The following is a 144,179-nucleotide window of genomic DNA, read 5'->3' on the forward strand; positions in this document are numbered from 1 at the left end:
AAATTCCTGGCCAGAGGCAAAAAGCCCCAAACTTCTCTTCAGCTGCATGAGTTGCTCCATATTGGGAAGTGGGGGCATCATCTGAGATCTCTATGTGCTTGTTTGCTGGTGAGGAGACAAGGAAACCCTTTGGAGAGGCTACAGTGAGCAGTGGAATTCAGACTTCCTGGTGGTGGTTGACAGCCTGCACCCATCTCTGAACTGTGGCTGGGAGATGTCCAGTCAGGGGAGTTTTGTTCATAGGTGCCGCTATGGAGTACAGTGGCTCCCATTATGCAGAGGGAAGGTTCTTGTGCCCAAAGAAATGCCCCGAGGAGGGGTTGCAGTAGGGATGAAAAGTGTGCTTTTTCTTGCAGATGAACCAGACGGCAGGAGCAGCAGAAACCAGAGGAGCAGGAAGCCCTTAAGAATCAGACTGCTAAAACACAGGGAAAATTGAAGTGAAAAACTAGGCCTGGACAAAACTGAGCACCAGAATGGAAAAGCAAGCCCTGGAGGAGCTTAGCCAAAAGGGGAAAGAATAAAGTAAACCAGCTCAGTTCTTCAATTCAAATTCCAATTCTGTGCTTTCAGGAGAGGAGTCTTAGAGAAACTGAAGAACAGCATTGTCTCCTTTATAATTGCAGCTGCTCATAGTCACTGCCTCCATGTTCCCAAACACAGGCAGTGCCAAAAGCCTGCTGATTTCCCAGGATGTAGAAAAAGAGCACCCCAGAGTGACCATCACAAACTCACACATGCCAGGAGACACACATGCTGGTCTAATAGGTAAGAAAGGTTCTGCTGCAGTATGCGACAGCCCACAACAGCTCATTATTGTCCGCAGCTGCTCTGCATCAAGTCATTGATGGTGGTGGACATGTAATGTTCCCGCTGAAAGCCCTACTTGCTCAAGCAGGGCTTTCTGATCTCTCTGGAGAGGTGCTGCTGAGCCTGCGTATTAACGGGCTTTCAGGTCTCAAGACAAGATTTATCAGGCAAGAAGCCCTCGCTGCAGGATGTTGCACTACACGCTCTTCTCAAGAGTACTCTCATTTTTCAGAGCAAATGCCCATAGAAAGGGCATGATGTCAGGCGTACCATCTGCAGGATGTGCTGCACTCCTCCATTACCAACCGCAGCCTGACAGACGCTGCTGCTCTATCACCCCTGGAGGAAGCATTACAAATCTATTTCAGCACCCACCCCCCCAGTTTCAGTAAAGATCCATGACACTTGATGGAAAAAAACAACATTGTATTTGATTTACAATTAACAGGATTTACAAATAATGACAGAGAAACAGATTAGCCATGAAATTAGGATGCCTTTGCTGATGAAGGAGTAGCTGGCAAAGCACCTTTATGCAGAAGTCATGTACCTCAGTCCTAAGCAGTGTAAAATAACTTACAGCCCAGGCAGGTTCAGGAATGGTTATACACAAATAACAAGGAGTTGAGTACAAAACAAACCAAGAAACCCCTACCAGCCAACTGGGCAGGAAACCAGCTCTGGCGAGGGTTTTGATTGCTGGAAACTGAAGGAAAGGCCCACTGACAAATACTAGGCAATTGTCAAAAAGGGTGGGGGGAGATCTATCAACAAACAGTAAAAGCCACTGTGTGACAACCTACCGGGCAGGGAGAGCGGGCAGCAGACACTGCGTCAGCTTGCTGAGGATCAGCAGAGTCCGGGCGCTTGGCAGGACAGTGAACGAAGGAGTACAGATGGCAGCGCTTCATTAAAATGCTACGTTACTGCCAAAGACTTGCGAGACAAAGAGGAATAAAGTTCTCTGATGTGCAATACAGCAATTTAAGAAGACGTACCTAACCTTTTGATTTGTACGGAGCTTACCTCTATTGTAAACACACACTTCCTGACAAGTTATTTCAGTTTTCTTTGCTATGGGTCATGGTGTGTATTCAATCAAATGCAGCATTCCAAGGCTCAAAACTGACTGAGTGGTTTCCAATAGACAGGTATATGATTTTTCCAATATCATACTAGTATTTTACATCACAAATACAATAAGAACAAGTGATGGTATTTCTAGGACAGTTCCAAGATTCAAATAAAAAAATCATCAGAACCATTCTAAAATAAGATATTATACATAATTGAATCATGTTAAACAGCACACTCTCGGCAAGCAGCTAATTACAAGCATTCTGCTGGTCATGTTTTTCACACAAAAGTCATTCAATAGCACATAAATATTTCTTTTCTGATCTGCTTCTTTTTACAAAACCATTCATCAGATTCACAGAATTAGTACAAGTAAGGCACATTAGCATATATCATAAAACTCACAATAATAACAAAGTTGTAAAGTTTTAAGGACTAATTCCTTCTTTGCAGTGATTTCTGAACTGCACGAGGCTTTATCAGTAAAACCCTCCTACACTGATATTACTGTTACTTCCGTCACAGCCAGCCGTGGTGGGTGCAATACTGTGCATCACCATGGACATAAATAATTAATTTAAAGAACTGTGTGTGACAGCAAATCCCATTTTCAGATCTTGCAGAGAAATCTGACACGTTTAGGATGTTCATTATGAGCACAGACTAAGTTTTAGAGCTATATGGAAGTCAGTTTCCAGTTATCAAAATAAAAGGGGATATTGCATGGGTCTCTGAGAATGTTATTGTTTTCCTAGTACAAATATTGCTTAACCTAGACAGGATGCTATAGTATTGAATTTACTTGCATAATGAATCCTAAATGCTGATGTCTCAGATTCTACTAAATTAAACGAACTATAGGGTTTCCTTCTTCCACCCCCCACCCTGTCCCCAACCAAAGGACTCTCCGTCCCACAGAAGATTCATTTACACACGACACAGCTTTTAATTAGAAGCTTAATTTACAGTAAAAATTCTTTACATTACACCTCTGCTATCAAAAAAACATGAAATCTTTCATTTAAAGTTGTAATTATACATTAAAAAATAGAACACTATTTCCTTAACAGGAAGAATGAATTTGAACATCTTCAGATCAGATTTCTTTATTGCGGCTTTTGAGTCAAAGGTCAGTCACTTTATTCTCTAACGCAGCTGCTATTTGCTGTAAACGGAAGGCAAGCTGCATTTTTTGTGCAGCTGGATCCTCTTCAAGTGCATTTATAATCTGGAAGAAATAAACACAGAACGTTTAGAGTCATTTAGCTAAAATATATGACAGTTCCTGGACCCAGCGTTTGATACTACGTGGGTTGTAGAGTCTTTTTCATTGACTCTGTACCAAAGATAAAGTCCATCTAGGAGGTCCCATGTTCTATTTTTACACAAAGTCAATAAGAATGATTGTCTCCATTACTTTATCTAAGTCGTTGTAATGTTTCCCCTTATGCTGAGATGCAAGCAAATGAATATGTAGGACTTTATCTTGTGAAATATTACATTCCAAGATGTAATATTATAGCTATTTATCTTTATAAATAATCTTTATTTTTATATCTTTATAATCCTTTATATATATCTCTTACATTTTTATAATCTTTTATTCTTTATAAATATCTTTATAGCTATTTAAGAAACAGTGCCTTTGCTTACAGTGCACCCTACAAGGCTTAAGGGTCATTTACCAGCAGCAATTAAGCCCCATCCCCATGAGCTTTGGTTATGAGATGCTCCTGGGTGGTCCATGCATAGGCATGAGGTAGGGCAACGCAAAATCTCTTGTGTCTGTAGGCAATACGAAAACAGCCTGGCCACAGCATCAGGGAGCTGCCCTTTGGCTCTCACTGAGAAATGCCAAGGCTCTGGCCCAGGATCACGTAACTTGGGAAGCGAAGAGCTCATCAGAAGAGATACCAAGCATCCCACATGCTGCCCCTGCTCTACAGATTATATATAGGAAGGTATGACTTGAAGACACCAGGGATTTGAAAACAAGAGCTAGAAAAGGTCAACTGTTATGAGAAGGATTTTTTTTTTTCAGATAGGGTTTTTTAGGGCTTCTCAAGATCAAATTTCAAAGGTTTCGAAAGGTTTTCATTTCCACTATCCTTTAGGAAAACTCTTCCACCAGCTATTAGATTTCTTCACTAGAAGAATGTGTTACATGATAAAACTGTTCCTTTTCTAGGACTGACTTTATGAATAGAAGTCGGACACTCTAATCAAGCAGAAACCTTTAGCTTCTGTTTAAGTACTGTATCAACCTGCAAGTACAAGAACTGGAGAAATAGTTTGCCTGTCACTCCCTACAGTTCTTATTACTTCTTGCACATCATTGACAATGGAGATTAATGCAGTCACTATCAATCTAGCCAATAATTTCATTTTGAAAGGCTGGTATAGCATTTGAGTTCCAAATAGTGAAGCAGATTTGTTTGGAAATAATTATTTTAATGGATCTGGTTTTAAAGTGTGAAAACATTTTTACAAGACAGAGTTAATAAATACTTATTACTGTATTTAAATTGGGCCTAATTTAATTTGATATTGTTCCCTTAATTTAAACAATTACATCTAGCTATAACTCCTCAAATCTAGAATAAATAATTCATGATTATCTCTGCTGGTGAATATATCCTTCAAATAAATGTGGACAATTAGAATGTACCCACTTAGTCACTGTCAAGCCCTGCAGAGATACAGAAGGTACAGCGCATGCTGGGAACCACTGCGTCAGTAATAAAGACAAGGGCAGCTGCAAAATGTTCCAATTTATGCAAATTAAAACATTTTCATGGAAAATAAATAAGCTTCATTAAATTTACTGAATGGTTCTTGACAGATTATCTCCATAACTCTGAATTAGCAGCCTTTTCATCAGATGCACCTTGTTGTTACACAGTGATGTATGTGGAAGCAAGAGCTGTAGCCACACACTGGGACTTGCTGTCTGCCACTGTTGAAGTTCCACAGACTGATGACTCCACCTGACCCTGCCACCAAATGTGAAGACACGAGGGGAAGCAGGGACACAGGGGTGTGGAAGAATCAGGGCTTTATAGTCCAATCGTGACCCAGGGTCCCTGTGGGTCTCTGTAAGAGGCCAGGACATGGATCCATTTAGGAAGGTGTTGAAAGCCAGCTTGGTTGGTGCTGGGGATGAGGAAACCAATGCCACCAGGTTGGCCTGCATTCCTCTGGCTGCTTCCTCTACCAACCCTTGTTGCAAAACTTCTCAGAGTAATTTGATCTTCCCTGCTTACATCTGCTTAAATGCTCCAACAGGCTGGCTGCTCTGTACAAAGCAGCTGAAGTGAAGCTGAGGATGAGACTCACTGACTTCAGTGCTAAACATAAGTGAAAACATGAGCTCTGCTGAGGTGCAAGACAAACCAAAGAGAGCTCACATGTGCTGTACTCCTTTTTTATTCAGCATCTGTTCTTGCTTTGATTCAATTCTGAGAGGTTTTTGGAGGCATTCATTTCCATGGAAACCTTTGAATAAAAGTTTCCTTCTCTCCTTTTGTTTTCAGATTAAGTTTGGAGAGCCATAGCCACAGCCCAGCTATACTGGGAATTTCTTTGTCCCCCTTTCTACAGGGTGTGAAAAAAACAGAGAAACATTTTGGACTGGATCCTTTTGAATCAGGTTATATTCAAGAGTTACTCTACTTTGGTTTACCTGGGGCAGGAACCTCATTGGGCACAGCAAAATGGGGACAGGAGTATGCATGGGAGTTTCAAGTGCATCTTAACTAATAAGAAAGGCATGGCTCCATTGCTGCAAGCAAAAGAAGTTTAATGGACTGTTCCTAATAAAAAAACCCCACTGGCTTGAAACCTGATCCAGCTCTTACGACTGCTTTTTGCTCAGTGACATTCTTATGTCCTAATTCTTGCGAATTAGAACTGTAGATCTGAGGAGAAATGATTTTTAAATCTATTTCTCTTTCAGATCTCATTAAACTCTCACTACCAAAACCAAATAGCCCATAATCAGATTCTTTGTTTATAAAAGCACACCCTTGACCAGTGTAATTGCGAAGCAAGGTGGGTAACTGCAAAGTTAGAGCTTTCTGCTCAGCATTGCTTCTGCCCAATTATCCAGGGAATTCCAGAAATTGTTCTTTAGACCGATGTTATAACTCTTACCATTGATATAAAAAAGTGAAAACAAGAGCCACAACTTACCTCATCATAGTATTTGTTAGTATACTGGTAGAGTTGGTGTAGAGCCACCAGCGTATTTAAGGAGTCGGTATGTGCCTGTTAAACACAAGCAGGAAGCAATCGTGTCAAAATGTGATCACAGACAGCTGAAAGTTATGCACATCCACAACTGTTGGAATCACTTTACAAGATTTCCAAATGCAAGCTCTGCATCCTGTAACTTTTGTTCAATGACAGCTGGGGCAGAAAAAAGGGGTGAGAAAACTTTTGTTCAGTGATTTTTAGATCAAGACTTTCCCGCTGGTCTTTTTCCACTGGAGGTGGAAAATATTTTGAGCTTGGAATGGTAAACCACAGACTACAGCCTAAACATCTGTTGACAACACGGGTATGTATAACTAAAGCATTTACTCTGTACAGTCTACATACTGTTGAGATGTTAAGCATTGTTTCTGTCACTGTCATGGCTGTTTGAAATTCTTTCTCCAGCTCTTTTTACCTCTTTGAAACTATTCGTGCCTCACTACAGCAAAGGTGTAACTTATCTAGATCTCGAGCACATGTATGCTTGGATAAAGTCATCTGAATCATGAAGATGAGAAGGGATGTGGGGTAGAAAGAGATAGAGAGAAAAAGGACTATATATGAATCAGGAAATAACCCTTCCATTACCTCTTCCTCTCTCTCCGCCAGACATTTAACTTAATTAGTGAATGTGTTCTACCTAACAGATGTTTTTCATTCACAAGTATAGGACTTCAGTCTTTAGCTATGCCTTTAGTCTTTTAAGTTAGCTAAGAAAAGAATTGCAAAATATTGCTACTGGCATGAATGATTATCCAAGGCACAAGGCAGCAGAGAAACATCCATCTTCCCTTGCTCTGTACAAGTCATTTCTAGAACTGGCCAAGATTTGCAATGTTCGATCACTCCTTCCATATTCATTTTATCATAATTTATAACATAAGTAGAAAGGATCAGCATATTCTGCTGATGTTAAAACATTCTATTGAATTTACTTTTAATCACCAAATGTTTTAATTTTACATACTTCTCAATTTGTGTAATAAATAAAGTGAACTGGAAAATTAAATGCCACTGCAGATGAGTTTTGTAGTGAATGACTGAAAATAGAAATGCTCTCATGAGGATGTTGATCTGCAAAATTGTTGGGTCATAAGTGCACTGAAAAAAAAACAAACCACAAAAATTTCCCCAAACATCCTCCTTATGCTAGAACTCTTCAACTAAATTACGCAAATAAGTAACCCAGCCAGTGATACTCTGTTTCTTCACTCAGACTAAACATCTTTTCAAACTGGTGCAGCCCTGTCCTGGTTCTCCAAATTAAACTGAGTGCTTCAAAGGCACGAGCCTGCTCTAACTAAGCTGAACTATTGCACACACAGGCTCTTTCAAGACCGAAGCAGGCTTTGTAGTCTCTTTGCTCCAACAGTCTCCAACCAGAGTCCCCAGTTAGCAACCACCCCCCTCTGCTCTTCTCCATGAGAGGTAACCCCCAATAACCCGTAAGGCAAAAAGAGTGTCACTGAGCGAGCACATGGTGAGCTTCTCACATGCAACATGAAGCAGAAGTATTGCCCTTGTGTAGACAGCTCTAAAATAGGCTGTACTTAATGTATGTGCCTCCTCTTTCGTTTCTGGAACCTATTTTTTTGCTGTGGTAGCACTGTGAACTCAGTCATTACTTGTTATCAGTATGATCAATGCTAAAAATCCTCTGTATGCTGGGGAGAGAAAAAACAATTAAAAAGTGCTGTATGTTTTCCACAATGGATGTGAAAAAATCCAAACATTTTGCTCTGGCACCTACATCACCCAGACAGATTAGTGACAATAACTACTCTTGGTTCCAGTCAGCAATCAACATTCCAAATGGCTGAAAGGCATGGCTACACTTAACAGGACAATTTCAGAGCATGAAATAACTCATGTGGTGTTTGCACATACAAGAAACCCCCTTCTTGAGTTAGGAAGAGAAGACAAAGAGTGCTACACTTGGTTCCAATTTCAGGACAAGAAAATGGAATTGGCTCTTACCCTAGAAATCTCTGCTAGATGGGTATTCATGTCTTGGTCACTCACTGGCACCATCTGACGAATACCTTTGTAATAACTGCAACAGATGAAAACGGACTTTCAATAGGTGAAATACATTGTGGTTTCTGATAATTCTTTCAATTTTGCAGTTATTTTAAACATGCTTCCTACTAATGCAGGAGATGCTTTGTCACAACAAACCAGTGATTCCTGTAGCAAACCTCCTTCCACAGTCATTACTATCTTCACAGCAGAGGCAAATCGTACCTGATTGTATAGGGCCATACCACAGGAAAGAAATCTATTTATAGCTGCAGCCATAGATTATTTTAGGTCTTCAGAGTTTGGAAGTTATCAGCTAGCAGGAGTTTTGTTGTGTGGCAGATCTTCCGTGGAATTCACAGAATTCCCAATTAGAAAATGAATAAAGTCAGAGATGGAACAGAACAAATGCGTTTGTGAAAATGTGGTCAGGATTTGATCTCTACCGAGTTACAGAAGTGCAGCTTTGGTTAGACAGATCGTATGGGTAACAACCACCACTGCACAAAACAGTATCATATTTTCACCTGAAAAAATCTCCCTATCTGTCTGCAGAGACATGAACACACACTGGGTCTTAACAGTGCTCCATTTCATCCCCACCAACGCCACCACCAATGGAAAGCTTTGACACTTGGGTGTAAAACTCTAAACATTAGACAGTTGACTTTGACTACCTCAGTGGTTTCTTTTGCTCTTACACAGGCCGAAAGCCCTATAAACTTCAAATAAGCATGAAAATAGTCTATACTCACTCTTCCACCATCTTCTTGTAGTTTGAGATTTCTTTTGCGTAAAGTAATTTATTACTTGGAGAATCCTGAAACAGAGAGAAACTTGATTGATTTAAGAACATCTATAGGAAGCAAAAGAAAGCCAAGAACTTAAGATCAAGCCTTTATATTCACATGTACTTCAGCTTTACAGATAGTAACACTTGGTTATTAACATTGGCGGGACCATGTGTTCTGGAAGGATGAAGTTTACACACATCATTAGTATTGAATTTTACAAATATTCAATGCACGATGATACTAAAGATGGACATGAAATAATCAGCTTGTAAACTTGCTTTTTATAAAAGCAGTTGCTATTTTCTCCTTTTTATAAATACCAATTGGCAGACTACTCAATAACACTGGCACGTTCACCAATCTGCTAAGTGGTGAAATGCTAACTTCATTATAAAACTAAAAAGAAATGATCAAGGTTGTATCTCCTCAGAGAATGGGTATTGTCTATGAGGATGCCCTTTCTCTTGTCAGGCATGAATGCAGTCAGGATGTAGAATGCAAATCACTTACTCTGCTTAATTTGTGCTCTGTTCTTGTGCAAGCATCCATGAAAGTCTGTGCAATGACTGACAAGGAAGCATCAACTACTTCGTGAACGTGAACATCAAAGATGAAATGGGGATTTTTCAGTATGTTTACCCAGAATCTAAGAGGCAGGCTGCAAAGCAAGGAAAAGATAAATAATCCTTTTTATACAACAAATGCTTTACAAAAAGCAAATCACATGAAATTAAATACGGATTTTGCTTTTTGATCTCCTCACAACAGTGAAGCTTAATGCTGTATTTCAACATTTATACGAGCTATCTGTTGTCTGGCTTCCATGTCTGAAAACCAAGTCATTACATCTCTCAAGAATCTCAGATTCCCCCAGATAGCAAGAGAAGATGTCTGCATGGTTAGAGAAACTACCTGAGCACAATTTTATTAGATTTTGTGCTTTGACAGGTAAATCTAGTCTCATTTGCCTCTTGCTTTCCTCTTCTCTGAGGAAAGACATAAAGTGAAGTGTTCAATCTGCACTGACAACCTCTTAGGTTTCATTTTTGCATCTTCTAGGCTTACAGGGAAACCTCAGGATCATATAAATGTATTATCTCAATTAAAATGATTCTGAGAATTATAAATGAAATGTACTTGTTTTGTGGTAAGAGCGCCAGTACACAGCTGGGAATTACACTCTCATTTCTCTTCAGTACAAATATTACTCTGTTCACACTGTACCTGTTTGTTTTCCAGATGTGAATGGTATCTTCATCCTTGATGTCATGTTTTTCTGCTTGCTCATCAAGGAAGTCAAAGAAGTATTTCACAGCTGGTGGCACCACGTGGTTTGAGTTGAGCACACTATGAAAAAAGTTATCTACAAACTGCTGAAGTGTCCCCTAAAAGCAAATTAAAAAAAAATCTATTAGATTTGTGCTACAACTGCACTTGGTGCCATCCTCCACTCTTCTTTCTATTGACACTAACATCCACTTGCAGTCACTGATGGCCTCCATCCTGAGCGCTAACAGTACTGGGTGACAAAACCCAAGCAACTTCTTAGTGTAGTGACCTTCTAGAGAGCCATTTTATGTTCTAGCCTGAAAGGCTGCAACTTCACCAACTATTCCACAGTTTGCAAAAGTGTGCTTTGTGCTTGACAGAAGAAGCAAAAGCTGGTTGCTAAGCGTACAATACATTTACACTTCAGGGTTGATGTGCACGTAAAGTAATTGCTAGCTGGTTATTAATGGCTTTGCAGTTTTTCACGTCCAGTTTCTCTGACTCTGGAACACCATTCAGTTTTTAGAAAGAGACTGAGAGGAAAAAGTACCATTGAGCATTTGTCTTTTTCTCAGCAAAAGGCAAAGACACATTGACAGTCCTTGAGGTGTAGGGGTAGCTGTGGTCCCATCCATAACACCTCTGTACAAGTTAGTAAAGCTCCAGACTGGTAATAATACATAAACTGGCTATTTGGAATAGAAAAGTGTCAGCTGCAAAGGAGTTATTAACAGAAGAGAGAGATGTAAGCATCTTGCTGGCTCTTTGTCCTGAGTCTATGTCATCTGTGCGCTAACCTTCCTTCACATCCACTTTCAACCTTGGACAAATGGCCTTACCTGGAGCTAGACCACCCTGATTTTCATGAGGACCCTGGCTTGAGGATCATTAAACACATTATTCTAAATTCTTTCTTCAAGGAGAAATGCTTTGCACAGTTATTTCGCTTGTGACCCATTCTGCAGTACAAGCACTAAAAGTACTCTGAAAAGACTATCTGAAAACATTTTTAGTTTTCTAGGTTATCCTGTAGCATTCGTCACACACAAGCACAGAGAAATATAAGACTGGAGCAGTTTATAAAGCATTTGGTTCAAAAGAAAACCCTGCAAAATATTATCTAATCAGGGGCACAGAGGAGAATATTCATCTCTGTATTGCAAGAAAAATCCTTATTTAATGATCACAGTTCTCAACTTTGATCAGGAGTTAAACTTTATCTCTTTCCCAGGAGTGTTCTTCAGAGCATATTAATCACTTGAAGCCCTGAACACCAGATTGTGTGCACACAACATTCAAAATTGCAGGCAAAAGCGTGACTAACAGTTGCATCATTTTCTTCAGCTGTACCTTGAAATCTATAGAGGTAAGGTATAACATGGCACATCTGAGCCCTACCTTCACAGAAAGAAGTCGGGTCAGGTAGATTTCTGTAATAGCTTTGGTCCTTTCTTTTTCCTTCACGCTGCCCCGCTTTGATTTACCTTCATCTATTTCATCTACTGGCCGCACTAGATGCCAGACCTTATTTTCGTCTTCCAGGAGTGCATGCCCTAGAAAGAGTAATTGCAGTAATTACAAAAAACACCTCAAAGCCAAAGGAGCAACATGAAAATAATCATATCCATAAGTACATATAGGATCTGTTTTCCCTAACCTTACCTGTCCTCTTGCCAAGAGCATCTAGATTACTCCGTTCCTGTTCAACCCATACAACTCAAGGGCTAAATGTTCAATAATACATAAGCTGAAAAGCTTGCTTTTGTCAAGAGCAAAGGGAGAGGAAGGAACAACACAGTAAGAAAACCCCTGTTCACTCATGTAGCACAATGTGTGCACATTCTGAGTTCCACACACTGAAGTACTCTGCCCCTTTGTAAATCCTTGGGGACATGATCAAGTTACAGAAACTCAGACAGGTCTGACCCAACCGTCACCACAGAGAGAGGAATTGCAGCTACTCCAGGTACAAGGCAAGATATTGTTGTAGCAGCTCTGGTGAATCTGGCAGTGGCAATTTTAAAAATTGATGATGTCAACCTTTTTTTTTTTCTAGGTGTCACTATTGCAGTGCGTTTTTACCCTGACTGCTGAGTTCAGCGTATGGTACCTCAGTTCAAACCTGTCTTTATCAGCATCTCTTGAGTTTTTTTTTAGCTGAAAGGAGGGAAAATGCAGCTTTTTTGCTGAGAGGGTGTGAATGCCAGCAGACAGAGGTAATGACTGAAGGAAATTCATAACCATTCTAATAAGATTTAAAAGAATGTGTTTGTCAGTATGCATAGCTTAAACCAGAGAAAGAGACTCACATCAAGTCTCTTAACACAAGAAGAAACAGGAGTAAGCACCTGGATGCCAATGACAGCTCATCTGGTTACAGCTTTGACTTGCAAAAGATATCCCTTGAAAAAGATTTTGTGTCACAAACTTAGATTCAGTTCCCCTGGTTTTGCTTTGTTCTTCCTTTGGTTTCTGAATTTTTATATCTACTTGGCATAGTCCCTAAAATCGATGGTGCTTTTCCAGTGGAAGTTACTGAATCAGTGCGTTTAAAATCACTGACATCTTAAAAATGTGAAAGTTATTTTTTCCCATAAAAATTGTGATTTGGCCCAGCCTTATTGTGTGAATTATTTTGCATTACTGCTAAGTTTCATGCTTTAATATACATACCTAATGTCACTGAATCCCAGTTACAACACAGATAGCAGTTTCCAGTTGCATAATTTTTGTCCTTTCAAATGTTTGGCCATAGTAGTTTATTAACTGACTTCCTCAGCAGCTACATTAAATTTACGAGCTTGCATATATATTCAATATTCTACATCACAGAGGAAAATAACATTTCTGTGTCAGCTGGCTGAGCCAACACTGCTGCTTGAATCTACTTTATATATACTCATGAAACACATTAGCTATGCAGCCTTCCAGGGCCTTTCCTTCTTTTTAACTAGGTAGGAAAGAAGAAAGAAAATCCCACATTAAATCATATTGCCCCCCGAGAGGCCTTAATTTGACCTGGAAGTTCATGTGAACGAAGCAGGAAAGAAATCAAAGCTATCAGCTTATTCTGAAGCAGATGCGATTTTGCAATCAATACCATTAACAACAATCATCTGCCAGTACAGTGAGAACCACTGCTGGGCCTGAAGTCTGGAATTTCTTTTGCAATGCCTATTTACTTTTGTAAACTAACAGATCAAATCATGCAGTTAAAGCAGAAACTATTTTCCAGCCTTATGTCAGTCGCTTGGGATACTTCTGCTTCCTCATTTGATTCAAAGGAATTTACTCTGTCTTTGCCCTCCTGATGGTATATGGCCCAGTTTAACTTTGGAGAGAAGAGAAACAACCAAAGGTGTTTCTGGTGAGATTACTGGCCCTGATGTGCAGCTTAATTTGGCCCGTGTTTGTTTAGCAACAACAGAATTGGCTACTAGTGAAATAGTAGCTATTTCACAGGAAAGTAGGGATTATGTGACTAGAGTTTTACCAGATGAACTTCTGCAACACAAAGATCCCACTTAATTGCTAAAAATAGCAGGAAGAATGAGGAAGATAAATTCAGGCCATGGGGTAACAAACCACGTCAGCAGTATGGTTGCTAGGAGGAAATAACATTTCTGTGAGATGATATTTTCCCCAGGGGAAAACTAGGAGGTAAAGAAAATAAAGGATAGAGGAAAACACCTCATTTTATTGCAGTAGGCACATCATGTGTCAGGCTGTAAGTGGGGAGAAGACTCTGCCTGCTGGGTCAAAGCTTCACCCCAAACTCGCTGTTTTAGTCATTGGGCATTCTTTGGCCAATCTAAAATAATGCTCTGTGTGTGCATTAATGCCAAATATTGACTGTGCTGATAAGTTACAGTGGCATGCACGACGATGTGAACATGACAGAGGCAAGCAAGGTGGTGACAGGAAACACAGCCCCTTTCCCCTTGTGTAGCCTGCAGGAAAATAGCTTCCTTCCAGCCTCCTCCTCTCTGTGAATATCCTGCTCCATGCAGGTGAAAGAAGGGCTGCCCTACCTGAATGTACTGATCAGTATTTCTGATCTGCAACCCTCTCTCTATTTTTATTCAAAATCTAGAAAGGAAAACCAACCCCACCAACAGAGGAAAAGCCCAGAATAACAGAGTGTGTTGTCTTGGCTTATAGTTCAGTACAGAAATGCTAGCATGAAATCGTTGAAATCATTCGCCATCTTGATACAAATTAGTAATTGCATTTATTATCTCCACAGATAAAAGATGCTGCATTTAATTTGTCACAACCTCCAGCTTCTTCCTGTTAGAAGCTGGGAATCAAAAGCAGCATGGAAGCAATGCCAGGTTTTAGAGCAACATCTCTGAACATGGTTTTACATTTTCACTCTATGCAAAGCCTAGTACTTTGGCAGACAGTCAATGGCTTTAGCTGACACTTCTCAATGCAAAAGGTGCAAGTTAATAAAAGACTGAATTAAAAGGAAAACCACTTCATCACAAGCCTCATTCATACAGCTGGGATAGGATTTCTGTTTATTCCAACCCTGTGTGTGTGTGGGAGGGGAACCCACTGATCCTCTCCTCTCCCTTTTATACACATAGCATCTCACAAATCACTGTCATTGCAAGCTCTTGCTTTGCATTAGCTTTGTAACATTTCATAGCTTTCAAAATAACAACTTGGCACCAGATAGCTCTGAGGATCCTTTGGTGCTAAGTAAAATGGGCACAAACCACTGTATTCCCAAATTTGTACACTACCATGATGCAAGAGAATGGAGAAGAAACATGGTGGAAGCTGTCTTCACTCCATACTTTGGGATCTCAATTCTCTGCAGATTTTTCTCTCATGTAAAGAGCCTCGTGTGACAGCACTGTCACAAGAAACCTGCTTTTTCTTTACAGTTTAGTATGGTACATATGTAACTAAGGAGTTCATCATGGAGTAGAGATCATATGTCTTCAAAGAGCTTCCTTGTACTGAGTCATAGCTAAAGATATAATGGTAGATAAGAAGGAAAGAAAAAGAAAATCCAAGAAAAATAAAGAAAAATACATGGTCTGGTCCTCTACTGCCTGCCACAAGGGTTGAGAGGTGGGGAGGATGGAGACTGGGTTCCAGATTGAAAGACTGAACACCACTGTGTGCTAACAAAGCAAAGCAAGCTAAGCACACCACTGGGCTCCATTTATGGTCCAGTTGTTCAGGGTGGAGGCAACTACCACCTCAGAGTTGTCTCAGCAATCAGTGCAAGCAAATTGAACAGGGACTAAGAATCAGCTCCTTGCATGGCTGCACTTCACTGCCCTCTATATTAAGTTGAATGGCTTTGTAAATTAACATGCTGGGTTGGCAAGTGCTCTGACAAAGTAGTCACCACTTGGCCAACTGTGGCAGGCACTTGCACTAAGGGGTGAGAGGACAGCAGCAGCCCAGCTCTCTCAGTTTGTCTTCACAGGAGAGGTGCTCCAGCCCTCTGATCATCTTCATGGCCCTCCTCTGAATTCACTCAAGCAGGTCCACATCCCTCTTGTGCTGGGGGCCCCAGAGATGGATGCAGTACTCCAGGTGGGGTCTCATATCAGAGTAGAGGGGGAGAATCATCTCCATTGACCTGCTGGTCATGAAATGGAAGTCTGCATATTTTTGTTAAATAATGATATAGGTCAGAGCTATCAGCTGAGCCCCACCTTCCTAAAAAATGTACATTTCTGGAATATTATGTTCAACCTATTTGACTACCCAACCCTTGAAACCTATTTAATCTAACATCAGTAAATCTGTTAAAAAAGAATTAAACTATTAGGTGAAGCAATGACTTTTGGAATCAGTGCTAGACAGAAGAACATATTAAATGAGTTAATAGAAGGAAGAATGATCTCAACAATTATTGTTCCATAAATCTAACTTCCACCTCTTGTAAAATAACAGAATATAAGGATAAAAAACTGTTGAGAAACTTAACATTTGAAAAGTAAAGGAAGCACATGTGACAAAGACTATAAATTTACAAGCAAATATTTCCATAAAAATCTGAGTGCATTTTAGGCTGTAATGGATATTGTGTCTCAAGCGGTTCTGAGATACAGGACATTTGTCTAGGCAAAATATTAACGTGTGGAAGGAAAAGCTTTGAAAGATGGGTTTCAAGCTAAGAAGTTGTCCTCTGTGTTGAGAAGTCCAGCATACTGTAGCAGACAGCAATACAAGAATTATGCAACAGCTGCATTAGTGATGTGAAAGAGAAGAAACATAAGGCAGCTCCTGATACTAACTTACAGTGGACTGCAAACCTCAAAAAGAACAAAGGAATTGTGGAAAACACTGCATCTGAAGAGGTAACTTATATAATGAATAAGATCAACCAACAAACCCTGGAAAAACCAAGCTAGCATAGCTGATGAAATACCACTCATAGAGAAAGAGACATAAAATACGAACGTACAGAGATGAGCGTGCAAGGCAGCAAAGCTGTGAGAAAGACAATGAAAAAATGATATCATATCCTTTATGTCACAAGGAGGGGAGCTGGTCTCTACTGTGGTTGATCTGGAACACTGCATTCAATTCTCAGTCTAGTAAGAAGTGGAAGAAATGTAGAGAGGAAAGTAGGTATAGAAAGAAGAAAGGACAAAAGAGATAAAGCTTTAGAAAGGTGAAATATACGGTTTGACTATAGATTGTAGTGGGATTAAGAAACAAAATATTCAAGGAAATATTTGCTATGAGCATTTGCTATTAAGCTGGGGAATGGACTCACAGCAATTATGGTTAAGGCCCCATTATTTAAAGCTGTTATAATGAGGACAAAGAAAACAATTGTAAGTGTACAGTGGGTAGCACACAACAAATAAGCTCCATATAGTCAGTCTGGTGGGGAATATCTACCTCCACAGATGTTCTCAGTAAATGAGGACAGCAGTGTCACTCTTTCTGTGTGGGTTTTGACTTCTAGTCATTTTGGGAGGTAAGGAAGCCACAAGATACTTACTTTCCCCTGGGACATCTTGCTGATTATCCTCTGGCTGTTGGGAAATTCCCATTTTTGACAAAATGAGCGTGGCACCATCTCGGACCTTTGAAAATACAAACACAGGGATGTTATTCCATGTGTGCACTACTGAACCTCTTTTGTGAAATCTAACTATGGTTTTTGTAATCTTTTGCAGGGAATCTAGACCTATGATTAATGATGCCTTTCAAAGGCTTCTTGGGCAACTGGGTCTACAATTCAGAACAAACTCACTCCCCCTTCTTTAATAAGAGATCCCATTAACACCTGTAAGATTACTGAAAATGCTAGAAGCATCTCCAAGACTTAAGTGGTTGCCAATCCAGTGTGGGTGCCCTTTGTACAAAGATGGAGTTTATCATAGAGAATCAGACCTGTCTGTTTTCTGAGGGAAAGCTAACTTACTTCAATGCGTCCTTATCCAGGTATCTGTTGTTAGAAAGCAATAATTAGCATACAAAGGGAAGATAAGTGGATTGCAAATGCTTGGTAGGGTGCAAAGTATGAAACCTAAAACAGACGGTACAAAAACATCAACATCTGCTCTCCTGACTGGGCTGTTGAGCAAACCAGACCAACTCAAAATCTATTCAGCAGCAGAGCAAGGACAAAGACAATTTCCAGGGGTAGGAAGTGGTAGAGAACAGATGAATACAAGACCTAGCAAAAGGAGCTTTTGACTGTTCAAAGGCGAATTTGGATTTGGGACTGCCATGATGAGGAAACCAAAGTGCTGGCATTTAGGTGATGCGTTTTTGGTAAGATGTTTAGGCAATATGTCCAGGCCTAGGCTTTCATGCTCCCAAGCTTTTACTGCCTAGACCCAGAGCTAGGGCTTTTTTGTTGTTTTTGATTCTTTATGTAGCACAGAAGCTGCTCCAAAAACAAATAAAGATTTTTTTTATTACTAGAGAACAGTTAACAGATGTGAACAATCGCTCTGAAACACCTCCTTACATTATAATGCATTAGTGTGTTGATACGTTTCCATCTGCCATCTCTTTGGGATGTTAAATCCAAGTCTGAGAGGATCTGTGCAGTAGAACCTGGACGCCACTCTAAGGGGTAATTAAAATGAGAGAAAAAAAAAACAGGTTTTAACCATGTGCAAAAATAACTACACCGAGAATGTTTCAGTTTAGAGACCCACTGATGCATTGTAGAAGATTAAAATAAGTAATTTGGCACGTACCATGAGGTGTGGTTTTTATTGCTTACTAGTTTGGCCTTTATTACAGAAGTTTGTATAAAGTAATCCTAACTATGCAAGAATTGCATCTTCTACTTTTAGATTAAGGGAGTAATAAGGATATTGCTAAACTTTTAATTGGAGCATTTATTATGAGATTATTAAACCTTTTAAGTTATGTCAATTTTCTATTTTTTTTTTCTCAAGGAAAGAGCAATTTTGAAAGCCTTCAAGGAGGATGATGTTCATAGGCTGGGTGGCTCATCATCCCCTGAAAGCATAGCTCCTGTGAGTTATAATACCTTTGAATAACCATCATAAAGTCAAGTCAAAATCAGTACCAGTTTCTGAAATGGCATCATTACTTTTCCATCAGTTAATTGTTCATGCTGTCATTATCACATTAATTAGTACCTGAGATAGTCTGTCAGACATGAATACATTTGTGCGAACAGTCATTAACAGGCTCTTTGCACGCTAATGACAGTATACCAAAACTTTAAGAGTCAGGAAAAAGAACTCTGTTAGAAAGCATGAATTTTTAATGCCTATTAAGATCGATGCAAAATGTTGTATTTCAGCATCCAGCTGAACATGCATTCAACTTTTTTTTTTTTTTCTTTAAACAAGAAAATGCTTTTGTAGACATTTCTGTGAAAAATACAAAATCGCACAACCTGTTTCACCTGCTCAACATAGTATCACCTACCAAGAACTACACTCTCAGCTTTTGGCCACTGAGAACATGGCAGATTTCGATAGACTTGGTCTATTATCTTTTCCTTTACTTGTGATATAGTATCACAGTTCAGCACTTTCACAGGTATGGAATCAGTTCCTCCATCTTGTACGTATACATTTACTGTCTGAAAAACAAAAAGAAGGTACATGATGATAATGGCAAATCAGCACTGGATTACCTCTGAATCTATTTTTCTGGGAGATTTAAATACAAACAATATTTAAAATTCATTGTGCAATGCTTATAGGACAGCAGCACATATTTGCAACGGGAATATGGATCCTTTGCTATTATGCAGCCAACCAGCTACCATAAATTGCAGCTAATTCCTCCCACTATGACAAAACAGAAGAGATACAGAATAGATTTACTCATATAATAATAATATGCTATTATTATTGTGCTGTCGGAAATTTATTAAAGAGGGACACACAAAAACAAAACAGCTGGATCACTGCATCTCATACAACGTGATAACCTGAAACATAGAAAAGCACAAATAATATAGTGCCCAAATATAACAAGTTCCAAACAATCATTTGAGCTGCACTTTGCTAACTCCTAAATATTGGGTGCTTTTGTGTTCCTTTACACTGTCTTCATGGAGCAGCTTTAATTCTCAAGTCAAGCAGACTAGGTCTATACATACGGTGATTTAACATGGCTCAGTTGATGACCAGTGACTTGTTCACCTCCCATAACTTTACCTCCTGTAACCAGCTGTTCATGAGATATATATAAATAATGCATATACACACACACATAAATATATATAAGCACATATAAATGCCATTTAAACCATCTTTGGTGTCTGATGACTTCATTTCCTGCTTACTGTTGCCACAATAATAGCTCCAGGAAATATACCTAAGTAGTTTATATTAGTTCTAAAATATTGCCAGTAGTATTGACATGGCTTTTTTTAATGTTAAAAAGAATTTCTTGAAAGGCTGTAATTTGCTAAATCTAGAGGGGTTTTTAAAAAAGTAGCTTTGCTTTATAGGTGTCAGGTTTAATAAAGACAAAAGCAAGTGAGAAAACAATCGCCAAGAAACCTTATAGAAGGGGGAAAAAAACCCCAAACCCCCAAACCAAATAGATGCTATGAAAAGCCTCTTTCTCCACTTGCTGAATCAGTACGACAGCTCAGAGTTCTCATGAACCTTTTGCCAGTCAGGTAGCTTCGGAGGCTAGGCGCATGTGAAGCACTGCAGCTCTCAGATACGCACGGTCCTGCCAACCATAACGCCTTAGTTTATCATTCCAAACCTCAGAAATACACTTGCATGTCTGGTATTTTTAAACAGTGAAGAAAGGCTATGCCATACGGCAATCAAATTAAACATGATTGCACTGTCCCTTGACAGAACTCTCAAAACTAATCATGAGATTTCACCTTCCTTTTCCTATTAGCGTTATGGTAATTAGACATGATTTTGTTGCTGGTTCAGTATGCAGCATGTCAGTGTAACCAGTGATGCAAAACAGATTCATCTTTTAAATAAGAACAATTAGAGAGCAGACAACTGCTCTCTATACCATACTTTCCCACCGTGTCTCACTTTCAGGCAGAAGTGAACTAATTAATTCATGCTTTAACCTACCTTGGTGTACAAATGCTCCCTAACTGTTCACAGCTACCACAACGTCATCATCATGCAAAAGAGCACAATAATTTATAGCAATAGTAACCCCTTTCATAATCTTTCATCATACTTATAAACAGACATGCATATCATCCTCTTCCATGCACACGCACATATAAAATCTCTGTTTGACGGGAGATCTGGCCCAAATGCTGCTACTTTACAATGTTATAATGTTTAATATTTAGCTACTATGCTTGTTGTGCCCACATCTGACTGCATACACAAATTTTCTGCTTTCACACTGCATTCATTTAGCTTAATTGCAGGCGTTGGCTTTTTCTTGTGAAAAGAGGCAACTGAATAAAGAATTATTGCCATTAAGTCTTACATGATGTACAATGCAAGTAAATTTTGTTCTCCATACACAAGAGAAAATATAACCAGCATTGCCAGTCAGTGTGGTTTCTGTGTGTGGCACTTTGAGCTCAGATAAGAAGATGACAACTCAACTAATCCCCAAAATATCAACTGAACCTAAAATGTTTCTTCTTGCCCAGCACACCCGTTTCCTTCAGGCAGTTGAGGTCACAGTCTAGTGATTATGTGAGTCTCTTCACATCAGCCCTCCCACCAGCATCCCTTCAGAATACACAAAATGGTGGGGATTTTCAGTCAGGACTTAACAGAGCTTTTTATTAAGTTTCTTTTTCCACACTGCAGATAGGTCACTGCATCTTTCTCAGTTGGAGACAACCACAAATGGCTCCTAACATGTCAATAAAAGTGAAATCAGAGAGGGAAAAAAAAAATCCTGTGTTGCTCTTTGAAGGACAGTCTGTGCATCTTTGACATTCACTACACTTTGTCCTGAAGAAAGCAAGCAAGACTGTCAGAAAGAGTAAAACTAGAATTTAAGCTCCCCAAAGAGCTAGAGAGTGCGCTGCTCCAGGTTTTTAGACAGTGAATCGAAGTGCTGGAGTCTGGTTGGAAAAGTGGTGGAAGTTTGTGGCAGTGAACAGAATTAAGTCAAAGCAGAATCTGTAATAGAAGAGAACTGAACTGTGGAACTGCTGGTCAGATTCAGGGGATTCCACTTCATCCCACTTGAAGCATCTAATACAGGTCTCTAGAAGTGCCTGTACAGGCAGCTTCCCCTCATCACTGTAAGGAATTATTTCCTTAGGTGGAAATACACCCCTTTCAATGCCAGCTGTGCTGCCCGTGTTCAGGAGAGTTTGACTCACACAGGAACAAGCTCAGAAATAGGTTCATAAAGGGTTTTGGAGATTGCAGAGCCATCTCACAAGACTGTAAAGGAGCTCCTCCTGGTATACCACTAAAATGACTCTAAAATGTTGACATGCTGACAAGCAGCAATCACAAGGGAGAAAGACAACCTGAAGTTCAAGAGCAACATTAGCACAAGAATTCTGCAAAAATCAATTGCCAGTTAATTTAGATGGGAAAAGGGAGGGAGCCAAACACCCCAACCACTGTTCAGACAGACTGAAAATTATGGAAGGGATTTACAGAAATGCATTCCACAGTGGCAGGACTTGGATTTAATACTTAGAAGATGCTTTAAAATTCTATTTTCCTGTTTGGAGTCTTCCTTTGGTCAAACTGTCAACAGTCCCGCCGGTGACCAGAATTCCTATGCGGATCACATGTACAGACTTATGTACAGACTTAACACTACAGGACTTAAAAGAAAAACAGGAGCTTCTAATATATTAATCATGCTCAGCTTACCAACAGCGTGTACTCTACATCATCTCCCAGTAAGCCTGTGTCATTCAGTGTATACTTGGCTTTCTTTAGTACAGCATCCACTGGGCCTTTTTCTACCTGGTGTTTGATAGCCTTGAACAATTTATAAAGAGGCTCCCCGGCATTATCCTGTTCAAAGAAAAGGAAGTGAAATAAAGGAAACCCAAAAGATATACCCAGTGCAACATGTTGAAGTAGTATTAATGAAAAACCCCACAGGCAACAGACTTCAGCTCTTACCTTGAGGTACTGGTATAAACAAATAGACATCCAGTTAGACAACATTCTCTCAACAACCGTTTCAGATCTGGAAAACAAAAGCAACCCCGCGCATGGTGAGGGTCGTTAATGACACAGTTTTAACGAAAAACATTGCTTGCTTGAGATACAATATTTTTTCATGCTTAACTGCATGCACTCTCCTAATGCACTGATTTCCCTATAGAGTCTTGAGAGCTTAGGATAAGTGCTTTGTATTGCTCATCATTCCTGGCTACCTTCAGCTAATTACTGAAATACATTCTTTATGCAAAATCTTAAATTTGGTCTATGCTCTTAGAGCTAAAAAAATAACCCAGTTGTGCAGTTACTGGGAAATTACCTTCAGATTACAAAGCTACAACATATGCAGAGCAAGGTCTTTTGTAATTTACTTGGGATAACAACAGGGTTAAGCAAGCCCTCACTGAATGCACAGTGAAAGCTGGTTATGTGTGCTTGTTACGGAGATGATGTGTGGTATAAATGCTAGATCATTTGGAATCAAATTAGACTAAAAAGTAAATCAAATGTCTGGTATTGTGTTGCAAGGAAGGTAGATCTTTCAGTAGTTTTGATGCAGATTCTAAACTACAGTATTGAATATGGAAATCTGTTGCCAGCAGTCCTGGGTGTGCTTTCCATGGCTATTCCTGGTGAGCTTGTCTTCCTACCATGCTTGGGCCAGGCTATTTCTGACTTTCATGGATAGTTGGCATTTTAATACAGTCACATTGTGAAAGAAATACATTAACAGAAAACCAGAGAGCTACAGAAAATATGACAATCATTCAAACCTTCTTAGCATTAGCTTTGGGTTTTTGGCCACAACATACTGCTCCATCAGTTCTAAGAACAGCGTCCTCATGATGTCAGTATAGTATTCTAGTTTTCCATGTAAAGCAACTGTCAGTAGAGATGCAAAATACACTTTAGCTCGAGCAGAGAACTCCCTTTGGTTTTCCAGCGTGTGAATAAACTGGAACAGAAAATAAATGTACAGTTAAGTACAGATGACAGGTTTCTGAAGAACCTCAGCACTTCTCTGCTCTTGAAAAAGTTTTCAGAAGTTTGATAAAAAGATATAAGAAAATATTGCCTATAATTTGTTTTTAGATACACACACAGTGTAGTGGACTAACCCAGGCTGCATGCTTTAACTGAAGCCTTATCTAAAAAGGATGCTTTAATTAAATGAAAAAAGGTGTTCTGTGACAACTCTTTAAAAGACAAAATCAGCTCCCCTTTCCCCCTAAGTCCCAGTCCTTTCACATCAAATTACAAAGACAGTAATATAAGTACACCTGGGAACGTGCTCTCATCTGCCATAAACTGTAATGCTACCATTAACTAGCTCAGCACTGGAGCCTCATTTAAAAAATGAGAAAAACTTAGAAGCCTAAATCTATATTTAGGTGTCTGACAATCAAGCTCAGTTTTTGAGAGTGAGCAATTAGAAGTCTCTTCAGAGCTGCTGTGAGCACTCATCAATCTGGATGAATAGGCCACTTGAGGAGACTCTGCCTCTTGGGGACAGAGACCCAGCAGATGGCTGCCCATACGTGACTCCCGTGATGAACCACGGTGAAAACAGCATTCTCTGATCACGTTTTTAAAAAAGCCTAAAACAAACTTGTACCATCGGTTCTTATGCCAGATTGGGTAATATCTGTTTTCCTACAGCCACTGCAATGTTGACTAATTTCATAGTACTTGACCTGGCACAGAAATATGATCTTGCCTCTCTGCCCCACCAGGAAGCTCTGGCTGTGATGCCACATATCTGCAGTGGTTATGAAGCAAATCTCCTTCAATACTCACATTAATGAGAAATGATTTGCTATTGAGGAGGTTGGAGAACTGATTCAAAGCCTGCTCCACAGTCTGCCGCCTGGCCTCGGGAATATCCAGCTTCCCTGTAATCATCACGTCTTTCTCTCCATCTTTGGAGGGCAAGAAGAAGACTCTGTCTGTGTAGGTTTTGTAGTCCAGTACTGGAATTCCAGCTTCATTGATATCATTTGTCTGATCCTCCATCTCTATCATTAAGTCTGGAATATGCAATACATTTTAAAGGTTCATTTAAAAAAAGCCTGCAGCTTTTTTAGGCAACACAATCTCTTTGGATACCTTTTATCGCTATTCAACACCAAAACCTCTATTTAATTTCTCATTTTCTCTTGCTGTTTTTGCCAACTATCCTGTTAACTATGACCATAGCTAATCCTATGGTGACATGAAGACAAATGCCTTTCACACAGATGGTTTCCTTGTTGCTGCCTTAATGGATATCTGGGTGAGTTCATATATACGAATGTGGGATTGCAGTGCAGAGCCAAAACACCCCACCGCAATACTGCAATATGGGTTGGTTTGGCTTTTTTTCCAATGCACATTCTATCCCCTCTGAGTCTGGGTAGTAATGGCAGTTCTTTTAAAAGACACATAGCAGTCAAGGAAAGAAAGTTTTAAACTGTATAAAGCATGCTAATTTAATTGGAAGGAAGGGGATGGCAGGAAGGAAGAAGGTTAGATGATTCATTGAAATTGATGGAAACCTTTCTGTGGGACTCAAAAGCTCCAAAGTTCTTAAAAGGGACAAGAATTAGGCAATCATCCATTGGAGCAGCTATTCTAGCTGAAGGCTTTCCAAATACCCAATATTGCTGATTGACTAAAATACCATGTTAATTAATACAGTGACCTACTGTCTCTGCAATTTTATTGCTTTTATTCATTCATTTACCTCTTTGTTTTACATCATTCAGCAAAGCTGAGGGAGAAAGCATCTTGTGGTTTCCAGCTTTGCTGTATTTGTACTTCCTCTCTGACGCCCCTTTCCTTGGCTATCTTTGGTCCCCTGAGTTTTACACTGCACTTCGTGCTGTTGATATTGCAGTTTCACAGTATGGATCTAGAATGTGTTTTGAATTCAGTGTTTATGAACTGGAATGCCCCTTGGATGTGCATTCTACTTCTGCAGTGTCTGTTTTTGGTGGAGCAGAGAGGAAACTTTCAACTCAACACGCAGCAGGAGTTTAGCTCTGTACTAGGAGTGTCAGGAAGAGAAAGTGACCTTCTCCTTTCAGAAACATATATGAAGTTCCATGGGGAGGTGATGAGAGTGAGGGCTGCTAACCTTGATCAGTCCTCTCACAGTTCAAAATGCAGTCTGAAATGAAGGCTGTTTGGGAATAGTTCTCGATTCAAACATTTGCTTCTGTTTTGTGTCGAGAACCTGGAAGGAGCTGGTTTTCCAGAGAAAGCAAACTGGTACAAGAAAAGAACATCCTGTCCCAGAAATGCCAGAAAAGCAAGTCTGGGAGAGGCTTCCAGCATGGCTGAAATCTTTGAGATACCCTGAGCTTCTTAAATAAATTTCAGACTCTAACCTGAAACTGTTGTTTAATTCAGTCCTGCTTTTTAGCCACTGCCAATATGAAATAATCTATTTCTCTTTAGAAATAAAATGTGGGGTTTTTTTTAAGTAGAAATTTTTCCAGCATGACCTAACGGCAAGTGTAATTCAGATAATGAGGTGACATTTCCTGCTAATCATTTAGGCCAATATTTACAATGTTTGTACTCAGATGCATAATTTAAGCATTGCAATGAGTAGTTCAATGTGTAGAAATGCTGAGCCTTCACACCTCCTGCTGCCTTCCCTGGGATGATGCCTCTACATTTACCCAGAACAATTAGTTAGCTCCTGAAATCAAGCTTAAGGTTTTCCCACGATAAACATGGTGAAATGCTATTTGTTTCCTGCAAGCTTGCCAAATTAGCCCTTTGTATGCCGATTGCTGCAAATAAGTTTTGCAGCTCTGGGAACAGTTTTTAATCATAGAATGGGTAAGGTTGGAAGGTACCTTAAAGATCATCTAGTTCCAACACCTGCCACTAGACCAGGTTGCATACAGCAATTGTACTAACTACTAAGTACATGGTTAGTTACCATAAAACATCCTTACCTCCATATCAATCACCACTCACATTAATGGCTCTCAGTATCACCTATATGAACTAGTTTCTATTTCCCAGTTGCTAACTGTGCTTCCTATAGACTATTTCCTTTAATAACTTTAGCTTCCTATTTTATTTACAGCTTTCATATATAATTGCAAAATATCTCCTGCCTGTCAATGTCAGTAATCAAGACTACTAAGATCTACTAATTATTTGTTCCCTGAGGACAGCTTTTGCAAGCTAGCATGATTGCTCCAGCCCATCTTCTGATTGCTCAAGAGGACCACAGGAGCGCAAATATCTGTCATACCTGTGAATTCCTTCTTGCACCGATCTCTCACGCTCTCCTCCAGGCCTTCAAGCTGTGATTTGATTTTTTCATACTCTCGTTCTGCTTGTTGGCTCTTGCGTCTTTATGGAATAGAGGTAAGATTTTTAAAGTTACAAACTGCAAAAGTAAGTAATTTGCAACAGCTCTGAGTGGGGGACATTTTCCTGGTTTTGATTTCTTTTTAAACACTGGCAGCAGGAAGAGAATGGAGGAGGACAACAGGAACAGTGGACCAAGTCTTCATTCCATGCAAACCAACCTGACCATCAAAGGCCTGCTGCTTCAAAGCACACTTGGGCCAGCAACTTAATATCCAATAAGCAGTAGCTACAAATGCTTTCAATCACATATTAAATACAGAAACTTAATTTGTATGTACTGAACAAAGACTGCTTGCATCATGTCCTGCACTGGCTCTGAGCCACCCAGGAGTATGTCTGGAGCTGAAGTGAGAAGTTTGCAGGAGGTTCACAAGAACATCAGTGTTGTACAGCACATACTTCAGTGTTGCTTCAGCTATATTGATATGCACCGTAAGAGTGAAATCCACCCCCTCCTGAGAGACAGTATGAGGTCCTCATTACTAACTTTAAAATTGGGCTAGGTAGGTATTAAGTGAAATAAAGACATTGTTCTGGCCCTTTGTGAAGCATGGATTTCACCATTAATCATGAAATTTGTTTGTGGGTAACACTTATCTCAGCTGGATAGGACTAAATGGTCCCTTAGCCAAATCCGAATCCATCCAGCTCAGACATACTGTGCTGACTGAAGCAGCATAAACGCCAATGGATATGTATAAAGAGTGAGTTATCTCCTTCACAAGAGGCACTTTAGCTGCCATGTATGTGTGCAACTCAGCCTGCAATTGTGCGCTTGGCAAGCCTGGGGCCAATTGTTGTGCTTATGTACAAAGGATGGACTGGGCTGACTGACACCAAGGAATTTGGTGTGCGTGAGAGGAATAAATTGGTGTTCCATCTGTACATATATATTTCCATCTGTAACTGACTTTCTTAATCTTGCAGCTCATAAAGAAGATGAAGATAATTCCCATAGACTGAGCTGAAAACAGTTAGGTAATACCTTGAAAACTTTAAGACAGCAAACACACCTAATTAAAGGAACTTACCTGTAACAGATGATAGAAATGATGATGATTGCTATCATTGGAATAAGTACCAGTGGCAAAATAAGATTCAGTGGGATGTCACTCACACGTGTATCGTATTCCACCCTTCCGAGGATCCATTCCCGGAGTCCAAATTTCACCTAAGTAGGTAAGCACAGACATTTGTCTCAAGAAGTGTACAGAGGCAGGGGTTCACTTCTCAGTTGCACTCTAAATTCTTAGGAATTCTCACAAATGAATTTCTTGCACAAACTGCCAAACAAAGGGAACATTTCTGAACATTTTACGCCAAATTTAGGTCACTAGCACTTTATTCCATGAACTGATTTTATTTTGCCTAGCAGAGGAAGAAATATCCCCAGTCTGTCTTGCTACAATTCCTATGTAATGAAGGTTGAAGGCATTTGGCAGCTTGGGACTGCTCTTTACACGTGATGTCTTCTAGACAGCAGGCAGAAGCTGGAGGAAGAAAGAACTGCAAGGAGTTTCTTCACAGTACTACAACTACTTTAAAGAACAAATTGCTTCAGTTAAAAAGCACTGTACTGTATTGGTGTCACTTACACACATGGTATTACATTATATTGAAAAGGTAACTTACAATGAATTCAGGAAGGTTATTGATTGTATCTCTCTTCTGTCGTTTCTTTGGTTGAGGCTGTACTTCTGGTGGCTCACAATATAAGTCCGTTTCAGTTAGTGTTTTTATGTTGCAAGGCTCGTCTCCCACAAAAGCCTGTGCCTCATCTATTGTCATGGCTTTGTTCAGGTTACTGCCCTAGACAGAAAATACAAGACTAAGCTGTCATTGCAAAGTCTTCAAGAGAGGAAGCCCTGAGTTGCAGCTTTGCATTTGGATCATTTTTAGCAGCAGATGTGATTAGCACTGCAGTGTACAGAAGAGTAGAGTGGCTGGAATTATGCAATTCCTCTCTTTTCCTTCCTGGAATGAGAAGAGATGTTCCCTCCAGTTCTTGGGAGCTCTATGGCAGAAGGCATTTCCAAATGCCAGGCTCAGCAGGAGGGAGCATCCTTGGTAAACCCAAAGTATTGCTAAAAGATAGCAACTCTCTGTGAGAAGGGCAGAGGGAAGGCAAGAGGAACTGCTGATGTTCAACATCTAACAGAGGTAAGGGACTCTACCAAGCATTTTGGGTATGGTACCAAACAGCTGTTAAGAATTCAAGAAAGAAGGAAAAATTCTATAAACACTTCAAGGACAAAATGAGCAACCACCATCTCTTGACAAGTTTACCTTTGCATTAATAAGTTTGTTGACTTGTTTCTTGATGCCATCTGTGAAGTTTTCAAAGGTTGGGTCTGCAACATAGGCAAAGGAGTGACTCTCATTTTTTACAACTAAATGATAATGATCCATTAGAATAATAGTGGTAATGTTATAGTTTTCTGGGTCTTCCAGTATTGGTGGGGAAGAAAAAACCACCGTGGTTTCGTTGAGTCTTTTAACAAGCTTTCCTTCAAACTGTAAGAAACAAGAAGAACATGCACATTTTAGAGTCTGACTTATTCCTGTACGTAACTATTGATAACCTTAGACTGTAGAAATAAAAAACTACATTCATATCCTCACCATACAGCAGAAATGACACAGTACGAGGTATTTTCTGTAAATAAAATGAAACAAATTTGTTGATGGATATAAATTATTGATTCATTGTGTTCTATGCCTGCAGAAAAAGCTTAAGCTACAGATCAGTTTCCATTGCCTCCAAATTCTGTGGCTCTGTACCATATTGGGTTGGTATTGTTAAATTGCTCTAAGATTGAGGGTTAACATGACAGCTTTAATCCAGATCATCTTTTGTACCATGAAGTATCTCATGTATATTCTTTTCTACTGACATTGTAAAATACCTTGCTGAAATTCAATACAATTACTAAGTGAATTTCAGAATAAAATTTACCAATTGTCAACCAACTGCTCAAGGTAACAACAACTCAGTTAACCTGTCCTGCACCCCCAATTCACAGAATCATGGAATCACAGAATAGTTAGGGTTGGAAAGGACCTTAAGATCATCTAGTTCCAACCCCCCTGCCATGGGCAGGGACATCTCACACGAGACCATCTCACCCAAATTACAGAAATGTTTTTTTCCTAGAAACTCCTTCAAGTCATTCAGTAACATCAGCCATAGCCAACACCACTAATAGGAACTCTCAACATTTCTTCTATCTTAACATTGCCATGTAAGTGGAAGCAAAACAAAAAAAAATAGAGAAGTTTCTAGTCTTAACCATGAACGTGTGCAGTATGTAATGCTAACTTAAGCTAATGTGCTGAGATGATACTGAGCATAATTAAGAAGGTGGGTAAGAAATGTTGATAAACACTGATAAGAATGCTAAATAGCCTTTAAGATTGTCTTAGGAGTTAAGGTTATCAAGATAATAACATCCTGTAGTTTATGGCCTAAGAAACATAGCCAGTTTTCTTCTTAAAATTCTTTAAGGGTAGGGTTCTGATGGACTCAAATCCAGGTGGCTTTGGTATACTCTTGAAGCTCAATCATGCATATAATGCAATACATGCATTGTAAGATCATAAGACAGTCTTAAATTGACAAGCAAGCCCTAGAAAAAGTATTTTTATTTTCTTACTGGAAGATCACTTTTGAGCCCTCAATCATTGCATTAAACAGTGGTCTTCATTAAGAGTGGGAAACTGGTAATGTCAATTCTTAACATGAGATGCAAGAAGGGTTCTTTCTTTTTATGTTATTTTTCACAACTGTTTGCAAGCATCCTATAGATGGAATATACATGAAGTAAGAGAGAGAAGAAGACATGGCTCTTTGAGGCTTGAGAAAATAAAATCCAGTGACTGTGTAAAGCTGAGTACTCAGCATTATCTGGATTTGGGTCCTGTTTCAGGTAAATCTCTAACGTTTGCAGGGGAGAAGAAAGAGAAGGACACGAAAACTTAACCACTTTCCAATTTTGAAATACACACACTTCACCACTCAAATCTTAATTCTTTTATCCTTATTCATATTGAATTAAAATAATTTTAAAGCAGAAGATTGCAAGGTGCAAGTGAATGTAAGTCAAGATGGTATCAGTGGGCTCTTCTCCCATGGAAACCCTGAACAGACCCAGAAATATGTTTAAAGTTTATTCCACTCCAAGCCCAGTGGAGTCCAGTGACCGAACTTAAATGCATTTTTCAGCAGACTATGTGTTATGCATCTAATGCGATGCCATTGTGTGGAAAGAAAGAAAATTACCCTTTTGAGATTCATTTTCCCTGCTTCTGGACGCTCTGCATGCACCACCAATGAGAAACTCTGGATGAGCTCAAAACCAGTTCCAGTTACTGTAATATTTCTTCCCCCACTGAAAGGCAGAATTAAAAGAGAAGTCAAGTCATTGGTAAATTACCACAAACAGTATTTTATCCTGCACTTCTACTACTTCCACTGGAAGCACTTATATAATGCCCATATGACAATTAGATTTCCTACAAAAAGGATTTCTGTTAAAACTATAGATGACCGCAGCATTTATAAGCAGTGATGTCAACTTCAAACTCATTTTAAAACATCAGAATAAAAAAGGTACAAATTGCTTTGCCAGTATTTGTGGGTTTTGATTGTTGCCTATCTTTGTGTGCTTTACTTCTCCGATGTTTTTGTTAAAATCACTCCACCTACCACACACACAGAGACAAAGGTGAGAGTTTATTTTCCACAGGTCTGCAGGCACCAGGTTTCTCTACTTCCTTTCATTTGCAACACATTGTTTAAAAAATAATGCATTTGCATTAGAAGAACAATGCATGCAAGTGGCCAGTGGGAGTTAAAGTCATCAAAGTAACATGAATTAAGAGGAATAGCAATCCTCAAAGCAATCCATTAAAGTAAGCTTCAGTTTATATAGAGGGGAAAAAAAGGAAGTATTTTAAACTCTGTGAAGTAAATCACTACTGATCTACCAAAAAGTCCTCCAGGCCTCAAACCCAACCAAACAACAAAATTAAAGGCAAATATTAAAGCCAAATCCTATTTGACATAAGTGACAACTCAACATCCAAGGAGGCAGGCACCAATTTCTCCAAGAGCAGGCACAGCCAATTTTACTTTTAATGCCCTGTTTATATGGTCATGATATTCTTTTTATTGAAAGAAAGTGAAAACATCATGATCTCTCTCTTCCAACTCTGCCCCATTAAGAGACCAGAATACTAGGGAACAGCAGAGATCAGTGTGAATCCAGGTCACCAGTTTGTCCCTGTATCAGTCACAGAATGACTTTCATAACCAGAGGTATGCTGCAAAGATTTTTACACAAATGTTTGCCATATTGCTACAAATATGAGTGGTGCACATTTCTTTGGTTTCACAATTAGTACTGGGTGAGCTTTCTTCCAGAAGGAACAGTTACCAGATGGGGTGTTAGTACCACCATAGAAGAGAGCATACCTTCTAAAAGCATTATTGAACTCTGATCTAGATTTCCTAAAAAGATACTTTTTTTCCTCATGGGACAAAGAGATGACAAGCCATAATTTTCCTCTGTTCCCAGCATACTTATTAAAAGCTGAATAGAAGAACTGTTAGAAACCTTTTCATTAGAAACCTTTTATATATGTTATCCTATGGGATAAGGATTTGTAAGTAACACAAAGATCATGTTGTCTGACATCAAGCTGAAATGCTTTGAATCTCTTTCTTTGAGGTATCTTCATTTAAAAGAAGCTCATTACTTTTTCTGGTTTCAGAATTTACCTTTGAAGTGGGGATTAAAGTTCAAAGGTAAACAGAATGCTTTTAACATCAGCTGCGGTTAAGATCACAAACTCTACATATCTAAATGTGCGTATGGCTAGAATACAGGAGTTTTTATTTCAAACAGTTCTACATGTAATAGGTTTATTACATATTACACATTTTAACCCAATTGTAAATGAAGTTACGACAAACATTTTGTTACCTGCTGAAGCTGTTTACTGGCAGGAACTTGGTGACAGTGGGATTCTCACGGTATGAAAACTGCTGTGGTACAGTACTTATTGTGCCCCCATAGTTCATTGTGACTGGAACAATTTCAACCTTGCTATTAGGTCCTGTAATGCAAACGATCTCATCTCCAAATTCGGTGCTAGATTGGAAAAGAAAAAGAAGAGGAAACATCTCCAGTTACTAACGTCATGATTTGTAATGTGATTTGTAATCTTTACTGTACAAAAGCAACAAAACCTGGGCTCTACTTTTGCTAGGCACTGAGTAGTTACAAGAGGAAACAACACTTTCCTCAGATCAGTTAGGGTCTTTAAAAAAAGATGTAGGATATGAAAAGGAATAGTGTACAAACAAAAGAGCAATGCAATGTCAGCACATTTCATGTGATTCCTTTTTTTGAGGGGGAAAGGGGAGAAAGAAAGGCAGCGATCAATAAAAACAAAAAGAAATGAGAGGAGCAAGCCAAGGGGCACTAGAAGATTAAGATTTTATATGGAACCTCTGAGGAGTTGCTCAGTGAAAGTATGGTTGGGTTTGGAGCAGCCATTCAAGCAGAGAAAGCCGAAACTGGAAAAACCTTTGGATATCCAAGTTCTCCCACTTTGGTTGTTTATTTGGTGCTTCTCTCAGCTGGAGCCTCTGAGCGAGTTTCTGAAGGTTATGTGCAGAACCCCATTGCATGGGATGAGTCATGAAGAGATAGACAATGGATTTGTTTAATTTCTAAAGGCCAGAAAAGGTTGGTGATTTGTTAGAATACAGCTCTGTATTGTTATTTACTCAGGGTACATACACGTTGCAAGGCTGGCTACCAACTGAAACTTGAACATCCTTCTTGGAACCAGTGGCCAGGTTTGTACCAGTGATGGTAAGTGTTGTTCCACCTGCTTGTGGTCCACTTTGAGGTCTTATTTGAGCAGGACGAGGTTCCTGCAAAGAGAAGATGGTCATGCCAATGAAGAAAATGAAAATAAAATTTACACCAGTATTAACTGGTATAATAGCTAAACTACTACCTGAAAAATCATAAAACTAAAATAATAATGGACAATTCTTCTAAAATAAAACAAAATATTCCATTGTTCAAGCTTAAGGAAGAGGTAACAGATTGTGGGAATATATTTATATATTTCCCATACTGTATTCTACACATATGAATTCATATAAAGGGTTTTATATGAATTTCAACTCCCTATTTACAAAATGTAGTTAGCTGCCATTAGGCTTGTGAGAGCTTTGTGTTGGATTTCCTGTTTTCATATTTATTTTAAGATTTTTCTTTCTTTCGGCTGAGTCTACCTTCACCTTTCCTTACCCTTTCTTATATTCTGCATCAGCTACAGGAGAGACAGAGCAAGGCTTTCAAAACTTGTACCGAATAGAAAGAATAAAGATTCCCTTTATCTTGTAAGGCTCTTAATTGCAGTACAATTGTTATCCTATTCTTAAGCAATGAGCTTGCAAATAAAGACAATCTGAAAATGCAAAACTTTTCTTTATGCACTTAGAACCTTAGAGCAGATTTCTGAAGACCAATTGAAACAAGCAGACACGCTTCAAAATTGTTATGAAATTTGTTTGATATTAAATTTCTCAAATAAGTTCTCTCCTTTTCTTCTCAGTTCAGTCTTTGTTTCCGTGATTGTATTCTGGGAGCTATGACAAATAACATAAATTAACAGTGAGGGCTTTTCTTTTAATTGCTTCATTACTATTCCCTGTTTCCAGTTGAGAAAAGCATCCTTATTCAGGGCAACACTGAAGCCACTGAATCAAGAGGCTGACTGAAGCCATGTGACATGGGTTACCAGTTGGCTCCATGGCCTGGCCATGCCAGCAGACGTGCCACAGCCCTCGCGCCAGGGTGGTGGCTGCTGTGCATGCAGGCTCAAGGTGGTCCCACGCAGGTGGCTGCCACATGTGACACACACAGAAGTAGGATGCCAGGTCCAAGCACGTGGCAAGGGACACTGCTATGAAGGACCCTGCATTTGCTATAGTATACCAGCTCAGCAGCTTAGGGAGGCTGTGAATAGGTAATGCTTTTTCTGATGTATAACTGTGCTTCTTCATCCATATTCAAACATAAGCTTTCTTTAAATGAGTCAAATAAGCAATACCAATCTCATGTGTATTTGTAACTGACATCTGCTCTCCTTCTCATTGTGCATAATCTTGCTAAAACGGTTGACTGATAATAAAGTCCAGGCTTGTGGCTATTCGGTATGAAGCGTATGCAAATAAAGGAAGAGCAAACAAGTTTAAAAGCTTCCCTTGATGATGGTTTCCCTGATCACCATCAGACTGCACTGATCTCCCACTCTTAGGAGGAAAAACTGTGTTCAGAAACAGAGAGCAAAAAGCCCACACCTTACTAGTAGTTATGCAGCAAACCCCCTTCCCCCATGTTGTTTTGCTCAGGCACAGACTGCCATCTCTGTGACAGCTTACAGCTACGTAACTGAGGGCCCAGGAATGGCGAGGAGGAGTGGGACTGATGTGCAGTTCAGCTCAAAGCTCAGTGAGCCATTGACGGGTTTGTAACAAACAGCAGGAATCCCTAAAAATGCATCCAATTGACCTCATGGTTACTTTACAAATTTGTTTTATTGAAGCACAGATTTCATGGAAACCCGGAGAACGCGTACTCGCTGTGCCTATTTTAGACTTTCACATCTGAGCAACTTCCCTGCGAAGGAATGCATCATGGTTCAGCACACTTCACAAATCCGCAATGACAACTGTAATTTGCTCTCAAGTCATTGAGCTTTAGGAATATGCTTTAACACTAATTGGGTGTCAATTGCTTTTCTTCCCTGAGAGAAATCTGTTTGTAAACCCTTCAATCCTCAAGATGTACGTTGCTGGAGCGTATGACTGCTCTCATGTGCTAACCTTTGATTTCATTTTGTTTAATACATCACTCAGGTTACAAGATTTTAGGTAAGGAAGAGACTCAAAGTCATTTTAGAGCATTTTTTAAAGCAAAAAGGAGCATTGATTCAATATAAAAGAGTTGACTAAAACTTGCTCACTTATGTCTGTGTAACCCTCTCTGTGCATGCTCTTCTTTGGATGTAATTGCTTGGTCATTTAAGCTAAATTAAAATAAGTCACACCAGGGTAAGTAAGAAGTTTGAGGGGGGCAGTTTTAAAGCTCACACTTGAAGTTTAAATTAACACAAGTCTAGACATGCCCTTCAGAGAAAAACTCCTTTCTGCTTTTTTGTAACACATTTTGTTGCTAAACAATTTACAGTCAAATTTCATATAAAATACACATCCAATGAATAGTTTATAAAAATTAATCAAATACATTAATACCACATGGACAGAAAACCCTACTTTTTAACAACTTCAAATTAAATCTTAATCCTTATAAACTGTTCAGGACCTCTGTATCAGCCACAGTAGAACCCCACAGTAACGAGTAGCTGCATAACATGCCTGGGATAGCTTTCAGATGAAAATATCCCCCAAGAACCATGAAAGAATCAGAATGGACAAATTCAGTATTGCTGAACCTCAGAAAAACTACTAAAATTTGTAGCCTTTCCTCTAAATACTCCCTCCACTTAAAGCATAGCCTCTCAGGACAGATGTGGGAAAGAAACGAACAAGAAAAGGTTCTGAAGCACCACACACCACTGTTTCTTTATGAGAAATAATCATCCTGTTAGAGCTCTGCTGGGTTATCCAATGGGTAACTCTGGCAGGGTGACAGCTGGCTCTCTTGCTACAACCAGTATATATCAGGTGAGCCACGAACTTGAAGCTGAACTGTCCAGCACCATTTTCTGTGAGGAACCTTTCAGTGATGGCCTCCTTTTGCCTCCCTAGAAACAGGGATGTATAGGTAACCAAACAGAGAAGTTATCTCTGACTAATATAGCTGCAAGGGGAAATAGAAACAAGTACCTGTTCTATTTTCTTCAGAAACTGCTTTTTTTCCTAGCAAGACTCCAACTTGGCTGGAGTTTAAAGCCCAGCTACACCTGGTGGGAGAACACATCACCCACCCCTCACCCCATCCACAGCACAGGCACATCTTCAGGCTGAATGGAGAACTGAGGCCAAGAGCCACTGTAGGAGCTAACACCAGCAGCAGCCAAGGAGGAGGTGGAATAGTTACGTTTAACCCTTGTTTTCTGTTAAATTGGTGTCCTTTCAGCAGTTCCTCAAACCAGCTTAATACAAAGTATTCGTATTTAACCTATTTAAAGTAATTCTGCAAATACCAAGAGCTCTCCAGACACAAATAATGTGGACACCTCATAAAGATGATCTAATGAGGAGAAGCTCAACTATATGTGCAGAGGAATTATTCAGCATAACTTCTAAGACAAAGCATAGTAACACTCTGTTACTGTAAACTTGTCAGGAAAATGATTTGATTAATTTTAACTTGCTACTTTCCATTTCACATTTTTCCCCTTTCCCTTCCTCTTAAGGACCTGCCAGAAAAAAATAAGTAGTTAAAATAAATTACTAAGAATGTGAACAATTTTAATAACCATTTTATTGCAAAACCAATGTGCTATGAGCAAGTTTTAATGCTCTCCACAAATATTCGTGGGGGGGCTCAAGGAACAAAGTTACCTCAGCCCACCTGGTGGTCTTCTTAAGAGTACCAATAAAGAAAAAGAAATTGGGTCTTCCAAATGCTCCAGCAGAAAGCATGTTGCAGAAACACAATTAGGTAGATAGGATCAGAAGGAGGATGATATTCTGCTGACTGCCAAGATAATTTGGAAAAGTACCATCACTGGTGGTACAAGCTTTCAACAAGAACCATGTTAAAGGTAGCCCCTTCCCACGGCTGACATGGCACTCACCAGTGGGACAGAGAGGTTCAGACCCTTGGAAGCTGCCTGGTCTAGTCTCACGTTAACACAGTCAAAGCCACATAACCCACAGCTCTACATTGCTTACCACAGCCCTGCATGACATTCCTTTTCCTTGCAGAGGAAAATGAAGGGCAAAGGGTAAATCCTCCACTGCAAACCTTGTTTGAGGGATAATAAAAATGCTGCTTTATCCAAGAGGCAAACCCCTTTAGTTTGAACTCAACCCTGAGCAATACTGAATCTTCAACCACTACAAACAGCATTGATAAACCTAGGACCTCGAGTGCAAGATCAGTGATGCCACCTTTTGTAAACACCCTCAAGGATTTTTTTCTGTCCTTATTTCTGCCTTTTTCTCATTTCAGTCTCAAATAGAAGTATGTCTGATTTCCTAATAAATACCCTGCTTTCATTTTCAGCCCTCTGCACCTTGGGATTTTTGCTGGCTCAGTCAGAAGGTGCCTGGGGAAGTATAACATCACAGCACAGTGAACTACTATAACATCACACCACAGTGCTCATTGCAATTATGATGGTAAGCAGAACATTTGATTATGTGTCCTATATGGAATTTGAAGCAGTCTTGTAATAATTCTTCTGGAAAACATCAGCCCTTATGAGGACTTGGCAATAATTCATTTCTCATGGACACAGTAAAACTTAAACAACCCTGCAGATTCTAATTTAACCCTTGTTTTATAATTCCTTAAAGTGTAGAAAATCATAATTCATACATATTTCAGTCTTTTTCTTATTCTGCTTGAACGGGAGGAATGTTCTTTCAGGCCTATACTTCTCCTTTTGTCACCAGGAAAATACTGTTCATATCTTCCAGGTAGTTTAATGTTTGAGCATAAATATTTTCTGCAGTAACAAATTACCTTGTTATGTGGGGTTTTGATAGTCTAGTTTAAAAAAAGCTTGTTTCAATGTCTGTCAGATGTTCTTAAGCTTGTTTGTTGCCCAGTCTGGTAAGCCATCTCCTAGCAGAGGGACTTCCCACAGCTGAGATCCCCCAGTGTCTTACGATCTCTCTCACAATCATGCCCTAGGAAGCAGATTTGCTGTTCTGGCAAAACATGCGCATCCGCAGCTATAATGTTCGGAATAAAATAGAATCAGAATCATTTAGGTTGGAAAAGACCCTTAAGATCATCAAGTCCAACCATAAGCCCAATACTGCCAACTTGGAAGACACATACAATGATCATATAGACCAGCTTGCCAACAGATGCAACTTGTTCTCTACTGCATGGTTTATCCTGAAGAAATAATTTGATCTAACTGGACTTCTTGCTTGTAGATCCATGCGGATTGTAGCTTCCCAGTCATGGGAAATGCAAACATTGTACATACCTCACATACAAACCTTCCTTAAATCCTACTTAGGTGTAATAATGTTGAGCTAGAGATCCCAAAGTCTACCTGCGATCTAACTTTCCCGGGTAGCACCAGACTGCTGGGTTAGTACTGCTGAACTGATAAAGCAGCTTTCCCATTGCTTTGATAACCAGGAGGCAGCTTTGCTGGAAGGGTAGTAACACTCCCAATAGGTTACCTCTTCTGCTTTTGTGACTGTGGTTGGTGCCCATCCTGTTGATACGGTTTACCCAAAAGCCGTGTTTATCTGCTGCCATTTGAAGCAGTGAAACAATGACAATTTCCAAGTCCTTGTACACTGCCTATATTACATAATGCTCAAACAGTGCTAGTTTGTTTAGCAGGAAATTTGGTTATTCTCTCTGTAATACCAATGAATTCCATTACGTGGCATTCGCATTTCTGTGTGTCACTGCCTTATCTTTTCATCAGGGACCAACCTGAGCTTCACCAACTATATTTTTTGCTTTTGCCTCACAGCAACGTCATTGTCTTTTATCAGCATGTCCCCTGAGGTGCTCTGTGCTTCGTCAGCACAGAGGTACTGGGATAAAAAAAGAAAAGCACTGGCAAGCCAGCTTACACTGGCCCAAGTATGCATATGACTTCACACTCAGGCCTTTTTCCAGTGTCCTGTTTTCTTCATCACAGACGGAAGTATCTTCTTTGCTTGTATCCTTTGCCTCCTACCTACAAATCTGTTCACAGAAAGGCTTTCATTGTAGTTTCATTCTTTCTGCATGCTAGAGGGTAAATTATCTCCATGTCTGTTCCACATCTAATCACATTTTGACATGAACTTACTTATTAGCAGTGTACATGACTGCTGCTCTTACACAGCTACTGCAGATCCTCTGAGCATTCACATTTCAGCTCTTACATTTTTCAGCCTGTTTATTAATCTAGAATGAACTTTTTAAACTTTAATTTCTTATGACTTGTGGTTTGTCTTTCTGCACAGTTAGGAAGGTGATCTCGTATTTCTCCAGGTTTCTGATTACAGTTTTAGTAAAAGATACCTTTTACAGGCTGAAAAAGCTTTCAGAGAGCTCTGAGCATTTTAGATCTCTGTGGTCTGCCTGTGTCAAATCAAAGCACAGCTTCTACCTGGCTAACAGTGGGGTTACTCCTATTCTTTTCTGTTTTTATCCGGCTTCTTTGCAATTTTCTCATTAAAGATATGCAGGTGCAACAGAGAACCATTTCCTCAACCTCTTTTTCACGCAGCTGAATTACACTTGGGATCTGATCTGCCAGGCTGGTTTATGTTCTTTTTGACTTGGTTTGTTTGCTTTGCAGCTTTCCTGGTTTACACTGTCATGTCCAGCCAGCTCACTTCTGGTCCCTTGCACGGTATTCAAGAACAAGAGGAGTGCACTCCTGTGGAGCATCTGCTTGGTTCTGCATGTTTTCTTTTTCCATTTCTCTACTTTTCTGCTTGTCTGTCGCTGAGCATATCCTCAACTTCTCATATTCTTGGGCATGACCCTCTAAACAGGGTTACTATCTGCTGTAGTATTCGTCTGAGGTAGGTAGTTTCTCGCCCAAGAACTGAGAGCAAATTGGTTATGCTTTATCCTTCACTAATGCAGAAAATCAAAGAGAGAAACAACCAGCCACCAAAGAGCCTACTGGCGGATCACAAGAGGGGCCAGAAATTCAGGAACAGTTGGAAGGAAACAGAGGAGGGGAGACTAACAGAGATGCAAAGAAACCTTGGCATGAAGTCTATGCTTCAAAGGGGGGTGCTGGAGAAAATGTAATTCTGCCAGAACACAAGCAGAGACAACTGGGGAGGGAAAAGAGGATGGTGGCAGAGTATATCCCCGTGACACCATGAGAGATGCCAGCTGCAGCACAAGGGGAAGCCAGCAACAGATGGATGTGTTCAAATGGACATGATGGGCAGCAAATGGCAAAGCCACCTAAGCTCCTTTCTGCCAGCTCCTGTCAGCAGTGACCTCCAGCTGGGGGTTTGCCTTTGATGCAAGAGCACATCTTCCAAGCAGGAATGGGCTCCTGTGCTTCCACACAAGCAGAGCACAGGGATGCTGTCAAGGACATGACGACAGCGGACACGCATGTGGGTAAGATTTTCACGAGTGTACAGAGTACATTATTGCTCTGTATTTATCTCATCCATCCTTTCCTCCACAAGTAACCTTTCACCTTCCTCACCCTGGTCCCAGCAGCATTAAGTTCTGGCTGTTGAAGCAGGTCTGTAAACCAACTGGTTTGTTACCAAAATTATCTGCCAAATTATTCTGCCAGCCCTTGCATATAATGCACACAAATATTCAAGGCATTAAAGGCACAAACCATGAAGTGCTGTAGGCACCAGCTACCTTCTTGGAGGTCAAAATGTCATTTCATGGACTATAAAGGTAACCACAGGAGCTAAGTTAATCTTCTGAATGGGGCACACAAATCATTAGGAACTGCTCTTTCCCCCTTCACTTCCCTCCGTTCTCGGACTTGAAGGAGCCTGCTTCTTGTTTCTGCAGACGAGCCACCCACTCACAGGATATTCAACCACAAGATTTCCACTGTGTGCTCTTGGCAGGCTGGTGCTCACCGCAGTGGCTGACCTGACCCACCAGCTCATCTCGTCACAGCGTACACAAAACAAGCCAGGCTTCAGCTCCTGGGTTATTTCTGAAACAGCAGAGAAGTGAGCTGAGTCCTGCCTTTCCGGGGCTGCTTTGTTCAACTCTCACACCATGTGAGCTGATCAAACGCTTCCAGGCAGTGCAGGTGCCCAGGCACAGAATTTGCCTGGCAGTGCACGTTGCGTGCTGTGTGCTGTGGATGGGATGTTTATGCAAAGGACTGATATTTTAAACAAGTAATTTTTTGGACTGCAGGCAGCATCTTTTGATCATGAGGCAAACGCCACATGATTTTCTGAAAAGACCACAGAGCCTTGCTGACAGGTTTGATGCAGAAGTGGAAGCATGCATGACTGGAAAGTCTGCATTATCATATGGTCAGGGTTCACTGGCAGCTTTCACGCAGAACCACAAGCACTGGATGGTGGGATGTGTATTTAAGTGCATAGCTCAGATGATAGAGAATTAAGTCTAATAATAACCACATGAGGAAGGGCCAGCTTTGCTAAAACTCTCAGCTGTCCAGGAGTTCTGGCTCCTGTGCAGGCTGGCACACAAACAAGATGTGCTTTAGGACTCGGGAATAAAATAAGATCCTCTGGAAGCAATTCCAGACTGCTGCAGATGTGTGGCTTAGCATCAATCGTAATGGCATCCAGCATGTAATATTCTCCTCCTCTCCTTGCAAAAACGCACCCAGGCCCCACAACTACAGTGCAAAATCCATGTGCTGAGGTAAAAACTTGGGAAGAAAAATCAAGGAGCGAGCTAAACTCCTCCACAAAAGCCTTGTGGCACTACTGGAACTGCACTGGTGAGAGCTCCCAGAGCAATTGCTTCAAACATCAAGAAGGAAAGCAGAGGATGGATGTAAGTAAGAGGAAACTGCCAAGTCAGGAGTAGATGAAGTGGAAGATTGCACCTTGTTAAATGGAACTGTGCTTTTCAGTTTCACATTCAAACTACCAGTATGGTGAATAGTCATGTTCATGTTTGTTTTTAGATCAGACTCTAATTTATCCACCCTTCTTCTCTTTTGATTCATCTCATCTTGTTTAGGTAAATAGACTTCCTGATTTACTAAAAGCCATTCTTTCTAAGCCAGTCCCTAAATTACCTTCAGTACCTCAGAAATGTTTCACACTTTTGCGAAGTTCTACCTTTAATTTCACCATCTTACATTTATTAGAGCTTTCTGAAACTCACAGAATTACTCTTGCAAACAGATGCTAGAGATCCCAGAACCAGCTGCAAGCCCTCAGTGGCTCGAGTCTGAGAATAAGGTATTCTGAGAAAGGAATCATGCTTTGTATGTGATCAGCAAATCTGGGCTAGATATCTAGGAGGAGCTTAACTCCTTCCTTTGATACTGTTTTCACTGTTATAGTAACAAGCAAATCAGATAAAGTTAACAACAAACGAAAAAGCAGGACTGGCCTTTAGCCATGTTACTGCTCCACCTGCTCAGAGACCAGCCAAGCTGTCAGTGCTCCAGATGTGCTGCATAGCTGGATATTAAAATTTAGCATCACTTCATTTCTGTTTCACTGAACGGGAAAATGGTTACTGCCTGATTCTGATTACAGCAAAAGAACAGAAATGGCAGTAGAGGAGGACTGGGTTACCAGAATTTAATTCCACTGGAATGGCTGGACTTGAACAATGCTCAGCTTGGATACAGATACTGTGATGGGTAGGGAGAAATAGAGCTTTCCTCCGCTGTTATGCAGCAAGTACAGATTTACTGCACAGCACAGACCCTTGTGGACCTAGGCATTTTAGGTCAGAAATCATTTTAAATTGAAACCATGGCTTCCCTTTTAACTGGATTTTGACACATTTAATGGAGGCTCAGAAATGCACTGTGCTGGCAGATGGGGCAGAAACAGGAGTCTGAGCCCTGTGTTGGGCTGACTATCGACCTCATCAATCCAGCTTTAAAAAGGCATCTCACTGTTGAGACTGGTTATCAACTAGAGCCGAATGTAGCAGTATTTCTACAGTTATAGAATAGTTTGGGTTGGAAGGGACCTTTAAAGTTCATCCAGTTCCAGCCCCCTGCCATGGGCAGGCACACCTCACACTAGACCAGGTTGCTCCAAGCCCCTGTGTCCAACTTGGCCTTGAACAGCGAGGGATGGGGCAGCCACAGCTTCTCTGGGCACCCTGTGCCAGCGCCTCAGCACCGTCAGCATAAAAACCATTCTTCCTTATATCTAATCTACTTAATAACTGACTTTGTGGTTTTAGTGGTAGACATTAGTCATGAATATGAGACCGAGAGTGTGGGGAGTATGATGACACCTTTGGTGTATGCATGAGGCTGAGCAGCTGCATTGTCTCCTTATGCACTATTTGCACACTTCTGCCCTGTGCTACCACACACTGCATTTAGAGTGGTCACTGCTAAAGCTGAAGCTACTGTGCTTCGGGTGATCAGAACACACAGTGAAAACAGTGGTAACTGGTCCCTCCCCATACAAGGAGAAAGGCTCCTGTTCCTCCCGAAAGCTTGCAGTTGAGAAACAAGTTTAGTTCCCTGCAAGCTGAGAAAGAGCTGGGCATGACTTAAGTGAAGGAGCTGAACTGCTAGATACTGTGCCACACAGGATGACTTCAAGTGAAGGAGCTGAACTGAGACACTAATCCCTGTGCCAGTGCGGAATGTGCGAAATGACCTGGAAGAAGTGGCAAGTGATCACTGTGGTGACTCTCTGCTGTGCAGGACAGAGGCACCCATCTGCCAGCTGCTTGTCTAGAGAGGTCTGTAGTCTGCTGGGCCTCGAATTAGATATGTCATGGAAAGACTACCAAGGCTTGTCCACACATCCCACTGTTACCCCCTGCTGCTCTTTCATGTGGGCACCAATGATATTGAGGATAACCCGGGAACTATCAAACGGGATTTCAGCTCTGGGGATGGTGGTCAAGGGTCTGGGGGCCAAGGTAGCTTTCTCCTTGATCCTTCAGTTAAATTAAGCGACAAGAAGAAGAGTAGACAGATTCACCAAGTAAACAACTGGCTGTGTTGCTGCTGTTGGCAACAGGGTTTTGGCTTCTAGAACCATGGGACCTTGTTTAAAGACCAACAGCTGATTGGGAGGACAGGATCCACCTCACCCAACAGGGCACATACATCTTTGCCAACAGATTGGCCAGCCTGGTAAGAAGAGCTTTAAACTAAGAGAGGTGGGGAAGAGGAGAGTTATAGACACCACACACGCACGGCAACACAAGGCTTGAGTGGGGATACCTCCAGTAAGTGCACGCAGCCAAGGAAGTGCCTAGAGGACCTGTATGTGGGGTATCCTCTTGCACCCCTCCTGGGAAACTGACACACCTGAATACCTCTCTGAAGTGCACGTATACCAATGCACGGAGTAAACGAAACAGGAAGAATTAGAGATCTATGTGCAGTCACTAGGCTTCGATCTCACTGCAATTACAAAGACGTGGCAGGATAGTTCACATGACTGGAATGATGTCATGAATGGTTACACACTTAGGAAAGACAGGACAGGAAGGCAAGGTGATAGAGTTGACCTTCATGTGAGAACATCTGGAACATCTGGAGCTCTGGGCTGCTGGAATGATTAAGGGTGTGGAGCATCTCTCATCAGGAAAGGCTGAGGGAGCTGGGTCTGCTCAGGCTAGAGAAGGCTCAGGGGGATCTGATCAATAGATATAAGTATCTGAAGGGAGGGTGTCAAGAGGATGGCGCCAGACTCTTTTCAGTGATTCCAGGTGATAGGGCAAGAGGCAATAGGCATAAAACACAGGAAGTTCCACCTGAACATGAGGAAGGACTTCTTCACTGTGAGGGTGACCGAGTATTGGAATAGGTTGCCCAGAGAGGTTGTGGAGTCTCCTTCCCTGGAGATACTCAAGAGCCGTGTCGTGGTTTAACCCACAGCCAGACAGCTTGTTACCCACTCCCCCCCCTTCTTGCCCTCCCCCTACTCCTGGGGGAACGGAGAGGAGAATCAAAAAGAAATGCAACTCCCACGGGTTGAGATAAGAACAGTTTAGTAACTAAGGTACAATACGAATCACCACTGCTACCACCAACGACAACAATGATAAGAGAAAACAGCAAAGGAAAGGAGTACAATACCACGCGCCGAACCACCAGTCCGACCCGGCCGACCCCCTCTCCTTCCGGGTTCCCCCCCAGTTCCCCCCTCGGCATGACGTGCTGTGGTATGGAATACCTCTTTGGTCAGTTTGGGTCAGGTGTCCTGTCTCTGCTTCCTCCCGGCCTCCCCTCCTCCCTGGCAGAGCATGAGACTCACAAAGTCCTTGGCCAAACCAAAACATCACCTCTATCAGCTTTGTTCCGAGCCCGAAAGTCAAAACACAGCACTGCACCAGCTACCAAGAAGGAGAAAAAATGACTGCTGCTGCTAAACCCAGGACAAGCCGTCTGGATGCAATCCTGAGCAATATGTTCGGGGTGACCCTTTCTGAGCAGGGAGGTTGGATTAGATGATCCCTGATGGTCCCTTCCAACCTCAACCATTTTGTGATTCTGTGATAATTACCAGCAGGAAGGTAGCCAGACAATGTCCCAAAGAAAGGTGGAAACACATAATAGAAAATTTATTTCAGGAAGGCTCTTGGAAAGAAAAGTATTTTCTTTTCTTTGTGTATACAAAATGGAAGAGGTTTTTAACAAAGCACAGATTTCACGTTTGCCGAAAGAAGTAGCCAAAGAAGTGCCTGAAAACAGAAGTGAAACAAGATTGTAGCTTTTAAGACAACATCAACTGAAATGATTGTTGCTCTGATTATCTGTTCATATGTCAAAGTGCTCCTGTCACACTTGTAGAGGTGTGTCAGTGCACCGCCCTGAACTGACTTTAATCCTAATGCAGTCCACAGTTGGCTTAATTTTCTTGTGAAACTAAAAGAAATGAAACTAGAAACGAATTTCACCAGTTTTAAAGCATGAGCTGTATTACTTGCCATTGCTTTGCATTTTGTAAATAGAGTCCCCATGGAAAGATTTTTGCAGTAAATTAAAATGCTCTTTATCGGCAGTTAGCTTAGATATCCGATATTTCAGTAACCTCAATGCAGGCAGACATGGGCACGCAGGGAGTCTTGGACTTGCAAGAAAACATCCACAGGGGTGATGCCTGTGCACAGTGGCTTCTCCTAGCAACTCACTGATGAGCAATCAAGAATCCTTCCCTTAAACAACCAAAGTGGTGGCTGCTTATCTTGTCTCCCAGGTGGGCTGAGCAAGGAATGACACCAGAACAAATTCACAGGCAGGCTTTGAAGCCTACATGGGGGCTTCAGCTTACATTTCAACACACTCCATAACATCTTCATGTGGTTTTTATGCAAACCATGGGAGAATCTTTACACACAGGATAAGCATGGGAAAAGTGGTGTAATATGTACCCAACACAATCGGTTCATCACAGAATCCCAAGGGTTGGAAGGGACCTCAAGAGATCATCTGGTCCAACCCCCCTGCAAGAGCAGGGTAACCTAGAGTACATCACACAGGAACTTGTCCAGTTCATGTCAAAATCTCATCTCTTGCAGGGTTTACCATGATAGTCTCTGTCCTAGAGACCACAAACTCGTAAACGTGGGAGATTATGTTGCTCTCTAGTTACAACAAATGAGATTGACAAAGAAAGACTTAACTGTAAGCTACACTTCCACAATGTAACAGAGGACATTTTCAAGCAAAAAGGGTGTTTTTTCTTCTTTTTTGTAGTGATATCACCAGGGAAAGGAAGTATTTGCTTGGAAATTATGGAAAAAAACCCACTTGATTTGCAAAAAACAAGAATATCCTCCTGTCAGGTGAATGTCATTGACTTACTCCACCGCTTACTGCCGACTCCTTTCCTTCTCACAAGATGTCAAGAATTAATGAGACAGAAGTAGAAATAAGGGAGAAGACAAAAGCCTAACCCACCCTTTATATTTTCAAGTTTTACAGTTTAGAGGTGTAATTTTAAATATCAGTATGAGGACAGAGATTATTTAAACCTCTCAACTATCACAATCACAGGCTTTCAAAACTTTTGAAGGCCTGATAGGTACAGATAAAGCTTCATGCTGCTAAACCACAGGGCAGACCAGCTGTAACCTAGGGCCATGGTTAGGGTAAAGCAATTAAGACACAACTGAAATTCTCCTTCATAGTGACACTGAAAACAAAGCGTATGTGTGATATGAACACACATCACGCTGTCTGTGGCTCTGCATGACGTATTTTTGAATGAAATAAATTATAAAAAAATTAATGTACCTTCATTACTTATTCTTCACCTGCTCTGCATCCCTTCTTGTAATTAAGAGCATTGGCTAGGCTAAACACTGTGATTAAAACAGTGTACCAACTGTGCTTCTAAAGAATACGTAATGTTTTGCAGCGCTGATTCTTTTTTATTCAACAGTGACACTTAACTGAATAAACTTATTACAGTTCCTTTTCCACCACATCTTTTTAACTTGAATTGCAAACAACAACATCCTATTTGAGACCCTGGATGTATTGATCAAAACAGATTTTTGGCACACCCTTTGTATAAAGAAATGCTGAAGTTAAGTGGTTTTTAACGTTCTTGAATGACAGTGCTATTGATGAAACAAAGCTTGTAAGGCAAACGCACACCACTCTGTGTCTCTGTGCTTAACAGGTTAACTTCCAGCTTCAGTCATGCACAGCGTATAAAACAGGTATCTGAAAAAAAATGCACTTACCTGGTACGTAAACAGCACTTCACTTGGTGATTTACCCAGTTTTCCATTGATGTTAACTTCAATTTGACCTTGTTTTGGTTCATTCATTGGTCCAACTTGACATACAATCCTAGTGAGAAAGAATGCAAGTTTATCTGCTAGAAGTAACAGCTGCAATACCAATGCAATGTATGTGACCTACCACACACGCTGCCAGAAAAGCACTAACTGTGCCTTATCCTACACAAGGTACTTGAATGCTGCCTCACATTCCCAGCAAAAACACCCAAGAATAGTTTACTCTTCTATCTAAAGGTAGGTAAAATTGAAACCTGAGCACTTTACACAACAGCTACTTTACCAATCCGTTAGCATAGGTCCCTTCTACAGAAGATTCCAATTCAGCCCACAAGTCAGAGAACTGCTCCAGCCCTACACAGGGGTTTTACTGGACCTTGTGATACTGAAAAACACAAAGAACTCCCTTGCTGTAAGAATCGGACTGTCAGCTATCTTATAACTTTGTGTGTTTTAACTGCTGATACTTCTGTTGGACACCCTGCTTCATCTTCAAACTGCTGTATTTTCACAACTAAGATCAAAAACCCTTTATAATTACTGTTCTCTGGGAATAAAACCTCAGATAACCCACACAAAATCAGAGGTCAAGGACCACCACTGGCCAAGAAAACCCTGCCTTAACTAACATTGCTGCAGAATGATAGCTAGGATGTTTACATTTTTATTTCAAACAGGTAATCCACAGAATTCAAGTATGCAAATGCACTATAGATTCGGCATACTTGAAAACCGTGACAAATGCTTAATGGAGAGCTGATAATACAGTTAGATAAGGTGGTATATAATGTTTGCTGCCTGCACAGGCAGTTTCATACAGGACACACCCTGAGGATCACTGCTCATTTCCATTGCTTTTTCTCTGCAGGATTATCGCTGTTTTTACTTAAGCAGTGCACAACTGCTTAAAAAAGAAAAACTCAAATAGAAAAAACAAACCATACCAAACCCACCAAACCCCTGAATTACTGGTTATAACGTACTTAAATTGGGACTGATAATAAAAGGATTGTAAAGTCCCTCTGCAGATCACTCCAGATTTTTCTGCCTGGGTACTGGCAAATGGACAAAATTCTTTAAATTCTTGCATGTCCTGGCATGCGTATGGCTGCCTGAGTCTGTTCCTCATCATCCTTCTACTGTATGCTTGGAAGTTGTGTCTTCTTGTCAGGCAGAAACAGGAAATGGTGCCTTTGGAGGAATTTTTACCATATGTCAAGCTAGGGAAAGCAGCCGGGGGCCAGGGCCGGGAGGTGTGGGGGAGAAACGCCATAGCATGGCTAGCAGGGATTTTAGTTGAGAAAAGTTCCCTCCCCGCCCCAGCTTTGGCATTGCCTCCCTTCCCCCACATTACAAATGGAAAACTACAAAGAATGAGAACATGACTTCTTGAAGGCCAACAATTAAGTCATCGCAGAGCCAGAAAGCAGCCTTAAGTGCCTTAAATCTCGCTGCTTTCCTGCCCCTGGGAGCAACTGTCTCCTAAAAATGACTAGCTTTTCACTGCAGAAGGATCGGGGAGGAAGACTAGGCACTTATTAATTTTGTTTAAAATTCAATTAAATAAAAGAAGGTAATAATAAAACAAAAGAACATAGGAAGATAAAGAAAGAAAATTGTAGATATCTATTTGGAGATTTTGAGTAAGTTCTTTTTCAAGGCTTCTCTAATGGAGAGCATCCTTCAAACCCTCCTAATTTGTTGATAAATGACATTATGCAAGTTGCATTTGTTCGCGCCCATTACCACTCTGGCAGAGCTCAGGAAACCAGTAATGTTGCTATGATACAAGGAACCAGTCATTTCACTTCTGGCTCCTTTCCATGTATTTAAAAATATCAAAAAGCTTTAGGAAAAGCCAAGAGGCTGGGGAAATTCTTGTAAGGCTACGCTGCAATTCAGTGCAGCTTTTGCAAACACTGAAAATAGGGAATGGGAAAAGATGACTGTATAAAAGTTGGGAATTTTGTAGATGGTGATGTACATGTAAACACACAAGTGACAGCAATGCATTTGGGAAGCAGTAAGAGATAAAAAGCTATATACACATCCTTAAGTCCTAGGAGCCTGGGAAGCTTCTAAATGGCTGATCCATAAACTGACTAAAGCTAAACATTTTTCAAGAACTAAAAAACCACTTAGGTATCTTCGAAATCCCTTTTGAAACATGCCACAGAAGTAGCAAAAAAGTTACTGGAGTACACTTTAACTGGAGAGAAAGAAAGACAAGGTTTCAATTGAAGCTGTAAATACCAAAAGCCAACGAAAGATCACACTGCTTAAAATATGCTATTACTCTTAATATTACTACTGAACCTTTGTGCTAGGTTATTTGTTAGCTAATGTCAAAAGGGTATTTCCCTCTTGAAATTAGATGCCCAAGATAATCTGCAGGAAACACCTACAAGAATTTAGACACTTCGTTTTAATTTTTGGCACTGCTTAAGAGTGTGACAGGTTACCTGCAAAGCATCTACCAATCTGCTCAGGCCATCCAACATCCATGGGCTTGTTGGCTCTGGGATGAAACTCAGCCATCTAAAGCTAAAGCTATACCTATACCTAAAGCCAGGCTCCTTCCCTGCCCCCAGGAAAGCAGCTTTGTGGCTAGACTAAACCATAAACATTTAAACTTCCTCTTGCTTTGCCTACTTTCCCATAAATCTTGCATGCTTGGTTGCACTGTGGTTCAGATTCACCAAAGATTTTAATGACTAGATGTACACCTACAATGCCTTTCATTTAAAAACAAGTATAGCCTTGAGATCTCTGCAATTATATTTATGAAAGCTTTTCAACTAAGAGAAAAAAATTAATAAATCAGAAGCAGGATTGCAGTACAATATTGTAAATTTGTTGCTGTATTTGCATATATAACAATTTTAAATAAAGATTCAAATGTCACTATGAAATATTGCAGGTATATCACACTAGTTCTTTCTTCTATTGATAACCTTTTATAATCACAGGAAGATCATCTTCTTTTGAAAATGCATAGAGATTCCTTTTTTCTTCTAAAATCTTATGAAAAGTATCCAGCAATTACCTTGTGGAGACAGAGTAGAACTCCTCTTTGAAAACACATTCCTCTTCTGCCACTGTTATGTTTTTCACATCTTCTGCTGTTATTCCCAAATTAGATCCCATTATGGTCAAAAGAATTCCACCATTTAGTGGTCCAGTTTTTGGTTCAATCTGTGTTTGCATGAGAAAATGTTAAAAAAAAAAAAAAAAGGCAAAATTAAATACTTCACTGACCATGTTGCTCTTCTATATTATGTAAAGCTACTTTAAGTTACACACATTTCAAAAGATGTTTCTTGTAGGACCCATACAAAACCATGCTATTTAACTTGTTAATATTAATTAACCATCTATTAGCTTAGAACCAGTATCATCAGCTGCAGATTTTGTCTCCTGTGCCACACACACTGTTACATACAAAACTCTTGCTTGGTGTTTAAGTTTGCATCCTCCAGTAATGCACTGTGATTTTGAAAAGCAAATGGACCAGGCTCCTCTTGTAATGATCCCATGGAGCTTTTCCAGCATTTTTTTGGCCATGATTTTCTCCCCTTAGGTTCACATCAGAACAGTGTACCTTCCTAACACACAGTGCTGCTGCACATACTGTCTTCAAAGGTTCCTCTAGTACCCTGATCTCCCTTATTGCATCAAATGGTAGGATGCTGCAGTACATGGGCTGATGCTAATTAATTAACTTGCAATTAAAATGAGGGCTGAGAAAATTCTGCAGTTGCAGTGGACTTCTCAGTTTGAAATATGACCCAGACAGGCACTTCAATTCTGAGTATTTGTTGGAAGACTAACTTGTTTCCTATGTAATATTTGGAGCACCTCCAGCAAGACCTTGTCAGGTCTTTAGCTTTGAAGGGCTGTAGGTTTACCGTGAAGGATGGTATCAAGAAAGATGCAGAGTCCCATAGGCAGTAGCTGGAATGCAGCTGCCGAAAGTCTGGACTTATATGTCTGCTCCATCAAAACCTGAGCTTCTTAGATCTAAGCAAGTCTGAGCACAGGGACATGGCTGCTGCTGCCCAGCCCAGCTCCAGAATCACTTGCTCTGTTTTCCCACTGGTTCAGCTTCCTGAAACTTCTGCCTGCTGGCCATCCCTTTGCACTCAACCATAAATAAACTAGCTGGAAAAGGACTCAATGGCCTGTATAAGTTTCCAAATATTTTGCTCAAATCTGAGGCTAACAAAAGGTTTGAAAATAATATTTCAGTATTTAATCCACAATCATGGACAAACAGTACCCCAGGTGAGAACACTTGTATTTTTTATTTTCCTTTTCCTTCCCACTCAAATAATCTGTATCTAAGCACAGGTATCGCACAAATATTCTTCTTCACACTTCCTGTTGAGATTTTAGGGTGTTTGCCTGCCTTGGCAGACTTCAACTGTTTGCCTCCCATTTCTTCTTAGACACATCATCATGGCCAACATCCTCCAGCATGCTGCTGGTCTGCCTGTAGCCAGGCTGCACCCCTAACTGCACAGTCCCAGGAGATTCATCATCTCTATCAGTTTGAGCCACAAGTTTCAGAACTAAACAGTTCCTTTTGAGTGAAACATCCCTGTTATGATTCTCAACCTCTGCCACACTCAACGTTTGTGATAGCCTGGGGTATGTTCTCATCAAACAGTGTGTCTGAAGTTCAAAGTACTGATACCACTGTTGCAGCAATTTAGACTTGTTCAGTGGAAGTACATGTCATGCTTTACTTGACAATTATGCACAGGAAAACAGCCTTTGCTTGTTGCTGGTAAGGACAAGGATTTATTACTTCTTCCTTAGGCTACTGGTTCACAAATGTGGACAACAGCCTTCCCTCACCCTGAGTGAAAGCTCCAACCACACAGGAAGTCAGGGATGGTCTTTTGGTCTCTCTGACTCCTTACATTCAACTTCTACAGCCTTGGGTTTGATTCTGGTGTGGACTGGAAAATATCACTGACACCTGGAAAACACTTTGTGAGCCAGAAACAACCTGCTCCCTTATTAAACACTATTTAAAAGTCTAGTTTGTGAAGCCTGTTAATGATCTTGCTAAGTGCTTGTAGTTCCAGGAGCAGCAAACCTCTCTTATACACTTATTTCAGGTAGAAAGAACTCCAGGAGATTAAAAAATAATCCATGTTGATTCCCAAGAATCAAGTGCCACGTTTAAGCTCACACTGCTAGCCTGGTTTCTGGCACACTGAGGACAAGGCCTGAAAAACAAGGAGTCTCAAAGACTCCATTCAGTCTCTGATTTTGAGTCTTCACAAATCTCTCTCACACATCACTACTGGCATTATTCCCTTGCAGCTATTGCAGAAGCTTACTTAACACTCTAAGAAAAAAGACCTGCCTTTCAGTATGAGCTTGCTTGGAAGCTTTCTTCTGAAAAATAATACAGTGGTAGGGAGAGAAAAAAGCAATCTTACGCCAGTGATTTCTGGATGAGGACACGTGTCGGTGGGAGGAGCACGACAGAGTTTTTCATACACGCACTTGCTGGGCTTGCCATCTTCTTCACACCAGACACACTTATAGTCGCGATGGGCCGCAAGGCATAAGCTGCAGTCGCTTCGTCCGTAAGAGCAGTTGTACAGAGTCACTGAAATATGAGCAGTAAATGCACTTAAGACAGTTTCCTCTGGTTAAAGGATGCTGAGTGTGTTACACGAAGGAAAACTAATCTTATGTACAAAGTTCAGTGGAGCTGTGTAAAGGATATGCACACTCTGTACTTAACCCATGAATGATGCTGAGCAAAAACTGTATTTTTCCCTGTATGGTAAAGCCTGAAGTCTATCTATGTGCAGAGGTACGAATAAACTACCAAGAAAACCCAAATGCATTTCTGTCACTCAGCCACTGTCAAAACATTTAAGTACAAAGTTCTTTATTTGACTATCCTCAATGAAACTGTTCAAAGACTGGTTCAAACAAACAGGTCCTCCTGGCATACCAGGAGTCAGATGTGGAAGGGTATAAACTCTGCATGGGTGTCAATAGGGACAGACATCAGCTGGCATGGGACCTCTGCCAGTCACTTATTTAAAGGAAAAGAGCTCCCTTTGTGGGCTGTTTCCAGGATATTTGGGCCTTTCCAAAATCATCACTAAAGCCTGAACTGAACAGAAAGTTAACACTTAATGAAGTGTTATCCTTTGTTCAAGTTAATACCTCTCGATTTCTCCATTCTACTTTATATTCTTCCTTTTGCTTTCTCTTTCATCTTGAATTGCCATCTTGATGCATGCCTTATTCCTTCTGTAGCAGGGTTTAATTCTAGGTTTTTTGAGTTAAGAAATCAGGCCTGACAGTCTTACTGATGAATCATGCACCAACTGTCCCAGACACTAAGCTTGTTTTGGCCTCCATCAATCTCTAGCATGATGCACAGTCACTGAACAAAATTAATCTGCCTAAATAGATGCAAAGCTGAGACATAGCTGGGTGGCTCAGCACCATACGGAAAGCCTGGGCTTGCAAGAAAACATTTGGAGATGCACTTGAGAACTAGCCCAGAAGAAAACAGACTGAAAAGATGATGCCCATTTCTCTAGGGGAAGTATGCAAGTTGCACAGATTACCCAGTGTATGAGTGCCGTGCCCCTCGGAGAAGATGAGCTGGTTATTGTAAAGAGGAAGACTTCTTACTCCCTCCTTTTCTGCCTCTTCCCTCATCCCTGCTTCTCTCCATTCTTTACTCTCTTTTTCTTTCCTGGCCATACAGCCTCTCCCTCTCTGCCACCAAGGCTCTGGCACCTGTTGAGTCTTCCTGTAAATCAACTTAACTTACCAGAACAGCAGAAAACTATCCAGGTTTCCTCCTGTGCTCTTTCGAGAGTTAAATGTGTTCACAGATGTGAGTGGGGAGTGCAAGACAGAGACTCAACGTCTCCCCTTTCCAGTAGTTATGAGCTGGTTTATGTGCTCATTAAGTCTCAGTAAATGGTACCCTTACTGACACTGGGGTTTTTTCAAAAGAGAGTCATTCTTAAAAATGCAGGAAGCAAAGCAAAGTAAACAGATATGGGCAAAACATAGGATAAATTCCTTTGAGATTGCATATGGTAAAGGCCATCAAAAATGCTTATTTAAAGAAAGCTTTTATTCTCAGAGGAGCAGGACTCTAGGGGTGATACTGGCGAAACCACTCTCCAGTCACTAACATTTCAATGCACTTGGTATCTTCCTAGATAACAGCAGCAGCAGCGGCTTTTAAAATCTAATTCTAAGAGGCTACCATGTCAGATTTCTACTGAAATGAAGAAGTAAAATGAGAATGCTGCTTTTCCATTATTTTTTAACAGTGTTTATTTCCCTGCTAGGCATGAACAATATTACAGATGCACCAAACCTGGCTACAGTCTCTCTGAGAGTTGCATGGGAGTATCTAACCTCACAAGAACAGTTTTTTCTCTAAATTTTCCATATTTTAAAGCCTCAGCGTTCAGTTTCACAGCAAGTCCTTAATAGAATAACATGTTTTTATTCCTTCCCTTACACTGAATGAGATGATGAAGCCTGGTTTTAACTCTTCGTATATTTAATCAGCACATCCACTTGTTTTCAGATAGCTTTACCAGCACAAACTCAGATGACACATCACTGAAGGTATATGCAAAACAGAGGGACTTTGGCATTTGTAACAATAAATCAATAAGAAAGAGCATCCATTTGATTCAACTCCCATCTTGAGTTCTCAAGGAATCAATGAGTGCAAAGCAGGAGGAGCATCATTTGTCTCATATACCGGGCACATCGATATGGAAGTCACTGAGCAACAAGCATAACCCAAGCAATATTTTCAACAGTTTGTGTGTTAACTCTTCACTTTGTATGTTGGATGTGAACATGATGCTGAGGAAAAGCCCTCACATCTATGTTGCAAATTGCTTTTGAAGGAACCAGATTGCTTTCTTAATCCAGCACTCTGAAAGGTTGCTATTGTACAGGAACTTGAGCAGGTAACATTGTTAAGCAAATCTTCCCCTTGCCTTCCTAAACCCTCATTTCCTATCCACACTGCCCCATGACCTCCTGGTATGGCATGGGAACATGCTTACTGAATTACTTCGTTACCTCCCATCAGCTGGACAGGGATTTTCATCCCACCCCTCAGTAAACAATGTCAGCGCTGCAACATCTTGATGTCCCTCACATCCCGTTGCATAAATGTAACAGAGAAAGCTATGGCCTTAATGCATTAAACACCCCCCCGTTCACTGATCAGCTCATTAAACGTACCAGCAGCAAGCCACTCATTAGATTCAGACTCTTATCCATCACCTTGAGATACCAGCTGTGAAATCATTGATAAAAAGGACAAAGGATGAAAAGGATATACTGGATTTCTTACTGTTCAGAACCCCTGATGGCATGAGATGTATAAATGCTATCGTAACTTAGCATTCACTAAGTGTAAAAAGAAAGAGTTCTTTCACCAGCAGGTTCAAAGGTGCTTCTCAGCAGCAATCACATACCCAAAGCCATTTCCTTTCAAGATGTATAAAACCACGTTCTGGATTTCATATGGCAAGGAAATTTAAAAGCAAGAGATAATTTGGATTAAAAAAATTTCATTTATACCAAAAAGAGATATTTGCTGACAATTTTTCAATTTCCCTCTTGCAAGGGCTCTATATTTCAATTTGAATGATAACATTTCTTTAATAATTCAGCTACTTCTTTTTTTTTTCTTTTTTTTTTTCAGTATTTTTCCCAGTCTTGGGAAAAAGATGTTTAGAACATTTGGTCAAAAATTCTGCAATTCTAAACACCACAGCCTTTGAAATGGAAATCAAGGCAGTGTGAGATTGTAAGATGACTTCCCCGTAACATTCATGCCAGGTCCTCTTTTAAGTGCTTTCAAGACTGCACATAGAGCCATAGGGAAAATCTTCTAAAAACATATTTCTATGCTGCAAATAAGAAAGAGAATAAATTTAAATATTGTATAGATGGAAAAATATGGTCTGAAGATTTAGTCTACGGGGTAAAGTACTTGGGGACCGTATTAATTTTCTTGATGTTGATTCGTTGCACAAGTAACAAGTGTGCTGCCTCACGGTTTTTGTAATATTATGCCTTAAACTCCAGTTCAAAGAAGCGTTAAGGTAGGTCCCAGCTTCCAGGTACTGCTCCAATGGTTTTGATGGGATTTTCCTCAGCTTAGCTCAGGACTAGGCTCACAGACATAGTTGCTTCACTGTTGTATGTTGAAATAAATAAATAAATGTGTATCTACAAAGGAATTTATATTGGAGACTAAGTCTTTGTATTATATAAAACAATATAGTTCTTTTTGCCATATAAATGAATGAATGAAGTCTTGAGCTGAAAGCACACTGAATGTTTCCATGTATTGCTGGTTGCCAACAGACATAGAGACTGCAGAACCTGTCTGAGATGAGACACAGCTGAAAGCTGAGATTTCCAGTGATCTCCCTATGAGCAGCAGTAAGAAGGATCCCTTTCTGTTGTTGGAGAGTGAAGGCTCACTGAGGAAGAGAAATGGCCATTGAAAAAAATTAAAAAATCAAACTACTTAAGTTCATTGGAACTGTGAAGCTTTGCTTCTAAGATTGCTCTTCAGCGCACATCAAACTTGCAAATCGTAGAATCATAGAACAGTTTGGGTTGGAAGGAATCTTCAAAGGTCATCAAGCCCAACCCCCTGCAACAAGCAGGAACATCTTCAACTAGATCAGGTTGCTCAGAGCCCCATCCAACTAGACCTTGAATGTTTCCAGGAATGGGGCATCTACAACCTCTCTGGGCAACTTTTTTCTGTGTTTGATTGTGGCAAGTTTCTTCCTTGTATCTAGTTTAAATCTCCCCTCTTCTACTTTAAAACCATTACCCCTTGCCTTATTGCAAATAGGACCTGCTAAAAAGTTTGTCCCACATCATTCTTATAAGCCCCTTTTAAGTATTGAAAAGGTTTCCCGAGGTTTCCCCAGAGCCTTATCTTCTCCAGGCCGAACATCCCCAACTCTCTCAGCCTGTCTTCATAGAATAGGTGCTCCAGCTCTATGATCATCTTCATGGCCCTCCTTTGGACCTGCTCCAACAGGTCCACATCTTACTTAGGACTCAGTTGCTGAATAGAGAACTCCAGGTGAGTTCTCACAAGAGCAGAGGGTGGCAGAATCACTTCCGTCAACCTGCTGGTCACACTTCTTTTGATGTAGCCCAGTACACATTGGCTTTCTGGGCTGCAAATGCACACTGCTGGGCTCATGTTGAGCTTCTAGTCAACCAATATCCCCAAGTCCTTCTCCTCAGAGCTGTTCTCAATACACTCGCCTCCAAGTCTGTATTTGTGCTTGGGATTGCCCTAAGACATGTCCAGAGCCTTGCGCTTGGCCTTACTGGTATCATCAGGTTGTCACTGGCCCACCTCTCAAGCATTTCAAGGCCCCTCTGAATGGCACCCCTTTCCTCCATCTTGGTGTCATCAGCAAACTTGTTGGCAACCCTGACATTTAGTTGAGGAGTTTAGTCTTAATAACTTCTGAAATGTCAGACTCGTTTCACCCAAACCAGTAAAACCTACAGAGGTAACAGTCACATCAAGAAGGCATAGATTACTTACTGTAATTAACCTCCCTGTAATCTCATATTCATACTTACCCATCAGTTTGCTGTCAATCTTGACCTTATCTGTTCTTATGGATAAGTTAAGCTGTAGAGTCTCATTTGCACTGTAGGAGAACTGGAAAAAATGACAAAATAGAGATATATATATACCTTTATTTGGCAAGGTTAACTTCATGGGTTTTCTATGATTCTCAATAATCAGAACTGTGAAGGTTTTAGAAACTATCCCAAACATTATGGTCTTTTTTTTTTTTTTCATCTAGTCCAAATACATTTATAGAAAAATGATTTAATGAACCTAATCCTTCACAATCAGAATTGTCAAGTTCCAAGGGACATCAATATCTGAATATTCACTTTTCACGAAGTTCATTTACATTTGATTATGAGTATCCAAGCTGCAAATGTACTGCTCAGTTTCAGTAAGTATAGCTGCTGATCCTGCTGAGTTCTCCCTTCCCACACCATCTGGTCCCATTAATTCTGTGGACACGGCAGGCTCGCGACACATGGAGGGAAAATCTCTTACATCTTTTACAGTGCAACCCCCTCATTATTGCCAAAGCACAAGGTTCACATGCTCCAAGACATGAGCTTCTGCTCATGTTGAAACACAGCAGCAACAACAACTGGTAGGAAGGGAAAAGAGCAAAGAAGAATACAATGGCGTTATAACGCAAATGCTTTGTGCTATGCTCAAATGCTGCATAAATGCTATTAGTTTTCAAAACTACTCTGTTAGTAAGCTTGTAAGACATAAAGGTTAAAATCAGCATAACATTTGTGAGTCCAACTTTGAGCTTGGTAAATAGACTATTTACTTAAAAATACTATTTCCTTCCTCTGTAGAATAAACCAGAGTGAAAAAAACATAGGTGTTAAGTAGCTAAACAACATACTGATACCATTCCCATTTTTACAGATGAAAAATAGGAAAGATAGAGTTTGAGTGTGGAGGGAGAAAGCCCTAAGATCTCAACTTTTCTGCTCAACGGTTTCAACAGGTTGCATAAAAAGTGAAGAACAAAAGAGTAATGGTCCTGAATTTCTCCAGAGACAGTTCAATGAATCCATGGATTGCATAGGTAGAGAAATCAAGGAGAAAGACTGGAGTCTTTAAGTGGGGACCCCAGGAGCTCTGAGCCAAAGCTGTTGCCTTTGACTGCTACTGCCAAAGGAGAATCTCCATCAGAGGTGACTTTCTTCTCCGGGAGAAACTGATATTACCTGTATATTTCTGAACACATGTGGACACTGGAACAGGACTATAAGAACAGAATATATTTGGTAGATGAATTGTATCTGTGCATTTACCTCTTTACTCATGAATGAAAATATCCCTTCCTCTGATTCATCAACAGGAGCTTCAAATTCAAACTGGCTGTTTCCAACCACAAATTTTTTATCCTATGGAAGAGAAAAGTTCAGCTTAGACTTCATGTATCATCACCAAACATAATAAAATATCACCAGTCAATATCCTGTTGAGCACTGGAAGTAATAAGACCAAAGGGATAAGGCTAACCAGTTAATGTCATCTTCTAAAACAAAGCTAGTGAAACGCTGAGCCAATGCAATCTGCTACTTTGCTGCACTCCTCCAAGTTTCAGTAAAGGTGGCAGCACCAAGCAGTACAAATAAAGCAGGACATATCTAGCATTCCATTTTAGGGAGCAATAGGAAAAAGCCAAGGGATGTGAATATTGGATGGCTTCACACATCAGATGTGTTATTAACAGAGCTGTGTGAGTTCTGCACTTTAAAGTTTTCTCTGTAGGGATCCTGGGAAGAGCAGGAATGCAAGAATTGCATGGAAAACTGGAATGAAGGTCTCTCAGATCCTGCTGGCTTTGTTTCCCTTGCCTTACCACGACTCCAGCTGTGATTTCACAGGACAGTCTTTGACGGCAGCATCAGCTTAAGAGTATTCCTGCCTCACAGACACCTTCCTCCCCTTCTCCCTAGGCCCTGAATCCATTCATTCCTGCCTTTAGGCCGCATTCAGACCTGTGCTGCACTGAAAAGACTCTCAGCTCAGCTGTTCTGTGATTCAGTTGACAAAGACAAATCCAAACAGGAAAATCTTTGAAGGGCTAATAAGGTTATCTTGATAGTGGCACAACTGTCTCTTCTACTGTGCCAGTCTTTCAAGGACTCAACTGGAGAATGCCTCTCAGAAGCTGCATGCAATATGACTGATAAGTACTAACCTTTCCTCTCTTGTTTTGTCTGAGGCTATGCCCAAGAGAATGACAACAGTTTGGGCTTACTTTCAGAGGAAGGAGGGGGAAAAAAACAATCAACAGCTTCTCCTCTTGTAGACTATTTCCACCCAGTGTAAGTCCTCACAAGGAGATTTATGCATTGTACCATATGCTCACAAGTTAAGTGGGGCATAAAAATTGTGTGAGCTAATTCAGTTCTGCATTAGCAGTTTTAGAAGCCATCCACCTCTTCTACTCACTGAGTAAGCCCAAACCTTCACTACTAATCTCTACCTAGAAACAGAGATGCTTATATGCACAATACATACTAGTGTACTTAGTCACCCAGGATAAGGCAGGTCGTGCATTGCTTTTTTAAGCAAAACACAGATTAAACCAAGATTATAGAGCTAGCAGTTCAGACTGACAACATAACATTCATTTTTGCTTTTTCTAAGCAAGGATTTAGGCAAGGAAAATAGGAGGCAAATGGACATATACCAATGTCCTAATCAATAAAGACCTTAAATGTGCTCATAGTTGCATGACTGCTTGCTCCAAGCACACTGTAATGCCCAGCATATCCTGTGGTAAAATCGTTCCACATGAGAAGCCAAATGCTATTTTGCATTTGGGTTGCAGGCAAACCCTACAAAATGTCTATCCGTGCCTTCTCCTGAGCCACCCTGCCCTCAGTGAGATGTTTACCAAAGTAGGTTATGCCCTGCCCTTACTCAAATGAACTTCCAGTAACCAAAGTTACTGTTTCAGATAGCATGACCCCACAGGCATGAGTGCCTGTACGATTACAACTATTTCATGCCTTATTTGTCTGTTTTCACATATACTTAGAGGTCTGTGTATACAGCTGTAGTCACTGTGTGTGCCTATTCAAGTCCTGGCACTGAAGGCATTATTATCTTGGCTTTAAAAGTGCCCCTCTGTACCAGGATATATGGAACTGCTCCCATGACAGAGATGACATTTCCACATGGCTCTCACCTAAAAAAAATATATTGTGACATCATGGGACACCTATTGATCTACAACTTCTTTCCTATGCATTCATCTGACTACTTACAGAGACTTGAATTCCACTTAAGCCTTCCCAGTTCCATGTTAAATAAGCACATACTAGGCCTGGTCTGTAGACAAACTGTTAAACATTGCTACCCATGACCAAGCATTCAATCCACAGGATGTGTCTCTGCCTTTGTTAAATGTAATTGATACCTCACAGGAAAAATGAAAGGAGAGAAGCTTTTTTATTCCCTTTTCTCTACCAGTAGTTCAGAAAGATTAAAGTGCTTATTCACAAAATGATAAAACAGACAAAGGAGATTTTGGGTTCCTGCTGCTGTTTCTCCTCCTTGGAGGAAAAAGGTCCTCTAGAAGTCAAAATCAGCACATCTAGATTATGCATCTGTCCTGAATTTCCTCTCAAGAGAGAATGGGCTCTTCCACTTATATCAAAGGAACAGGGAAAGATTTTCATCGTGTGCAGAAAAACAGCTCTTCACAATGTTAAACAAAAGAAGTGCGATGCGAGTAAATTTGTTGGAATATGTTTCTGTTTTTACCAAATAGAGCTGTGGCCTAAGACAAGTGCTGTGTGCCTCATCTTGCACACAGCCAGACATCCTACCAGGGACAGGTCCTGGCATCTTGGAGAACAGCCTAAATTCACCAAATTGCTTTTCTTTGTTTACACATATTTTAAAATCTTCAAGAAGCAACGTTTGTTTTTGAACACATCTATGTATAGATATGCATGATCTTGATGTATGTATAGTGTAGTGATATACAGCATGATCTTCAGATGACTGTAGTGCTTAAGGGTTGCTTTTAACCTTTCTCTCCAGACATGTTTACCCTTTTCCATCCCTTGGTAGGTGTAGCAGAGGTGATAGAAGGACTTTGTAAGCTATAAAGTACTTCAGTTTGGCAAAGGGGAAAAAAAACAACCCTCAAAAAAACAAGAGCCTTCTTTCCCTTGATAGATGGCTGCTAGCTAAAGCAATCGATGCAGTCTCCAGCATATCTATCATCAATTCACATTTACACAAAGACAACACAGAGACAAACAGTAGAAACTAAGAACAATACTTGAGCTATCACCTAAAGACTGGGGTTTAAGCTTCGTTTTTATCAAAGTAACAATACCATTTTATGCACTTCTAAGTTATAAAACAATTTTAAGTTGGGGTCAAACTCTTGACTTCTTAGAAGCTTTATAATTTACTTTCTGGAAGCAAATAGTGAGAAAGAGAAGCCTTTGCTGCAGCTGAGAAAATACCTGATCTTCTGGTTTGATGGTGACACACACACAAAAGAAAAAAAGGCAAAAAACTGTTTTCTGCAAACTAAGAAACATTTAATTTCTGAGTGCGTTTTTGGTTTGAAAAGTGAAAACTGAATTAAGCACACTGAGTGATTTTATTCTAGAACAAAAATAAAGGTGAATATTTCATTAGAAAAAAAATAAGATCAGTGACAATTCTCGTTTCATTAGATAAAAATTGTCAAGTCTTTCAGTTGGTCCAACCTTCCTTCTTTAAACACCCCCTGCCTTATGTCTAGTAGCTAGAATATTTTGTCCAGCTCTGATTCTGTCTTGGTGATGACTCTACCACAGTAATGAATGTTATATCAAACTTGAAAGTGTAGCTCTTTCCCTTCTTTAAAAACAATTACAAGCAGAATCTCCAAGGAACACAAAGTAATGCTTTAGGGGTGTGGCTGCAGTTTAAGTGGAATCCAAATGACAGCTGGTTTTGAATTAATCCACTTACCTGGTAATAAGCTAGATGTCTTCCCTCAAAATACACCGTTGTTCGGTACTCCATTGGTATTATTGGAGGGTTTGGGTTTAGAAACTGAGGGCATTCTTCTTCCTGGGGAGAGAAACATTTTATGTTATTCCAAACTAAAAGTCTTATCACAACAAGCTCCAATGGCCTTCGGACAATGGAATGATTGTTCTGAAGAACTTCATGCTTAAAATACAGTGACAGATTTGATTACACCCTTTCAAATTAGACATGCTAAAAATGACTGCAGCACATGTCAAAGCTGTGGGTGATTATCTTTCCCAGCCTTGAAATCTTGTTCCTCCCATTGAAGTAAAATAGTAAAAGGAACAAAAATATCCTTTCAGGAGTTATTCAGTCTCACTGCCGCTCCTCAATCACACCCTTAAATTCCCACCTCCGCACTGTCACTAAAAAAAAAAACCCTCTTACACTTCTGGAGTTAACTTTAGAATCATTTTAAAATCTCTAATTCAACCAACTGATGTGAGAGGAAAAGAACAATAAATATTTCACTAATAAAAACCTAATAAACTTATTTTTAAACATTACCATATTTTGTTTAATCACATCCTGCACTGAAGAGGACTCTTCACAGATATGTCTCTTCCAGTCCCACTGGCAATTCCATCTATTGCTTGCACAGGAATAGCATCTACAAATATAACATAGGACAAACTGACGAGCTTCTTCCCCCCATTGACAAAAAAAAGTAAATGAAATTCCATCTATATTCATGGAGGGCAGATGAACCTGTTACAGCATCCTTACTATCTTAAGCTGAAAACTTCATAGTAATAACAGCTCAAGAACCCCAGGAAGCTATTTTCTCCCTTCAGTATTTAAGCAAGGATCAGAAAACTTTGAGATCAAGCCTGAGAGGTCTAGATATTATCCTGATTGATCTTCACACATGAGGATGAACAAAGTGGGGTTTGGGTTGGCTGCACCTGCCCTTGGGCAGCAACATCTCAAGGAGGGCAGATGATAGGGGCAGGGTCAGCTTTGACTGTCCTGTTTGAACACATGACAGCCCAAAGCACCAATCTGCTATTTGTGGGAACAAGTAGCTAAGCAGATGTCTACCTGCAGATACATTAGCAGCTATAAAAATGGCAACCCAATGAACTGGCCTTTAATTATGCATGTCATGAATATTCATATTCCATGATGTGCGTTACCAGATCACCTAGGGCCCTTCAACCATTTTTAAACTCCATTAAACGTAAGAAAAAAGGATTTGGACGCTGGCAAATTGAGAGTGTCAAAAGCTTAATTATGAAATGATTGAGTAACTCAGCAGCCAGTTACCTGAAACACCATGCCACAGGCCCAAAAACTAAACCTAAGTTAAGAAACTGAAATACTTACGGCTGATTTTCAAAAAGATTCATTGCTTCTTCACAGTCATAAAAAGGGTAAGTATGGGACGCAAAAAATATCTTGTTCTTTCCAAAGGTTAACTGAAGTGGGACTGAAACATGATCTATCACAAAAGGAAAATATCGAAGCGGTTATTGAATTCTTGAGCTGAATGATACAATGATGATACTTTTATTATTTTACAGGACATAAGCAAATATTTAACTATAGCGTTGACACTCTGTCACTCATGACCTGTTATACTTTAGATATGTAAGCTCTGTTTTGTCTTTTTAAGCTCTACAAATTTTTTGGCACATAGTTGTCAGACGAAAAGCAGAGATGGGATAAAGGGAAGAAGCAAAATTACAGAATAGCTTTGTTTTATGGAAGTGTTTGTCAGTGGTGCTGTTGTCATGCTAGAATTCTAGAGTCTCAAAGAGCAAGGAAAACTGAGTAGGGAGATAATTGAACACAGATGAAAACTGGCACAAGAACAGTCATTTTAATAGAACAGTTTCTTAAATATGAATATGTCTGCATGTAAAATTACCTCTTTCATTTGTGGATTAAAACTGTCGTCATATGAATTAAAGCAAGTGATCTTTGTGGTTAATGCCCTACAGCGCCTGCAACACCAAGTTAACACTATGATCTTCAGTTTGCCATACACGATTTCTCCACAAATGTACCTCTTGTCCAGATTATTACTGAGCCAGGAGTGGAAAATTTATCTTCAGAAACTGGTGCTTTCCTCAGTGAAGCTGTTTGAAATACCTTTTGCAGAAGTCATTAAGCTCATGTGACAAACTATTTCACAAGCTATTGAGCAATTTCAAACTCTGCTTTCCCTGAACAGGTTCTTGGAAGGCCATCAGCTGCTTGGCTGGAAGTCATCTTTGCCTGCACTGGGTCCCCTGAATATTTCAGACTGGTAGGAATGCCAGGGTATTTCCTATCAATGGGACTGTGAAAAAACATCCTTGCTCTCTAGCAATGCCTTATTCCTTCTGAAACCAAACATGATTAAAGTAACCCAGACTTTTTCAAACTCATCAGGGTTTCTTAACAGTAAGTGGACGGCTCAGGACTTTTTGTCACATGCTGTCAGGAACCACTGTCTGTGTTTATAACTGTCTGCCTTCTGCTGAAGTTTCTGCCAAGCTTCTGAGTATCTTTATATTACTTTTGAACATCCTTTAAAATGGACACCTGTGCAACCAACCCAGACAGGCACACTATTTCTGTTTGGCTCAGTTACTCTAATGCCATCCCTGACAGACTTCTAGTCTCACATTTGATGCTGGAAGATGTGAAGATGTCATGTTTACCAACCTGGTTGCTTTATGTCCTGCTTTACAAAATATTTAGGGGATGTGAACTTGTCCTAAATAACATAGTGCAGCTTGAACAGTTAGCATAATCTAGTGCTGTGACACACCCCAGCTAGTTTAAAACTCAGGAGGGAGATTTTAACATCATTACTCTTGCTGCAACTAAACCTGGATTTCAGACCTGTTTCAGACTTAAGAGAAAACTTATCTTAAAAAGTGCTTCCAAGCAGTGCGCTGAGAGTTCATGGCTGTTGTGATACATACAAAAGGGTACCCTTGTGATACATACTAAGGGTACCCCTGGGAGCTGCAAGAGCACCTGTTTGTTGGTTTGTTTGCCTTTTTTTTTCTTTTATCTTTTTGTTTGTTTTAAATAAACAGTGCTGTGTAACCACTTTTATCCCATGTGTTTATGCATCAAGATGTAAGAACTCAAAGCATGATTAAAGCACTATCTAGGAAATAGCAAGAAGAACTGTGGTTTCAATAGACCTTAAGTGTATAATCAGTGGTTCAGAACAATGATACAGCCTTTAATTATATAATCACATATTTTTCCACTGGACTTACTAATGCAGAAGCTGGAGGGCACACATTAGAAGGGGCAGAAAGCTTTATGAGAGAAAGGACAACCTTGTGACTTGGACCAGAAAACAAGCCACTGACTACAGTCTAAACTAACTAAACTAACTAAAACTAAAGCATCAGACATGAAAAACTTCACATCTGAAGCACATATGCAGCTCTTCTGGCCCCAAAACTCAGAGTGATTAGGTTAAGATTAGAGTAGCTGGGGTTTGTTTATTTGGAACAGAGGACAGCATCTCTCCATCTCTGCATTGAAGCCTCTGCCAAGCTCCTGCTTCAGGAGCCTGGTAGAAACACAGGGAATGCTACAGCTTGTAAATACAGTAATGGGAAAAGTTTCAGCAAACCTTTTGGAAAAAAAAAAAGAAAAAGAAAAGTTTGAACAGAGAGTTCAGCAACTGACTATTTGGGGAAAGGGACTAGAAGAAGAAAAATACTTGTATGCAGCCCATATAAGAACATTGCAGGCAAGCAGCAGCCTACGTTCTTTCCTCTTATTATACGTGGAGGGTAGCAACATTTCTTTACCTTGGTGTTTTGGTGTTGGAGGAATTATATCGGGTGGATCACAGATAATAAGCCCTTCTTTTAACTGAGCATAATGAGTTGTTTCACCAAATGTACACAAGACCTGGTCACTCTCAGTCAAAGTTGGCAATGGACTTACAGTCAGTTCCACCTGGAAACAAAACGTAAAAAGGGTAAAATGTCTGCAGGAAATGAGCCAAGGCCAAGTGAGATTTATGGCCAGAGGATTTTGACTGCTCTGTTCTTTTTGGACAGCAGAGACATTTTGGTCAGTATCACATAAGATGGTTCTCATCTTCAATTTTTATTTATTCCCACCTGCTAATCTTTTCTTCTTACACCTTTACTAATTGCTCCAAACTGGCTTCATGCTGAATTAGACTGGTACAAAACCCTCTTGTCCTATTAATGCATTAGATCAGAACAAAAGAGTCTGTACAGACACACCTAAAGCCTTTTATTGTTGTCCTCAGTATCCAGTTTAGCAACAGTAAACAGAGTGGCTAACACTTAAATCCTGACAAACTTAATTAAAATTATATTAACTTAGGTGTTACTGGTGAATAATGAAATGAAGGGTAGATGGGCTGGAAAAACCGGAGTTTGAAATGGCTGAACAGAAAAGCGGCTTCCTCAAGACTTCTTGCCTACATGCAAGAAACCCACTGCGTTCTATCATGAAAAAGGATTTCTAAATGACGGTGAGATCTTAACCTCCTCCAGGAAAGCGTTGATAATGAGCACATGTGAGAAACTAAAAAAAAAAAAAAAAAAAAAGAAGGAAGGGAAACTTAGCAAGGAAAGAAGAAAAAAACTGAAATGAAATTTTGCATGTTGTCCTTGATATAATGCTTCAGGTGTGCTAATTATACACTATAACTTCTTCCATTTTGTACTATGACTAGAAATGACAATCATCCCTTTCTCTCTGAAACTGGCCCAACTTTATGAGTTGCAGTGAACTTTGGTGAGTAAAGGCATCATGAGGGGACAGTGGCATCAGTGCTGTTACAGGCAGCATGTAAAAGCTCATTTGAAGTTGGATTTGGTTTTGGGTTTTATGTATTTTGGCCTCAGATGCTGATATGAGACATGGGAGACTTGTCAGCACAAACTGACAAGATCTGGACTAAGAGAAGGTATGGAATTTAAGCAGACTAGTTAGGCTCTACCAACACTTTTGTTCAACATAGAAATGCCCTTAACACAATGCTGTTTACACCAGTTAGGAATGGAATTAAAGTGACTTGAGCGAAAGTCTCTTGCTTTATGATTCAGAGGGATTAAAAGCCATTTTCCTAATTTTACTTGCTGAGCAGTCCAGGAAGCCCTCAGTCTGCACTGGCATGCTTCATTTGCAGTTAGAGCAAGCTATGACACCCTGGTCACACTCTGAACAATTAGTTTTGTTGGCACAGAGTCGTTTTGCATGCTGAATTTACCTTCTCCATGGACCCAGACTGACTTTGCTGTGTAGGCAAATCCACTGCTGAAAGCAACAGCTTATGGCTCCACTGCTTACTTAAGTTTATGCTCAAGTAAGCTGAAAGGGCAGCGTGAAATCTCCCCTATCAATTACTTTTTATGGGTTATACAACATTGTGCAACACTTTCATAATATTCAGATTAAGTGTAAGTGCTTTATGATCCATACTAGTGCATCATTTTTGGTTTACAGAGAAGGTCAAAAAAAGCATTTCTCAGAAGAAAACATGAACTGCAACCTGCAAAAACAGTGGGCAAGAAAGAGCACTGTGAGAAGCAGCAGAGATTCAGACACCCCAAACACTTCCCTATTCCTATTTTCCACTGTGCATGAAGAAATGCAGATATTCACCATCCTGTCAGTCACATCAATGTGCTTTAAGGACATGTAGGGAAAGCAGTTTCTTGTCATACCTTAGTAGGGGCTCTGCGACTCATGTTTAGAGGGTTTGCACTAATGATAGTCATGCATGTGCCACTTGGGCTCCACAGCCAGTGGTTCTCCTTGTCGGCTGTTTCACAGTCTGCCTTCTTTGTGCACCTGACAAAACAGGAACAGAAACCAAAGCAAAGCAATATTATAGCTGGACTCTGCTTTCTCTGAACCATGCAACATTTTCAGGACTAGAGCCTGAAATTCCAATACAAGATGACTGGGAATTTGCTTTAATATTGACTATTCAGGTTGCTATTAGACAATTTTTAATAGAATAAGGGATGGAATAAGTATTGATGATCTCAGATGTCAAAAGCAAGTGGGGAAACATGCTTATACTATTTTGGAAACCACCCTGGATTATACAAGCCAAATACATGCAGAGGCAGTGATATTCAGCACATAAGCCATCAGCAACGGAGCCATCGCCTGATCATCTGAAACCAGGCTGATTAATCTTCATTGAAGCATACAACAAAGTCCTGAATGAGTGGGAACAGCCTGTTTTTCCTGCAGGTCAAGTGGCAGACACCTATGTGCTGCCAGTGCTAGGCCACCCCACTCATGAGAGCAAACACTGCTGCAGTTACACAGGCCTGAGGAGGGCTCCTGTGAAACAGCAGCATTATAAATGTTACTTTCGTAGTCCGTTTTCCTTAGCTGCTGCCGCTATGGGAGGCTGCTCTCTGCCAGGGCACTGTTACCACTATGGGACAAAAAGACAGAAGCAGTTGTGCAGCTCCACCAAAAACAGTGGGAGATTTTCTCAGCTCAAGTACAGGAAGGGCAGAAAAAAGTGATGCTGCACTGCAGAAGCTGCATGTGTGGTTGAAAAAGCTTGCTGAAGTGTGTGTGGGGACAGCCTCATGCGTATTCTTTCCATTCTGGGTAAAGTTTAGGAGAAAATGCTGAAGACTCTCTGGCTGTTGCAGCAGGAGTCTATTAACTCATCAGGGGCTTCAACACAGTTCTGGTAATGCTACCCTTAAATATACCATTTACAAAGAGTCTACATTCATGTAGCAGATCCCTAAACACACTATTAAGTGTTGTGTGTGACCACGAGACAGAATGTGCTGCAGATGAGAAAAATACTAGACATCCAACATTTTTTTCTCCCCATTGAAATTAAATAACTAGCAAATGCAAAAATTCATGTTTGCCTGTTCTCAAGACTATTAATACTTTGAGATATTGAGGTCAGTGATCATATCAGAAACCTGAAGGGAAATCTAGGGAAAATTGCCTTTTGTATGATATATGGCACGGCTTCCAACTCCCAGCAGCGCAGGAAGAGTTCGAGGTGCATAATCTAAATCCCCAGGTCTCATTCACAGCAGCTGAAACCCAGGCTGAAGTTACAGTATATCACATAAACCTGCAAGCACCACAAAAGTTTCTCGGCAGAGCTCCATATTATGCTACCCATCAGGCTGACAGGTAACTTAATGTCATAGTTCACATTTTCAGACAGGAAGCTAGAAGCCTGAAATTCATCTGCATACTATAATTAAATAGCCCCTTTGTTCCAACAGCAAGTACTTAGAAACACGAATTTCCAACCACTCGTGCCAAGGGGTTAATTAACTCAGTAGCCAGAAAGAGCTGCAGGACTGCTTTTCCCTCTCGCCACTCCAATCAGTGCAGAGTGCAAAAAAGAGACATTCCAGAGCTGCTCAGTGTTGTCCTAGTTTACATGTGTTTGAATATTAATTCAGTTAACGTCTGCAGATAGTCAGCCAAATGCCACTTTCTACTCTTCTACGTTAGGTGAGGGTTCAATGTAGCTACAGGTCTTGATAGATGGCTGTTTATATATATATAAAACTAGCATTAGAGCTATATACTTTATTTCAGACATGAACAGATTTTTCTTTTATGTTCTTTTTTACACTTTCCTGCTCTACTCAAAATATATGCTCTAGTTTTTGATTTTAAATAGGGGGCACTCTTGTAGTTTCTGGGAGGACATTTGACCATACAGTTCAGAGAGTGGTAACACATCAGTTTGAAGCTGTACACTGATTTTCAGTACCAACAGCAAAGTATGTATCTTCCCAGACTAAACAAATCTGCAGAAGTCAAGAATTTGTGTGCACAGAAGAATGATACCAATGTCTGTGTGATAATATTATATCACTCTCAGGAGTGTAAGGCTGTGTACAAAGAGCTGGGATCACTACGCTGAGCAGTAGCCCACAGCATGTGTCAGAATCTGAGCTATTCCATTGCCTGTACCCAGGAAATCCCCAGCAGCACTCACCTGCCCTCCCTGACGCACCAGCCGCAGTACGGGTCCCTCGCTTGAGTGCACTTCTCACAGTCTGAATACCTGTGGCAGTCCTGCACAGGCAGCCGATGCACCTGGAAAACCAAAGGAAGGCAAACTGTAACAGATCTAAAGGGGGCACAAGGAGACTGAATGTTTGTGGACAGGGTTGTACAGTGCCATGGCAGCAGAAGACTTGGCCCTGTATTATTATGATCAGAGCTCAGACTGAGTTTAAGAAAATACATACAAAACCAGAGCGTGATTATTTTCCCCTTAAAAGAGTCCAACTTTACACATTTAACCTGCTTTTTCCCAGTATTATCTCATCTCTCTTCAGACTAACACTGTTAAGAATCACAAGCAAGTCTTACAAAAATTGACCTTTTCAGTTCCTCCAGTTACTTCTGAAAATCCACATTACAGCAGTCACTGCAGGACAGACGCTGCATCAAGAGCGCTCTGAATTCAAGAAAGAGCTACCGCAGGACAGATACTTTCAAAAGGCAGACTTGGCACTAGCTAGACCATTTTTTAAGAGTCTCTTCCCCTCTGTATCACTAACATGGACATAAATTGTTTGGAAATGTGACCGCCAGTGGCACTTTTAGCCAGAAGGCATTTCAGGAAGTCTGCAAGCGTGAGAGTGCGAGGGTACTTTGGGTTACTGCACTGCTCCATGCCTAACTCTCCACCATGCAATACATTCATGAGAGAAAATGGAAATAATTATGACAGGAAGCAGCGGGGAAAAGAGCATCAACAGTCCTCATGTCTCAGTCCCCCAGCAAGTATATGGCTTCTGGTTTTGATTTCCTTTGGTGCTGAGAATAAACAAGTTTGTCCCTCTTTGATGCACAGAAAAAGGAGCCAGCACACAACCACCCCTTCTAGCTACACTGCTGAAATGACGCAAAGGGAGAATGGGGCAGACATCTTCCTGTTGTTGAGTATGGTTTAAAGAGTGTGAAAAGTCTAGAAACTGTAACTCTGAAATGTAGCCTTTCTTTTTTCTACCTTATATCCTCTCGTTTAAGACAACTGGCAATTACGAAACTACTTTGGAAGTCTTGAGTTTAGCGTTTTCTTTCACATTCTAAAGAGTTCAGTCTGACTCAGTTAAGGAAAAATGTCAATATTGGGTAGTTTTCTGGCATTTATTAATACAGAGGTTTACTTTTTCTGCATTCTCCCACAGATTCTTACCTAACTGGAGCTGAGTTACTGGAACTCTGCTTCACTAACTGGTACCCACGAGTAATTTAATATCCAGTGAATGGCTTTTTTATGACAAAGTATTTATTTCATAATTCTGGCAGGCAGAAACAAGCCCCAGAGATTGCCATCTCTGCAAGTTTTATGTAAACTTAATGGTTTAAAAAAAATAAAAGGAAAAGCAGCTCCATTTACAGCCAGCTACAAACTGCACAGAATCTAATTTTAGAGATTTTCTAATTGGCACTCTTAATCAAAAAGAGTGGTAAAAGCCAAAACAAGCAAACAAGCTAGTGATCATGGTAAGTGACTGCCACAGGCTTCTGCTTTCCTCCCAGTATGGTATGTACTGTAGGAATTTGGGATCCTACCAGTGCTGTTCACTTGTAATGAATCAGCATGAGCACGGCAGGGGTGGTACGCTCCTTTCCAAGTCCCCCAAGAAGCTGCCAGAGCTTTCTCCTGCTGTCTGCCCAAGCTCTGGGAACAGAGCAGGGAGGAGAGGGCTGACTTTTGAAAGCATTTGCTCCAAGCCACCTACTGCTTACTGACACAGCAGCAGAAGCTGGGAGGAGAAGTGAAACAGGAAAGCAAGAGCTTATTTCTCACTATGGCTCTTAACCTCCCTATCATTCTCGCCTGTATTTCTCTCAATTTGATTTCTTTTTAAAGGCTGGTTCAAGTTATCACCTACCACATCATCACTTTCACTTTGCTCAAGTGCTTACAGAGCCCAAGCAGTTCATTTCCAAATGCTGAGGCAGGCTGCATCTGCCAGGTAGCTTAGCAGTAAGCATGCCTATCAGCAGTGCTAGCCTGCCCTTATTGTTTACCTTATTTTAAATACCTCCAGTGGGGTTCTGATATCTCTATTCCCACAAATTCCAGCCATGCTTAACCCAGAAGAGCACATTTCAGCATTTATTCTTTTCCCCTTGCTTACGTCTCCCAGTTCTGAAGGCCTCCATTCTCCTCCTGTCTATCTGCTTCTAAAAAGGGGAGGGACCGCTCATTGTAACTAACTCCTGGAGATGACAGTAATGTAATGTCTTTACAGAGCTCCCAACTCCAGTTATTCATATTTCAGCTGAACAGGTTTTGTAGAAGAAAACTATTATTCACATTATTGAGAAATTGCAGTGTTTGTGAGAGCTTCTGGGAAAAGCTTGAACTGAAATCCTTTCCTTGGCAGACATTTACCACTTTCTAAATTCAAACATTTTAAGAGATAGAATTATTGTTTTGCAAATTTTCTCTGAAAAAATTGTGTGTGGCCTTCCTAACTTCCACCAGTTCAAGCAGTCTGTCACCAGAACACCTGTCCTCCTTCAAGGTTGCTGCCATCTCCTATGCTGCTCAGTGGCTCTGGCAGGGACCGCAGGACCTTTTAAGCAACAACATGCTAGCTTGTCAAGTGGGGTGCCAGGGTACCCAGGCTTTTGTGGACAACACTTACGTTTGGGATTCTGTTCCAAATCTGAGCAAAAGCCCAAAGAGAAGCATCAACTACTCCAAAAAAACACCAAAACCCAACAAAACCAAACAGTAACCTCTCCCATAAACTGTCATGATTTTAATTACTTTATCAGTTCCAATGTGGCTTCTAGTCTGAAAATCTTCAGCTAGAATATAACACTGTTGCAGTAGGAGTTCATATTAATCCTTTTATAAAACAGACAGCATTTTTATTGCACTGTTTTCCCCAAAATCTCTCCTTTCACATTCCCTCCTCATTTCCCCATGTTAGTGCTGTGGAGTGTTTCCCACGTCCCATTCTATGTCACTGTCAATACTGCAGATGGTTGCAGGCTGTTACCCGCCCTGTCCTGGAGAGCTGCTGAACTACATGTTTGAGGTTGGCAGCTCCAGCCACCACAGAGAAGTGTCGATGAGGATTACAGCTGGAGGTGAAGGAGAAATCCGGCATCCCTTTCATCTCCTACTTCCTTTTTTTTCTTCCTTTCTTTACAAACCTCCATTGTCTCTCACCTAGGAGAACCTAGAAGAGACTGCCTGTGCCTCTTGTAGCGAAGTCTGACCTTCCCTTCTGCACTCACTAACTAGCAGAAACTCGAACAAAAGTGTCTCCAAAAGTTGTAATTTTCTCTATTGCTTCTTAGTCTTTGACAGCAAAACCCACAAAAACTCCTGGTGGTTTTGCAGATGTAAATGCTGCCAGCATCCAAAATCCTAAAGTACTCCTGATAAGGACTGATGGCAGCTAGAGCATTCACCAGTGCCCCATGGACACCACAGTGAGCACTGGGGCTGCTTGACCCTGTGTGACATGCTGATGCCAAACATCTCAACTGCATGCTTCTCACAGACAGCATAAGAGAGCTTCAGATGTGAACTCACTTTCCATTTCAAATTGCTAAATACCACAGTTCGCTAAGTCACAACAGTCAAGTCCATCAGCTTAGACTTGAGAAAGATCTTCATACACACAGAGCCAGGGGAGTCCCACCAAATAGGGTGACTTCCAGGAACAACTGAGAAATGTACAAATCTCAGGTAAAGATGCAGAGAAAGTGAAAATAGACCTGGTCCTTATTGCAAGCAGGACATACCTTGTCTGTGGTCATCACGTACAGATTTTCTTGGGTTTGGTCAAGGACCAGGTCATTCTTTATGGGTTTGTTCAGTTCAATAGTAAGAGAGCTGTACTCAGATGCAGTAGATGACAGGAACACCTATTTCATGGAAGAAAGAAAGTTAGTTAATTTTGCTTATTTCCCCACCCCTATATCATTATATCTGGCTATTGTTGTAAAAGACAACAAAAGATGCTTCTCTAAATGCAGGAGACTACAGGAGAGCTAAGGAGAACCTCCATCCTTTAAGGCATGTGGGGGGAAACACAGTGACAAAGGATGAAGAAAAGGCTGAGGTACTTAGTGCCTTCTTTGCCTCAGTCTTTAATGGTAAGACCAGTTGTCCCCTGGGTCCCCAGTGTCCTGAGAAGGAAAACAGGGATGGGGAGGAGAATGAAGCACCCATAATCCAAGGGGAAATGGTCAGTGACCTGCTATACCACTTAGACACACAAAGGTCTATGGAGCTGGGTGGGATACACTGAGGGAGCTGCTGGAAGTGCTCACCAAGCCACTTCCAATCATTCATTGGCTGTCCTGGCTAACTGGGGAGGTCCCAGTTGATGGGAGGTTAGTGAATGTGATGCCCATCTACAAGAAGGGTCAGGAGGATCTGAGGAACTACAGGCCTGTCAGTCTGACCTCAGTGCTGGGGAGTGTTAAGGAGCTGATCAGCTTGACTATCACCATGCTGCACATACAGGACAACCAAACAAATGGGCACCGTCAGTTTATGAAAGGTAGGTCCCACATGACTAACTTGTTCTCCTATGACAAGGCGACCTGCCTAGTTGATGAGGGAAATGCTGTGGATGTTGTCTACCTAGAGTTTAGTAAAGCCTTTGACACTGTTTCCCACAGCATTCTCCTGGATAATCTACCTGCTCATGGCTTGGACAGGTGTACTCTTCATTGGGTAAAAAAACTGTCTGGATGGCCAGGCCTAAAGAGTGGTAGTGAATGGAGTTAAATACATCCTGACGTCTGGTCACAAGTGGTGTTCCCTGGGGCTCAGTAGTTGGGCCAGTTCGGTATCAATGCTCTGGATGAGGGGATCGAGTGCACCCTCACTAAATTTTGCAGATGAGACCAAGTTGGGCAGGAATGTTGATCTGCTGGAGGGTAGGAAGGCTCTGCAGAAGGATCTGGACAGGCTGGATCGATGGGCCAAGGCCAATTGTATAAGGTTCAACAAGGCTCAGTGCCAAGTCCGGCACTTGGGGCACAACAACCCCATGCAATGCTACAGGCTGGGTGAAGAGTGGTTGGAAATCCGTTTGGCAGAAAAGGATCTGGGGATGTTGGTCAGCAGTGGCTGAGCATAAGCCAGCTTGTGCTCAGGCGGCCAAGAAGGCCAACAGCATCCTGGATTGTACCAGAGATAGTGTGGCCAGCAGGGTCAGGGCAGTGATCATGCCCCTGTACTCGGCACTGGTGAAGTCACACCTTGAATACTGTGTTCAGTTCTGACCCCTCACTACAATAAAGACATCAAGGTGCATGTTCAAAGAGCAGCAGTGAAGCTGATGAAATTTTTTCACAAGGAGGGCTGTCAAGCTTTGGAACAGGATGCCCAGGGAAGTGGTGAAGTCACCATCCCTGGAGGTATTTAAAAGACATGTAGATGTGGCACCTGTGTTTTGATGGGACTTGGCAGTGCCAGGTTTATGGTTGGACTTGGTGATCTTAAAGGTTTTTTCCAACCTAAATGGTTCTATGATTAATGAAAATCCTGAGTTTACTCAAGTTCACAAATTCACATTAGGGAAATAATTTTCATTTGAAGTAAATGGCATCAAAAGCAAAAAGCAAAGCATCAAACTCATGAAAAGAAAATGCTCGCTGCTGGCAAGAGCTATTATTTTTATTTTTATTTTTACTTTTTAAATAGTGATTTATTTTAGTGCTGTAAAATTAAAATTCACAACTCAGAGGTTTTGCACTTGAAGGTGTTCAACTTTGTTGTCTTCTCTTATGGTAACCAACAGTTTCAGCTTCAAATTTCAGACCACATAGTGGCACATGGCCATAACTCCTCTTCAAACAAAATAAGGTTTTTGCTGTTGCATTCTGGACATTTTGACACCCAAACATGTGAACCTTTAAGCCTCACACCATGCAGTCAGAATTTAGCAGAGCTCCAGCTTGGGCTTTGTACTGCCATATCTATTCACTGAATGGCCAGAATGATTACAAAAAGAAAACTGTTCTTAAACTAGTATGGGCTTGAATAGAGATAAGGCTAGAGCAGCTGTTAGATTACCTAAGGCTGTTTATTTAGGGTTCTCAGTAGGTACCTAATCCTTTGGGAAAAGTGCCATTCAGGCAATGCTAATTCAATCTGTGTATCGAATAGCTGAGGTACATCAGAAATAATGTGGTTTTTCACTGAAATTAAAAATACCTCTAAGCTCTAAGAGAATTTGTTCCTTGTATGTGATCTTATAAATGCCATTTACTTTCAGAGTAACGTATGCTAACTCTACAGTTCATGATCTTTTAAACACCTTCCAGGCTTTTAAGTCCAGTTTGTTACCTTAAGGATTTTACCATCTGACGTTCCCAGGAATGCCACAGTATGCCCATTCTCCACAGCCACAGTGACGGCTGTGAGATTCATCCCTTCTTTTTGCAGTACCGGCTTCTCTACAACACCATTCTTACTTCCCAAAAGGTATGGCAAGTGTTCGGAGCCACAGGGGAAATTTTTGCTTGCATTCTAATAAGGAATAGCAATACAGAGAGATGTTAAACATTCAGATCACTAATTCCGAGCTAAGAATGGAGTGCAAGCCTATTACCAGTCAGTATAATACCCCTCAGACATAGAAGAGTGGAAAGAGAGAAATGGATTGTCTGGCCGTTTTCCCCCAGCCAACAGGCAGCACTCAGAAAGCAGCCTGCTAATTGCAAACTGCTTCAATGCTTTCACTTTCCAGAAGACAAGGGGGAAAGAATTTTTTTGTTTCTATTTCATTACAGCAGTACAGTTTAAAAAGTAACCAGTCTGTTTAATTAAAATGAACGTGTCCTACAAATTGGGTTGACTAGTTTTGTGTTGAAGATGGTTTTTTTAGTGCTGTTTTGGTTCTTAATTTGCTGCTCTCCATAGAAATGCAACCCACTGGCAACTGTCTCATGAGCTTCAACACATTCCCCCTTCACTATACTTTAAGCCTGAGCTGCAGGGAGTGCCACCAGAAGGAAGTTCATTCACACCTTGCCTTTCCTGCTATATTTGGTAACAAGACTGTCTTACTGATCTGAAATCTGCACCTCCTTTTTGCTGGAAGCCACGGCCATTCCACTTGTCACAGTCAGGACTTCTGTGTTTGATGCTTAGCTCATATGCAGGGTACTGAAGTAACACTGGTGTTTGGAAGCAAAAAGTGTTCTTTTGGCTTTTTATCAGTGCTAGTGACCTACTGTGTGGGTGACGGTTGTGGTTTCATGAGAAGAAGGATTATGGGTCAATATCAACATTCCCAGACACCATCTTCAGCAGCTTTCAGCTGCTTATGCAAGTGTGTACCTTGCTCAGACTGGGGAATTAAGACATCCCCCTAAAAGCTGGCTGAGTTATTTTTTAAGATGATTCTGTTCCTCAACCCAGTTTAGGGTTAGCTGCAGTAACAATGGCATGAACAAACAGTGCTTGAGAGTAGGGTGGTGTGGACAAAACCATCATAAAGTCAATGAAGATGCTGAAGGCTGCCTCCCAGAGACAGTAAATTGAAAATAGCTGTAAACTGAAAAACAGTATCTGGAGGGTTATAACAGTGCCCTACAAAAACCTTACAGCCAAGGTAGTGACAAGTGTAAAAAGATGGCCGTCATGCTATGGACGTATTTTGAGAGAGAGCAAAATATTAACAGCACTTGAATATAAGAAACGGATATTTCCATATACTTCTGTATATTTCTGTATACCTGAAAATTCAAATCCAAGTGAGAAACAAGACTGAACTCCAGGTATCACCTATGAGATTCCTAATACCATTTAAAACATTTTAAATATATTGGCAGAAACCAGAATTGTCTGTAGTGATCATCTGGAAGCTGATCATGGGCATAACAAATCACTGCATTTGACTCAGTAATTTCCATAGCAGACAGAACTTCTTAAAAGAAATGCATTTATGAAACCAATATTCATCTTTCAGAAGACATAAAATGTTTTTTAAAAGACTCAAAATTATTACTTTCTTGCCACTTCTTGCTTGACCTGTTCTGTCACGCCCCCAACCACATTCCACTACTACAGTGAATTCAGCTATTGATTTTTCAGTCATGTGATTTCACTATAGTTTAGCTCAAAGCCAACCCAAAACATGCAGTTGTATAGTTTCCTGTAAATCTAACACAGATTATAACACTGATACTGATATTACCAGTCCATGTGATGCACACGGGTTTTCTGCTGAAAAAAGTTTGTAAAATGAGCTGGTGTTCTTTTTAGTGTAGCAGTCGTTCCGGTTTTTTTCCATCTTTTCATTGATATGCCGCAAGGAAAAGACACACATGGCAGATTTCAGAGAGCCGCTATCTTTGTTTACTTTGCTGAAGAGTGCAAGAAGAACTTTGTCATCTGAGAAAGCATCTGTAGTTTGTCTCTGCTGAGCCATGCTCTCAGCCAGCTCTTCTCCTGGAGTAGTGACGTAAGCAGAATGACAGTGATCATAGGCACCATCATCATCCTTGCAACCCAAGTCCATTTCAAAGTAGGAATAATAATGGGCATCATCTTTGCACAGGCGTGCAATCAGTGTGCGGTTATTGACGGGCTGTTTCTCTTGCTGGTTAAAAATAAAATAAACATAATTTTTATCCTCAAAGACTGCCACAAATTGTTGTGTGCTTGATGAGTGATAAGCTGACTTAACAGCTGCTGAGTCTGTATACATTTCAAAAATGTCTTTCCCATCCCTGTCGTAGAGCTGCCGAGTGCTGATTATTATTCCATTATCATTTGGTCCATTCCCTTTCCCAACAAACAGCACTCGGTCGTTATTCAAGGAAGTGATCAATCCCACAGTTGATACATTCTCATCGTTGCTTGCTACAAAGGATTTTTCTCCACTACTGTCTACATAATACTTCTCTTTGCTAATGTCTTCTAGATCTCTGATGGCACAGATTCCCTTGAAAAGGCTTCCACACACCACAATCGTTTTATCCGCCTTGTTCAGCAACAGTAATTTGTTATAATTGTCAGTCAGTACTGCCTCTTTACATTGATTTTCATCAATGGGAGGTGTGCACTTTTTGTTGTCCTTTCTTGGACCTGTTTCTACAAACCTTATTACTTCCAGGTTTTCCGTAAGCTGATACAGAGCATTTACCACTCCCAAGTAGATTATCCCAGTGTCATTGTCCACTGTTAGATGATTTAGCTCTGTAGCACTCTGAAAAAATTTAAGTTCCTCATTTCTGGATAAGGTGATGCAAAAACAGCTCCAAATGCTCAGTGTCCAGATCCATGAAGCCATTTCTATTAATACCTAAAAAGGGAAAGAAGAATGTGAAACATATAAAAAAATACACAAAATTCAGCAACATTGTATTTTTTTCTTTCACAATTTCAGACACAAATACGCTTATGCATGTGTGGACCACATGAAGATTATAGAAAGCCTAAAACCCTGTTAATTGCCTAGCAATTTAATACGTTGGGGAAGGATTAAACAATGTCATATGTCCAAATGACTGTCATATAACCAATTAGATAATCAATCCTGTGCTAAAGCGCAATGAGAACAACAGACAGTTTGAAGCGATGCAGAGTGCCAAGAAGTGGTGGTGCTTCTCCAGGCAGCTTCATACTGTGTGGATTAGTTATTGTTTAGATCTTAAAAACAAGTTGGGGGATCTCAGTGTTTCATGTGGCTCTCCCTTAACAGAGGGGGAAATTTTGCATAAAAATGTTTGAGAGGTTTGGTGTTGCAGGACTTTCCCCAGAAAGGAAAAAACTTTAATTGGCTACAAGCCTGCATCTGGCTGCTGATGCTCTTTGAGAAAGCGTTACACAAATCCTTCACCGATGTAAAGCTGGAAGATGGTAGAGCCCCTAATACTTGCCTTTGGCCTCTGGTATGCATTACCACCCCACATTCCAATTCACTGGAGTACTGACACTTCCTAGTTTCAAATCTGCCTTAAGAACATCACTTAGAGCTTTATGGGATTAAGATTCTGTTACTGGGTTTGTTCTTTGCTTTTACTTCCCAAGCAGATCACCTGGCTGTTTGAAATGAGACAAAAACCTCCTGTAACTTGTAATAAGAGATTTAATTTTAACCTGAAAAGTTAAATGAGAGGCAAGCCCCAACTGGCTTCCTAAGCACAGAACATTTTGTCAGTGTTTTCTGCAAGTGTTTAGCTCTGAGAACAGACACAGAAGGTGGCATGTTTGAACACACTGATTTCAGGGGGAAAAGGATAAATACTGTTTGGAGGAAGTACTGAAAACCAAATATGATCCACAGTATTTTCATTTTCAAAGTTAACCATGTGACTCCAGAGTCTGATGAGGAAAGCACCTGTAAACTTAAAGGAAATCTCAAGATAAATCTGAAAATATCTGGAATTGTGAATAGAAAGGATAAAGAACCCCCCAAAACGAACCAACTGATAAAACCAAGAGAAACATTTAACAAAGTAAGCTAACAGCAAAAGCCTTGTAGGAGGAGAAAAGCATAGAATGCCAAAACAAGAGATAAAAAGGAACCGTACTCCTGTGTCAGCTACAACCTCTGTTTTGGCAGCAGTAATAGACTCTGATGGGATGTGAAAAAGAATTGCCTGAATCATCATTTATGCTAGATAACTAAGGTTAAATGTCAGCAACCAGGCTGCAGAACTGTGAGCAGGGAGAGAAGGATACTTGTGAGCACAAGCCATCTGCTGGCTCCCTAAACGACCCCAGCATTGCCAGCAATGCAGAAAGACAACTCCTGCCCTCCAATATTGGCCGCATTTTGCCCCTCTACAGAGAAAGTGTGTGTGAAACAGTGAGAACTCTTTCTAAAAGCAGAGTGATTCTAACTTCTAAAACCCCCAAAACTTAGCAAATGTAAGTCAATATAGCAACGAAGACAAAATAAAAGGCTAACTTCAATATTGTTTTGCTAAAGCTCTTACGTACAAAACGAAGCAGGTAACTTTAAAACGAGGTCAGAGAAGAGACAGTACATTACTGACAGCACAAGCCCAACTTTTTAATGATAGCTGACCTCATATTACAGTGACCAAGAAAAGGCTAAGAATTATAACCCATTCTTCAGACACACGGACTTCAGCTCATGTTTTGCAATGTAGTGAAGTGTTGGACCTCTCTACAACAACCTTATACCTGCACTAAGGAATCCAGACGAATTCTGGTATTTTCTGTCAGAAACTCCTCTTTTCTCCCTGCTCCCAAGGACCTCAATTTTCCCAACAAGCTTTGATCCCAGTTTACATCTCTGTGGCTAAATTGTATATCATAATGCATGTCATCTAGTTTCAAATAATTTCCCTTACAGTTATCTGGAGTGAAATAAACAGCTTGACATACTACTGCAGTGTTGTTTCATAACAGTTTTACCATTCTACTATCTATTGCAGAGATTTACTTGTCCCTGTTTTTCCCACAAGGCAATTATTGTCAGATTATTATAATTTCTATTCTCAGTCAAGAAAAAAAAGAAGCCATAAATAGCTTTACTTATAAAATATGCCTTGAATGAATGAAAAGTAATTTATTATACCTCAATTTCTGTATTCAGTTCACCTCCATGTCCATTTACATCAGTGGATTAGAAACATATTTTGTCCGTTTGAGGCACCCAGGATGCAGACACTGCACTTACAATACACCTGCTTTGTCCCACAGGCAGAACGAAGACTTGCTGGCTTATGCCGGAGCCAGAACGTAAGAAAAAGTACATTTTGCACCTCTAAAGCAGACTCTGAAAGGAGTCATTAATCCCTCTGTACAAAAACAGGTAATGCTTCCTCCCTACTATTTTCTACCTTGTTTACTTATCAAATTTATGACTCAAATTATTCAGAACTACAGACATTCACCATCAATTCTGTCTTTCCTTCTTCCTTTTTTCCTCTTTTTTGTTGGCATTAACTCCCTGCCACCACAGTAACCTGCCAAACACCATCAGATTATCTCAGACCTCCACGCAAGGTTACAAATTCTTCATTCTCCATATAACATATTAGTTTCATCACCCACCCCCCTTCCAAAGCAAACAGTAAACAAAATTTAAATATGCTATGGAAAAGATCCAGAACCAAATTCCCATGCACTTCTTAGACACTAGGCTTAAGGAAAGCAAAAGCAAACAAAATGGAATGAGGTGCACTACAACCACCTGTCATTCTCATCTGATCTTAACTGGAAAGTAGCAGCTGGAGGAATCCTGCAATGATCAGCTGATGTGGTAGGAATAACAGGACTGCTGTTAACACAGATGCGCTACTAAGTTAGGTGTTATAGAAATGTATCAAGGGAAAAACTTGTGTTTTAAATGTGCAAGTCCTGAAAACAAAAGTGAAAATGAGAAAGAAGCCCAGGCTAGAGCATGAAATCCAAGATGTTCAACTCATGGATTTCCAATGACTTAATCACACACTTTAAAATACACGTGGGTCTGTGTGGCTTACTCAGAGTCATGCCCTGGTCCTGAGAACTGACATACACCCTCTGACCTCAGTTTTAAGTTTAGTTTTAAGCCTTCTCTCAGATTCAGGACAAAAGAAGACACAATTTGTTTTCTGTCTCTCAAACTCTTGTCTTCATCTTGCCTCTTGCTTCTCTGATATAATTAGAATCACATCAAGATTACCTGAATTGCAAAGTCATTTTCTTTTTTGATTCCTGCCTTTTTCATCAATGCCTTCTTGATTCCTTCCACCATCTTAAAACATACTCCTCTTCTGATTTCTTCTGATTCATATCTCCTTTCTCAAGTAACAAGTGACAGGACAAGAGGAAATGGCCTCAAGATGCACAAGCAGAGCTTTAGACTGGCTATTAGGACATTTCTTCACCAAAAGGGTTTTCAAGCATTGGAACAGGCTGCCCAGGGAAGTGGTGGAATCACCATCCCTGAAGGTATCTAAAAGATGTGTAGATGTGCACTTAGAGACATGGTTTAGTGGTGGACTTGGTAGCCTTGGGTTAACAGTTGGACTCAATCATCTTAAAGGTCTTTTCCAATCGAAAGGATTCTGTACTTCTATGATATACCTTACACACAACTGGATGTGATTTTGAAGAGTATCCTAGAAGGAAGGCAGTAACAATAAACACAGTCCTAAAGCATAAAAAACTTATACAGACGTGTGTGTTGGAATAGCTGCGATTTAAAACAAGTGTTATTCCCAAAAATGATGGACAAGAAAGTCTTCAGTGAAGGAATAATCTGACCAGTTTAGCTCCAGTTGTGTTTTTGCAGAGCTGTTCTTCACAAACCATGTATATATATATATACTGAGTTAAACTGTTACCTCATTTGATCCAGACAAAGTTTTGTTACTTGAAGTTCTGGATCTAGAGACAACACTTCTGCCAAGAGAAGCAGATACTGATACACTTTAACAGTAAGTGATGCAGAGAACTGTGGTTCTCCCTGAAAACTTTCCCTTCATCAGGGAGATGCCAAAAGATACAAAAGACCTTTAAACTGAAAAGAAAAAAGGTAAGAAGACTGAAACCCTTCAACTTAGGAAAGATAAAAATCCAAAGAATGCACCCAAATGGCACAGATATTTGGGGAAAGAGGAATGAAAGTATTTTCTACCTCATTTTAAGTAATTTTGCTGTTACTGATAGGTTTTTGCTGTTACTGATAGCTTCTGATAGGTTTCCCACAAGTCAGAAATAATTCAGCTTTCATTTTTAAGCTCAAAGGAATTCAGAACAGAAACCTTTTGGATTTCCAATCTTCTACTTCTGTGAGAACTGTAGGTAAACATGAGCCCTTTCCTCCCCAGCTACAGCTCTTATTACTATTTCCTTAAAACCAATGAACAATTTAGCTTGCTGGTTCAAGAAAGAGATCACTTGGAAAAACACTCTGCAGGATTCAGACTAGTTTCCTAAGAGCATGGCTACATGCTGGAAAGGCTTTGGAGAGAGAGCAACTCTCTGCAGACTATGCCATACGTCCAAAATTGGTTTAGTAGAGCCACCAAGAACAGCGATCACTATGATGGGTGTTCATCCCTTTAGCTGTGATGGTTTGCTGTTGGCAGGTGGGATCTGTGGGAGGTCACTTTGTGGAGACTGAAAAAACAATACCCACTCCTCTGGAAGCTGTGATAGCCTGCACTGCTCTATCAGAAAAGAAGTAATTTTCCTTCCCTTTTGCTGCTCCTAGAAACACCATTTGCTAAGATATAGCACATCTTTGTATGGGACAAACCATTCCATCTGGTGAAACTGTTGGAAAAGTGGCAAAAAAAAAAGGGTAAATACTGATTCTACTCCAGATCTGGAAGACAAAAATTTTGCTTGCTTTCACAAGGCATATTCTCAATTGTTTTTCTTATTTTTTAATTAATTGTCAATAATATAAAGTTTATTTTTTAATATGTGTAATATTTATATTGATATGGATATTCTTTTACAAGAACTGGTTGCAAATTAAGGAAATAATGACTGCTACTCCCTGAGTCCCTGGGCATTCTGCAAGTGTTTTCTCTGCAGTCCCTCAGTAAAACAAATAGAAGACACATGAAACCACAAATTCAGGTTACTGAAAACCAGGGTTTCCTATACCATGGTTCCATCCAGAAAGAGCCAGCTATGGTGGGTTGATTCTGGCTGGATGTCAGGTGCCCTCCAAAGCTGCCCTATCACTGTCTTCCTCAACTAGACAGGGGGAGAAAAACACAAAGAAAAGCTCGTGGGTTGAGATAAGGACAGGGAGAGATCACTCACCCTTTACTGTCATGGGCAAAACAGGCTCAACATGGGAAATTAGTTTATTACCAACCAAATCAGAGTAGGGTAATGAGAAATAAAACCTGAATCTTATAACGCCTTTCCTTCATCCCTCCCTTCTTTCTGAGCTCAACTGTACTCCCTATTTTCTCTACTTTGTCCCTTCCCCCAGCAGCTACACAAATGCAATACACCTATACCATGGTTTCATTTGCTAAGAATAAGCTGCTCCAAAGAGGAGTAAATCTATCCCTCACGCCTGCAACATCAGCAGAGGCCAATGGTAGCTGGGAGACAAAAGCATGCACTGGACTGTTCCCCTGGGAAAGAAGCATGGGCAACAAGATTCTTACATCACTTTGGAGACTCTCATCTTTCAGAAGATCTGAGGTATCAGCAGCAAAAAGAGCTCAGATAACTCACTCCCTGAGTGAGCCCATTAACTCAAGTAGACACTGAGGCTTCCCACCACCAGGCTAGCTGGGAGCCCAAGGGCAAAGGGGCACATTTAAAAGGATGAGGCAGTGTTGCAAGAGCAAGGCCACCCAAAGAGACTTTTAAGGACTTTTCTTGACCTTTACTTACAAGGTCATCCCCATCAAGCTTCCCACAAAGGCAGATGCTGGGTTTTAAGAATCCATGTCACCAATCATTTACCAAAGATCACCAAACCTTGCTCATCCCACAGTTACCAAGTGGGTAAGGAAGGGATTAAACAGGGGATCTCATCCAGCTATAATATCTCTGGCAACTACATTGAAACAGTACTGCCACCAAAAAATGGGCCAGCCACCCAAAAGTTTTCCTGTCCCAGCATGGAAAAGGTTTCTCCAGGCACTGCAACTGAATTAACAGCTGAGGAGCTAAGCTGCTTTTCCTGGCACGACCTGTATCTACCAGCACCTCCACACCAAGGACTCTCATGAACTTGGTACAAAATGGCCAGGGTTGAGTCAAAAGTTCAAGTGAGGCAAACAGTTAGCAAATTCAGAGTTTGCATTAATAATTGTGTCATTAGCTTCAAGCTAAATTAATAACACTATTGGTAGGCTGAATCAAAACCTTTCATCTGTGCACATCTGAACTCCAATGTATTTAATATTCTGATCCAGATCCAAATTCAGAAGAAGAGGGAGCAACATGAGTCTTAATTTTTCAACCAGGAGTCACTCAAAAGAGCATTAACAACAGGTAATGAGACTCAGAAAATGCATACTTACATATTTTGTGATCACATTCAAGGATTTCCAATAAAGCGCTGTCTGTGCAACATCAGCAGGTAAACAGAAAGGTACTTTGCAGATTTATACGCACTTAGAAGCAGAGCCATGCTAGACAAGCTGAACTGTAATGAATTCCCTGGTTTACTGCAGCCAGACCTGGCAGCATTTTGATTTTGAAAATCTTTTACACCATGGGTTCTGCCTTAGTCCAAGGGTGAGGTTTTGCTGCTCTTAGGAATCAAGGCAAAATTTTCTGAAGCAAAAGTACCTGCAAGGATTCACAGTGCCAAGTAGCTTAAAAACATCAATAAAAATAGCTGCTGTGGAAAGATCTCATTCCACAGCGTTAGCTATCAGCAGTTACAGAGTATAAACCACTCCGAGACATAGCTGCTTATGCCAGAAAGGTCTCTTCAAATCCTTATTTTTATCACTGTATTTTTTGTTATGAAGACAAGCGTTGATATTATCATCTCAAACAAGAGGGTTGCATTAGCCCCACTGATGCAGAGAGGAGCACACAGAAAAGAGAAATGCCACAGAAGCAGACCTGCATTCCTGCCTTCCTGGACCACACCTCCTGTTTGGTTTGGACTTCTACATTCATCCCTTCATCTTTTCTGCATTCCCTCAGTAGAAATGAAGCACCCATTTTAATGAGGCCTTGTTTTCTCAGTGTCACAAAGATGTAGTTGATCTGCAAGAAAAAGCAGCTGAGTAACGTGTTTGACAGCAAGCAGCTGACTCTGCAGGAATCTGAACCCACAGAATCTCCTCTTTGACCCACTTCGTGGTTTTGTTAAACCATACAGTTTCCTAACTAACAAAAACCTGGGGTTTTATTTTTTTTCCAAGCTCACTGAGCACTAAGCTCAGTGATGCCCTATGGATCAACTTCCAGCTGCATCAGTCTGCTGTTGGCACAGGACCACAGGCCCCTCCAGACACTTCCAAAGTCTTTTACAGACACTTTTATGCTACCTGACCCTGCAAATGACCAAATCTAAAAATCAAAATCTAAACACCTACTGTAAGGTCTCAGCTGCCCAAGCTTTGAGGGGGGATGGCTCCCTGCAGCAACCGCCGTGCAAGGCAGTCACAGCAGATAGCAGGGGTGCCCCATGCAAGCCCTGGGTTATTCTACCCCTTTCCAACTCAGGAAAACTGTTTTGTTTTCTTTTAGCTGGGGGACCTGCAGAAAATGAGAATGATTCTGGAGCATGAGGAGGAAAACCCAGGGAGTTAGGATAGCTTTAATTCACTGGCTTTCCCTGCACTAATAAGTGCATTGCAGCACAAGGAAAAAAATGCATTTATACTGATAGTAAAAGGACTCTGTGTCACCAGCTCCTTGCTACAACAATGAATTGCTTGTTTTCAGTGCTAAGGTCATCTTCAAGGACTGGTTTTGGACTTCCCCTGGAAGAAACAAGAAAGGAGGCGGAATTTTTTTCCAGTGTGGGGGAATCTGAGCATAACCATGTGGAAACAAACACAAACTATTCTGGCTCTTTCCTTGCCAGAATCAGTTCTCCCTGTAATTAACTATTAATCAAAAACACAAAAAATAATCAAATCAAAAGGACATTTCGAGCATGTGTGAAGCTTTACTTTCCCTACCAATTGCACAAGTGGGACTCCAGAGGTCACAGGCAGGCGATCCATCCCACCCTCAGAACAGAAGCACCAAATCACGCTCCGGATGTCCAACACAGCCGCAGCCTTTTGCAGCAGACCCAGCCCACTCCAGCGGCAGCTCCAACCTTCACGTACCCCTTGCTGAGCTGAGCGCTGTGAGAGGAGGGCTGGAAACAGCTGGGGATTTTCTTGCTGTGATACAGCTGTACAGGACAGCACACAGACCTTGAAAGCCAAGCAGCACTTGGGCATGAGGCAGAGCCAGAATTTGTTTCCTCCTGTTACATTATAATATTATATAGAGCTTAATAGAAGAATCATGTATAAGTTGCAATGATAACACTGTATGAAATCTATGCCATAAACCAGTGGGATAAATCGATTTTGAGACATAATGAAATGCAAATATGGCAAGTATTCAGAAAGCTCTGACAACAACATCCTTTCTCTCTAAGTCTCCCTCTCCCTTGGTAGTGTTTGCTCTGTGATTCCCTACCTCATCATCACTCTTTCTTCTTATTCTTCCATTTCTCCTGATTTTGTTTTCCCATTTGGGCTTAATGGATTCCTGCGTTCTTCATTTTAATGTAGGTATCTGGCTGTGCCAGTGATCTATCCAGAACTTCTGAGAAGTGAGACAGAAGCGCTATGAAAACCAGAAGCTGTCAATCACACTAAATGGAATACTATGATATGTTTTGCGCTTAGGCAGCTGATAATGCAAGCCACAAAGAGAGAAAGGCAGAAGAGGATGGGGAAAATTCTTGAAATGGAAAACTTATTGAATGTTGGGAGCCAAGAAACACATAGCTGAGGAATGGAGAATTTTCCTGGCTTCTGCTGCTGGAGGTAAATTGCAGGGGTTTGTCTGGTTCATCTTTCTTGAAATTCTTTAACCGTTAGTTTGGACCATTTGAACATCCATGGTGGTGGTGCTCATTTTGATTGCTCTGAGATTCAAGTGTGTGTGGGTTTTTTTTCTCTCTGCCCTTCAAATTAATGTTCATGAGTTTTAAAAAGCCCTTTTATTTTTTCTCCCTTACACATCTTTTCACATCTTCTTACAGCTCCTCTTCCCCCCACCTTCCTCTTTTCTTTTTTTCTCAAGCACAGCCTCCAAGTTTCTTCTCCTGAGGCTGCTCCTACTACAGCTTGAATACTCTCATGGAGAGTCTCTGATGACAAAGCAGAATATAGAATGGAAAAGGGGAAAAAAAAAGAGAGCAAGAACCTCAGGTGATTTTTCAGACCTCTGTGGGGAGCTCAGACATACTGCCTCATTGGCTTCCTACCTCTCTTCAAACCTTATCTAGAAACACCTTTTGTTACTTGACTGCTTTTTCCTCTCTTTTTGTTTCCTCTTGCTTTTTCAGAGAAAAGAAAAATACAGCAAGACATATCTAACTTCATGGCATCTGCTGATTTGAAATGCTCAGTGTTCACTCCAGCCTGGGGAGGAGGAGAGAAGGTATGTACAGAAGAGATGGTACTGGGTGAACTGGTGTCCTGCCACAGAAAGCCAAGAAGAGAAAGCAGTACATGGTACAGGTGAAGCAGCACAGAAGAAACAACCAACTGGGGTGGCTGTTTCTGTTCACAGACAGATAACACCTGCAGCTGAGAAGGGAGTGGGAAGAAGATGGAGAGACACATGGCAACAGGGCAGATACAGCCTGGAGAAGCAGAAGAGAAGTGGAGCAAGAAAGGGCATGTGGTAAATATTTGGAGTGTTTTTTAAGGTAATGGGGAGATGAGTGAAACAGAATGAGCAGGAAAGAGGTCTTGCAGGAAACTGAACCTGCTAAAATAAATACCATAGGTAGTGCAAAGGGTTAAGCACCAGAGATGCAAATAAATATAGAACAGGCTGTGTGTTACCAAGTCACATTTGATTGCACTTATTCATTTACCCATTATGGCTTTTGGCTGCCGCAGGCGAGAAGAGACAAAGCAGAATTGCAGCATTTTGACTTGTGTTTACCTTTTCCTGTTTGGTTGGGGTTTTTGTTTTTCATTCTTTCAAATAAATACATAAGGCTCATCTAAATGAATGGAGTGTCCCTGGCTCTAACAGCAGTACCAGCTAGCACTGATCCAATCTGCCCAGACAGACACTGTGCTCACTCCTGTGTTTCTATTCATTGTATTCCACAATAAATTTATATAATCAGTTAACCAGTAATTTGCACAAACCTGTCAGCAGCACCTACCTGTGCCTGTCTATTTAAGGGTCTGTCAGCAAAAGCATTATAAAATCCCCTTTTTATGGATGCATAACACAGTCATAAAATGTGTTTTCCTAGCTTCAAAACTGCCCAACTCTATTTAATCTCCAGGAGCACTTTATTTCAAAAAAAGGAGCATGTGTGATGGAAATATTTTACTGGCTATTTCACACCAGTCCCTCCAAAACAGAGTCCTTCCTTTACAATTACAGGTCCTCAGCCATGCTGAACAAAATGCTACCACCTCCACAGAACAGCTGTAACGCACACAAGACAGATGTGAGTAAAACCAGCCAATGCATAGGTGGGCTCAGGACCTACTCCAACTGAACCTGTCAACCAGACCAGGAGCTCTTCATGGCCTGTGTTGAGAGCTCTGACAGGATTTAGGTGATGCATAAACTTGCAGAGACACTTAGAATGGTTTGGGCTGGAAGGGACCTTAAAGATCACCCAGTTCCAACTCCCCTGCCACCTTCCTCTATACTGGGTTGCTCAAAGCCCCATCCAGCCTGGCCTTGAACACTGCCAGGGATGGGGCCGCCACGGCTTCTCTGGGAAACCTGTTCCAATGCCTCAGCACCCTCACAGGGAAGAACTTATTTCCTATATCCAATCTAAGCCTAACCTCTAAAACCTTTGCTCCTTGTCCTGTCACTACAAGCCCTGCTGAAAAGTGTCTCTCCATCTTTCTTGTAAGTACCCTGTAAGTACTGGATAAGGCTCCCCTATGCTGGGTGCAATTTTTACTTGGAAATGCTGCTGTCCAGTAAGTGCACATACATACATGATCTCTTCCTCTCTGCCCTGAAGAAAACTACAGGCCTAAGTCCCAGAATTTGTCCCTATAATTACTGGTCCAAGATTTACAATTTTCTCCTGTCTCCTCAAAGGCTTTCAAGAGCCACAAGTTGTGCTCCTAAAGATCAGACTATGCAATTTGAGATACATGGAAGGAAATAGCTACAGACAAGCAGACTTGCCCTTCCACTCCTATCAGTAACAACCCACATTTTGGGCTATTTATTTATCTGGCTGCTGATTTTGCAATCAAACTATTCTCAAAGAGTATTTTAACCTAAAACAACTGCAGGACTCAGAAATATATCTTTAAAGACAAAAAAAAGAAGACATACACACACGCACAACTGTTTGCACTGTAAATAGAGCATCTGGTTTCAGTCTCCTAACATTAAAAGTTGACTCTTCCTAAGAGTTGGTAACTCTAAACCCTCTCTATCCTTGATTGATGAGCTGGGTTAACCATGCTCAAATAAAGGAGTGGCATTTGTCATGCTTCTGGCAGCACAGTGTGTCTTTAACCTGTTGCTTAAATAAGTGCTGCCAAGGCATCTCTATGAAAAAGCACACTACAAAAGAAGCAAACCCCCGAGTAAAGTCATGCAGACTCTTACTACTTTCTTACCAGAGAGGCTGCAGGACAAGTTGGGCACAATGTTTGCTTCACACACAGTCCTGCTCATGGCAACCCCATTTCCTGGCCCCATTTTGTTTTGATGTTTGAATAAACACGAAAGTATGCCCTGTGCAACAGTCAATGTCAACAAATCTAAAAGACGTCTCCACCAACTCTACTGGCTTCCCACAGACCCGACATAAAATTCCCGGAGTGGTCCTAGTGACAAGACAGAGCACCTGCTCCCCAGTGTTGCAGCCTCTGCTGCTGCAGAGCACAGTACAATTCTGGTTGTAACAAGATGAGTTTCTTCCGTGTGTTTGTAGTAGGGCAGAGAGGCCGCTGCAAGGCTGCTTGGCATCTGTTGGGAACACTTTTCTCACTGGTAAGAGCATTTGGACACTCGAGTTAGTAGAGCCAATAAGGGCCAGCTATATTATACGAGGTGAATAGAGAGCAGTGTAAATCCTCCTCCTTGCATGACCAGTTTCATCCCACAGTCCTAATTATTCAGGCAGCCTCCAAAGGCTTCTGTGGGCAGCCTTCTTCACGCATCTTCTGAGCTCTTAAGCTAAATTTTTTTTTTTATGGCACCCACTGATGTGGTTAAAAAGTCTAATCCAAGTACATTTTACAATGCTTGCTTTGTATGCGGAGTATTGGGGTATATATATTTCAAATTTGAATTTACAGAAGTCACTCAATGTATTTAGAAATTCTATCCACTAGATAAACTCTAAATTCAAACCTGAACACTTTCTACAGGAGAATATATATCTAGGAAAGTCTTCAAACACAATCACCATGCATAAGCACTTTTAACTGTTTGAAAGCAAATAAGCTGAAAATTTACAGGGGTACATTAAGACATAAAGTTTATAGTGCTGATGTGTATGGATAATAGGAAATATGCCACAAAGCATGACATCATTGAAAACAGAATCTGCATTCCCCTGCAAACAACTGAAGGATACTCAGAAGTACAGTATTTTATATATGCATATTCTGAAGCCTTCATTTGGACAGCCTTACTTCCAAGTAACCAGAACGCACAGCTTAGTTGTTTCAGGAGCACTTCTGATTCTACATGTGATACATAAAGGAAAGAAAAAACTACTACTGCAACAGCCAAAGACTGCAAGTTTTTGTTCAGGCTGCGTATTTCATGAGAGAAGTCCTTCTATAGACTCAAGTAAAAAGGAACATTTTTATGGGCTAGTTTACCCTGTAAAATATTCACCCTAATCCTTGTAAAAATATATTTCATGCTAATCCTTCTGCCTGAAAGCATTTTTTGCAGACAACTTTGAACATTTCTATCACATTTTATTAGCTTTGAGCTGAACTAATTTCACTAATTTTCATCAGGTTTATTAGGATCTGTCTAGATACTAGATTTGTAAAGTTGATCCGGTTTTATATAAAGCCCTCAAACTGGTACATTTTCATTTCCCAAGCAGACATCTATCTTCATCTGCATCTTGTAAAGTACTAAGTACCTTCTTGGCTCTTAATTAACTAGAAGCAATGACCTATGCATTAGGTAGTAATAGCACCCAATTAGTGGAAATGTATAATACTTGCAAAGTCTTATCAGACACATCATAGTAGAGAGATATTTGCCCATTCATGCTTCATACCCTGGATGTGATATACCAGCAATCTGTAGCCATGACAGAATACTAGCACAAGACTAACAATTCCTACCCCTTGGCCTCATCTTTCCAATGTGAATTTCTAAAGACATTCAGATGGTAATATATTGTGCATTTATGACTGCCATCAGAATGTTGTATCTCCAAGCTTTAAATATGCCTACCATCGAACTTATTACAGTAGTATAACCATGGAGGTTTGTTAAACATGCAAGGCTAGAACCTGCTGGGCACAGGAAGGTTTTGAAGCATTGGAAATTCCTCTGTGGAAGAGTTCGCCCTTCCAAAACAAAGCTGGAAATCAGTCCCAGAGACCAGAAATCCCATTTCAACATCTGGAAATCGCATTATGACTGAATCCTCAACAAGAGACAGATTTCCAATAGCTTTTTGCTGCAGGTGTACAGAGTCTGTGGAGTCACATCAGAGGAAGCTTCGTTCTGAGATATAAATGACTTCTATACACTATGATGCTTTGCAAATGCAAAAATTTGTTAATACAATCTACCATCAAATAACTATACACCATCTCCCACAGAAAACAGCAGGAGCTCCAAATGTGTATCTGAGCACAGATTTCTTTCACTAGCTTTCTATAGGACTTAAACAGTGATATAACAGAAAGCCAGTAGGATGCTCAAACTTGTTATTTTCTATTTGTTTGATGGGAGAAAAACGAGCATGAATTTTAACTGACAGATATCCAAAAATTAATTACTAAAATACTGAAATAGGAAGTTGTCTGAGATGATGAAGATCATTCTTCAAGTATCTCTGAAATCCCTGACTGCTTGTTCTGAGAATTCAAGAAACATAATCTTGAACTCTGGGCTAGGTCTGTATCAGCATCTGTAAAAAGCTGGAGTTCATTCAGGCTGACTACACTGCAGTTTGATATAGGTAACATGACTGGCAAGTGAATTCCTAATATTGATTCAAAGAAAGATGGCACAGAAAAGGGTTGGTGCCAAAAGATCAAACCGTGCTGGACAAGGGTCTCGAGCGAGAAGGCTACTTCACCATGAAGCTGAGCAAGATGAAGATGCTTCAGTCTTCAGGCTGCAAAATCGAAGTACAGTCTTTTTATTCCTTTGCAAAGGATGTGTGGCACATGGGTGAAAAACATTACAAAAATGAGAACTTATCTCATGGCAAGATACAAAAATACAGAATAAACACCCAGACAGAGCCAGTAGATTGCTAAAATTAGCCATGGTATTAAACTTTCCATACAGTGTTGGGTAAACATCTTCAGGCAGAAAATTCATAGGCATTTCAGAAAGAAATGTGTTTCTCCACATACTTTTCAAACCGGAGTGTCTGTGAAGGACAGTCACTGCCCTTTGGCTGGTCCCTGCCCACAGTGACTAAGGGAAGGTCTGAAGTCTACTGCCTCCAGCTCTGCTACCTCATGGAGAGGAAAATGGAGCCAGGACTCTGCTGTCGCTCTGGCCTTCAACGCCACCACCACGTTAGCTTCACAGTAACACTGGGGGCAGGATTTCCATGCAGGCAAAACAAGGCGTTTTAACAATGCACTGTTGGCTTCAGGCCTAACCATATACAGTCAGTAAGAAGTGGTAAGCAAGAGCACTTACTGCTTCCATGCATTTAGAAAGAACCATGGTTGTGCAGCAGGGAAACTGTCATGCAGATTAGTCCACATTGCCCAGTATATGCCCAGTCAGCCTATTCTCGCTGCTAACTTGAAGTCTGAAAGCACCACCTGTCACCAAAATGCCAGGAAATTCTCATACAATCTCACCCACTGATGTTAGTGAAAGCATTAAACTGCCTCTAGAGAAAAAAGACAAAACATTTTTAGCCCCAGCACTCATCAGTTTGCACTGCTTTTCCTGTGGTGTGATATCTAGCAGGTTGCAAAAGTACACAGTTAAATGAGCACGCTTGTTTAGGTTTCAGCTTTGTCTATACTTATTTCTCCCATTTGCTTTTTAAATGAGGTTATGAAATAAGGCACTTTAATACTTTTAAGTCAATACTTAAAATGTAGATTTGTTTAGTCTAAGTATTTATTTAGACATAGTTAGGCTTATGTCAAATAAGAGTATTCAGCTAAAGTGATATAATCGATCAGTAACATTAAACCAACTTGGGAATTCAGACGAGCCTTTGAAAAGTAAAAGCATTAATAGGGCACAGAGATTTGCAGAAAAGAGTGGCACAAGAATATGGTGAGATGAAGCAATTTACTTTTCATCTCTCTTGAAAAACTGGCTAGCCTCTGGACTCCGGGAGGTCTCTCCCCCCTGGTACAGCCACCCAGAAAACACAGCTATAGGGAAACTGCCTGCAGTGTGGAATGGGGATAAGAATGGCTTGTATTGGGTGTATTTGTTATTGCATTGAAGTAATTGATCCCTGATGCTAAAGAGGGTAACCCTGATGGAATTCAAATACTCCAGACATTAATGAAGTCTCTCTTACTTTCTGGCAGTGGATTTAAACTGTCTTTGCACCCACTGCACCATGCCTTCAGCAAGAGAGGCAGTGCTTTAATATTAAAGCCCTGCAAGTGTTCAAACTGAGGAGGTTATAATTCAAAGAGCAAAGCAAGGTCACCTTGCTCATGTCACCAGTATGTAAAGCCTGCTCACTGCCACAGGAAGAGCCAGGGGAGGGGATGGGTTCCTGCCTCCATACACAAAAGACAACACCACAAGACATCTACACCACTGATTTCAGAGGTCACTGCTTGATCTGAGTACATCTGGAAAAAATGCACCAGCTCCATTAGGTGATTAAACAAACATCTCCCCCCTCAAAAATAGCTCTGCTCAGCAGGACCACTGTTTGCTTATTTGAAAAAGTTCCTCAACTTGTAATGTCTTTCTCATATCCTCCCAGTCTAGGAAGTCTAAGAACTGCTGACAAAGCAGTCTGCCATACTTTGTGTTAAACAGCCGATTTCACTGTACCAGGGACATGAAACACCAGAATCGCAAGCCAAGAGCTACATCGCCAGTCCTTCCCACACAGCAAGCACAGTTAACAGAGCTTGAGGAAGTGCACTGAGTATTGTAATGATGACACACATATAACATTTTATTAAGGTTTGTGTTAGCCTTTAAGCAGCAGTGTGACAGGGAAATAAAAATCCACTAGGAAGAGCCAACCTTTGTCTAGAAGAATCAGTGGTCCTTACCCCCTCCAGTACAGCATCAGTACGGGATGGCCATAAACCTGTGGTAGATGCTTATGGAGAAACTTCTTCATTTCGAGCACAAACCAGGCCTCTCTCTTTCATGTGTTCTGTAGTACCGTAACAATACTCATATACAACTCCCACAGTTGTCTAGGTAGCCTGACAGGGATCAGCACTTTTATTAACAACACTTCATTTAAACTTACTGGAACTTCTATTTGATTTATGAAGTGCTTTGCAAGCTTCAGAGTGATTTGCAGAAAATCACTACGATCTGCTCATAGGACTTGCTTCACCCAGCCCTGAATGAGTCGGGTGACACAGTACCTATTGTCCTACCATCCCCAACCCTGCCCACCATCTTTTGACATATGACCTTGTCCAATTAAATAAACAGAGCAATTTAGATAAGGCAGAAGGTAATTATTAGGGCTGGATGGTGGCCAGCTCCCTGAAGCACAAGTACCATTCTTTGAAAAAAGCTTGATGCTGTTTAGCAAAGTTTAATGACTGGAAGCTTTCAAGAGCTTTGCGCTGTACTGCACCCAGCGATGAAGCATCCAAGTGTACGGTGCTCACTTTAAACCACAGTGGGTGACAGTGGTGAGGTCTTGGCCAAGACTGCTTCTTTCAAAAAGATGTTTGGAAATAAATGGCTTTCTAACACACTCCTTTTTAGACCTAATCACCTACATCTTAACTGGACCCTATTTACCCTAGAATAGGTAAATATGGAATCAGGACTGTGCTGCTACTTTCACGACATCTTTTTTCCTTTCATCTTGGGGAACTGACAAATCCCATTTCTTATGGAAGGATTTGTTTTTCACTATCCCTGGCTTATTTGCCAGGGGCTTTTTTTTGTTTGTTTGTTTGTTTGTTTTGTTTGTTTGTTTTTATGGAAGGCAGAGAAAGAAGAAAGAGGATGGCAAATAACACAATCATAGTGAGAGGGAACTTAGAAATAACACATTTCCTTTTTGTGCATTTAAACTCATCTTTTTTTTTCTGTATAAACATGAGATTTACCACATGGTCATTTCCTGCTAAGGTTCTCAAGTGAGCCTGTGCCAGTACTCCCCCATCCCACCCACCCAAAGGACTTCATTACGAAAAATCCCTGACCTCTTCCAGAGGGAACAGGATGCAGCAAGAATGAATGAAATATTTGTAAGGGCCTCATCCTCTCTGAGCATCCTTTCAAATCTCAGCCACCAGTTGGCCCTACACTGAGCTTTTTGTTCCAGGCATATCTGAAGGAGGTCATAGTATCATAGGTCTGAGTATTAGTTTAGGCTACTCTGGTAAGTCATTCAAGTGTTTTCAGCCTGCCTAATTGCATTGAAACCTCCATATTCAACCTGCTGGAGTTAAAAATCCCTTCTAATTTTCTTTATTTGGACAGGACACCAGCTTTAGAGAACTGTGGAATGATTTGGGTTGAAAGGAACCTTCAAAGATCACCTAATCTAGTCCAGCCCCCTGCCATAAGCAGGGTATCATTCACTAGACCAAGCTGCTCAAACCCCCATCCAATCTGACTTAGCACACTTCCAGGGACAGGGCATCCACTTTTCCGGGCAACCTGTTCCAACGTCTCACCACTCTAACAGGAAAGGAATTTCTTCATTTGTCCAGTCTAAACATAACCTCTTTAACCAGTGCCCCTTGTCCTGTCACTACAGGCCCTAACAAAAGTCTTTCTCCATCTTTTTAATAATCCCCCTTTGTATACTGAAAAGCCACACTAAGGTCTCCCCAGAGCCTCTTCCAGGCTGAACAACCCCAACTCTCAGCCCTTGTTCTTAGGAGAGGTGTTACAGTCCTCTGACCATTTTTGTGGCCTTCCTCTGGACCTGCTCTAACAGGTGTATATTCTTCTACACTGGGAACCCCAGAGCTGGACACAGAACTCCAGGTGAGCTGCATTTTGAATGATGCTTCCTTGTTTCCGATAGCCTCCCCAAGCCACTTTTCATTCCCATGCCTGGCAGTTCGAAAAACCGTTCACTGACCCTATGCTTCCAGCCTCCCACATGCCTCCAAAGGTTGAACCCTCCCTTCCCCTTCTCACAACCTTCCTCCTTATTTATACACTGAACATAAATATATAAGATTTTTAATTTTTCTACTCATGCTGAGGACAGAGGAAGGAAGCAAGACAAAGGAAAGATGGAGGCTGCTGCAAGCACACCATGCCTGTCCTGCAGCCCTGGTTTCTGCCAGGTTCCGGCCTTTGCTCTGGCTCTGGGCTACACAGCTTCAGACAACCACTGTTTTTATACTGTGGTAAGACCCAGAGGCCCCAGTGGGATTCAAACACAGAAAACAGCTCAGTGCAAGGTGTGCAGTCTAACCCAGCTTGCTCATGACTGACAAGCAACCACCACATCCCTCGCCCCTGCTGAAACGCTCCTTGGTACTAGCTTTCACCAAACACTTGTTCAGTTTACACATTATCTAACGACACCCCAGTATGAACAAACAGCTGCCACAAGAAGGTGGACAAAAAGAAGTCCAGTTCTGACTCTTCAAATCATTTTGGTAAACTTCTTTTCTCCCCCTTCAGGTACAGTTTGAACTAATTACAGAGAAGGTTCCTGTTCAAATAAGCAGCTCTTTCCCATCCATTGTCACACCTCAAGGAGAATGGTACTTAGGCAATGTAGGTACTATTAAGATTTGAGATTCCGTCCAATTAAACACCGATACAAGAGGAAAATTATCCTTTTAACAGATTACTAACAGCACACTGGTTTCTGTTGTCCACATGGGATCTTGAAAATTGACTGGCTGCATGGAGCTCAACATTTTATACTACTTCAGTGCAGAAATGGAGCAGAATTAGGAAACAATTATTGATAAGTATGCAACTGTGGCACCATAAAAGCCCCATAGGTATGACCAATCTGAGGAGAAAGAAATGTAAAAAAACAGCTTTCACATTTTTCCTTTTTTTTTCCTTGTTTGCACAGTTGGAAATTCATTCCCTGCTGTTTCATATTTCCTATACTGATTAAAAGTGTTACCTACTGCATTATTCTCTTCAAGGTCTGGATTTGCTAGGTGAATGCATCATTAGGAACAACAGGGCTGAGGTAGGGAAACGGGGCTGAACTGAAGACTTCTTTCACTAAATGAGCTGCAAAATGTATTTTTCCAATAGCTTTCATACACGACAGAAATTGCTTTTCCACATCAAAGTCAAGACACATTCAAATAATGAGTTAGGCAAGAACCTCAAGGATAAGACATTTACATTTTTAGGAACAAATGGACTTATAACAAACAACACAGAGCATTAATCCTGGTCAGCACCGAAACCAGGTTTTCTGGGAAAGCTTCTGAAGATATTTTTGCTCTCTTTTCTCTGCAGAGCCCTCAGGAACTGGCAGAATCAAGCACTGTGTGCCTCAAGAGAGCTATACATCTCAGCACAGGAAAGGACTCAGAAGTCCCTTTGAGCTAAATGTCTCACTTTCTCATCTAGGAGAAACTTTTCTATAAAGCGATAATAGTCTTACCACTATTCTAATAATCGTGCTTTAGAGGCGAAAGAAACAAGTTGATTCTTGACTAGGTTCTTTCTGCCTGGTAGAAGTAAGCAGTAAATAACCGTTCCATTAGCTTGCTTAGAAAAGTAAGCAATCTAATTTTAGTCCGAATGGCAGAGGAAGATAAATACATTGGATTTGATTAATGCTGATGCTAGAAGTTGTAGTAGGAAGTCAGCAGTTCTTAAAACTTTGTTCATGTTCAGATTCCATGAGCTCCAAATCATTTTATCCTGTTTACATTATGCATTCTGTCAGAGAGGTCACCTACATAACCTCCATACTTTTCTCCTAGAGTTACAGTTACAAAATAGGGCTTGGATACAACATTTCTTGACTTATGGCATCCTTGCCAACTACATTTGGAGTTCAGGGGCTGCTTAGAACCACATCACCACCAGTAAGTACTTTTTTTTAGCATTGTTTTAAGATGTCTTATCTCGATGAAATCTTGGAGATGTAATTCTTGCAAAATGTACAAATATACTTTTTTCAGTCCTATTTTAAAAATTTGAACTTTAAACACAAAACCCATAATAATCCATGAACTTTGTTTCTCTTCAGTTAGTCTTAAAGAGTGCTGGATTCTTTGGCCAGCATTTACAGGAATGTTTCAACACCTCTTGATCTGCTGAAGTTCTGTTCTCTATGAATAAGTTAAAATATGTGGCACCACTTATAATTTTACTGCTTCTTTCAAAAAGGCATGTGTGAGTTTATTTAATTAATCGGCCTTGAAGGGAAATTGGACAATTTATTCCATGTTAACAGTTAGCTGAAATAAACCATTCTTAGCACTATAATGACAAAAAATTGAAGTAACTTTCCTAAGGTTTGCCATACCAGAGTGCCATTCTGACAACTTCTGGTTATGTATACTATTAGTTTCATACTTTTTCCCACAAAATCCCCCAAATTCTGGATTCTACAGAAGTTGAACTACCTTTACCCTGTCAGCACTCAGCAGTCCTGCTCTTTTTCTCATGCTCAAGCCTGTCTTGAGAACCTCAGACTAAACATTATTATACTTAACTCCAGTAGAAACTGAATCCAGATTTCAAGCACTTAAACACAGCAATGGGGGTCTCTGCACTTAGAGGCAGAGATCTTCTATATTCAGGAAGAAATGCACACCCTTGGCTGGAGGCAGTGGAGGATGGGAGCACGTGGATAACAGCAGTGTTCGTATAGTAGCTCTGTTGGGAAATCTCAATTCAGGCTGTTCAGTGCACCCACACCCATCTCTAATGCTTTGCTACCAGATGTCATTGCCTGAAGCAGGGCTCCCTGATCCAGTGCTCACAAGAAATGCTTCTACATTTATAGGAACAGACTGAGGGAAACCTGACTTTTAGGGCACAGAGTTGCCTGTGTGATCTGGGCTCCTGGCACAGCACCAGCTTGGGCATTTTACCCACTGATGAATGAAATGATGAATTCCCATTTTCAGAGTGGTAATCTGAGCTCCTTTCAGTTTAACTTGAGTACTGACCTCTATGCATCCACAAATAGGACTGGGAAAACCCCTAGAAAGGAAGGTTTCAAATACATTTTTCTCTCAAGAAGTCCTTGCCAACTATTTTTAACATTCCTGCTCTGCATCCTGCTTGTTAACGTATTTTGCTCTCATGGACTTAGCAGTAACTGGAAGTGGAGGCACCTTATTCAAGCCTGCTGGTCATGCTTGAACTACTCACTGCTCTGAGCATTATGAGCCCGTGTCCTTCTGGTGGTGTAGCCTTATGGCTGGTTGGCCAGAAAACCCACAAACATCCCCCCTTTACCCCCGTCATGTACCGGGATATGCAATACTTACTTCGATGATGTAAAACAAGACTTCAATGTCATATTTCCCCTGTCAGAACACAGCCCGGAGTCCCTAATCCTTGTCTGAGAAGGCAATACACTTTTATCCAGTTTCCATTATTTCTTGCTGCTGCAGAGAACCCATTCTCTCCCAACCACTGCCGTGAAATATTCATCTATAAGATAGCTCTTGTTTGAATGTTTTCTTTTTCTCGTGAAAAAAGATTTGGGAACAGCAGGGGTACTCTTAAAATCTGCATCATAATCTTTATGACATGTTTTATCATCAAGCATCTTTAAGCTTTTACCATGGCTCCCATAGTAGTCTTGAGTGAAAATGGGAAGAGCTAGGACACAAGAGACTAATATTAGAATTCTGTGGAAGAAAAAAAAAAAGAGGGTTTACAGTCTGCTAAGGGAAATCTCAGCAGTAAGCTATGAAAATGCTGGATGCTAGTGCTGTACATCAGCAAACAGTATCCAGAACCCCACAATTTACATAGGAAACGCTTTTAATAGGCATGGTTTCCCCAGCTCTCAGCCACCAACTCAGCCTCCCCTCGTAGCTCCCAAATAAGTCTGCAAGTCCACAGATCATCAGAGCTCTCTCAGGGATAACGGCAGCAAAGCCTGGCACCTGCACTGTGCATTTTTTGGAGTGTTGCCATGGTGATCTCCAGCATGCTCATCCCCTGAGAGCTCAGCTCAAAACTCAGAGGGAACCAAAGCAGGACAAAGAAATGACACCCAAGCAAAAGCAACAGGGGAACTGTATGTAATAAGCATTCATGCACACTTTCATACAGAAGCTCTCAGAAAATAGTTATTTTTAGAACTGAGTCGTCTGTAGTAAAGAAGCACAGTCTTCATAGTCCCAACTCTAAACCAGGATGGTCTATGGAATAAACCCAAGAATTTCTAACCCTGACTCAGCTCGTGGATCACTATTTGGCAGAGGGTAAATCCTCAGCCTCTGTACTGTGAAAATCCAGGTTTGTGCAGTAAGGACAGAGAATAAGGGATAAATAAGCAGATAAAAAGACAGAGATGCCTTTAATAATGTAACACTGTAGAGCAGCAACAGATGGCTAGATAGCTAGAATCTGATATTTACTTTTTAGAACATTACATTTCATTATTCCATTAAAACAGTTAATACAACAATTCTTAACTATTTGAGCAATTTAAATTTTCACCAAATACTTTACATCATCTGTTGGTCCTTATGGCAGTTATACTCTTACTGCATTCTCAACAAAAGGGAACTGCATTTGTGTGAACGTGAAAACAACACTCTGTCGAGTAGTGCACAATCTTGATGTATAGCTGATAAACCTATTGTATGGTACTTTCACTCCTCCCCTACAAAAGTGCTGTGTTATCATGGCCATACACAGATAAACCAGCAAGAAGAGACACCAAAATTGAAAATCTGGGGCATGTCAGATATGCCACAGTCCAGAAATAATACTAAATGAGAGTCAATCAATGTTTCGCCATTAGGCAGCATGTTTCAGTCAGAGCTTATTATCAGACAGTGCCAGGCCCTTTTGTGCCTAAAAGCTCTGAGCTCACTTAGCTCCACACAGCTTGATGCTCAGCTACTTGTGCATGGTAGTTTCTTTTCCCAAAATAAATTATATTCTCTATGTTCCTACCTTAGCTTATTACTGTTACAAGACTTCGTTAGTCCTCTCCACATCATCATCTATTAGACCCTAATATAAAAACTTCATCATGTTATGGAAAGCTGCCTCTTCCCAGATGAGCAGAGCTTTTCAGTCAGATCTGCTTTAACTTCCATCAAAGCTTTCAAGTTTGGCACAGCAAACATAACTTCAGAGTCTTGTTCTGTCCCTGCCCACAAAATTTGATGTGGTCTGTCGCTTATGACCACGGGCAGCACTTTACTTGCTGCCTTTGGACTACTGCCTGACGCTCATCACCGTGGAAGGTCACCTGCTGACAGGAAGCTTACAGAGCTTTGGTTTCTTCAGCATATTCATGTTTGCACAGTCCCGTTGACTATGGACATAGACAGGGTCATGTGGAGTATAATGCCTGAGTATCCATTCGCATGATGCACAAGAGTTTACAAGTGTGCCTCTCCTCACTTGGGTCCTTCAGTTAGTCTTCCTTTGCTATCCACTCACTGAGTGAATTTGTGCTTCCCCAGGCTATCACCTCTCTAGTTTTCAAACTAGCACAGGATGAACAGCTTCTGGCTGGAGGAAGGACTGCGGGAGAGACCCAACGACAGTCTTTGGTATTTATCTTTCCATCTTTAGCTCCTTTTCTCCCAAAAGACGCTGACACCTGCCTTGAGCAGCCTCCCTGTATTTTAATCTTTCTTGATCCCCTCTAACAGTGACTGATTTATTTCCAGCATATACTGGTATTTCTGCTCAATTGCAAGGAAAGAATTTGAACTTAAACGAGATCCCTACAAAATCACTGATTGTGGTAGGCAATAATATTATGGTTCCTATGAGATCATACCTTGATCCCTTCAGGGAAGAGGTTTTATTTACCACAAATAAAGATGAAGCCTGACAGACAGCCTTCAAATCAAAGCACAAACCATAAAATGTCTGATTACTCATGAAACCAGCATTTAACAGCTTAACTTAGTCTTTATTTAGATATTATTTTGCATATTTCACCCATAATGAAAGCAAACTTGTTGTGAATAAAGTAATTTTGCAATCTAACTTATCAAGATCACACATGTCAGACAAGAATTGTCATAAAATTTGCACTTATGAGATCAATTTGTACTGATTTCTGTCTCTCAGATGCTTATGCCTTTTTCAAGGCCAGTGAATGGAAAATTGAGACCGTAGTACAATTCCAGCCACACCAGAAAACATAGTGGTATGCTGTAACGTGCAGCTGCTTAGGGAATTTAGTTAAAAGGCTCTATTTTTCTTACTGTAACAGCATGTACTCTCCCACCCACTACTTGTATGACAATATTTTACAAGGTTACCACAAATCTTTAAAGCATGGGGAAGAATTAACTACACAGGGGATGTCAGATATTTACCTTGCCTGAGAATGTTAGATGTATTAGATGAATGCTGAAGACAATAAATGTAATTCAACTTCAGTAAAGGAGTTGGCAGAACAAGACAGGGAGCATCACTGCAGAAATCCTTGCCTCAAAAACATCATAAAACATCAAATGTGCCTCCTCCCCCCTTGCCCCTTCCCTTTCCTCTCCCCAGTTATTCAGCAATTGGAGTTACAGGGAAGGCTTTTGCAGCTGCTTAACAGACATGTGAAGAAGATCACAGCAAGCCTAATACCCCACTTGGGACACTTCCTTTTTCCTCTACTGTCCCACAAGGTCAGAGTTTCAGCTTTATTGCGTGAATATGACAGCAAGCAGCTTGCCCCTCCTTCTACAGGTTGTCCTGCTACTAATTTAAAAGAAAGATCTTGGGTAAACGTTACGCTTTGCCTAACAGCTGGGCAAAAAAAGTTGATACCTAGTGCACCACTAGAGAGAATCTATGCTGTGTCTAAGTGCAGTAGTCCCTTGCTCTAAAAGGGAAGTCCCTGTTTTGGGCTGGTAGTGTCATGCAAGAGGTGGTGAGAAGACTCTCATGGAGCTGTTATGGCAAAAACTACCCATTTTTCAGCTCCCGGCCAGGCTAGTTTTCAGCTCTTGCTTAGGCTTCAGATTTGGCTGCACGCATACTTATGCCACCCATGAAAGTGGCAGAATCAAGCAGCTAGGGGAGAATGGGGAACTAACCCACCTTGTTCAACAATAGCATGGACTGGTACCCAATAAAACGACTGTATAAACTTGTCCTGACACAACTTAGGTAAAACACCTTCAGTAGGCTTCCTGCAACTGAAAAAAAGAAATTGTGCCTCTTGCCTTGCTAAAGACAACAGACAGACAGGCTTGCTGTGAGAAGATGTTATCTCTGCTCATTCTTCTTTTGTGAGAATAAACACCATCTTTCCTATATGATGACTATTTTCAGGGTACCACATTTGCTTACACTAATGTTGGCTTATTTAATTTTGCTCAAGTTTTGCAAAATAGATGTATTTGGAACATCTTCCTTTCTTTATTTTTTTTTATTTCCATTCCCCATCTACATTATTTACTTGTTCTTTTCCTCCTGGTCCTGTATATACTTCAAAGACATATTTTCCAAAACCAGTTTCTCTCAGCATAGCATGCCCCCCAGCTGTAAATGCTTTGCTCACATAAACCTCCCTTAGGAGAGATAACTTCTTTGCATAGAGCTCCTTTAGGCAACATCTGTAATCATGAACAGGTAGAACATTCCCATGTGGCGCAGCTCAATAAGGAAGCATACGCATCTGGCAAAGCAAACCTAGGGCAGCACCACAAATATTTATACAACAGGTAAAATCCATATCTTGCAGCTTGGACCACTATAAAAAATGCTATCCAATATATCTTTCAAGTCAATCAACCAAAGAATTCCCATATGGATGGATGGCCTGATATAAGTTCACTCAAGGGTATGAAAAACCTGGGAATGCAATGGATCAGCTTATGCCTGGGTTACAGACCACACAGACCTTCTTTTCCTAGCACCACCCTGGCCTTTTAACAGGATCTCCTTGGGTTTGTGACCAAGCAGACCTCTCTACAGTCACTCCATTTCTGGATGCCTCTAATGAACACTGGCCGTCAATGCCACTACAGAGCTGAGACCAAAGTACATATTTTCTCCTGTACAGAAGGATATAGCTCATGCTTTCTAAAGATGCTGACTATAAGAAGTGCTACAGGACTTCAGGAAGCTGCTCCACCACCCCTGACATCAGCTGTACTATATGTTTCTGATCACTACATTGGAAAAGGTATTGTGACCTTTTTTTTCCCTCTCTGAGTACCCTGAAGAGCCAAATGGCCAGTAGCCTAACCTGAAGACTTTTGGATGTGGAACTGATTCAGAGGATGCCAAAACTGTGTCCCAGGTTTCTGTTCGTAGTGAGGGTCCTCTGTCATCCCCTGTGGTGTCCTCAGGACTTCTCTGACGTGCAGCAAAAGGTTCTCAGCAGAAAACAGCTCAAGAAAGGAAGGTAAGAAGAGGATGTCAAAGTACAAATCCCCATAACGTTGCCTGTAACAGGTACTATGATTTGTGAAGTCATCATTCCCACATGAGGGAAACAAATACTGTATTTTTTAGAAATAGAGTTAAACATAGCTCTCTTTATATATGAAAAATAGCTAGCCAGAGCTCTCAGAGCAATGCCCACCTTCTGCTTCCTCCATGGAGCCAGCACAATCACTCTTTCTCCAGGTTCAAAACAACAACAACAAGAACAAAAGCACAAGCTCTAAACCCCCTGCTTTTTGAAAACACAGATCTAGCTTTGAAGCAAACCGTGGCAGGTCCCTTTGGGTGTCTGGAAATTTCCAGACACATTGTAAAGAAACCCCAGCTGTGTATAAACACAAGAGCTGTGATGTTTCACAAACTCAGAAGTTTCCAGGAACTGTAATTTAATACAATGCATTTAACTAGTCACAAATTAAACTGATGCAATTGTAAGGAAAACCTGCAAGGGTAAACAAGACTGTATTTTGTGTATCCCTGAAAGACTTCTGTTTATGAAGTCATTGGCTTACTGACTGACAATGAGAAATTTCCTACCTAAAACTAGATGTGTTTACGTCTTGACATTACTTCATGACATTGTGCTTGATCAGATTGAGTGCTGCAGTGACAGGACACTAGACTATTGTTTAGCTGTCCAAAAGAACAGTTACTTTTAAATAGAATGTCTTTTGCATGTACTGCATTAACTCTAACAAATAAGGTTGAGGCTTGCCTTGAATTTAGCCCTAAAAAAAAATATTAAGCAGGCAAGTATTTAATTCTTACCTTTATTCTTGTTAAATCCTTTAATTAAATGTAAGATTAAATGACCTAAAGATTATTATAGAGATATTTCTCAACTAATACACTTAAATGCATTAAAGCAGAGAGAAAAACAAAACAAGAACACAAGCTGGGCTTATAAACAGGTTCATGCAAACAGCATTAAAAGGTAGCACCCTAAAAGCATAGGGCAGTTTTCCATGTTTGCTAGAACAAAAGTAACAGCAAAGGTTAAGAACAGTGGAGGTGGCATATTCCATACAAATCGGCACACTAATGCAAACCATTTCCATTTAGCAAATGGAAACATACCAGTTCACCAAAGACAACTGCTTAAACATCACCGCTATCCTGAAGCAAGAGGATGCAGGGCAGGAATGGAGCAGAGGTCCTCAAACTGCTAGCTATAGAGAGATCCATGACACCACTTCAGCCAGGCTGTAGGCTCAGAGTGTATGTCAGAAATTAATTAGACCTGAAATGAATGGGGGCCTCCTAAAACTGTACATTTATTAGTAATTGCACAGTTGCTGCTGGCATAGCTGCCAACAGCACATAGCAGCAAGATCCTGAGCAAGAAAAGAGGCAGAACAGTGCCCTTATCTGTGCCTGTTCACACTGGTACTGTTCACTCACCTAAAAGAAGGGGGGCAAGGAGGCTGATTTCCCTGACTCCAACATTGGCAGTCCCATGAAAAGCTTCACTTTGGCCAGGGATCAAAGGTTTATGGAGACAAAGCTAAAAAAGCATCTGAGAATGACACTAAAAATCATATTAAAACCCTAAAATCAATGCTAGGGTTGATGCTCACGACTGATTTACAGCAGTTCCCTCTAAGTCTGTAACGCACTTCTTTTTCTAAGCACGGACAATTGTCAATTTTTATTGCCAGACACAACAAGAAACTCAGTGCCAATATTCTAACTTCTGTGAGAATACAGACTAATACCCCAAATGGGCACCACAACCTGCTTATTCTGTAAAATCCTGTGGGCTGACATACTGAGCTGAGAGTGTTACGGGGGTCCATCTGCCTCTCAGTCCCACAATGGACTAGGAGAAGGAAGAAACCTGTTATAGTTTGAGTGACAATCAAGCAGTTGTATTCACCAGCCTTTACAGGAGGAAAAGGAGGACAGCTTATATTGATAGCTTCAAAAGGAATTTCTCAGTGCATCTCCTCCCTGCATTTCCCCCAGATTGAGATAACCACAGACCTTCAAATCTGGCTCTAATAGAACAAAGAACTGATGTGAAGCCCTATTTTACTGCACCCAGCTTTTCTACTCTGTTTCACTAGGGTTGGGTAAACTGCTTTTTTGCTTCTCTTGATCTCCCCAGGATGCAGCAGCCCTTGCCAAAAATAACTACATTTTAATTTTCCTTCACAATTCCCTTGCAGAAGTCTGCACTGTTTTAATGCTGGAGCATCACATATCCTTTTAATCCCTGCCTACACATTTTAACATTTCAAACACATGATTATTTATAAGTGAAAAGCCACTAGGGCTTTGGTGAGGTAAAGTGGTTTAGAGGGGACTGTAACTGGGGAGGGGGGAGAAGGGAGGGTGAGTCATCATTTTCTGGTTTGAAACCTTCACTCTGTTTTGGGCTTTGTGATTAGCAGTAGCAGTTATTCACTCTGAGCAGGGCCAAGACAGCAAACAAGTCCTCTGAATTTGAAAGCCGAACAATTCCAGCTCCTAATTCAGCCCTGCACGCCTGCTCCAGGCTGTTCAATCATTGAGACCCCTTTCTGTAGCCTAGGCTTTTCCCTCCTTTAAGTGCCAATCCATCGACGGCCTTTGGCTGTGGTTTTGTCTGTTCCCACCTGCTCCTGCAAGGAGAACAGACTGGGACGGAGTGACGCCATCCTTAGGTTCTGTGCTGTATTCAGAGCTGGGCATTGCCACAGCAAACGGAGCAAACAGGTTACAAAAACTGTTTGCACAGACAAAGCAGGCATTTGAACACCACCACTGCTCCAACTAAAACACCGCTTGGAAACAAGTTGCGCTGCATACTGAAGGGAAGACAGCACTTGTACAAAATCCCCTCTCCTTTCAGTTGTTGCTCAACAGGGCAGCAAAAAATTTGTCCTCCAGCCCAATTATACCACTCTGCTGATGCTTTAACAAAAGGAGAAAGAGCCATGACAGAAATAACAAGAAATAACCTGCATCTCTAATGGGAGCCATGGGAGGAGACAGAAAAATTCACTGCCATCACATGCAATGTTTCTTCCCACTTCATGCACCCTCTCCCTCTCTATGCACCCCTTCTACACACACCCTCCTGCAAAAACATCTCTAAAGCCTGACCCTCCCAAGCCCATCCATATCTCATACCTCTTGCAGCTCCTCTGAGAAACAACCCTTTGCCTTAAGCTCTGAGAGCTGGGCAGTGCAGGACCCCAAATCCAGCCTGGGAATCAACTGCATTCAAGTTCCAGCTCTAGACCTTGTAGGGATGCCTAAGTTTGGGAAAAGCCTCAAGTGTGGATGCCTTGGGTTCAGCATTTCTGTACCAAAATACTTGCCCTCAGTTTCAAAAGTGTAAATACGCTTGAGCTCCAAGTATAATTTAGGAAAACTAAATATGCAGAACCTCTGAGAATTAGACTAGTTATTTCAGTGAATTAGCTAGGTAGCATTTGAGAAAATGCTGATGTTAGAAAGCATTTCAGCTTCCTGGGCTATAAATGGATATAATTTTTACTTACCTGACAGGTGTGTCATGAGAATTAGCTAATATTTAAAATGCTTTGCCAAGTATTAATTAAAGAAGGATGGTTTTGCATTTAAAATAGCCAGTATTTTGAAGTTGGATCCATCCCTCTCCTAAAATGGTAAAGAATCTACTGTTTGTTTTCCTATGTATTCCCCAGGAGACTCTTTCAGAGAAACATGAGAAAGACTGACATGCAGATCTGTTTTTCAATGGATACCTCTAAATTTTGTTGCAAGAATTCTCTCCTGCAGGTCTCGCAGCCAGACCTGTAGACTTAGGTCAAATGTTACTGAATGTAAAGAGAAAGGACACCTCCTCAATAAACCACCTTTTTATAACTAACCTACTATTTTTTACAAGGCAGGTCTCAAAGTGAAGTGTGAGAAGTTTATAACGCATTGCAAATATTCAAGTACTGCACCTACTGGTAAAGCATGGCCTCATTTCTCCATAGAAGGAAAAGTGCCAACATATGGACAAAACTCTATTACAGGTTCATCTGTAGCCAGCGATATGAAATACGCCCAAAGCTAAGCAATGCTTTTGTTAGATAGATCACATATGTTGGCTGCTGCCAAAGAAAGATGTAGAGCCAAGGCTGGCCTATGAACCCAGCTCTCTCCCAGCCATTCCATGCTCAGTACTAAGGGCAGGACTTTGACCATGAGCATGCTTGTCTCAAAGATCTAGCAGCAAAGGCATGACATCTGGACTTTATATGGCCCAGTGAATATAAACCCAGATTAGAGGGAAATAAAAGATTGTATTTGATAGCATATGGGAAAACAGCAGTGTAAGACTCCAAATAAGCTGCTCTTGCACACTCTTGAGAGATCATTATGGAGGGGTTTCCTGTGGTTGCCACTGTTGGTAGTTACAGCCTGACCTGGTGTCCCAGGCTACTTGTTCTGGTAGTCTGGAGTTATCTTTCCTGGAGCTGCAGTACTTTCCTTGCTGTCAGCCAGACAAAACAGGGAAGATGGAGCCAAAGGGAAAGGCAAAGAAGATGGGGCACAGGTACTGGAAGAGATGCTAGAAGGCACAGGCATGAAGACAGATGCACCCCCTGTGCAGTCCTGTTGAAAGCCCTTTAGGGTCTCGTGATGATGACAGCACAAATTCCATAAGAACATTTTGCAAAGTCCCCATCTTGCTCTCACCAAGACATGCAGCAGATACCCAACAAATGTTACCTGATGTTTTGGTGACTTAAGTCCTATGGATCTAAAGATGAGTCTCAGAGGTAACTCAAGGGACTCCAACTCAACTGACTGTCATGTATAGAAAATAATAGAATTAAAGTTTCTTATGCAAATCTTTCAAAATAGTCTCTATGATAGGAGACTTTTTCCCTGTTTCCCTTGCCTCATTTTATGTACAGCATAGGCATTACTTAATGAACTAGTAACTCTTTAATATTTATTTTTCTCTCACTCAGTGTGACTCTACGCCTTATTTACCGTGCTATCATAGAATCATATCCAAAAGCTGTTGAGAATTATTTATAGCATTTACTATATAGGAGCCAAGTTCTTATAAATAACAATTTTATGATACTGGGCTGGATCATGAAAATAAGGTGGACATTTCTGGGATGAGCTCTATTTTTTAGCAAATAGTTTATAATCCTAGAAGTCTAAACATCATCTTCATAGACTAATGTCAGATAGCTGCAAGAGCCAGATCATAAAGAAGGTTTCCATTTAAAAGCCCAGTCTAAACATGCACAAAATTATCAGAAAAGTAATGTCTACTGCACTTCTTATTTATTTTAACATCAGGGACGAAGTGCTAGTATCCGTATCTCCACAGGGATGCATTCATTCTCCTGCCAGTTTCACGACCACCTAATATTCACACTGTCAACAGTCCACTGCTCCCTGAAATACAGCTCTACCTCAAGTCTTTTATCTGTTTTCACATACGTACATATATGAAATGACATTTTAACTGGGCAGATATCTTTTACAATTCAACCCATACTCAAACAGCACTTTCCTGCTAAACAAGCACTAAAAAACCTACAAAAAAACCCCCCAAATACTCTGCTCATTTTACAAAATAAAAAAAGGGAACTAAAGACAACGGTGCTTCTTCCCAGGATTCCCAGGAGAAACAACTGAAGATCAGGTTGGTGAAAATAATGTGAAAGTAACTCAACAAAAACTTTCACGTGTACAAACTCATCCCACCCATGTGTAACTGTTCATGAACAAGATCAAATGAGATGCACTTTTAGGACCATGAAGCAACTTAAGTGAAGGTGCCAGTAAATGCCTTAAAACTTTGTTCTGTTTTGTTCAATACACACCAGTAGGCTTTAAGGCTTTCATTTTGTATCTTACAAACCTATATAGGTTTCAAACTGGGCCAAACATGGAAAGTCAATGCACAGCCTTGTCTCTAAACCTTTAGCTTAGGTTCAGTGTTGGCAGATCTGATGATCTTCATTTCAAGCAACCCTGTATCACTAGGCAACTCTATATAAACCAGACAGCATTTCACAATGTTCCTGCAGTATCTCACTGTTTCAGTACTATTGGTTAGTTAGTAATTTTAGAAGACAAGTTTATAAAAGTCCAAAGGCTAAAGTTAAAACTGCCCCAGCTTGTTAGAAATTTAAGACAGGATCACTGTCCTATTTGACATCTAAGTCATGAATTCTGTACTTTATCCAGCATTTGGAAAGGCTTAGTTGGCTGCTTCCAAACTCATCAGGCATGCTCTGGAAAATGGCAGGTGAGGTCGTGGGAAAAATGTGATATGAAAAAATCCTGGAATGAATCTGTGGCAGCTTGAAGCTCATGACTAATGCTAGTGTGCACACCAGAGCTGCTCAAAGCCTCCTGGGGTATGACTTGTAGAGATACGGCTTTGCTTCGCACACAAATATGTACCTACATATAAACATGTTCATGCAGACAGCTAGGGAGTTCACATTATTACGAAATACAGGTAGGGAAAGCTGTTACTTTAAGAAAAATAATGGTGTATTCACCAGCAAAGTAATAGTTTCAAAAGGGTCTAGAAAATGAACCAAGGCTCTTATTGTTAGAGAACTATTGACTCAGGGTTTGAAAAAGTGACCTCAAGTGAGCAATGATGCACTTAGCCTGGAACTTGCAGCCACCGTATTTCACTCTAAATTGAATTGCCAATCCACAGTGCAATCTTCTTCTACTATAAACTCACATCTTTGGGGTGAATATAGAGAAAAATACTATAAACCTGCTGCATTATTTGAAGTTAGACTAAATTCCTCTAGAAATGGAAAATGTGTCCACATTACAGAATTTAGGGATTCCCATGAGTATTTATATGGGGGTAGCAGTGGGGTTTTTTCCTTTTAAGGGCACTTAGTGGCAACTTCATGTTTACATTTTTCCTGCAAGCAGTTCATAAGCATGCAAATTGCTAACAGCACGTGGCCCCGTTAAAAGCATTTAAGTATATATAACCTACAGACCTATACTGAAAAGCACATAATAGACATTTTATACCTCACACACATATGCAACATGATCAGACTCAGCATTCTTGCCATACTAAAAGTGGTCTTTTTTGGTAAATTAGGCTGCCAATTTAGCGTGATTTATAATGTCGCCAATGTCAATGGTTTGCAAACATATATAATAGACACACGCTGCAAAATACTTACATTCACTTTTCCACTAAGTCTTCTTCACTACACTCAAGTTATTTTCCAGGACAGTGTTCAGTCTTCTTACTAAATAAAAGAAGGCAGCAATTAAAAAGATATTCATATGCATTAAGCTATGCTCAATCACCTTAATTTTATGAACTTTAAAATATTGATTGAAGATCATCTGTAGTGTCCCATAAACTTGTAATTTGTTTATATATAGTCCATTTTATTACATTTTAAACACAACTTTAGCACACCATAACTTTCAATCCTGAGGCTAAATTGGGCAATGTTCTGTATTTCAATAGCTGCTCGGATAATAAATCAGATGGACAGTTGCTCACAGATGTACAACTAATTAGTGAAGATCTAAAAGCTCAACTGATATATTACGAGAGATAATGGCTGGCATTACAGATGGGGTATTGTATGATTTGGCACTTTTCTAGCTAGAGCTTGATCACACTAATATCAATGGCAGTACTCAGCACCTCCCACAATCAAACATTTAAGAATAGAAGGGAAACAGTGTCTGTCCCTCTAGGGAAGGATAAAATACCATCTGATACTCCTTAACATCACTGCATATGCCAAAAAGTGATAAAAAAGGGTTCATGTAGATTGTAAAGATGTGAAGATGACAACTGTCCTTGAAAAAATATCCCAGTCAGTAGATGTAGTGCGTGCTGAATGCCCCAATCTGTTTCTTACGTACAGTCATTTCTCAGTTACTTTTTAGCAACCCATGTGATGCCCATTCAAACAGTTTGCAGTGAACAATGCTACACACACTAAGTTATTACGACATGGCAGGTCCCAGGGGAGGGAAACCCAAACACCTGGCAAAATCCACCACCTTTTTTCCAAAGCCATCTCATCTCAGCTGAACCTGACTTTGAGACTTGCATAACACTGGTTCCCTAGGGAAGTAGGACACAAACATCAGCAGGGCTTTTATTTTCCCTTTGTGTTCACTGAGGTAGCCCAGCACTAAATCAAGTTTATTTTATTAATGACCAATGGGATTTAATATTAACTGCCAATGGGATTCCCCATATCCAGTTGCTGTGGTAGCACATTCTTTAAGACTATGTACATTCATCCCTTCCCAGGGAAAAGCTGTTTGAGGGACCCTGCACCCTCACCAGGACAATGAAACAGGATACTCAGCAAAATCACGAGATGAGGGACACGGGAGAAGAGCTGGGATGAGATATTTATACCCTAGCTGCATGATAAGGCCTAACTGAAGAGTGCAGGCTTGGGCTGGGATTGAGGGAATTCATAGGAGGAGTGTGTAAGTAAAGCACCAAGCCAAGAGATGGACAGAAAAAACTTTAGACTTCGGGGCCAAGGGAAAGGGCAGATTTCTTTATATGTCTTAATGAGAAAGGGAAGAACAGAACTGGCACAACTTAAGCATGTAAAGGAAAAGGAAACACAGAAGTAAAAGGAAGTGCAAAGGGATGTGAAAGATTGTGATATTGTCAACAAGAACCAAGAAGGAAGCAGGTGGAGGTAGTCAGCAAGGAAACAAGATTTCATCCCACTGAGGGAGTTCCCTTTATGCATCCATGTTCCCTCTCTTTTTTTAGGATATTTTTGCAAGCATTGCTGGACAGTGACTTAGGCACGCCTTCCACAGTTGGTTCACATCTCAACTTTGCAGATGCAACAACTGAAGTGCATGGAAATTAGTATGGGGCTGAGCCTAGAAAAAGAATAGAATGCTGTCAGCCCTGACTGTTGTGTCCAGCCAGTTATGCTCCCAGTAATAAAGGTATGTGCCCTACTAATAACATTAGAAATTTATTTATTGGGAAAACTGGTTCAACCATAACCCAGCAACCGGCAGAGAGTCATCAGACTGCTTATGTGTCAGTTCTTACATGGGTACACCAGCCGTTTTAGTCTGTAGTTGGTAATGTGCCAGAGAGTGATGCTACCAAACTGTACTCAATTTTCTGTGTTATAAAATAGGAAGCTTTTTTCATAAGATGCTTGGGACGTGAGCCAGAAATCACACTCACTGTCTCCCTGTTTATTCAGACTGAGTCATCAGATTTTCCAGGTTTCTCCACTTAAATGGCACACTGCTTTGGCTAGGTTTAGATGGACACAGGTGGTACCATCTGCCATGAGGCTTCCTGGTTTTGTTTGGTTTTGTTTTTTCCTTTTAGCTTCTGCTCGTAGCTCTTTTTCAGTATTTTGCATAGAACACCATCAGGAACTGGTCTTTCATGGTATGGGTTTGGCCAGCTGGCCAGTCAAAATGGACTGCTTGAACTCAAGGAATACACATAACTATCACAGGTCTTCTGATAGCTGGAGGCTCTTGCAGACTGACCTGAGGTCGAAAGTACTTAGATGTCATAGGGAGGTTGTTCTTTAAAGCTGGCAGAAATCATGAGCGCAAACAGAGCAGGTGTGTAGGGGGATGCTCACACAAGCTAAATTCAATATAAGAAGGTGATTTTCCTGTTTCTTCTCTCTCCACTGGCTTGACAGAGAGGGTCCTGCCATGGGTCACTTACTGGAGGAGGAATCAATCTTCCCTGAGCTGCTTTTCAGGGGAAACTCCTTCTTCCCTCCATAGCCCACAGATGACAGAAGGAAGATAACTGTCATTAGACTACATTTAGCTCTTATCCTGCCCCACCACAATCTGAATGCACTTAACTGCTCCCACCTTTCATATGAAATAATTTCTGCCTTTCAAATCAAAATACTCCTTTCGGACAAAAAGACAAAGACCACCAAGGTCATGTCAAGCAGTTAAGAACATCAGGAGAGGTCAATAACCCAGTAGAGGAAGGACAACCATAAACAACCTCCCCATCCTGCGAGTGGCCTCTCGCTCATCAGGCAGCTGCGCCTCTGTACTTTAGGTCAGTGTCTCAAATACCACCATTTCAAACAGATGATAAACTCTGGCTGATCCATTGAGTCCAAGTGCAAAATGTGGCAAGTGGATGACGTGTGGCTCCGATGCTGGGGTGTCTGTGGCTTCTGAAAGCTGCAAGGAACAAAGTGTGGCACGTGTCCTGAGGAGCTGAAAGCTGACAATGCCATAAGTAAGAGCATACTGAGTGCTTCCCCACCCCCCCCAACCCTTCCTTTTGCTTCTAGAGCTAAAAACAGATCATAAACCACATTTCGAGGGCGGCTTTTTTTTGTTTATTAAAAAGGGCAGGCGCTAGGTCAGCGATAGAAAGTTGTGCTATCCAGTTCCCAGACACAGGCCTTAATTTCCCTGAGCCTTCAGCTATATGTAACACATGGAGCAGATGCTTTTCTTACATTTGCCCAGGGAACTTCTATCCCGCCGTTGAGCTAACAAGCACGGTACTCTCAGTAGGATGGAGTACATAGGATAACACTACATACTGCTTTTTGAGCTTACTTTTGAAAATGGATCTTCACATTTCAGTGCTGGGAAGGCTATGTTACAACACTGAGATCATGTCCATATGGAAACAGGATATAGAATTCACTACTGAAAACTTTAGGGTGATATCAAATGTCAGGTTAAGACTCAAAACACTGCAATGTATTTACATCTCTAATTAACTCTGTATCACACTACTACACTTCAGTATCCAGCCAATGCCTTATCTTCCCACACCTCCAGCTCTGCAGCTTATGTCACTCTAAGTCATCTCCCTTCTCCCCTCTCCAGCTCCTTGACCTCAGAGACAACGGCTCTACTTCTAGCACATGATCTCCAATATTCTATTACTCCACCACACTTCCTTTCTGTGTCCTCCACTTGTCTACCTCAGGCTTAGTATCCTCATTATCTTGAAGCTGCTGAACATGGCTCTACCTTCACTACACTTAAATCTGAGACAGCTTAAACTATTTTTTCCTTTAGTTTCCAGTCAACCCCCATCCTTTATACCACAGTTTTATGCACTATGAAAATACCTTGATCAACCCTGTGCAAAACCTAACAGAATATTAAAATAACAATGGAAGTGTTTCATATTGCCAGATATACCTTAAAAGAAGAATTGATTTCACTCCCCTTTCATTTTGCTCTTTGTTTGGGGACAAAAATAAAAAATAAAAATAAAGGAAATCCCACACATACTGGAGTTTTGTGTTCTTAAAACTTAAAAGTCTCAAACTGAAATCTGAGTTCTACAGATATGCTGTAAGAACTAAGACCATCGTAACTCAAAACTGAAATCCAGTAATTTGTGCTCCATTACCCTTTATGGACATCCTTCATTTTGGTCTAAGGAGACTAAATACCTTATCTCTTTATAGACTTTTCCAGAGAGATTTCTTAACTACAGAATTAAACGTACTAACACAAAGTACTTCTGCTCTTTCAATAGCATTTCACCGCGAAGATCAAACCTCAAGAATGCTACCTTGTGAACTGCCAACAGGTTGAGATCCAGTGTCTTGCATATTAGAGCAAGAATCAGTGGAGGAGTGGTGAGTAGCACTTTTCCCAGCCTTTTCAGATCATAATTTATCAAACCTTACAATTTATATGGGACAAAACTGTTCCCTGCCTCATCACTCATATAAGACAATAGGGTTCGTTTCAGAGCATCAAAGTGACAAAACACACCAAATGTGGTTTTTTGGTTGCAAATTAACACCATTGTTCTAAACTCATACCATAAATGCCATGCTACACAGTAATTTTAACTGTTCTAGTTACCTGTGAATGCTAAAACAGCAAATAGGAGAGGCAGACTTTTAGCACAGCAATAGTTGTACTTTTCTCTCATGAAAACGAGATTTTACAAATCAAATATCAAAAAGAACTCCAGGATGGCTTTTAAGCACACCTGCAATGGCCCTGGCTAGTCTCTGCAACTAAGCTCAACACCATATGAAAACAAGAGAGGATCGGAATTTTTCTACATGTTAGGTGAGATATCTCCATATATTTATTTTTTATCTCCAACTTGAGTTTCAGGGAGCTGAGGTGACAAATGCAAAACCATACACAGTACAGTCTGTGCCCATGACTTTTCAGATGCCATTTGGCAAATTGTGTCAAAATGAATCCTGTGAGAAGTAACATATCACAGTACAGGAGGTTTACACATGCTGGTGTAGGTGTTTCATCGAACCTGGTACTTTCTCTGTATGCAGTACAGCCAAAGGAAGAAGATAAGCTCTTCCAGAAGGCAGTGAAACTGGGTTTCGTTCGCTTCTTGTTGGCTAGAGAGGCATCCCAGATGCTAGAAGTCCAATTTGATAAAGTGAATAGCTTCATTATGTAATGGAATAACATCTTAATTTTGTGCCCACTGGCTAAAAAGATTCAGAAATCAGTGAAAACCTCATCAATACCTTTGATATACTCTGCATAAACATAAAGACACAGTAATGAACCGCTCTTCAGTAGCTTAGCAGAGTCTTTTCAGTCCTTAAGATGACGGAACACTGGCACAGGCTGCCCAGGGAGGTTGTGGAGTCTCCTTCTCTGGAGACATTTAAAACCCGCCTGGACACATTCCTGTGTAACCTTATCTAGGTGTTCCTGCTCCGGCAGGGGGATTGGACTAGATGATCTTTTGAGGTCCCTTCCAATCTCTAACATACTGTGATACTGTGATACTGTGTGTGACCACATGCAGACTTTCAACAGCCATCTTATTAGCCTTTTCATCAAGCACTTTGCTTTCTCCACATCTGTCAGGGGACCAGAGTGGACTTCTCGGAAAGTTGCCAAGGCAGATCTTTCATTTCTAAATCACAGCTTCCTGAGCAAGAAAGGCTGCCTGCAAGCAGGAACCCAATCTCTGACTATTAAGTAAACACTTGCCAATTATATTGTAGCTGAAAGTTAATCATCAAGTAGTTTACAAAACATGTGCTGCTTTGGAGACCAAAGGTGAAATCCTACAGTCACTGAAGTAAGAGTTTCCACAGGCCAGCATGGCTGCCTTGGACACACATATATGCATTATGCGTTAACACAGGGAACAGCTACAGGAGCAACCAACACACTCTTATGCAAAGCCACTTCCACTTCCACATTGATAAGCCTGTGTATTTAACTAGCCTTGCTCAGTTACAATACATTTATACGTATATATCTGTGAAGAGCACTCCATGATCAGGGTCCCAAACAGACAAACCTTTATTGTCCAAGGGGCAGAGTGTAAAATAAATTCAAATGCTCTTTGTGCTTCTTGTTTTCCCATTACTCTCTCGGCTGGCTTTAGGCAGCACTCCTTCAGTGTGTGAGGACACTGAATGTTTCTCTGAAGCCTCCTCCCTTGCTCTGACAGCGAATAGGGCTGAGGCTAGTTGCTGTGACACATGCTCCACGCAAGGTGCCTTAGTGTGCAAGCTGGTGGTCTCCCAGCAATGCAAGATGCACCCCATGTCATGAGCATCACCTAGTGCAGGTGACAGGAGACCACCGCTACATGGCAAAGTTTACTCTTAGTTTTCCAGGATTTCAACACAGTACTGGCACAGTATTTTAAATTACCCCAATATCAAAATTACCCAAAACTCACAAAGCCAGTTTCCCCTTCACCCTCCTATTCCTTCCACGTCCTAAAATGATATTGCTGTTTCCCTCTGTTCTCAATTCTCAGATAATCCTCCTTTTCTTTTCACTTTGGCTTCTGAGGGCCATAGAAGAGAGAAGCATAGAGAGGTATATTGCAAAATGAAGCAGACTGCAGTCTATGTTTGTGCTGAATGTAAAAACTAGTATAAACCAGATCGGTTAGACTAGTTTGCATTCATCAGCCATTTTAAAAGTACCGAAGTAGCTCTGTCGTTCCAAAATACCAATAAGTATTTCACTGACCAGAATTATTAGCAATCTTATTCTGGCAATGTGCAGACCTACAGGTAGCTCTGTGGCTGTCATAAAATATTCTACTGCTGCCTCTTTGGCTTAAAACAACCCCAGCAACAACCACCCCACGCCAGCCTCCTTCACAAAACACAGCTGTTAACTACCAAAATTGTCCTATGACCATCATTGCTCAATCAAGGTAAATGGTGTGACATCCAAGGACACTGCTTCAGAGCCTTCCACCTCAAAAAAGAAAATCATTCTCTGCTATATTACATTCCCCCTTTCATCTTCATGTTGTTGAAGGCATTCCACAGGCAGTTTTATTTCTGACAGCACTGATTTTTGATCGATCTGCTCTGGCCTGGATTTGAAATAGGATACTACATGAAATTGGATCCTGGGAGTCACAGACATGCCCAGACTTGTACTGGAGGTTAAACAAAAAGAAAAAAAAAGGTGAGTTTTTTTAAACACAGGGTGCTAGTAAAACTGATTTTAAAGTGCCTTCCATTTCTCTCAACTGGAAGTAATATATTACCTCTATAAAATCTTTTATATCAAGCTCCTGAAATTCTTTATTATTTATACAATGCCATTGCTGCACACCTCGCCTTAGAAATATGCATTTTAATAGTCAACCAAAGTGATCCAAACCACCAAGGTAATTAAGACTGCTTTAAAATTGGCTTCACTACCTTTCCCCATTCCGCTGCCAAACTAGGGCCCTGTCCTCCATCACGTAGTCAGTGGGAGTTCTCGCTCAAGAATTTGAAGGTTTACTCCCTAAATTGCAAAATGTAGCCTGTGTTATTGGAAAAGGAGCAGGCATGACAGTGGGAGTGTGAAAAAGGAGAGGAAAAAATGCTATGTGCAGGAAGGTAAAAAGGAAAAAAACCATTAAGTGGGGAATGAGGCATGGGTGAGAGGTAATAAGTGACATAAGTTGATAGCAGCAGTTGATTCCATGATGTGGAACACAAGAGGAAAAGTATAAAAGGATGGAGAGCTTATTCTGAACGCTGTAGGGCTTTAAATGCATTTGCAAGACCCTGGACAGAGAAGAAAGTGCAGGAGGAGCAGTGAGAGATAGCAATTGTACTGGAGAGCTGACAGTTTTATTTTTAATCTTCAGTTAAAATCACCCAAGGTTCACTTTCCAGTCCTTTTACACCCCTCACTGGGACAGCAATTCCTCTGGAGCAGAGTAGGAGATGCTGTGAGGACTCCTGGCACGACGAGCCAGGCAAGCCTTGCCAGAGGCCATATGGATGGATTGGTGGAGTTTTCTGGTGTCTTTTCTGATTGTGACTGATTTTTCCCAGGATAGCCCATTGCACTGCAAATTTTATTTCTTTTGTTTGCCTCTAAAAGTGCAAAAGGGAACCACTGCAAAGCCTTGTTTGAAGCTTAAGTGAAACTTCATGTTCCCCACTGAGAAACGTATAAAAATCAGAACCATCTCACCAATACAGCGGTGGCCTAGCTGTGCCTCTTGTTGGCCTGATCAGAACGCACCACAGCAATCCAAGTTTAAATACCAGGGGTGCCTTATTTGCCCATCAAAACTGAGGAACAAAGCAACCCTGCCTAATTATCAGTAATATAAGCACACTGCCCCCTTCAAATCAGGCAGAAGGGCTCTTCTTGTTTTCAGTGCCTGTCAGGGAATAAGCCCAGTCCTCGCAACCCCCCTTGTTTCCTCTGTGAGCTGTCTTCCTAATCTAGAATCCTTCAGAGCTGGGAACCAGACCCCCTGCGTTGATTCCCATCATCTGCACTGATTTATGCTAGCAGACCAGGCCAAGCTGGCCGCCTTCACACCCAAGGAGCCCATATGCTCTGATACTGCGCTCTTTTTAGTGAAGAAAAAAATAAACACAACAAAACCAAACTCATAAAAGCACAAGAGCCCAGCAGAGCTTGGCCTGCCAGGTTAAAAGTTGCTTCCTGCCCTGAGAGCTTAACCTACCTGCTGCTGCTGAGCACGGATACTTCCCTCTGCGTAGCAGCTCTTCTGGTGGAAGAACCCTTCTTCTGCAGGTAATTCAGAGGTATTTCGGGGCTGCGGGAAGGGTGCAGGCTTACTGTTCCTGCTTCATTAGGAAACATACTTCTGCCGGGTAGTTTTGTTGTTCTGGTCTTTTTTAAAGAAACCATTCCAAACTGCGATAGCAGCAGGGCTTGGGGCTGATACTGCCCTATCTTGCAGAGCAAGTCACAGCAGGTTCTGTAATCACGGGCTCTGCAAACACTGATATTTTACCCCCCCTCCACTGGACCTTAACTCGCCTGGCTCTCCCAAGCAGAGGACACTGATGTTTGCAGTCACTGGCATCGACAGGGAGCAGCTCAACAAAACCCAGATAGATGAAGTTGATCCAATGGTCCAGCCACCTTCAGCCTTTTCCTGGCTAACAACCTGCTCCTTTCCTTGATGTTTACATGGGGCACGAGCTAAGGAAAGAAGTGCTTATTGCTCAGTTCAAGCACTCTTTTTTCCCTCCAGCAAAGGAAACCACGTTTGGATCCACACGAAGGGAAAGGCAATATTTATAAAGGAAGTTCCCACACTTCCTCTTCAAACAAATCATTCTTGGCTGGTTTTGCAATTACAGCTCTACCGGGGAGGGGGGGAGTATAAAAACAAGCATTGAGCATATTATTCCCTTTTAAAGTTTGCCTCTGAAAAGGCAGTTCCCAGAGAGGAAAGAGTTAAGCACTTGGGACAAACTGTCAAGTTTTCAGTAACTAATTTACTCTTCCTGTAGGCCTGGAGGAAATCCACAGCCGCCACAAATATTCCTTGCTTGTTTCAATACTACTCTTTGTGAAATGGATTTTAATGGCCAAGCAAAGTGATCCAAACCGCAGATGTAATTAAAGCTGCTGAAACTGGCTCCACTCAAGGCTGGAAGCACCTCATGCCCCGTCTGGGGGTGGCTGTGGAGGCACAGGCCGGGCAGGGCAGTGGTGACAGTGGGAGGCCTCACCCTCGTCCTCATCCTTGATGCGGCATGCTGTGTTGCTGCTGATGGGACAGAACCTCCTCCCTGGGAGGGCAGCAGGGGTTTTAAAGGATGGAGATGTGCAGCAGGAGATGGACAGAGCCACCAGCTGCCAGTGATCTGTGCAAGCCAGTGCAGGACCTCCATAGAGGGGATGCAGCTCTGGTCTGGAAGAGCATTTGCCCTCGCTCTATTTCCATCCCACGCCCCACTCCCTGGGTTATAAAGCCCCGCCACTGCAAGGCCACTTGTTTGTACTGATGCAGTGTTAAAAAGCCTCTCTCATCCATGGGAAAACTATTTGACAAGCAGTATTTCCCTCCACACACAGTGGTTAGAGTCTGCAACACTAGCGTAGGAAGTAGATTTTTCTGGCAATTCACAGTAAATCAGCTTCCTATTTGAACAGACATACCTTAATTTCTTCTGTGGCGAGTCAAACCCCTAGTCTGCCTGAAAGGCTGGTAGTCACCTGGTACTGAAACCTCCATTACATCCATACTCAGCAAAGGAAGAATACAGTTTCCCCAAAACTCCTATCCAAAGTGTGGGAGGATGGAAAATAAGATCAGCATACCTTGATGAAAACAGATCTTGAGATAAAAGATGTGACTGCTTTGGCACTAACTTCCTCCTCCTTCCCTTCCCTCCTCAGCCACACCAAGGTGTGAAAGGCTTAGGAAACTCCCTGTCACCTGCTCTGCTTTTTTTTCCCCATGTTTAATTTTAGATTAGAACACAATTGTATTTGGTCTTGATTAACCTTTAACCCAAAGAAAATCCCACACCTTTGAGTTACTAATTTCATTTTATAACAACTGCAGAAAACCATCTCCATATTTTTGAACTTAAGTCATTGCCAAATTCTGTTTTCATGTGCCAGCTGCCTAGAATAAGGCTAAGGAACTTCCCAAAACAATTATATTTGAATTATTAATTAAAACCACTTGGAATATTGTGATTAAAATCAATTAGTTTATGCAAAGAGATCTACAAACCTAAAACATAGTTACAGCAACAGAAATTCATCCACTGATGAATAATTAATGCAGCTCTTCATTTGTTTCACCTTGTATGCCAAGTAGCACAAAAGAAAAGTCATTAATATAAGTGGATTGCAGAGATAACAGAGATCATTAAACATTTATTATCACTAAACTGTTTAAGTGGAAAGTTTGCAGGGCAATAAAGAATTCTGCAGTATTAAGTTCAGAATAAACTAAACCCCCCAATTTTGTCCATCTGGATGAAACAACAGAGGAAAGAAAAGCAAAGCTGCTTCTCAGCCTTGTTTGCTGCAGGTACGACAAGATCTTGCAGCAAGATCTGTCATCAGCTGTAAAAAGTGATGTGCTCCTCAGAAACTCCTGTCTTCATACCCGAGAGTAAGATTCATGAAAGCAGCAGCCTGCCTGCCCTCCCATTTCTGGAAGCATAATACCATGGCTTAGCCAATTACCTCCACATGCTTACCATGAAGGCATGTGCTTTTATATCCCTTTTGCCTCCCAGCCACCAAAAGCAGCATTTTTCTACCCTGACATGCTACAGGTCTCCTGGCAGAGCACCTTTCTCCTTTAAAAAACAGTAGCATTTGGTAAACAATGTGCAGATTTCCTGGGGATTACCAGAGCTAAACACCTCCTGTTAAACAGCACTCCAGTGACATAAGGTGATGTCAGTGGAAGAATAGCATAAATCACTCATTGCTCCACAACTGAAAACTTAGCATGTGTTAATTTATAACATTCCTAACTCAATTATTTGGGTTAGAGTGGGTGGGAATCAGTGGGGCAAAACACAAGGAATCAGTCACTGTCATGTCCACGGTCTGATGCTGCTCTGCTTTCATCCTATTTAATCACTTTTCTCCAGATAAACCTTCACAACATTTCAAAGAAAAAAATGCATTTGTACATATTTGTTTTTAATTTCAAAAGGACTCGGAGTATCTGTCTACAGAAATGTCAGAGATTAAAAAAGTACCCCTGGTGGGTGAACATCCATTGCCTTTTAGATATTGAATCACAGTAGAGAAGTTAAGAAATGAGATAGGTGTTTTATCAAAGAGCTTCCCGCATGCTCTGTTACCAGCTCCTCTGCATGAGGCATTCAGGGGGATATTTACACACTGTGAAAACACTGACTTTGCAACACATTTCTGCTCCAGATGGGAGGCTCACCTGGCTCCCTCAATATACAACATACATCCCCCTTCCCTCTCTACTTTACTCTTGCTGCCCTTGTTTTTGATGCTTTTGCCCACAGCCTTCTCTGTATCCTGTCTGCTAACAAGAGTGCAGCCAGTAACATTAGACTTGAACTTTCTACCTTCTGACATTAGCAGACTCAAAAAACTAGACAAAACAAGCTGTCCCATTTCTAGACATTGTCTGTGCACTGATCTCAGAACTGAAACCCTTTCTGTTCACGAATGATAAATGACGGGGCTTCCTCCACAACAAACAACGCAGCTTTCTCCAAAGAAAGTTTGGTAAACTGTGTCATGCCTTGCCTTGCCTGGGACTGTCTCATACCTGAATAAAATACAGCTATGAAACTCATCTTCAGTTTTGAGGGCAACTGCGGCTCTGCACAGAGTCCCAGCAGAAGAGTACCATTTGCCATGTACTGCAATATGGCTAATCAACCCTGCCTCTTGGCTAATACTAAAGCAGCTACGTGACTTACAGAAGTGACTGGTCACTACTAACCTGGGAGTATCTGCCCATGATGCAAGGCACGGTGTGGATAGCCTTAGAGAAACAGGGTTCCCGTTCACACTTGGTGTGAGCAGCCAAACCTATCCTGCCCCAATGTACCCTGAGCTGCCAGACCCATCCTGCTGTGTACAACAGCACGGCAGGGTGGCTGGTTCCCAAAGCCAGCACTCACCAGCAGCTGAGAACAGGCTTATCTTTCACACCATTTAAGGATGGGAAATCCCATTTATACAGGTCCAGCTTCCAGGTGAGATTCATTTGTTTTGTTGAGAATGTGAAATACATGCTGTCTTGACAGACATGCCATTTGCAGGGCTGAGATAAAAATCTTCATCTCTTGGGAAAAAAGAGGTAAAATCCTGGGATATCCAGTTTCACTCCCTGGATCTTTATACTCATTTTTCTCCTTACATAAAAGGAACATCATCGTCTCACAGGAATTCGCTTTGCAGGGTGGAAAGTGCCGCTTAGGTACTGGAAAGGAATGATCTTCCATCCAGGAAATGACTTGCCCTTATGACAGCACCTAGGTCAAAACAGACTTTTGCTCTTTCCAATTCTATGTCTTCCAGCATACACTGCCACCAACCTGTTAGCACATACTCTTCCTACCTATCTTTCAAACAGATGGAAGTTTTGGGATGAATTACACGCAGTTTCACAGTCAGCCCAATCCCAGTCACAGTATTATCACAACAGACAAAAGAGCCCACAGATTCTGCCTTCTTATGACTGTAAAGATTTGTTCTACCCTTGCACTGATAGAGGACTTAACGGGCAACACTGTGGCTTGAATATTCCCCAAACAAGATGGACCTTTTGAAAACGAGCACTAGCTCACTCTAATTTAAAGGGAAAAAAAAGAGGTTTTGACCGAGAAATGCCCCCTACTCTCCTGCGTTTGGGCCTCAGTGGCTGCAGAGCTGCATGTAGGAAGTGTGAACTGAAAGTGATGCCAGAAAGCAATGCTGTCGTCTTACTTGGCATGAAACCTATTACTTTTGTAGCCTATGCCAAAAAAAAGCTTGACATATTATGGTCTGGAGCATGCATATGTAGTCTATGGCGATAAACTGGCCAATTCTGATTGCTGGATGTAGGCAGTAACCAAGTAACTAAAACCAAGTAGGTTTGCCTCTAATTGTGAAGTGCTATAGTGCCATGAGATCCTGGGTGAACGTGACGGTTTTGCCCTCTCTGTAAAGAAGTTGCAGTTTTCCTCAGTAGTTCCCCTTTGTAGAAACAGCATGCTCAGACACTGCTCTCCATACAGCACACAATGGCAAAGCTGTCTAATTGGCCTATATGCCGAGGTCACCTCTGAACTCAGAGAACAAAAGAAAGTATTAATCCACATCTTCAAGAATTCAATAGTCATTTAAGCAGAAGGCCAGGTACCTAATGGGCTGTCAAGTTCAGGCTGTCTATCCGCCCATCTTCCTCGCTCCCCAAGTTCCCAGGCCTTGACTGGCAGTCCTCGGCAGCTGGGTACTTTGTTTTCCTGCCAAAGCGCTATGAAGGCCTGAGCACACGCAACTGCTTTGCAAATGTAAACTGGGATGACATATTCTGGCTTCATTGAAGGAGAAAGGAAAAAAAAAAACAGCCATGAGAAAGTACACAGGAAGGCCTGAGAAATAAATTAAGGATACTATTTGCCCTGCATCACTAGCATGCTTTAGTAGAACATAACTACACTTTCAGGTGTCTGCATTGAGCTTTTTGATCCAGACCTTGCTATGATTTTACAGCAGGGATAACTGTGTGTAAATGCTGCACAGGACAGATAAGGGGAGAGTGCAGACCTGTGTGCTTTTCCCAGATCTTTTTCAGTGCCACATGTTACGGAGTGAGGTTGAAAACTACAGCCTGGAATGCAGAAACATTACTACGGCTCCCAGAAATTTCCAGGAGGTACAGAAAGAGGAGGGAGCCCTTTCCCGATTTGCTGGGACATGGCCTGCTGCGCATACTTGCTTTTGAACAGTCTCGTAAAACTGAAACATTTTTTTCCAAGCAGATCACAGGTCACGTAAGCTTCCCAAGGGATATATTGGTTACAGATGTTTTCATGTAATAAAATATTCCACTCAGCTGCAGTATTTCTAACTGATAATGCTAAAACTAAATTACCCTTGTCTAATGGCTACGTCCCCAATGTACTCCTTACCATGGTAAACACTGGCTCATTTGTTACCATTTAGCCAACATAATATTTAATTTATTTTATAAGAGCATGCCACAAAGACATCGTATTTCAAGTTTGCAAGAACTGCAACGTAAGTTTAGATTTTAAAACATATATACTTAAAATTCTTTTTTGTTTTGCATTTGCAGAAGAAATTATACCCCTAAGTTTCAGCATTACCATATCCATTTGCACTTAAAAGTGATCTCATTTTTAAAACATGAGTAATTTTAATAGTTTTTCCAAGATTTTGCACTTGAACTTGGAATTATTAAAAAACAAATAAATCATGCCTTGATTGTCTGAATGGGACGGGTCTAATAATGAAACATTTAATTTGATTTCCTCCTGGCAGAGTTGTCAGGAAAGGAAAAGTCATTGTGATGGTATCTCTGAAATGACTGAGTAGTTCAAAAGGAAAAAAAAAGGAAAAGGGGGAAGAGGAGATGACTGTCTGTTTCCAAAATATGCTTTCAGGAGAGCACTAACAAGGATAGCTATGAAAAAGGGGAGGGGGAAAGGAAAAGGGAAACCTAACTAATCTTCTACGGTAACAAGGAGCCTCCCTCAAACCAGGGAATATTGCGCTGTTGTACTGCACTTTGTCTCTATGAAAACTACCACCTCAACATTTTCATTTAAAAAATTAGAGCAGTAGGCTTGAGACAACCATTCTTCTTTGCTCTCTGTATTGGCCTATCAAGATCCTCCCACTTGGATGTCAAATACCACCATTAAGAGCAGTGGAACAAAGTGACTCCTGATGTGCTATCACTGTTTCTATATTACCGCTTCAAGGATAATGTCAACCCACTATAATTATGTTTTAGAAAGACTGGAAACATAGCAGGGGCTGTGCATTCTCTGACGAGGAAGATGTAAGCTACTTCAGCACAACTGGCATTGCATCAAAAGTAGAATGTTGTCAAAATGTGGAAGTTATTAAAACTTGGAAGTAGGAAGTTTAGATTTAAAAAAAAAAAAAATTCTTCTCCAAACTCGACAATATCATGATGCAGGTATTCACTGCTTTAATTCTAATGTTCAAGGTTTAGTAAATATTGCATCATTTTTGAACTAACTGCAGTCACCAACCTTGATAAACAAATTTTGCAGCTATCAAATTAAAATACATGCTTGTGCTTGGTAAAGCAAAGTAATGTCACTCGGCATTACTGCAATGGGTCAGAAGTATGCTTTAATGACTCACTCATTATGGGGATAAAAAATTGGGAGAATTTTCGCTCAACTCTCCATCCCAACTGAAAGGGTAATTTAATCTCCAGCAAATCCCTCAGGGAAAAATGTCATTCAGATCAATGGAAAAGCTTCCTAAACACAACGGGGCTGAATTTGACCTAAATGGCTATACAGTGTTTGGAAGAGCTGGACTTTGCTTGATTCCAAGCAATGTGCCAGGAAAGCTGTACTCACCGGACATTGCTACCACAGTCTTGTTAGTCTGCCCTATCACTGTACTTCTCATCATCATATTTGATTAGCTGTATATTTACTCTGGGTCTGATGCAGTAATTAAGATTGCCAGAATGTACGGGAGGCAATAATGGTTCTCTGATGGCTTGGGCATTCAGGAGGGAGGTCATGCAGCACATGAAACACAAAGCAACAGCCCTGCTCTCATGGCTCAAGATAACATCCAGGACAGGAACAAAGCACTGCATTGTGACCAGTCACTCCCTTTGTGAGGAAAGTACAATTCAGTTTTTCTAAGCAGATGCTCTCACACAGAAAGCAGAAGCCCATTCTGCTGATATCTGAATTCTGTAGCTGCTTTCGCAGTTCTTGGGGTGGTACAAATAAGTAGCAGTAAGAGCAGAGGCTGCTGTACATCAGGGACTTGAACACATGCAAGTCTTGCAAACTCAAATGCTCCTTTCCTCTTCTCTTAGACTGCCTCCAGCATGGTAACCACCAGCAATGTGCAGCTGTAACTCCTTTGCGATCTGGCATACTGGGAAAAGGACTAGTTTTCTGGATTCAAAATCACCTGGACTCAGCAGCAGACCTGGTCAGCCAGCACCACCCCTGGCAGCTGTGTTCCCACCATTCAGCAGGACACCTCCCATTGAGCAGTGGCTACCACAGAGCCTTCCACAGCTTCCCTTTTTCCCTGGTTACTTTTGCTGGCTGCCACAAAAAACCTCAGCCAGTGACACTACTTCCTGGGCAGCAAATCACTTTCTTTTGTTGTATGTGTAATGTGGGTAGCAGCTAAAAGCACAAATACAACAACCCTGAAGCTCATCTACAGGTGGGATACAAGCAAAGCAAAATTCATGAGAGATTCTGCAACTCCTGACACAAATGAACATACAGCTTGCGGGGTGAAAAGCTACTATTTTGAATTCTTTTGGGATATGTTTTGTGATATCTCTGTCTTGCCCTTATTACTTACAAATTGCACCCAAAAAGCACAGCTAACTAAGATGCCCAACAGTGTCATTTATCTGTTGCTCATCTGCCTCTTTTCCTGGCCCCCTTATCTACGCAGTTAATATCATATCCAAAACTGAAAACTGGCTTCCCTGAACGTTTTACTTTTCAAATAAATGCCTAATTAACTCACCCTTTATTTTAAACCATCGTAGGCAGCAAAATACTCCAATTAAAAATGGAATGCCTACTAATTTAAGCCCAAAGGTTCTGCTAAGGCAAGTTTCATGAATCCTAAAAATAGAAATGCATTTATAATTTCTTCCTTACTTTAATTAGATTATTTTTTTTTTGGCTCAAGTTTAAATATCCCTCTGCAGTATCTTCAACTGCATTGCAGTAGTAGAAACCACACACACAACACAAGAACCATAAGATGAAAGATGACTTGCCTTTTTAATTCTTCCACTCAGGGAGGAGTGTAAAGTAGAGGCATGCATCCCACAAAATAGAAGTGTTGCAAGTAAACAGGACAGAATTCAGAAAACTGGGACTCTCAGAACCAAATGAAACTTCTGATTGATTTGTGTATAGAGAGATCTTAGTCCTGCTCCAATCTATAGTCTTAAGTGATGTGGAAGAAAATAGCATTGTGGCAGTCAAGGTGAAGGGGATGTAACTAATGGTATAGCAGCCAGACTAAGGGCAAGTCGGTTTGGAGTGAGCTAAAAAATATGCTCTATGGGGCTCTTTGACTGACATTACTTATAGCAATCACAGAATGGAAGGTCATGCTTCTTCACATACAGGTTAAACTTGTAAGATGGTGAACTAATCTGGAAAACAGCTACTTGAAGAATGACTTCAGGGCCACAGTTAACTAAAACTCTGGCAGGAATGCAGTGGATAAAATGATTAATGAAATCTTTCAAGACAAAGCAGAAAACATCATTGTGGCCCTTCAGAGGAGCGTTATTAGGAACAGATGAACTTGAGCTTACCATGGTAGTGGGGCGGTAAGCAAAACAATGCTAAGTGGTAGTCATGGACCTGCTGACTGCTTTGCCTGTGCTGGAGCTGAGCTTCCTCCTGTTACAGCTGGCAGCAGTGGTGATGGGAGCAGCTGTGGGAACCAGCTCCTCCCAGCCCCAGTCATACTCACTCTCTTCCTTCCCCTCTTCCACAGGTGGGGTAGCAAGCCCAGATGTACAAGTTAAACTCATTCTACCCTCAGTCCTGGAGTGGCAAAATTTCAGTTTCTCTTACATTTCTGAGATACTCGGGACTGTTTCTAACACTTCACACATCATTACTGGAATGATTTCAAGCATACATGGCCATGACTGGCATCCATTCTGCACAGAAGATGTTGACAAACTGAAATGGACTCAGGATGGAGCTGCAAGAAGGATTCAGGGTAAGGAAAAGATTCCTTAAAGCAAGAGCCAAAAGTAATTCAGTCTATTTATTTTCACAAAGTTCAGAATTGCTCGATTGCAGTCCATAAATACGTACATTAGTGAAAGACATTTAATAAACGGCATAACAAGATACAGAGCTGAAAAATGGAACTCCGAGGCAAAATTCAGGCTAAAAATAAGGGACAAGTGTTAGAAATGAATGCAATTAAGTCACTGGAACCTTTTACATTTACACACAGTAAATTTGCTGTCACCTAAAGTCTTTCAAAAAATTGAGATTGGATGTCTTTTTAAAATGATATTATGTAGCTCAAGCAGAACTTGCAGGCTAGGTGAAGTGGTGAATTTGTACAAGTGAATAATATTATAGCTGAGCGACCTAGATGATCGTAACTTTATAAAACCCATGAGCACATGTTTATTTCTTGAGTGGGCCTACAAAATCCACTTTTTCCTGTATCTGCTTTAAATGAATACAACAGTTTTGCTGAACCCAATCTGAACTTCTAACTTGAGCCTTCTGCTACAGAAGTGATAAATGTCCAGTTTCCTTCTCTACAGACACAGTGAAGAAGCAATCCAAATACCTGGGACTGAGTGCAAGTGAACACAGTCAATCTGAAGACAAGAAGACGTCTGTAAGCTTTCAAGCAGCTCCCCTAATCCAGGAGCCTGAAAGCATTGCTGTGCTTTCCAGGGGCATTTCCAAGCAACCTTTGATCATTCCAGCATGTGGAATTAGGGGGAGGGCAGGAGCTTACATAGTATTGCTTGTTGACCATGGCCAACTGAGTTATGCTAAGCAGGGCAGTATGAGAGGTATCTTGGTATTTAAACATTTGTTGGCTACAGAACAGGTAAATATTTTCACTAGGAGTATGACATAGAAGAACTGGGCAAACCAAGATAGCCGGGGTATGTCCACGTTTAAGCTAGTTAAATCCTATACTTTTGAAATCCACTGCAAAATTACTGCATATTTTAGTTTAATAAAGGTATTAACATGTCAGGAGTGATAATGTGCAATGGCAGCATTTCCTAGCAGTCAGTAAGCTTTAGGAATGATGTCTTTATGAGGACAGGAGACAGACTCAAACCAGCATATTCTCCCCCCCTGGGTCAGCTCCTCTGCTGAATTGTTTGCAAATCCATAGTCCTTTCTTCTCTCTACCACCATAAGAGGCATTTACTATTTTTATGATCTCAGGATGGAAAAATATTAATCAGAAACAGCAGCAACAATTTCTTTTTCTTCTCAAATCTGTGTGGCATTAAGTATAATTACATAAATAACTGGAATGGCAGAAACAGACAATTGCTGGCTTTGTATGGGTATTGGAAGGGATTATATTGTTTTTATCATGTCTCTCAAATAATGGGTATCTTCCAAGCCTACTGTCAAGTGGACTGCTTGCTGTTTTAATGCTGATATGAAAATAATCTCGTAAAAATACTGAGAGATGGTCTTTCCACATATTTTCCGTCAGGAAAGATGACTTAAACTGTTCAACCTGCTATTGACCTACAACCTAGTTACATAAGTGTTTTAAAAACTACTTATCCATCTTGAGTAGATAAAAGTAATCTAGTGAAGTCAAGGATAACATAGGAAGCCCCTTAATGATGGCTGCATTCTCTGCTGCCTCTATTAGCATATATGAGTTTTCTGCTGGCAAAGCAGACAAAAGTGAAATGCAAGAATACAGCGAAAAGGACAGCTCTTCTTTGTAAAGGACTGAAATGAGACAGATACACATAAAGGAAGAGTGAACACCTGCAAAGACCTCTTACAAGGGGAATCCTACCTATTTTTTTCTCTAGGTTTTCCATTATAAACATTGCTATACCTTCTTTTTAAAAACAATAGTAAAGATTACAGAGGCCATATGGAAGCTGAATATGGAGGATGTGTTTACCAATATCTGAGTGAATGTTATCCCAAAGTCAATAAAACCAAGCACATAAACCAATTCCTCCAGATTGCTGAACAAACACTCAAAACCGAAGACAAATTATACCCAATTCAGCATAGATGTGCTAGAGATACAAAACGTTACAGGCATCCCACTGCAATGTGGGCAAAGAGGACAGCACGTTTATCAAGAGTAATGAAGACTGTCCCAGAAAAGCAGACTGTGGCTTCATCTACCAAAAGTCTCCGACCTTTAACATCCTGGGTATGTTGGCAGTGTGAGCGGTGTGTAATGAGGAGAGCCTCCCAGGCATCTTGACTCTCCTCCCCTGCAATCAGGGCGGCGATGCCAGATGCAAGTTTGGAAGTCTTCAGCATTTCATCTGACAGCATAAATGTTATGTTTTTTCATGAACTGAACCAGTCATCTGCTCTGCTGCACGCTTTCACCACCTGCTTATATTGGGCACAGAGGACGGGATGCTTGTGTTTCAGTGACCGGAGCTGGCGTGTATGCAAAGCTTTAGCTGCTATAGGATTATCCAAACCTTTGGGGGATTTTTTGCCTAACAGATCATACTTTCAGCATTCCTTTTCTTCATTTTAAGGAAACAGCACTTTTTCTATAGACTCAAATGACAGGCATGTGGTCCACAGCAGCATGCTGGCAATTCCAAAGGGCTGCAAGTCACCCCAGGAGATCATAGAAGCATAGAGTAGTTAGGGTTGGAAAGGACCTTAAGATCATCTAGTTCCAAAAGCTGCAGCATTGAAGACTGTACCCAGTACCATTTTTTCATACATGCAATTGTTTGCCCTTATACTTCCTTTGGGAGGGCTGTGTTTTTTTAAAACACCCTCATTAATAAATCTGTAATCTCACCAGCCACATATATTTCCGCCTTCTGAAGTGTTAAAAGAAAAAACAAACCAGCTCTTGATACTTCTGTCAGTAAAGAGCACACTAAGGATCAAAGGAATAAAAATGCTAATTATGGTGCACTCTGTAACACCTCTCTCCCGAGCCAAGTGCTCTGATTAAGTTAACCATCGTGCTAATTATAATAGCATTTAGCACAGCTGGGGCCAAGGAAAAGCCACCTTCTACTAGAGCATGGTTGCCCGTCTCAGAACGAGACCAAGCATATTTGTACTGTAATAGAAACTTGCCTACAATCCACAAAATGGCCACTACTAATTTTAAACACCCCAAACCATACTCAGTTTCTTTTCCCATTAAAAAAAAAAATAAAAAAAAAATTTGTGGACTTAAAAAAAAATTGCTGAAGTTGTTGTTGGGTTGTGGTTTTTCTGTCTTGAAAAAAATGCTGGTGTCAAAAGCTTATTGCCTAGAAATTAAGTTACTGGCTCCTAAGGGAACATACAGCAAGATAACACATCTTTGCAATTTAAAGGGGAGCCCACTCTTCTGAGTCTTCCCAGTCAATAGCACACGTCTGTGAAGTATGCTGATGGTGAGAGAGGAAGGCCACTGTACTCTGTACTTTCATTTAGAACAGAATGAAGTAGCATGCAATTACTGGCAAAACCACCTGCCACTTTTCAGCAGCACATTTGGGTAGAGAATAGGAGGGTGATAGTACTGGTGAAAAAATGACAGCTGAGTCTAAGTGAAAGGTAACGCTCCCCACCGATTCCATGGAGGGGATTAAAATATAATAAATCAATAAATCCCTGCAGTTCAGAAAATTGTGTCTTCGGTGGATGCTTACAACCCTTGTTGCACACAGCATAATTGGAAGAGATTTTTAAAGTTATGTGGCTATAACGTCTTCCCTTCTTGAAGAACTCATCAGTGTTTACTGGCAGTACCTTCCAGTGCACCTGCTTGAAGGATAAGCACTACTTACCACAAAGGAGCTAAAACATAAGAAAATTACCTTTGCTTCACTATCACTCCTCAAAACGGCTGTTTTGTACTTATTCAGCCTCCTTGAGACTCTGAGTAGCAGCAGATGAACAGACTGTTTTTCAACATCAATTCAATAATTAATTCTGAATTAAACAAGTCACCTAAACACAACGATGCAACTAATGCTCCTGAGTGGATAGTTTCCAAATTCCAGGTATGTTCAAAATACTCCTGTTTCACTGCACAGATTCAGCAATCACTGACACCCTTGTTATGCAGCACCCTCCCATTCACTTCTAATGGATTGCATCAGCTCACTTAATTATACACACACACATATATATTAATAAATACAGCACTGTTTTATGTAAATTGATAATCTTCATCTAAATTCCTCACTGTTTTGATAGAGCAGTAAAGGTTTAAGCGGCTTTAATCCACTGTCTGAGAAAAGAGGCTGATCACTACTCTGGTTTGGAAGGGAGAGAGGAGAGGTTCTTCAGAGGGAAAACACAATATATTGGCTGAGCTGTTAGAGAAGGTCAAAAACTGGAAAGGGTGAAGTCTATGTCATTATCAAGAAAACAAGTATCATGACACCATGTACTGTTAAATCTCTTGGAGAGGAGTCAGTGCTATTTCAGATGTCTGTGAATGGGGCTTAGAGTTGTTCATGAGGGATTTCAGTTTGTCACACATATAAATATAGCAACACAGGGAAAATCAGGGCATTTGAATCGTCTACTTTTTGACTCATGTCCTTGCATGTGTGACCATGTAATCGAGTATAATCCCATCTGCCTCACACCTTCCTGAGAGTCACAGATCCTTCTAGATGTGGCTGCTTCACCCCAGAACTTTGCTTTGCACCATTTCATATGGGTGGGGGACATGGGAATGGGAGGAAAAACAGGGAGGGAAAAAGTGATGTCTCATCTCCCAGTCCTTCTCTCTCTCAGCTGCTAATTGGCAATGGCCAAGCCCTATGGAAAGAATCACAGTGCGTGATTACACAGGGGTAAGCAGAGACTGCATTGCCTGGTGAAGAATATGCACAAGACTGGTTACTTGGCTCTTAGGGTACTACTTATTGCTGCATACAGCTAAGATGACAATACTACTTTACATTGTATATATCTTCCTCAGTTTAAGTAAGCTCAACCATTAATTCTTATTTACTGTTTGCATTTCACACCAAATTAACTTCACCTCTACACATGCATACTTCCAGGACGGGTAGAGAAAATTATGCAGTACTCATGTACCACGGTGATGTGCACAACAGGGAAAAAATGATGAGATAATAGAGGAAGCAGAAGACTAAATTTCATACTATAAGATTAAGACAGATAGTTTCCTGGGAGGATTTTACACGGGTGTTTGCATTGCCTACACTCAAAATGTTCAGGAATTACAGGTCACACCCTGCTTTTACCTCTCCTGTAACCCATTCCAAAGCACTAAGAACGTGACAACAGAAAATGCAAAGCAAACTAAACAGATCTGCCTCATTTCTTTTTCCTGAGCTTTATTAAAACAGTGCTTTTTGACTAAGGAAGAAATGCTGTAAAAATCAACATTTACATACTATCTAACTGTCTCTATCATAGAGTAATCAGAGGAGCTATTAAAGCATGGTCACCAAAATATTTGGATTTGGCTGAGTTTTAGAATATTAGTTACACAAACTTTAACCCTTGAAATAGTATCAGTCTGATGATATGTGCTTCACTTGGGAGTCAAACACTTAAAGTAAAAAGCTGGTGTCTGACAAATTGAAAGTAATTTCACATTGAAGTAAATTAAATGAATTTCCCAGATGCTGCTTAAGAAGAGTCTCAAGGAGGTGAAATGAAAGTCACTGCTGATGCATTCAGACAGTTACCATAAAGGAAACATTTTAAAAGGAAACTGAAAAATAGGAGAAATCAAAGGTTTATAATCCTACTGACAATCTTCACCAGAGTATCTTGTGGCTCTGTGTTAATTTCAGGAGTAGTGGGCTGCATCTGTGTGTGGGAAATGTTATGAAAACACTAAAGTGAAATCAATCTTGCTCAAAGGGTAGTTTTGTTGGGTAGTCAGAAGGACCTGATCCTCAGCTACAGGTGAGGTGAAAGAAGATGAAAACCAAGATTTGCAGGCCTATCTGTGATGCTAGTTAGTTTTCAGTACTTTGCTGCAGCAGATCTCAAAGTACACTGAGGATTTGGAATTCCCAAACTATTCCTTTAAAGCAGATTTTCCAGTTCACAGAAATACATATAATTGACTTGGGCAAATGTCAAGACCTAGCAGCATCCTCGCATGAAAACCCTCAGGAATACCTTTCATTCCCTTTTTACCCAATTATTGCCACTGCACTTGAATAACATCTTCTACCATACTCCAGATTGAGCAAAGAGCCCACAAGTTTAGGATGACGGGGAGGAAAGGAAGTTTACAATGATCTATTACTAGATCCAGGAGAAGCCTATATGCTCTCCTTTCTCAGTTGAAGAAGGAAGACCATGCGCTGGGTGCCCAAGCATGGCACTGCCTACACACCAGCCACTAATGTTCTTTTTCTCAGGGTCATCATTTATTTCCCATATTCTCTGTGCTTCTGTCCCTCAGCAGTTTCCTTACCTAGCACTTTATCTAGATACCTGGAGGTATTTGGGCTACTATTCCTTCTAAATAGATGAGTTCAAAACAAATGGAAGAAAGCAAGCTCTCTCCATATTTGACTGCAGTCTTCAGCATCACTCACAGATCAGGGTTTTACACTACGGATTCACAAGACCTGTTCACATCAGAACAATAAAGAGGCTACGCTCACCTGTTTCCTTAATGTAGCCATTACACTTTCCTTACACAGGTGTCCTTCCTCCCCTCCCCCCCCCCCTTTTTTGGCAAGTTCCACTAGATTACCATCCAATAAATTAGAAAAATTACTTTATTAAAAGAAGTGATTATGTCAAGTTTATCCTCTTATTAGGATTACAGATTTTCTGAAGTTTATTTGGAAATCTGCTTTAAAGCCCAACAGATGTCAGCTTTTCATGCCAGACTAATGAAAGCATCTATTTAATTTTTATCTGGTGACCAAGGCAATATATCAAAGGAAAAAAAAAAAAACGACCAACCAACCTAACCCCCCCCCCAAAAAAAAAAACCCAAACCAACCCAAAAAAACCAAAACCCCCCCCCCCCAAAAAAAAAAAACACAAAAAAACCCAAACAACAACCCAGGAAACAAACAAACTACCCCAAAGTCTATAATGAAATACCATGGAAGAAGTAACAAACAGTTATAAAATCCTAAACCCCTCTGACTGTCGTATAAACAATATTCTGGCTAGAGTGCTGAAACACTGACTTCAGATTCTTGGGACGTACCAATTCTACTCAACACCTGAAGGACCGTTAACCTTCTAGATTTGGTAGCTACAAATAGAGCATAATAAAACAGATTCTAAACTTCAGATACGTGTTTCAAAATGTTTTGGTCAGCAGGCTGACAAACTGCTCTACAGTTACCTTTCCCATGTTTCACATGCTTTCGTTGGGTATACCCAGTGGTGTTAACAGCTAAACCACGATGCTGGAATACTACACTAGCCTCTCCCTTTAACTGAAGAAAAATAATTCTGACCAGTTCCCCCATATTCTAAATAGATGAGGCAGTGAGAGAAAGCTCGTCCAAATGAAGCCTTCACCAACACCTCCAACTCCCTAAGTATCAGCAATTCTGGCCAGTTTTGCAGTCCCCTCCTGTGAGATGCAACTCCAGGCCAATACTCATTTGTTTCACATTGCTCAAGCATAAACAGGAATTACTAGGGTTTGTAACTAACCATATCATGCAGAAGTGGGTCACTTCAGTATTCCATAAAGGGATGGAGGGAGGCAGCCAAAAACCTCCATTCTGTCACCCTGCTTTCTCCTTTTAAGATTTCAGGAATATGCCATATAGAAAGGGACCAAAATGTATCCAAATGGAAACTATATGCTTTGGTCCACTTTGCAACAAAGAAAAGCTAACCAAGTAAGAGCAATACAGCCACCTCTCCCCCTCTCTCTGAGATTCTCTCGACATGTTTTGTCAATGAAAGAAGTTGCCTTGTGTCCAGATATTTCATTTCAGTACAGGAGTTCAGTGCCACATACACAAACCATTTTCTCTAACACAACCTAAGCTGAAAAAGAAGCTTTTTGAACAGGATGAACACAAAAGAACATGCAGAAAAGAAGTAAGACAGAAGACAACGACATCCCTAAAATATTTCACAATACTATGAATCCTTTAGTTATCCACAAACTATGCAACACTGATTATAAGGGTGATTCATTTTTAGTTATAATTTGAAGTACCAGTACTCAACAAATTTCAGCCATGTATCAAATACCAATTTTTGACATTTTAAAGTTTTTAAAAAGAAAAGGAGACACCACACTTACCCATTCAGAATAATGATGTTATTGCACAGTCTCCTCCTCACTGTCATAATTTATAAGGGAGGAAAAAAATCCCAAAGGAGAATGGCACTGAGCAAAACTGAAACCGACAAGTATGCTTGCTTTTAATAGTGACTTTTTCTGGCTTGGGAATGGATGCATTTCCTTTCGTGTTCCCCTCTGAAAGCTGCTATGAGCACACCACCCTATTGGATGACAAGGTGACCTTTCCTTGGTGAAAGGAAACAAGAAAGTTTTGGTCTCTGGTACCAAGACACATAAATGCATTTCCTTGCTTTTGCTAGGCTATCCAAAGTTCATACACGCAGAGGAAGGACATTACCCTCAGGTATCAGAAAAAAGAAGGAAAGCAAGAGCAAAAATTGAAGACTTCAGTGAAAACTTTGGTCTGGACAAACAAGGGACTCATTTTTACCTCCCAGAAGGTTAAGGTCACCAGACTAGGGCTCACAATTTCTTACTATGGGACAAAAGAATACACCACAAAGCCAGTAGCGCACATATCACAATTGGCAGCTGGCTTGAAAATCCTCGAGTTCAATTGATGAAGAATGAATTACTCTTATGTTTGAACAAAAAAAAACCCAACCTGATCTCACCAGGCCAGAAGCACAGCCACATTCCAGGCGCGATGTGTGACAGCACACAGAAAGCAAGTTTCAATTTATTCTGCGCATTTGAGCACACACAAAAGCCTATATGGTTCTCATTAAAATAAAAGATATCTCCAGAATTCTGAAAGAGCACAGAGTGATTTAGGTTCTTACTCTCATGCAGAATAAATAACTTACCCTCCCATTTGTTGTGCTTCCTCCTGTATCTAGGATTTAGGCCCCCTATACTATTTTCATATCTATAAACAACCACCAGTACCTTAAAGATCTCCCCTTATTCCTTCCACTCTCTTTTTATAAATGGAAATGTCTTTGACAAAGAACAACAAAGCATTCTCTCTGAAAGAAAGAGCACTGCAGATACACACTACTTTTAGCAAGGACACTCAGATGCAATGCGCAAAGTTCACTTAGATTAGCTTAACAATGTTCTCAAAAAGGAGCTATAAACCTTTCGTGAAGGGTAGCTTTAGTGGTGGAAGAGGTTTAACAAGCTTATTCATTAGTGACCACTCTTTGGGGTGCTCATTTGATGGGCCTTAAAAGAGCAGGTGTTTTTCTGCTGCAGCTTTTCTCCCTGCTTTACAGTGTCTGGCACCTTCTCCTTGCATGCCAGGCCAGCCAGTGAGCGGGGCTCATCTACCAGACCATGCCTAAA

At 40.9% G+C, this 144,179-nt stretch overlaps 1 protein-coding gene across 4 annotated transcripts; it reads right to left on the reverse strand.

Moving 5' to 3' along the window:
- Positions 1-1,219: 1,219 nt before the first annotated feature.
- Positions 1,220-116,221, reverse strand: PLXNB2 (plexin B2). Of its 4 annotated transcripts, none has more exons than XM_061372944.1 (36): positions 116,153-116,221; positions 80,647-81,756; positions 78,792-78,974; positions 76,232-76,354; positions 72,441-72,541; positions 70,156-70,282; positions 68,257-68,407; positions 65,816-65,930; positions 64,997-65,099; positions 64,427-64,528; positions 60,745-60,837; positions 59,464-59,545; positions 54,261-54,433; positions 51,854-52,002; positions 48,751-48,859; positions 33,979-34,115; positions 33,157-33,324; positions 31,452-31,560; positions 29,459-29,686; positions 28,805-28,981; positions 28,204-28,343; positions 27,051-27,151; positions 24,596-24,825; positions 23,572-23,753; positions 22,757-22,823; positions 22,499-22,645; positions 19,125-19,281; positions 18,184-18,284; positions 17,206-17,290; positions 11,622-11,776; positions 10,179-10,339; positions 9,465-9,612; positions 8,916-8,980; positions 8,119-8,194; positions 6,079-6,153; positions 1,220-3,115 (listed from the first exon to the last, which is right to left on the reverse strand). In XM_061372944.1, exons 2-36 carry the CDS (start codon positions 81,742-81,744, stop codon positions 3,011-3,013), a joined length of 5,523 nt encoding a protein of 1,840 aa, XP_061228928.1. In that variant the 5' UTR covers positions 81,745-81,756; positions 116,153-116,221; the 3' UTR covers positions 1,220-3,010. The 4 variants fall into 4 exon arrangements, with proteins under 4 accessions (XP_061228928.1, XP_061228927.1, XP_061228929.1 ...); XM_061372943.1 differs by lacking the exon at positions 116,153-116,221 and adding an exon at positions 112,113-112,220; XM_061372945.1 differs by lacking the exon at positions 116,153-116,221 and adding an exon at positions 96,659-96,718.
- Between the last annotated feature and the right edge of the window lie 27,958 nt (positions 116,222-144,179).

The sequence above is a fragment of the Neopsephotus bourkii genome, unplaced genomic scaffold, assembly GCF_033783945.1.
Source record: "Neopsephotus bourkii isolate Nb327-2 ecotype Australia unplaced genomic scaffold, CSIRO-AGI_Nbou_v1 NB_1624, whole genome shotgun sequence".
Taxonomy (NCBI): domain Eukaryota; kingdom Metazoa; phylum Chordata; class Aves; order Psittaciformes; family Psittacidae; genus Neopsephotus; species Neopsephotus bourkii.

Coding starts and splice junctions, on each gene's coding strand:
- PLXNB2 (XM_061372942.1), bottom strand. CDS start 89,072: ATGGGTGCTTCATTTCTACTGAGGGAATGCAGAAAAGATGAAGGGATG. Junction 10,340..11,621: donor CCCGACTTCTTTCTGTGAAG/GTAGGGCTCAGA, acceptor ATTTGCTTTTAG/GGGACACTTCAGCAGTTTGT. Junction 9,613..10,178: donor CACATCTGGAAAACAAACAG/GTACAGTGTGAA, acceptor CTTGCTTTGCAG/CCTGCCTCTTAGATTCTGGG.